The sequence below is a fragment of the Miniopterus schreibersii genome (genome assembly GCF_964146895.1).
Source record: "Miniopterus schreibersii genome assembly, chromosome: 10".
NCBI classification, from domain to species: Eukaryota; Metazoa; Chordata; class Mammalia; order Chiroptera; family Miniopteridae; genus Miniopterus; species Miniopterus schreibersii.
Window position 1 is genome coordinate 28305380 of NC_138110.1, and position 144179 is coordinate 28449558.

The 144179-nt window shown below is 38.1% G+C and overlaps 1 pseudogene across 1 annotated transcript; it reads right to left on the reverse strand.

Moving 5' to 3' along the window:
* Positions 1 to 10023: 10023 nt before the first annotated feature.
* LOC308562846 (tyrosyl-DNA phosphodiesterase 1-like) lies at positions 10024 to 76106 on the reverse strand (annotated as a pseudogene). The gene is made up of 6 exons: positions 76011 to 76106; positions 68238 to 68534; positions 61773 to 61912; positions 52962 to 53059; positions 50602 to 50767; positions 10024 to 11188 (listed from the first exon to the last, which is right to left on the reverse strand). The product of its transcript is annotated as a tyrosyl-DNA phosphodiesterase 1-like (transcript).
* Between the last annotated feature and the right edge of the window lie 68073 nt (positions 76107 to 144179).

Genomic DNA, 144179 nt, shown 5'->3' on the forward strand with positions numbered 1-144179 from the left:
CTATCATCTATCATCATCTATCTTATTTTGGAAGTAGTATATAATAATTATACAATGACAACTCAGATTTGAACATCAAAATGTAATCCCAGTCTTGCCAAGTACGTGGGATATCAATGGACTCAACCACAACATTGCATAGTGGGAAAAATCAAAGAAAGCAGTGTTGGTTTATTCAGATCTTCCTGTCTCCTGTGCTGATATACTAGCTTTCTACCAGTTTTCTTTACATTTGTGCTGCATCTGTTGTAAGGCCTAGTGCTAGCCTTAACATTCTGTCTGTCCCCCCTTCTTGGGTATAGGTAAGGAGAAATTTGCCTCTGGACCCAGGAATATAGCATCTTGTTATATTGTCATATTATCATTTGGCCTTACTTCAGATTCAGCATGTTGTGGCCCCAAACTGCACAGAAAGAACTTTTCAACTCACTACCCTCTGCATACTGTTTGGTGCATACTGTTCATGACCAAATTGAAGTTTTATTTGGTGCATTACTGGTAGTTTTGGAGTATGCTTTGGACAGAGCAGAGCATCCCTGGCTGTCTTCAACACACTGGGTAATCGCACCGTTGCTCAGTAGGCTAAATTATTTTAAACCTTTCAAAAAATAGCTTCTCTCCCTTCTGCAGGTTTTCCTATGAACAATTTCCATGAAAACGACTCCTAATTTAAAGAAAACTAAGGCATTCCTCACCACTGACAAGGAAAATGGCTCTTTTTGGCCAAATCATAGAAACGAGCTTCCTTAAGTACATTGCACCTTTAAAAGCTGACATTATTGCTGCGAAGCCTGAATGGTACCTTGTCAGCATGGAATAACCAGACTGGGCCAAGTTGTCATTTCTGACAGGTCAGTGTAATGAGCAAAAGAACGCTGAGTTTGTCTAAAAGTTTTCACTTGAATCAGCAGGGTAGAGCTGTTTGGGGCGATAACAGCTCTACGTGTGTGACTCATTAAATGTGTCACATTATCAAATGTTGTGGCCCACACTATCGCAGCCACCACATTTATGCTTTGTTTCCTCCCCCCAAGTATCCCCCCGAAAGTCTTTATATTTCTAATTTGAAAAGAGTACAGATGGCAGAGCTTTGAGGCATTGGATGGCTGTGTGTGATTAGATGACTGCCAAACGTTCAGTTGCTCCTTTTAAAACACTACACAGAGATAAATACCAATCTAACTCTACGGTAACTTGTCTCTGGGCATCTCCTTTCCCATTTCCCAGGATTTCTCTTTGCCATTGTGAAAATAGAGATAAAGTATAAATAAGGGAAACCAACAAGAATGAGATAATCACACTGACATTGGACGATCCGTCTGAGTTACTAGGTGACGTTCAATGTCCAGGGTCCTCCCTTAACTGTACCGAGAAATCTGCACGCAGATTTGCCATTTGGATGGGAAACACCAATGTAGTGATATGAGATCACCTGGCTCCAGATTTCAAAGCTAGAAAGTCACTTCCACCTTACGAGCCAACTGTGGTGCTCTCTCTTTAATCAGATGCACCAAACAACAGAAAACATTTTTCCTCTGCCTCAGAAAAATTCACTTAATGTTCGTGACTAATTAAATTCTCACTCTAGCCATGATTAATGTAACAAATAATTACAGCTTAGATCTAATATAGATACAACTAATTGTTCTGCCCACAGTGCATCGTGACTAACAATTAAACACAGCTTTTAAAGCAAAAGTTAAGATCTGAGGAATGACCTTCACCTGGCTTTGCTCTCAACCACTGCAGAAAATGCCTATTGCTTCTGTTTTCCTTCCCACTTCCTTGATGGTGACAAAAGGGTTTATTTGTTTATTTGTGTACATTTCTTATTCATTAGGTGTTAGGTAAGTGCTACTGCTTAAAGCTTCTTATCCCAATCTGTGGGATGTCAGAGGTGGTGAGCAGAGCACTGGGAGAGAGAAATAGAGGGAGGTTGTGGTGAGTATATTTTCCCCAAGGACCAAGTACAAAAGTACCCTCCAGATTGTCCATGTGAAAGATAGTGGGGATCTGGCAATACTCACTGCAAGGTCTGTGGGAACCAGATAGGGAACCATCATGTTCTATCTTCAGATTTAGTTACTGACCTTTGGCAGCTCTGACTAGCCTGTGGCCTGGCCCGTGGGTCTGCCTGCTCTGGCACCTCCAAACACCATTCCAGTAGAAAACGTTCTTTATTCTGCAGCCCTGAAGCAGAGGAATGGACTGCTGCTAAACTGAGGCAAGCATGTAGAAGTGGTATCTGGAAATACATTCCCAACCAGAGCAAATGATCACAAAAACTCTTGAGGATATCACAGTGTGAATAAAACAAAATGTTCCCAGTTTCATCAAACACCTGGTGAAATAGAGAATCAATAACTTATCCATCTGCCCCATCTGCCTTGAAAAATAGGAGACACATTGAATTCTACCCAAAAATTTGCTTACACAGTTAGTACATAGAGTCATGTCTCTTATCAACTACTTTTTCTTCTCCCACAAAAATAAAATGCTCCCTCTTGATTGGGGCATAGTTAAGCATATGTTGTCTATATGAACTAAAACTCAACTAGAATGTCCAAGGAATGAGACTTTGGGTTAGTTTATCATTAAAATGTAATTATGCTAAAATCAGAATTTTTTTTCTTTGCTTTCAAATATTTTTTTAAAATATTCAAGACCACTTTCCTGATTTAGTAGAATCTAGTAGACAAACAGAATATTATTTTACTGTTTAAGGAGTTCATGACATTTTAAATAGATTTTGCGGCCAGAAGAGGAATATTTTGTTTGCAGAGCTTACATAATTATTGTGATACAATTCTAAATTCATTCACAACTATGTAATGATAACATATTTATTGAATATCTACCATGTGACCAGATTTGGGCTAGTGATAGTGAGTCAGTCATTCTTACTTTTTCTACCTCCACTGAATAAAGTACATACAATTCTAGAGAACATTTAGTTAAACTAAATTTTAACTCAGGCCATGCAGGCTAAAGTTATAAAACCACACAGCGCAAGGCTAATGCTGCAGACCTCTTTCCTCTGTCACACTCCCCACCCCCCACCCCCAGTGTTCTGTCTACCATATCAAACTTTACAATATCATGTTTTTTTGTTTAGTCAATAATTTTAGGTCTAGTTCCATCCCAAGTTCTAGGAAAATTCTGTTCCCATTAAGGAATAGTTTTGGGGCAACAGACCAAAAGTCAAATCTAAGCAGTGCAACAGATGGTGCTAGTCAGATATAGATGTGATATGTGAGTTCTAGGATCTGGAATTTCCTCGTTCATTCTTTCTGATAAATTCTATGTTTTTGACTCAATAAATGAGTTCCTACTCCAATTGGTTTCCTAGTCTCCCATTTTCTTTAGGATTCAAATCCTGCTTTGCTCTAGTTAATCTTATCATCCTTAAGCTTTGTTGGAAGAGTGTGATATGTGAACCAAATGAACAATACCAGGCTTCCAGAAGGCTGTGAACTCAAGGAGAGCTAATGTGTCTGGCACTCTCTACCATAAGGGGCACAACAGAGTGCTGTGATCTAAGAGAGAATAAAGGGTGTTCACAGTCAATGAGTGGATGGATTAAAAAATGAGTCTTGCAGAAGGGAGTTTTACAGTAGGTATTTCCTCTGGTTCCTATCATGTCAATGGATATTTTCCATGTTAGATTTCCTATGATTCCATTTTTAGAAACTTCATTATAAAGATTCTCAGATTTGAAAGTGTCATTAAGTGGTCATAAAGCCATCACCCAATTTCCAAGGAGGAAACAAATTTAAAAGTAAAGTCAATATTTAATTTTTATAATTCAATCATGTATAAAAAATTTGCAAAGAAATACACACAGTTATGACCATTACCCAAACTTTTTATTTTTTTTTAAATTTTTAAAAAATATATCTTTATTGATTTCACAGAGAGGAAAGAAGAGGGAGAGAGAGAGAGAGAAACATCAGTGATGAGAGAGTCATTGATCGGGCTCACAAACCAGTCATGTGCCCTTGACCATGAATCGAACCCTGATAACCTGGATTCTAGGTTGACACTCAACCGCTGAGGGATGCCCGGCCGGGCCACCCAAACTTTTTAATCTCCAAAGACACCCCTCCATGTTTTATTTCCATATGACCTCACATACCTTATATGTCATCAGCACCTAATCAAAAACTTCTATCTAGCTGGAAAATAGAAAGAACATCCAAATGCATTACTTGGATAACAAAATAATAAAATTCCAGCCAAAACCAAAAGTAACTAAAATGTATCAGTTCTGTGCAACTTCATCATAAGTAAACATATGCTTTCTATTAGATATTTTGAAATATTGAAAGTAGCTTATGGGTAGCGTCCTCCCCCTGTCCATTATGATGGAAGGATCATGAAGGGTCCAGGGGCTCTGGGTTAGGAAGAGAATGCGTAAGTGCATTGCATGGTATGAGTGATTCTTTAATGTCAAGCCATACACCCCCCCCCACACACACACACAGTGGTACCTCGGTTTTCTAACGTCTCCACTGATGAACATTTTGGTTTCCAAAGGCTGTAAACCCGGCAGTAAACGCTTCGGTTTTCGAACATGCCTCGGAAGTCGAACACGCCACACGGCTTCCGCTGAGGGCAAGATCCTGAGGCCCAGCTGTTGGCTGTGGATCCCTTGGTTTTCTAACTTTTCAGAACTCGAACGGTTTCCGGAACAGAGTACATTCGAAAACCGAGGGACCACTGTATCTTCATTTCATTTTGTGAAAGCTCCTTTAGATGACTAAAACTCATGACAAAGAAAAATTAGATTTACTCTAATTTTATAAATAAATGAAGAAATTATCTAATCTTCACTTCATTTGAAGGCAAGATAATAATGTTTGCATCTTGAAATATTTATGAGTTGTATGCTCCTTTCAAGCCAGTTTTCTGGGAGAGTTTAATTTAGCTCCCATTATTTTGTCTTTTCTTTTTAGATCTCAAAATGAATGTCATGCCCATGAAAAGAGCCAGACAGGAAACTCAAGTCCTCTGTTTATCCCAAGTCCTTAAATCACCATGGGACTGGAGGAAAGTCATCTAGAGATGCTTGGCTCTGTCAAAAACATTGGAAGAGAATGGAAATCAGAGTTTCCGATGGCAGAATGGTTGCTCCACTAGCATTTCATAGCATAGGCCTTTGAAGACAGAGACATGGCTATAATCTCAAAATGTAGTTTAAAAAATATTACCCTTACCTACCTTCAAAATCTGTGTTTCTTCCCTGTGCTAAGGCTCTACTTTGTTCAGACACACTGGCTTTATCTTTCAAATGAATCTTGTGTTTTCAGATCTGTTCTTTTATTCAAAAGGCTTTGTCCAGACACCCTCTTCTTTCTTTCCTGCTCTCTCTGAAACCTTCCAGACTTTGAAGCTTAGCTCAGTGTTTTTGAGCTCTGCAACACCTTCCTCAACCATGTCCATTCATACTCTTAAGAGTGCCATGGCGTCCACCAGGAGTGTCCACCCAACACTGTACATGAGAATCACCAGAGAATACCCAATGAATAATATTACCTAAGACCAATCCAGTCCAAATATCTTGGGCTGGGATATCAGTTTCAATATGCTTTAAATGAGCCACAAGCAAATATGATGTCTGAGGTTGATACTAAATGTTTGCACCCACCTATAAGTTGAGATCATTGTAATATTATATGCATATATATTTATAGTGCACACACATGCATACACGTACTCATATATATGTGTATGTACATAAATATATATACAACAACTGAATCTCAATTCCTACCTTAAATACACATACAGGGTGTCCCAAAAAATGTATATGCACTTTAGTAGCCAATTCTATTACATTTTGAAAATGAAACCTATTTTAATAAATACTGCCTTTATAATTATTCAAAGTGTGTATACATTTATATATATATATAAACTTTTTCCTTGAAAATGAACCCATTTTTTAAGCAGATCTTAGTAGGGATGCCCTACATAACCTAGGGCAGAGAAGATCTCATTGAGGCAAAATGATATAAAAAACCCGAGTCTCACTGACCTGCCCCCTTTCCTTTCCTCTTTTATTTTTCCTCTCTACCTCCTTTCTTCTCCAACATCCCCTGATGCACCAAGTCCCTCTATTTCTACCCAAGGGTACCAAAGAATAAAGTTTTAAATTCAATAACCTATAAAATGGTTTCCAATTTTGAAAGCCTGTGATTTACTTACGTATCTATATTATGATTACCATAACGTAAAAGCTGGCCAATCAAACAAAGGAGAAACCTTGTGCTCACTCTTCTTCCACCAAAGCCTTAGCAGTTATTATATTGTATCCACTTTGTAATCTCATCTGGGAGACTCTAAGCCCTTGAGGGCAAATATAAGATTTTATTATACACATTTCTTTCAAAAGCCAGCACATTCTTTAACTAGGCACTAAGTAACTCTGATTCAAATGTTGACTACAACAATCTTGAGAAATAAATGAAAACTCATTTACAATTGTGATTAACTGATTAACTGTGCCATTATTTGCTTAATGTTTGTTTCTCAATCTAGACCAGTGGTTCTTAACCTTGGTTGCATATTGGAAACACCGTAGAGAGTTATAAAAAAAACTATTAACTGAGACTTTATTTGTCCTCAGGTTTTATCCTACAACAACTGAATCTCAATTCCCACTTTAAAAAGATCCCCAGAAAATTGTTATGCACATCAAAGATGAAGACAAGCTGGACTCTAGAGTGACTAATATTTCTCAAACTTAAGGTTACATCAGCATCATCTTGAGGTCTTGTTAAAACACTAACGTGCTTGGTTTTTTTTCCCTAAGTGCTTCAGATTCAGCCCTTCTGAAGGGATGGGGCCTGAGACTGGATTTCTAGCAAGTTCCCAGGTTATGTTAATGTAACTGGTCCCAGAACAACATTTAAAAACCACTGGTCTAGACCACTTATTTCCAAGCTTGATTACACACTGGAATACGGTGGGAATAAAAAGAAAAAAGATACTGATCTCTGTATCCCAAATCTAGAGGTTCTGGTTTAATTGCCTTGGGTACAGCCTATAATTGGCATTTTCAAAAGCTCCCCAGGTCATTTTAATATGCAGCAAATTTAACAGCCATTGATCTAACCAGGGGTCAGCACATTTAAAGGAATAACTTATTGAGGTGAAATTCACATAACACAAAACTAACCATTTTAAATGGACTGGCGGGTGGTATTTAATACATTCACAACGCTGTGCAACTGACACCACTACCTAGTCCCAAAACATTTTTAATATTCCAAAATAAAATCCAATACTCATTAAGCAATTTCTTCCTATTGTCTCCTCCCCCAGCCCCTGATAACCACCAATCTCCATTTCGTCTCTATAAAGTTATCTATAACCATTTCATACAATAACTGACCTGTTGCCTCTGGCTTCATTCACTTACCATGTTGTTTTGGAGGGTAACCCACGTTGTAGCATATCACTACATCATTCTTTTTTATTGTTAAATAATACTCCATTATATGTATATATGTGGAATATATTCCATTAAATATATATCTTCCATTATATATATAATGAAAGATAATACATATATACAATGGAAAAATATATATAATGGAATTTATACATATAATGGAATATAAATACATTCACATACAGACACACACACACAGTATTTGTTTATCTGTTCATCCATTTGTGGATATCTGAGGTGTGTCCACCTTTTGGTTATCTTGAATAGTCCCACTATGAACTCCCACATACATGAACTTGTTTGAAAATCTGTTTTTAATTATTTTATGTATATACCTAGGAGTAGAGTTATGGGGTCATATGAGAATTCTATATTTTACATTTTGAGGAACTGCCAAACTGTTTCCACAGCAAACTATCTTACATCTCATCAGCAATGCACAATTCATATTTCTCTACATACTCTCCAATAGTTTTTTTGGGTTTTTTTAATTGTAATTATAAGCATCTTAGTGGGTATAAAGTGTAATTCATTGTGGTTTTGTTTTGCATTACTCAAATGACTAAGGATGTTAGCATTGTTTTTCATGTGCTTCCTGGCCCCTTGTATATCTTTTGTATAAAGAAGTACATGGCCCTTCAAGTTTTTTACCCATTTCTAATTGGGTTGCTTTTCATTTTGTGGTTGAGTTGTTGAATCAGTTGGCCATAATTGTATGCATTTATTTCTGGACTCTCAATTCTACTCCTTTGGTCTGGTCTGTATATCTATCCTAATGATGGTATAATACAGTCTTGATTTCTGTAACTTTGTGGTAAGTTTTGAAATAAGGGAGTGTGATTTTGTTCTTTTTAAATTTTCTTTTGGCTATTCATGGCCACTTGAAATTCTTTATGAATTTGTGAATTGAATTTTCCAATTCTGAAAAAAATGGTCATTAGAATTTTGATAGGAATCACTTTGAATCTGTAGATCATTTTGGGTTTTTAATATTAAATCTTCCAATCCATGAACACAGGGCATTTTTCCATTGATTTATGTCTTCTTTCAATGCTATCAGCAATTTGTATTGTACAGTTTTATAATTTTTGTTTTACCAGACTTTAACCTTCTTGGTTATATTTATTCTTAGGCATTTTTTTTCTTTTGAATGCTATTATAAGTTAATCATTTTCTTAAATTCCTTTTTAGACTGTTCATCATAGGTATGTAGAAACCTAACTGGTTTTTTAGTGTGTTTATCTTGTACCCTGAAAATTTGCTAGATATGTTTATTAGCTCTAGTGGCTTTTTGTTCATGTATTCTTTGGGATTTTCTATATATGGAATCATGGTCTCTGAAAATAGAGATAGTTTTATCTCTTTCTATCTAATTTGGTTGCCAAATTGCTCTAGCTAAAACTTTCAGTACAATGCTGAATAGCAGTGATAAAATGGGCATCGCTGTCTTGCTCTTGATCTTAGTGGGAAATCTTTCCCTCTTTCACTTTGAGAATGATGTTAGGTGTGGGATTTTCATAAATGGATTTTACTATGCTGAGAAAATGCCCTTGTTTTTTACATGTTTAAAGGTATTTTAAAAATCGAAGGAAAAATAATGTTTTGTGACACATGAATCTTATATGAAATTAAAATTCTGTGTTCATAACTACCTTTTTTGTTGGAATCCAGCCACACTCATTTTTTCCCACATGTCTGAGCCTGATTTTATGCTACAAGGGCAGAGTTGAGTAGTTGTGACAGAGACCATATGGCCCACAAAACCAGAAACATTTGTTATTTGGCCCTTTACAGAAAAGGTTTTCCAACTCCTGGTCGAGCCCTTCTAGACCATAAAATTTATAAGGAGAGATGCATTTTTTTCTTTTATTTCACCACTGAATCTCTAACACATCCCACTATTAACTGCCCAGTAAATGGTACACACTAAATAAGAATTTGTTGATGTCATTAAATAATTCTAAAATCAGCCAATCTAAGAAATATTTAATTCTCTATTATCTATTAATTCAAAAGGTTATCTAAGAAAACAACAATCAAGTAAAAACATCTCTATATCTCTCTGTACTGAGTACAAAAGTTTAAAGCATAAAGATGACTAGCATTGTGTACATTAAATGAAATCATATGTGTACATGTGTGTCTGCATGTAAAGAAATATATTCACACAAAAAGAGGCTCACACACAAGAGGGGTTTCATTTAATTAGTTCCTTTTCCTTCTTGGAGTTAGAAGAATTGAGTACAAATTTTGACACACATACTCTATCATATCAAGTAGCCTTATCATTTTTTATATTCTTTACACATTGTGAAGTTTAATAGCTCTCATTCCAAAGCACAGCACAGAAAAGGGAATTAAGAAAACATAACTTTTTTTTAGTGAGAAATGTTAATAATGACAACTAAAACTATAACCAACATCCATGTTCAAAGAGTGACCTTTGCAAAGAGTTTCCTAGTGGTGCAGAGAAAACTTTAAGGGAAGTGAGCATCCAGTACAAACAAGAGCATCCAATGTTTGGGGCTCAGCATCATACACTAGGGTTTCGCAGAGCTTCACCACTCTCAGGATGGGACCCGCATGTGCCTGTGTGTATCTGGGGTTTTGATATAGAGAATGTTTCAAATCCAGCGCTGATCTTTTCTTCCATACAGTTCTAGAGACAGGTCATACTGTACAGGAAAGGATGCTGTTGGCTCCTGGTTGCTCTAGAGGAATTTGTTTCACTTTGAAGCTGTTCAGGCCAAATACTGAGGGGAAGAAAAGGACCCCAAGCTCCTAAGATTATTAACTGGGCACTATTTTTCTCTAATGATCCCCAAAGGTGTTGAACAGATTTGAGCTTGTGACAAGGAACCAAGCAGTCTGACTGAAGTCTGGAGAGGGTCTCATGTATGTCTTAATATGTGACATGGCATTGCTGCAGTCAGACATCTCAGCTGACCATTTGTGAAAATAGGAATGAAGCCAATTCTGTTTTTCAGCTGTCTGGATGCTGTAGGGAAGAAAACCCCCAGCTAGATACCCTTCTAAGCTGGTTCGCGCATTTTCCACAGAAGGGTAGATCAAGTGGAGAGGAGGGGCACTTTCCCCTGGGAGTCCTGCTTTCCTTCATCAGGGTCACCAAAGTCTCTGAAATTCAGAACACGATCATTTTCATTCACCAACCCCCATGGGGCTGATGCCTGAAAACTGACCTATCCACCAAGACTGTGCTTTAGGATGATGAAAGAGGCATGTTCTTTCAGGAGCTTCCTAAACCTAAAGTGTCCCCAGTGATCTTTTTGATTCTTGCAAGTGCCCTGGGTTGATCCAATGGCATAAACATTTGTTTCAGAGAGACTATGGTCATGGATGGTATCTATGCAGTCCTGGAGAGGAGGAGTGTTATGAGCCATCACGCAGCTGCTATCAGCTTTAAAGTGTCTTGTCGATCCTCCAGATCTGCGGGCTCCATAGACCATTTGTGGGTATAAGGGGCTCATCCATATCCTTGCGTTTTTCTGGCGCCAGTGGGCGTGAATGAGGTTGGAGGTGTGTATGACAGCCCAGAGGCCTTCTTTGTATAGCAGGACCATCATTTCCCTGTGGTGTTTTCCAAGTGCAATATCCAACTTCGCCTGGCAGAGGGAAATGCTTCCATAAGGCTCTGCCTTGGCATGTAAGTGAGACTTCGCTTCTTGTTTATGGCCGTGCACAAGCAATGAAAGAAGGCAACGGCAGCACAAACTTTAGAAGTCTAGGCTTATCTATAAATTAGCATGAGCGTATGAGATAATCTAGGGTAGCAACAAGATAAATTCACAAACAACTCAAATATTTATCACCGCAAAGTGTCTTGGGGTTGGCCTTGCATGTTTCTGTACACCTGTCCTATAGGACCCCTAAGAATTGAAATTTACCCCGTCCACTGTGGTCAGACTGAGTGGTGGACCTTTGCACAAGAACCGTACTTGTAAGAATTATTGCACAGCTAATATATAAAAAGATTCTAGGGTGTGTGTGTGTGTGTGTGTGTGTGTGTGTGTGTTTGTGTGTGTGGTGGAGAGAGGGGGCGGCGGAGAGAAAAAGCTACTTCTCTCATGGATAAAAGGAGACAGTGGAACATTACCCTTGGCACTACATGTCCAATGCAAAAACAATATATATTTTGTCTCCATTTGGATTGTACTTCCAGGTAGAAGTTGTGCTCAATGAGAATCAAGTTGCAAATATTTCTCTGGTCCCACTTAAAAGGTTATACATAATGAGATTTCTGCCATGGTGGGAAAGTTAAGAATTCTGGGTGACTTGCCAAATCTTTTGATCACAAAGAGTGCTTTTAATACACATTGCAAAGCATTTGTCTTTGCAAGGTGTAAAATGCCAGAGCTCAGCTTTCTTTTTCAGGGTCTGTTACTCTCCATAGCATAATATATCTTAAATTCCCCAGCAGCGTTAACTCTTGGCACTCGGTAGCACAGAAACTATGCATCGATGGATATGACTCTGCGCATTTCCTGAGAGTCAGTACTGTCACCTCTGCGGGTTTTCCTATCCTTGGGATTCTAGGATTCTGACAAACACTGAAATAATCTACCTTTTCAATTAATCAATACATATTTTTTAATCACCACTCATGTGCTCAGGCCCTTTCTAAAGATTATGGCACAAGTTTGGTGCTCTCAAGAGAGATTATAAAGTCTATGATATTCATAGAATTTCTCTGGAAGGGTACATAAGAAACTAGTAATAAGAGATACCTCTGAGGAGGTAAAGGGGTGGAAGGAAAGGATTACGCTTCACTATTTACCTTTGGATGCCATTTGATTTGTACAATGTGCTTGATTTGCCTTAAAATAAAACTCAAAATCACAACTTAAAATATATTTTGAGGGTGAAGTTTTTTAAGTAGACAACTAGAGGGATTTCAGAGTGTGTGCTCTTAGTGATCCAGATTCTAGGGTTAGTCGGGGAAGAAAGAATGAAGATGAGGATAACTGGGAGTTGTTTACTCAGTGCTCGTGTATTGCCTGTGGAGTATGAACCAGATCATGGCTACATGGCCCAGCATAGTCAAATATTCCCCAGTCATTCTGGAGAATCCACAGAGGTAACTGAAATACATTCAACAAGCTTCCCTCTCCAATTTCTGCTCTTGCCTCTGATGTACTTGGGGGCTAGAGCCTCAACAGGGCTGCCTCTATCTACCTTGCTCCTTCCTGGGAACATTTTTGCCCCCAACACTGCAAGGTGTTTAACCTAAATCAACACTGTGGCAATTGACTCACTACTCATTCTGCAGGCATCACACCACAGACCAGCAGGCAGCATAGCCTTCCAGAGCCCAGCTCTATGATAGACTTTGTCACCTGGATTCTCCCTGGTCTAACAAGGCCCAGCATGAAAAAAATTATTTTTATTGCTACTTACAGTTAATTACAGCTGTTCTGTTCTCTGCATAAGGTCATGGTTATGGAATGCTAACACCATTCACACCTTCCTGACCACCCCCTCAGTGGCTCATAGATAATTTAGTGCCATGTATATGGTCACATATAAAGAGATGACTGGGTAGACAACTCCACCATATATGCATAATGCAGTTATATTCATATGTAGACTATGCATGTATGATATTCATAGAAAATATGAGTGTTTTCATTCCTATAGAAGGCATACTGCCACATGCAATGTCAGTTGTTTGTTAAATTTCCAGAGGTTACATTTTATTTCAAAAGTTCTATACTAGTTTTAGCCCTGGAGGAACAGACCCTGGAGCAAGGGCATAACACATGAAGTTTATCAAATGGATTTAATTGTTTTCAGTTTATAAGGACATAAAAATTAATCTCTTCCTCAAAGATGTTGGATAACAAGTTTTAGTACGTATACTCCAATTATTAGCACATCTTTTGCTTTGGAACTTTTGTTAGAAAAGAATCCTTGAACTTGGCATACTTGGTCAATGGAGGAAACATTTATTTTTTTACCTTTGCAGAAGTTCCTAGGTGGATCTGAGTCCTAAACAGCTTTGTAAATGATACAGTAAATGTCGTTTTCTGAAATCCGTGCAAGGACAGAGTCAGGAAGGGAAGTGTTGGGTATGAATGGGCAGAAGTCGTCATGAAAGTTGTAAGCTGAAGATTTACAGAGAGAATGAAAATTTACATCCTTAGCGGGTGTTTTGTTGATGGCTTGTAATAGTCTCCTAGGAGGTTTACCTTGCATGTCTGGTATCCACAGAACAAATAGCCCCAGCTTGCACTGACCTCGATATCATTATGAATTATTTTAACAGGGAGAAACTTGGGAAAACATCTTGAATGTATTAGATACCACCCTGCTAAATGCAGCATCTGGAATAAAGGTCTTCTCTATCGTCTGTTTACTGTGTGCTGAAGACATGCCAGGCTATCAAAGCTAGCATGAATATGTAGATCAGTTTGCCTTCCAACAAGTTGGTACCCACCTTTGGCATTCTTTTACATTAGTATTTGCAATAACCTGCAAATTTTAGGAGGATGTTAAGCAGAAAGTTATTCAGATATTTGAAGAAACACCATATGTGGAATCATTAAAGGCAGTTTCTTAGGGAAAACAAACTTCAAGAGTAAATGACATCAAGTAATTGTACTGGACCCAGTACCGATTTTCTTTTTTTTTTCTTTTTTTTTAAATATATCTTTATTGATTTCAGAGAGAGGAAAGGAGAGAGAGAGAGAGAGAGAGAGAAACATGAATGATGAGAGTCATTGATCAGGGGCCTCCTGCACGCCCCTGACTGGGGATTAAGCCTACAACCCGGGCATGTGCCCTGACCGGGAACTGAACCCCGATCGCCTGGATCCTAGGTCGATGCTCAACCGCTGAGCCAAGCCCAGCCAGGCTCCAGTACCCATTTTCATTATGACTTGGTTATCTGATTAGAAGCTGACCCTGAAATAAACCATTTAATGTGTGTGCATGGAAAGTAGGAAGTTGAACTAAATGGTGTGCTGGTTCCTTTCAGCTTTAAAATTCCATGAGTTAACAAATGCAAATGGAAATAAGACATATGAAACTCTGAAAGGACAAGAGTTAGAAATCATGATTCCTTTTTAAAAAATAGTAAATCGGGAATGTATGAAAAGCAGTTTGTACTAAGAAACACAGAGTGGACAATTGGAGTGCCTAGAGAAGGGCTGGGTAATGACTAATCGACAGGGTAAAACAGAGTCATAACTTTACAAATAAGTTATTTAAAGAATTGCAGAAAAATAATAAATTTGTTTTCCTCTGTATACACAAAATCATGCACACGCCATTGTGTGAGGTGGTAGCATCTTAGATTGTGTTTGAGCTCTAGTTCCCCTTCTATTCCTTTCCTAAGAAGACAGGTCCAAGGACTGACTGCTGGATGAGGTGGGAACTGACGGCCAAAGAAAATTAACTCATTACCCAAAATGATTTTTTTTTTTTTTTAAATGTATCTTTATTGATTTCAGAGAGAGGGAGAGAGAGAGAGAGAGAGAGAGACATCAATGATGATAGAGTCATTGATCAGGGGCCTCCTGCACGCCCCTGACTGGGGATTAAGCCTACAACCCGGGCATGTGCCCTGACCAGGAATCGAACCCCGATCGCCTGGATCTCAGGTCAACGCTCAACCGCTGAGCCATGCCCGGCCGGGCCAAAGTAATTCTTTCTTAATTCTGCCTGATGCTGGTTGGACTGTGCCCTAACATGGAGAGAAAACTCTGGACACTGGTTTTGATACAGCCTTGCTGAAGGCAAAATGGGATTTTTTTCCTTGGTAGGACATAGGAAAACGGGACCTTGGAAACTCAGGAGTGTAATTCCACAGAAATAAAGCTTTCTACAATAGCTTACCCTCGTATGGGGACCTCTGGAAATTCTTATTCCAGCAGCACCCCAAGAAACCCACCCCCACTTCCACCAATAATAACTTGAGCTCAGTCACCAAACCTCTTTGTGTTTGGGTTAATTACCCGTGAGACAGTGCTGGAAAGAAGCAGAAAACATGATTACAAACAGTTTGGTTGATATAAAATCCTATATAAATGAGTAACACGTGTAAGGAGATATGTTTAATTAGATATTGATTAAATTATAGGGCCTTTATCTGACCTTATAGAAGCTTTACATTTCTATTTGCAGTTGACTCTAATTTGCTTTGTGAACATATACATAGTTGTACCAGTAAATAAAAGTGAGAGGTCTCACCAGCAAGGTGAAAAATGGATTAGCTGGAAAGCCAAGGTAGAAAGCATCAAGGCTCAGCCAAAGGACAACGTAAAGCTAACAGATTCAACCCTCCTGGAAATAGAGATAGTTACACACTGACTATGATGGCTACAGAGCCAGGCAGGAGCTGGCAGGGCCACACTGTAATAAAATGTCTGTGGAGACCCCTTGATGATGAGTCTCTCCTGGGCCCTTGGAGATAGAAGAAAGTGGAGCGCTGGCTGAGATGAATGGACAGAGCCGTTGCCTCCAGTCATGGATGGCCACGGACGCCTGTGTGAGTCACGAAAAGGAAATGACACACTCGAGTCAGGAGGTGGGCCATGGATGAGGTCTCTTCTCATGCAAAAAACAGTTTGATCCCTAACAATTACATTTGCCACCCCTGTCTGGTGAATTTTGCTCTACCTCCCCCCAGTCTGCAGCTACATGCACACTTCTCTCAAATGAACCTGCCCGTGCATGTAGGCAGGCGATAGAGCACCTGTGCTGGCTGGTCTCACAATGTGCTATTCTCGCAATCATCTCAGCCTAACAGTACTTCTTTTCTCTACACTGAGTTCTTCTCGCATTATCTTGTGGCATTTTTTATGTTCCTTTCTTACATTATTTTTGTCATTAATGCACCAGAATCATAGAGGAGGTAAAAGACCCTTAGAGGAAACAGAATATTCTGTTTTTATATTCTCCACTGGACACAGGGAAAGGGGATGTTTCATAAATATTTCTTCGAAGAGTGAAAGAATGATTGAGAAAATACATACATTTTATCCCTCACTATGTAGCAGTGGGGTAACGTCTGTGTGTCCTCAGCCCCTAAGATGGGCTACATGGAAACAATGAGGGGCCTGTACTCCCAGCTGTAGCCAGAGCCTATGTTTCTGAACACTAAGAACTTCACATTGTAGCTCTTTCAGTTGTATCTTCCTAGCAACTCCTAATTGAATCCCACCTCTGGGACTGGCAGTTGGGTATTGCAAATGCTCAAAATGTACCTGGAAAGAGGACTGCTTCAGTTTAATGACCCATTACTTCTACCTGACTTGTTCTCGTATTGACTGTTTTAAAGTAGCTTTTATTGTGTAAGTTTTGTTTCTAATATAAAAAGTTATATATATTAATATATGTGATACATATTTATATATTATATATATTCATATAAATTTATATATTATATATTATATATATTATATATGCATAAATATGCATGTGAGAGATATATCTCACACGCACACACACACACACACAAACAGAGGCAATGTTGCATTTTACCCAAGCCCTGTGAGCCAGGAAAACAGGAAAAGTTAAGAAATAGCTCCATCCATTTTTTTTAGAAAAATGACTTACTGCAAAGTACCACTCTTTCTCGTGTGACTTGATAAAAACTCATGGATGCCCCCTTGGTTACCTATGACAAGGCCAGATACAGATCCTCCAAATTCCCATTCTTTGTACCATCAAAAATTAGCTGAACTGCTTGCCCTCACTGATCAATTTGAACACGATTCTTGTTAACCAAACTCTGGTCAAACTTTTCCTTCACCCGGTCCCCTGAACTTTACCCCACCCCATCAACTTCAGCCACCTTGCATAGCCCTCCTGAGAACAGGCTGGCCTCAGGCAAAACATTCGAAGACATGTCCAATCACACCACCCTTTTATCCCACATCCACCTTTTATCCCAATCTACCTTTGTTTACGCTTCTTTAAAGACAAAACAAAAAGCCCTTTTTACCTACCCTTTGAGACGCTTTTAGATGTCACAGTCAGAACTCTCTCCATCTCTTGTTACAACACCTCCCAATAATCCTTTCAAATGAAGTCCAGACTTACCTTTTATTTGACAATACATATATATTAAAATATGTACTATAAATGTCAAATAATGCAAAAATGAGGAATTAAAAGAAATAACAGCCAATGTCCTAAAAATATCAGCCTAATAATATGTGGAGTTATGGAGGGAGGAAGGCTTGAAGGGAAGGAGGCAGGAGACAAGAGAAATAGACACAGAGACAGACACTGAATGAAAGAGGGATGGTTTAATCAGAGTCCTTATAAATACCTGCAATTTTTTTAATGAAAAGCACTCAATCTCATTTTACATGAACTTAGCAGAAGAAAAACTGTATAGTTCAAACTGCGAGCAAGGCTGAGTTTAAAAAATCTCTGATAAAAGAGACTATTTTTCTACAAGATGCTATTAAGGTTAAGAAAAACAGAGATTTTTAAATTCCCTGTTTCAGTTTATGGTAGTACTGATTTGCTTCATGCCAAGAAAAAAAAGGACACCTTTTTTTCCCCACTCATCCCCACTTCCGTCCCCTGCTTCTACATATTAATGTGATATTTTAATTTTGATTATTGTATATTTATGAAGATTTAGAATAACTACTTTCTGTGTTCTTTTTTAAATTTTTTGATTCAAAGAAGCTCCTAGTATAATTTTGATATTTAAATGACTTTAATGAAACCAAGATACTTTTTTAAAATCATGGCTTTTATAATTACTAAAATCTTTGCTATGATTCATCTCTTTCCTTCTTGGAATTAGTATTTAGGACGTTTTTGTTGTTGCTGCTGCCACGGTTTTTGTTTTCAAGGAGGCCTCATGAGTATTAAACTCCATGAATTCCTTTCTGTTTGATAAACTTCCTGTTGCTTTCTTATTTGAGCTAAATCTCGGCATATAATATTACTTCCATTTCTTCAAAGCTTGGTAGAAATGTTTCACTGGCTTCTCATCTCGGATGTTTTTGACTGTCGAGCTTCATGAGGCCGGCTCAACGTTGCCTTCTTTGCTTGTAATTACTCCTTTCTGTTGTGTGTTGGGGTTTTTTTTTGTTAATGAATTCACTGCGGTGACATTGGTTAATAAAATTATATAGGTTTCAGATATACAATTCTACAGTACATCATCCGTTTATCACCCCAAGTCAAGTCTCTTTCCATCACCATATCCCCCTTTACCACCTTCTTTCTCTCCCCGCCCCCCAGCCCTTCCCTCTGGCAATCACCATATTGATGCCTGTGTCCAGGGGTCTTTCTTTTTTTCTTTGCTTAATCCCTTCACCCCAGCCCACAACCCCCTCCCCTCTGACAGCTGTCAATCTGTTCTCTGTACCCATGAGTCTGTCTCCACTTTTTGTTAGTTTGTTTTATTCATTAGATTCCATATATATAAGTGAAATCATGTGGTATTTGTCTCTCTCTGACTGGCTTATTTTGCTTAGCATAATACCCTCCAAGTCCTGGATAGCTAAAATATTTTTACTTTTATCCTTAAAGTTCAAAAATATTCAGTCTAAAATAGTTTACAATGTTTAATATTCTGTTTTAATTATTCCTAAAACTTAGTGGATATTTTGATTTAACTATTCACTTATTTCTTATATTAAAAAACTTATTCTCGCCTGGCTGGTGAGGCTTAGCAGTTAGGCATTGACCTATGATCCAGATCTCGGTTCGATTCCCGGTGAGGGCACATGCAGGGTTGCGGGCTCGATCCCCAGGGGGGGAGGGGTGCTGGAGGCAGGGGATCAATGACTCTCATCATTGATGTTTCTATCTCTCCCTCTCCCTTCCTCTCTCTGAAATCAATAAAATATATATTTTAAAAAAAATGTATTCTCTAATATTCTTTAATGTCCTTTGTTATATTGGTTAAGCATCCTGCTTCAAGGATACACAGTATCCTCACCTCTCTCACCGGTATGTCAGGCGCCCCCCTCTCTATGGGCTTTAATCTCGTTTTTGTTTTTCTCGTTTGCCATCATTGGGAGTTTCTCAAGCTTTCTTTTCATGGTAACAAAACCATCTATGAATTCCATGCAATCCCTATCAGGATTCCAATCGCATTTTTAAAAATGTATCTTTATTAGTGAAAGATTACAGATGTCCCCTACTTTCCCCCACCTGACCCCCTCCGCCCCTCTCCTCCCTTCCCCAGGCCTTCCCTGAACTATCGTCTGTTCAGAGGCTATGCCAGTATGTAAATAAGTTCATTGGTTAATCTCTTCCCAGGTGCCCCCACCCCTTCCCTCTGAAATACATCAGTCTATTGCATGTTTCAATGTCTCTGGATCTTTTTTGTTCACCAGTTTATTTTGTTCATTAGATTCCACATATACATGAGATCATGTGACACTTGTCTTTCTCTGACTGGCTTATTTTACTTGGCATAATACTCTCCATGTCCTGCCAAGCTGCCTCAAAGGGTAAGAGATCTTTTTTATAGCTGCATAGTACTCCATGATGTAAATGTACCACAGTTTCTTAATCCATTCATCCACTGATAAGCATTTGGGTTGTTTCCAGATCTTAATTATTGTAAATAATGCTGCTATGAACATAGGGGTGCATATATTATTTCTGATTCGTGTTTCTGGCTTCTTAGGATATATTTCTAGAAGTGGGATCACTGGACCAAATGGAAGTTCCAGTTTTAATTTTTTAAAAAAATATCTTTATTGATTTCAGAGAGAGGACGGGAGAGAGATAGAAGCATCAGTGATGAGAGAGTCATTGATAGGCTGCGTCCTGCATCCCCCACACTGGGAATCTAGCCTGCAACCTGGGCATGTGCCCAGACCAGGAATTTAACCACAATCGCTTGGATCATAGGTCTATGTTCAACCACTGAGCCAAGCTGGCTGGGCCCATTTTTAATTTTTTGAGGAAACTCCACGCTGTTTTCCATAGTGGCCTCACCAGTCTGTATTCCCACCAGCTGTGTACTAAGGTTCCTTTTTCTCCACATCTTCACCATCATTTGTTGCTTGTTGATTTATTAATGGTAGCCACTGTGGCAGGCGCAAGGTGGAAACTCATTGACATTTTAATTTGCATCTCACTGATAAATAGTGATGTTGAGCATTTTTTCAATGTCTCGGCCATTTGTATGTTTTCTTTGGAGAAGTGTCTGTTTGGGTCCTCTGCCCATTTTTTAATTGAGTTGTCTTCCTTTTGCTGAGTTGTATGAGTGCTTTATATATTTTGGAAATTGGCCTCTTATCAGATGTATCATTGACAGGTATGTTCTGTCATCTCATTTTGATGCTGATGTATTTTGCTATACAGAAGCTTTTTTTTTTTTTTTTTACAAAAGTAGAAAAAACAATCCTAAAATTTGTATGTATTTTGAACTTTTAAAATGTATATTCATATCTTTACTGCTTTTATATTATTTTTTAATTTCACAACCTCCTTTTTCTTTTTCCTCTGTTCTTTTATAACCTCTTCCTTGGGCAGCTTGACAAGACTTTACTTTTTCCTAGATGGTTGTGTGAATGTGTGTGGGATGTGTGTGTGTGTGTGTGAGAGAGAGGGCGGGGAGGGAGAGAGAGAGAGGAGTAGAGAGAGAGAGACTCTTACTCCTTCCCTAGGGTCTGAGACCTGGTCTCATTTTCCTCTAAGTTATAATTCGAGATCTGAGTATTTATTTTGTTACCTATCTTTTCTATACCTTGAGGACATGTCTGGGAATGGGCATGAGTTCAGATAAAGTGATGTTCAGTACACTCTTCAGGACACCAAGACCTGGGTCCCATAGGTAGAAAGAAATGTTTATAAATACCAGCAGAAATGAGCTAGCTAAAATGTTTATAGAGATTTTATTGTAGCCCTGGCCCCATTCCAGGCAGCTGGGCTCAGTAGGTTTGTCAACATTTCCCCATTCAACTCCTCCTCTGCCTTTGAAATGCTCTCATTTGTGATTGGCCGCACTTCACCTACCTGCATTAGTGGGTGCTCACCATTTCTGTACTCTGAGTCATTTCTCCCTTTGGATGTTTGGAGCCAGAGCATTTCTTTCCACCAGAGACACAGCCCTGTCATTCATATTTCTATTGTCCCAGTACTTGTTTCTACATCATGTCAGTTAAAAGAAGGACAAGATTAGCATAGTGAGTTTGCTCCATATTTGAGGACATTCATGAGAATTCTCAAAGATGCTACTTTTACTCTATTCCAAAATCTTCTATTTCTTTCTTGGCCTCAGTGTGAGAATAGCATGGCATTTGGTTGTGCCCCTTACTTGGGGTTGCTGAGAGGAAATATCTTTGCTGACGTTGACAATGCCTTTGGCCATTTTTTTTTCTTTACCACAATTACTTGCAAGACCCTCAACAATTGTCTCTGGATCCCCAGGTGTGTCATGCATGTCCACATGGAAAGTTCTTTCACGCTTTCATCTTGGCCTCAGGTAATGCCTGTTTCCTTAAAACCTCGTGGGGGTAATGCCTCATTGCTGCTGCTGCAATCAGCTCTCCCCACCCCCCATCAACATGGCCCTCCTTTCCTGGGGTTGCATTTCTTCTGATTTCCTCAACATTTCTAAAGCCTCGAGATGTATAAAAGCATCACTAAGTTAAAACCAATCCTCACAGCCACTTTAATGCTTATTGAGCTTTGTCTCCAGGGACCCAAAGCAGTGTAGTTCATAGTCAGGGTCTCACAAAATTTTTCTTAAAATCAATGTCCTGACATTTCTTTATAGCCTACTTTATCTAGCATTCAGACCTGGTCCGTGGGATCATACTCCCCAGCTCTTTCCCTCTCCCCATGTCCTTAAAAACCTGCAAAGATGAAGAGGACCAGGAGCAGATGTCACTTCACCAATTCCTTAGAAAGAGACCTATATATCAGTTTAGGCTTCTCTGAAACACTGATAAATATGTGTGAGTGGTTTATATGTTAGAGCGTGTTTGTGAGTACATATTAAAACAAAATGTGCATGATTCAATCTTTGCATAAGTTCATAATTATTTACATAAAATGAATTTCTTGAAATTCTTAATTGGAATGCAAAATTCTAAGACTTTTTTCTCCCCTAAAGAATCCTAAAGCATCATACTGACAGAAACAGTGCTTGTATCATCACAGTCTTGCTGTGGTTGTATATCTTCTTTATTATTTTTTAATTTTATTTTCAATTACAGTTTGCTTTCAATATTATTTTGTATTAGTTTCAGGTATACAACATAGTGGTTCAACAATCATATACATTACAAAGTGTTCCCCCCGATATTCTAGTACCCACCTGGAACCATACATAGTTATTACAATATTATTGACTATATTCCCTATGCTGTATTTGATCTTCTTTATTGTTTCAACATTAGCCAATTTGATAGATTTAAAAACAGCAGTTAGTTTTTTAGTACTTCTCTGCTTACTAGTGAGATTGAATATTGTTACATATGCTTATTGGATAGTTGTATGCCTGACCCTGTCCTTTGTCAATTTATTTTATTGGTATGTTTTTCTTACTGATTCATGTTTAAAAAATCTGTCTAGAATCTTTCTATCTACCTATCTATCATCTATCAATCTTCTATTTACTTATACCTATCAATCTTTTGCTCATCATATCATTTTAGGCAAAAAAAAAGTACATATTTGTGTAGTTTTGTAAATGTAGGCTAGTCTTTATATTCCCCCTTTACATTCAGGACTATCCCAATGGCCTTATTATTTTTTTGTCTTGATCTCCACTCTTAAATTTGTGACCCACGACTTTGACACCTTGCTTTGCCTCTTGCCTGATACATTCCTGAACATCCTTCCCCATTTCCACATTCTGGTCAGAAGTTTTCATATTTGTCTTAATATCTATGCTCTAAAAGATGGGTTTTGTTTTACTCTGGGAAGATAACCTTTCTATTCTGTATCTTCTTCCAGCCATCTAATTTCATCCAATATTAAACCTCATCCCACAGTCCATTTCCTCTCTTCATTCTTTTATTTTCCAGACAAAATCTAACATATAACATTTATATAAGCAAGTGAATTGTTTTAATGTATTGTCTTCCCTTCCTATATGTATGAAGATTAAAGAAACAATGAGACTTCACTCTTAAAGCAATCTGAGGACTTATAGAACTGTGAGTGTATGTGAGACAATGCTCATAGGCCTTTAATACAGCAATTTTTATGAACTAAATTAGAAGTTTTTGGAGATAGATTGATATTTTCTCCTGCTGTGGTCATTCCTGACAATTTGAGCATGCTGAGATGCCAAGAGTCACCCCTTAAAAATATTAGTCATATGAGACACACTGTCTTCTATTGCATGTAATTACAATGAATTATTTGATATAATAACATTGAAAAACGATAAAAGATGTTGCATGGCCCCTGTCCCTGATGCACTGGCCTATCCACAACCATATTGCCTTATTAATAAAATGGCAAATGGTTTATTTGCTTTTCAGTTTGTGTAGGTACTGGCTGAATTGACACACTCTTGAATTTCATCTATTTTCAATCAAATGCTTTACATAAACTTGGCTTCTCTCAGCTGCCTGAACCCGTTATTAAGTTATATATTCCCTTTTCATTGCTCCATCACGGTGCTATGGATTTGAATGACACCAGTCATCTGTGGTTTCGCTTATGAAAGGCTCTATAGCAACTTCAGATATTGTTTTCAGATTGGACTGCATTGTGCAACCCATATCCTACTTCTGCCTGGACTCCCAACAGCACTCCTTAGGTAGATAATAATATATTTGAAAGGAAACATCCAATCCAAAATATTTGCACACACAGTAATTGAATGACTGCAAGTAGAAGATAATTTTCTTATTATTAATCTTGAACAATTTAGCTCTACAGAATACCTGTACATTTCCAATATGTGTTCAGTTTCATTGAATTTTTTTCCTCCCTGACATCTGGTTATTTAATCTTCTGCCAACATTGTGTCTGTGAAGCATATTTTTTTCCAGCTATGCCCACTCAGCTTTTAGACTATTGATGTTTTCATAGAGAATGGTGCATGTGTGTCAAATTATAGCTATTGATCTATGTTTGTTTGTTAATGCATACAGTTGTTTAGATAGTGTTATAGCTTGTCTGATGGTGGATATATAAATAAAAGGAGGAAAAGAGAAAAAAATGCACTTCTTTTTTATATGAATTTCATTGTTGAGTGAAGACTGTTTATTTGAATTGAAAATGCAATGGAATCAATGTTTCTTTAGATATGAGTTATCTTTTTCCATTTTTCAGTATCAAATGGAAGTAATAGGATGTAGAGCTATAACATAGAGAGAATTCTATTTTTTCAACAAAAATAAATCTTTTTAAACTATATTGTGTCAAATTTCCTTTGTCTTTAAAAAATAACTTTTCTGTATACTCCAGCATATTTCTCCCTATTAAATGAATATTGTCAAAACAAGATTTAATTTTTTCAGTTCCTACCTATTAAAGATTCTTTGTGTTAAAAGTTTTCAAATAAAACATCTTGCCTGACTAATTTTGTTTTTTTGACATTTTCTAATATTGATTGTCTCAACTTACTCTGTGCAATGTTTAGGATGGAGATGTAATTTAAATGGCTTTAGTAATATCAATATTAGTCTGTCTTAATTTTCATCCAAACTGTTAAGAAGTAATAATGCACAAACATAGCATTGTCTTTGTGTAATTTTAGTGCGTGGCAGGCTAGGAGGCAGATGTGGAGAAAGGTAAAGTATGAATCATTTGAAAGAATGTAAGCACAAAGGCCCATATTTAATAAAATTCCTTTCCCAATATTCAAACTCTTTCTAATAGATCAGGTTGTAATTAAAATCCACCATCTGATATGATATCCTTTGGACCCTTCCCAGAATTTCAGCACTCACTACCTCCAGTACCATGCCACTGAGAACAGCAGCCCTCAGATTCAGGGAGAAGCCTTATAAAAGGGAAACAAAGTCCAACTGGCTGTAGTCAGAGCAGAATGAGGCCTGAGATAACCACCCCCTTCCCACGCCCCTCCCCAATCGCTTTGATAAGAGCTCATTACTGAAGTATCCACTGTGTTCCCTGCATGGTGCAAGAAAAACTGTACAGTTCCGAAGGCCTGGATTTGCATCTGGCCCTACCACTTACAAAAGGTATGATCTCATGCAAGCCACTTATTCTCTCTGAGCCTCACACTCATTGTGTGTTTAAGAATCCCTCCTTAAGTTATTTTTGAAGATAAAAAGAACTATTAGGATCTTAAGTATTGTGCTAAGAACTGAGAATGTATCAGTTAACAAAAAATGGCTTCCAGCTTCCAGAAGATCACATTCCTTTGGAAGAGGAAGAAAAGTCTACTGACATGAAATGAGTGCGTTCACCTACAAAAGAGAGGAGCACGTGTGTTATGAGAGCACAAGGACTGGTACCTGCCAGTGGCAGGGCCGAGTGAGGCTGAGCATCAGAGAAGGCTTCCAGGGCAGGCGATGCTTACCTTGGTCTTGACAGATGCACAGATGACATTTGGGAAGGGGGAAGCAGTTCCAAGCAGAGGCGCCAACAGTGCAAGGCAAAAAGGAAAGGAAACCATGGTGATTTCAGGAGCTGCACATTAAACGTGATCCCCAGACTACCAGTAAGGATTTTCTGTAGATGATTGTTTTTTTTTTCTGAAAGATCAGTTTGGCAGCACCTTAGTCAATTTACAATATTAAAAACATTCTTAGATCTCAGGCATGTATTAGAGAATAAATACACGTCCCTTCTTTTCTAATTTTTAATTTTTCTTGAAATTAATAATTGCCTATTTTTAATAGTCCTCTTATTTTCCTTTGTTTTTACTTATTTATTTTGGATGAGCACATACTTCAGTTGCTTTTTTGGGCAGGGTACATGGGAAGAACAATTATGTGAGACTCTTCACATTTGAGCCTTCATTGAACCCTCAATTTTGATTGATTGGTTTGGCCAATGGTAAATAGTTTTTCCTCAGAATTTTGAAAGCATGTCTCTTTGTCTTCCCAATTCTGAGGTTGAAAATGTGAAATTTTATTCCTTCTAATCTCTGACCCTTTGTTTGGGACAAGTTCTTACTTGCTGAGAGCCTATGAGATGTCCCCAAGATCCACAGTATTCAGAAAATTCATTAAATTGTGGCCTGGCTTAGATTTAGTGGCCTGTTCTGATTTAGAAACCTATGTTCCTCCATTCTGGGACATTGTATTTTATTCTTACTTTGATAACTCCTCACCCCGCCCCCTTCATTTTTTTTTTTTTTATTCTCCATTAAATACTGGCCTTCTAGTCTGAGTCTTTAACTATCTTATATTTTCTTCCTTATTTTCAATCTCTTCGTAATTTTGTTCAAGGGTTTAAAATATTTCCTTAATTTTAATTCCAATTCTCTTATACATTTTTATTGTATAATAACTGATGCATTTTCAAAAAATCTTAATTATTTTCTAAACATTCCTGCTTAAAATATCTTATTCTTTGTTTCATGAGTAAAATATTGTCTCTCATTCACTAAATGTGAAGTCCAAAAAGTCAAAAGTTGTTCATTCAGTGGGACAATGACTGGTGTAGATGCTTTGTGGCCCCACTTAATGAACAGTAGTTGAATGAATGAATAAATGATGCTCCCTGAAGCCCTCAATTATACTTTTATTGAAGTTTTCTTCTGATTCCTACTTTGTCTCTGCTTCATTTAATTTATGTTGTTTGATTGTTTTCTCTTGTCCCTGTCTTTCATGGAAGAGATTTTACTTAAAAACAAGAGAAAACAAATAAATGAATATTACCTGCACTTAATAGTGAGGCCCAAGTAAACTGAGCAGAAAAAGCCTGTGGCATGGGCAGGGCTTGTTGAATGGTGAACTTCATCACAGAGTGATGTGATGGGAGCTGGTGGTCCAGTTCTCTCTGTCTTTGTTAATATTTATAAATCTTTTCTCTTGGGTTGGGGAGTTTCTTTTGAGAATAATATTCCAATCTTCTGCCCAGGGTCTATAAGACTGGCTTTCATAATCTTTCCCTTTGTTAAGGGAAGAGAACAGTAGGTTTTGGAAATATCACTCTACATCTGGGTTTGCTTTGTTTTTTAATTCTGCTGTTTTCATGGCATATCAACCCTTCCTTCAGCTCAACTTTGCTGCTGTCTCTGACTCCAGTGTATTGTTATGCATCTTCTCTCAAGAGTAGATTTTCTTTATTCTTCTGTAGATAGGAGGAAAAGTCTCTTGACAGCATGGACTTTAAAATAAATCTTGGTTTTTGTTTATTTTATAAATTAAAAACAAACAAACCCAAAACACTCAATTTCAAACCCAACCAGGAAGCCTCAAACTCAAAAGGATCTGCTACCCCCGATTTGAAACTGAGCTCTGCAAAATAAATCATATTTATTTCTATGTTTTTTCTCCTATAGAAGTAATTAGGTTTTATTATTCTCCAATGTACTAAATCAGTTATTACTTATATATTTGTTTATTCAAAACTTTTGTTGAGAGCTCTAGTCTGATGTTTTCTCCAATCTAATACTTTGTTGTTATTGTTATTTTGGGGGGCTAATTCTTTATTCCTGAGTTGTTTTGTAGTTAACACAGAAATTCTGAGAGAGAGAGAGAAGAGGAAAGGGAGAAGGGAGAGAGAGAATCTGAATCACCACTACTATTACAAACAACGTGCATACCTGGACATTATTTTTCTGTAGACAAGTCATTTACTGTCACAGTCTCTTTCAGGTGACTTCTTCAGTACTACAAATGGGACTCAAGTGAGTTGAAAGACTGATTTTAGCACCCAACGGGAATTGTCTTCTTTTGGTAAACCTTTGCATGCACTGTCTCCACTTGAAACTTACTTGCAGATTCTTTTGTGGGTTTAACTTGAGAGACTCTTTTATATATTTTAAATATATTAAAATATTATTATATTATACAGATGCATCATTGAGAACATTGTTTAAGGTAGCATAAAATGTCTAAATTTAACTACTTCAAAAGTCCTTCTAAATTACTCATCATTACCTCTACTCCAATTTACTTTCTATACTCTAACACACTAGTTCCCCTACTCATGTTTTTGTACAACACTTCAGGAATTATTTTATTCTGCTTGTCACATATATTAAATATATTTATGAGGTGTGAGTGGTGGAAAGACTAAAATCATACTGACCTAGATTGAAATTCTAGTCCCCTACTAACTATAAGAGCTTGAATCTAATCTCCCTGAGCTTCAGTTCTGTAATCCTTAAAATGAAACAAAATAGCACCTACCTCATTAAGCAACCATGAGCCATAGTGTATTTAATAAACTAAAACACTAGCCTGTTTCATATGCATTAATTTGAAAGGATAGATAAATAGATAGACAGATTATTTATTCAAAGGTAAAAAAATATTTATTTTTTGATGAACCTTTGGGATTCTATATATATATATTTAAAATTATGTAACTGATGCAATTCACTGAGAAATCTCTAAGGAGAAAGACAAGATAACCAACTGAGAAACAGAATGGAAAGAGAGTTTGGACTTGTTAGAACTGCTTGGGGAAGAATCACTTAACAAGTATCCTTGCTGACTCTTTGTTTTGTTTTTACCTTGTTCAGGCCAAATATCTCCTAATTTAAATCTAGTTGCTTTTCCTAATCATACCTGGCTCCCTGAGAGATGTAATGAAAACATCAACAACAGTTTTGTCAGTCTCTACCCGGAGCCTTAATATGCCATGATGCACTTAGAAGCACAGAGGAAAAACACAAATACAACTATCAAGGAATGACACCATGCAGCCCCAAGCATGTGACCACTTAGATCTGATGCATTGCTGTAGGGTTACGGGGGGAAAAAGAAATGCGGACTGGAAGGGATGGTAAGGCTGCAGGTAGGTGGTGGCCTTGAGTCGGGCCTGGAAACCCATCGAGGTTTTGATGGACTGAAGGGGTGTGGGAAGCATTAGAGAAGGAGACTAATTTGAAAGAAGACCCAGACAGGAACATGGACACAGAAACGCAGGAGATGGAGTCATTGGTAGGTACTGGAGAAAACCACCAGGCGGGAAGAATCCCAGTGGGCATAAGAATGTCCGAAGAATTTGAGGATATAAAAGAAGTTGAGCGAGTGGAGTGATTAGTTCAAGATCACAGACTGTTAGTAGCGAAGTCACAAGCCCTTGCTTCTGTCTAGGTCTCTTTCTAATCCTTTATGCTACTGATGACTCCAAGGCCCCCACAGGGTTTTGGTCAGTATTCTGGGTACCAGGGTAAATACGTAGAAGCACCTGAACTTCATCAATAGGAATAAGAAATTCGGAAACCCATGCATGGTCAACACTGGTAACTGTTACCTTGCTCTGCTTATGTCCTGTCTCTCTTTGGCCTTGAGAGGGTGACATACCCTAGTACATTTTGTTTTCTATTTATTCCTGTTTCTGGATTTCATTTCTTGGTTATAATTCCCATTAAGATACAGACTAGAAAAGGGCACATCTCAAATAATGGGTAGAGGATTGATATCAAGGTCTGTACTCCATACCCACTTGCTCACAAACAGCTGACCATCTTCTTTCAGTTTTCCCGAAATGAGCAATTGTCTCCCCCACCGCCGTGAAAGCTCTTTGTGAGCAGGGCCTTATCTCCACCTCAGGCAAACACACACTGCCTGGACCAGAATTTTGGGTATGTGGGATCTACTAACAGTTGATTGATGGGTGGAAAGATTGAAAGAAAAACACTACAGGCTAAGTAATTATGCTGATAGAGGAAAGGAAAGAAAATAAAACTCATTAACAGAAGCATTATCATAGCCTTCTCTGCAGCCATCTCCCCATTTTTTGCACCCATCTCCTCTGAGATGTTTTACTCAGTAATCCAAGAGGAACTTCTCTACACACTTCTTTCCCTCCAATAAACTTTCACCCCTCTTCCTTCCACGGGCACCTCCTGTGTCTTCTTGGGGTTTGAATTCTTAAAAGAGAGCATGTAAACATCCTCCTGCAGCCTGCTGCCTGCCAGAGCCGAAGGCGCTGTCAGCGACGAGCCAGCAGTGGCAGTGCAGAGCTGGGCTGTGTTTTTGCAAGTACAAGACAGAAAATCCATGTAATTACCTCTGAAGCCCGAGAAGCTGTGCCGCCTGACAGAACAGCATGTGTAGGAAGCACTTTGTCAGGCCTCCGCTGACTAATTCTCCACTCCACCAGGGGTTGTGTGTGTGAGTGTGTGTGTAGGCGTGAGATGTGAGAACACGGGTCTGTGTCTGCTAGTCCCGCTGGCAGGCTCACCGATATGTAGCTTCAAGTCCCAAACCCCACCTTGATTTACTGGCCATCCCAGTTCTGCGCTACCCCAGGTCAGAGGAAATCTGGTCGTTGGAAGGTTCCTCAAGATTGTCTTGCAAGGTGTCAGGATGTCATCTCCCCTCGCCCTGGCATGGCCATCACGCAGCTGGACATACAGTGCTGCTGCTCAGAAGCAGAGGAAAATAACAAATCTGAAACAAATCGACTTTAAGGAAGTTCAAGGGTAGCCCTGAACGGTGTGCTTAGTGGTCAGAGCATCGGCCTGCACTCTGAAGGGTCTCAGGTTTGATTCCCAGCCAGGTGCACATCCCTGGGTTGGGGTGCAGGTTTCTCCCCACCCCTGGCCGAGCCTTGCAGGAGGCAGCCCATTGATGTGTCTCTCTCACAGTGATGTTTCTTTTTCTCTCTCTCTCCCCTTCCCTCCCTCCCTCCCTCCCTCCGTCCCTCCCTCCCTCTCTCTCTGAAAAGCAGTGGAAAAAGTACCCTCGAGTGAGGATTACCAAAAATATAAAATAAAAAGATCAAGCCTGGGGCATGCTGTGAGATGGGGAAACTGGACTCTCCCAAAGCATAGTTCCTGCATCATCCCCCAAAACCTGCAGGACCTGGAACATCTTAGCACATGCTTTTGACCCTGCAGCAGCCTTCATTTATGGGCATCGCAAGTTAACCTGAGTATCCAGAACCATCTTCCCGAGAAACTCAGATTAAAAGGAAAGACCTACAGAGAAAGCAGATGGGTGTGGTTCTTCCTCAGCCTGCCTTCCCATAAGCATGAACCTTGGGCCTTTCTAATAAACACACTTTCTGAACTAGCCTCACTGAATAATAACCATACATAATGAGGGAAATGTGGGATCAGAGGTGGGTTCCAAGTATACCCCTGCCGCTGGCTGTCATCGATGGTTTTCCTCATGATCGCATAAGCTCCTTAAGATAGAATATTTTTATTTTATTTACTTTTTTTACCAGTGTATGTTCATCATATGTAACAGTGTCTGGCACATAGTAAGGACACAATAAATATTTGTCAACTGAATTAATGAATCAAGACAGTTAAGCTTTCTGAGTCTGTTTCTTCTGATGGGATTCTGGATATGCCACCTCAACATATGGCTTCTTGGATATTGAAATGGAAGGAATTGGAGAAAATATCAGAAGCCAGGAGGTCACTTTGACCTCCCTCATCACTTACTCAATGGCCCCCACCCCGTTGCCATTCTTCCCTGAATCGGGTCATAAAACCCTCATTTGAAAGGACCCTCCCTATGCCCAGAGGAAAGGAGCATCCTTACCTCTGAAAACAAAGGTACACAGAGAAGAATCCAAACAAAGGAACCCCAAGAAGAATTCTAACCCCCCAGGCCTTGCTGTTGCCTCCAGCTTACTGCAATTACCCCGTAATCCTTCACCTATCACACCCTCCCATGACTGTCAACGCTTCATGGAACCCAGGCTAAAACACTCAGTTCTAACTGTCTCTTTGGAGCTGCATTTCCTTACGAGGGCTCCCATGCCAGGTAGGATATTTTAGATACATTTGAATGCTTTTCTCCTGCAAATCTCTTTTTGTAGTTTAATTTTCAGACTCAGCAAGGACCCTGGGACAGCTGAGTAAGAGTTTTTCTTCTCCTATACTTCACACATAAGAAAGCTCAATAATATTCATTTCACAAGCCTGTTGGGTAGTAGGCTGGAATAAAACAGACATGAAGCTCTAGAAATAACCACCATCTCCTTCTTCTTATCTTCTAAAACAAAAGGCCTGAGGAACACTTTTTCCCAGGGAAGAGGAGCTTCTTAGGGCTTTGTCCTGGACGGGTGGTGGGGAAAGAAACAACCATGAGGTTAAGCTTACATGATTGTGTAGAACTTGCTTCTCCCTGTCGCCTGACAGATCAGCTCCAGAGCCTGTCGGAATCCCAGGGGGACTCTAGGAGTCCTGTCCCCGGTACAGTGGGCGGCCAGCTCAGACTTGCAGCCACTCCAGCTCTCTGGATTCCTTGGTTGCCAATTCCTCTCCCTCCAAACAGAGAGAATAATCGGATGAACAGATTTATAATAAGGGCACAGGGCTGGGAGGCAACCTCTTAGATATTTGCATTTTTATGAGGTGAAGCTTAAATTTAAAGAATAGATCAGTATCAGTGGCATTTAGGATATCAGTGGGAGAGATGATGTTATGCCATAAGTCTCTGGCTGCTTGAGAGGTCATAAGAAATAAGAAATGGTCTACCATGCTATTGTTCATCAGCTGCGCATCACTGAGCCCCCTGCACCAGGGTCTGGGGATGAACAGCGAGTGGTTGCTGCTGTGACTCATGGCGCGGGCCCTGCCCAGACATCACAGCCCTGGAATGAGAGCACTCATTGGCTTCAACCTATTGCTTTGATACACTTCACTTTTTTGGAAACTTTGTGTTCGAAAATTGCAAGCAAAGTTATGTGTACACAAAATCACTAGAAGTGGAAGTGGAGGGAGCTATACTCAGTCAAAGAAGCCCCCCCGCCGCCCAATTCCCCATGGTGTGCTTGCTAATGTTTTGTCAGCTGAGTTTTATATGACTTAAGCAAAAAGATAGAGCCACATGAGCAGCCTGGTTGGAATTATGAGAGCTAATAATGATAACAATGAATAATTCATAAAAGATAAATCCATGTTGTTTCCTTCATAGAGCTTTCTCTAAAGAACCTGAGCTAAGAGACTTGAGGGGTGAAGCACAGTTCCTAAGTGTGCAAGGGTTAACGAGGAAGAGTGAGACTCACAGCTCGCTCCTGCGCTGGCCCAGAACTTAGAGCTGGGGGGAAGGGGCTGTGCCTGTCTCCCTTGGCCCTGACCCCACAATCATTTGATTGGCAAACCCAACCATTCTGAGTTTTTGCTTTGGGCTACTGTTCATACTACCAGCTACCCTTTTTGAGAACTTAACCTAAACAAATCTTCTATTCCCCCATGGTAAATATTTTGAAACAAGTTCCAAATCTCTAATAAAAATAAAAGTTCTTTAGTAGGAGGACCAACAATTTCTAGATTTTTTTTTTCACATTAACCTCTACAAACTTAATTTCTATTATACTTGTTCTGGTTGAAAGAAATTAATCAATATATTAATTTCTTTTTTATCTTTCTAATAGATATCAGGTTAACCTTATTCAAGAAAATTATTTTATCTCTCCCTTGTGTTTATGAGTTTTCTTTACATTTGTAATTTTTAAATGGGATGTGAGATAAAAATGAAACTCATAACCGAAAATATTAATTACTTTATGTGAAGGGTAAGTAGTAGCTTGGGAATTCATGGGAAGAGAATGAGGCAAGGGAAAGCTTAAGACTAGAGAAAGTGTTGATGAACTATCTGGATATAAACTGAAAAATTAGTATTCACATCAAAATTATTTGCCCATATAGTTAAAGTAAATGACCACATTGAGGTCCATTGAAATATTTTACAAGGAAGCAAAATGGCATATCCACTGTCCTTATCTTCAAGAACTGTAAAACTGAGTTGATGATAGGACATTAAAAGCCAAAACAAACAAAAGAATTCACATAACCAGAAAAGTGAAGATACGAGATATGTAGGGGGAAATAGATAATTCATTGTTAAATGAGAACATTTATAAGTGTTTTAAGTTTAAAGGCCTTGGGAGGTTTGAGGAAACTCTAAGTCAGATGCTATTTCTGTTTAACAAATACTAAATACTTGGCCTTATGCAAATATCACAAAAATGTGCATCAGCAGTAAAGACCAATTCTGTGAAAGTTAGGGAGCGTATGATATTTCAAGTTCATTTTATGTAGCTAGCTGGTCTCCCCAAACTGTGCAGGAATGTGGCTGTGCATATAAGAAATGACCAGTAACACCAACTCACCAGACTGGTTTTTCTGAGGGCATTTCTGTCACAAACTGGACTGGAATCACACTGCAGGTTGCATGGTCTCGGCCAAATAATACCCCTGTGGTTTTTGTTTCTGTTTCTGCAAAGCCAGAATAATAGTGACTATTCTAAATGCTATCAAAAGATTGTGTAATAATTAGATGAGATAATGTATATGAAAACACTTTTGAGTAATCAAGCACATTAAATCACTATTTTTAACAGCTTTATTGAATTACAATTGACATAAAATCAACTCTACCTATTTCAAGAGTACAATTTGATAAGTTTTGAGATTTACACCCCTGAAACCATCAACCCAATCAATATATAGTGAACATATTTATCGTATCAAAGACATCCTTGTTTTCCTTTGTAATTTCTCCTTTTGGTTTTTCTCGGCACATACCTCCCCAGGCAACCACTAATCTGCTTTCTGTCACTGTAGATTAGTTTGCATTTTCTAGAGTTTTATATAAATAGAATCACACAGCATGTACTCCATTTTTGTCTGGCTTATTTCACTCAGCATAATTATTTTAAGAAATTTCCATGTTGCTGGGTGTTCATTCATTTTTAGTTCATTCATTTTTGTTGCTGAGTAGTGTTCTATGTACTCTAGAAATCGCTTATCTGTTCACCTGTTGAAGAACATTTGGGTTGCGTCCAGGTTTTAGCTACTATAAATGAAACTGTTATGAATACTTAGGTATAAATGTTTGTGTACAAGTTACTGCATAAGCTTTCATTTCTCTTAGGTAAATACTTAGGAGGGCAATAGTGGGGTCATGCAATAGATATATGTTTAACTTTTTAAGAAAGTGCCAAATTATTTTCTAAAAAGACTATCACTTTACCTTCCCACCACTAGTGTCTGAGTATTTCACTTTCTTCAGATCCTTTCCAAAACTAGATGTGGTTAGTCTTTTTAATTCCAGCGATTCTATATATAGAGAGTGTTACCTTATTGTAGTTTCAATTTGCATTCCTCTAATGATAAATAATGTTGAACATCTCTTCATGAGCCTATTTGTCATCAGTTCTTTGAGGAAGTACCTGTTCAGAACTTTTGTCCATTTTTTATGGAGTTATTTTTCTCATTACTGAATTATAGAGAGTTCTGAATACAAGTGCTTTTTCAGAAATAGGATTTCCAAATATTTACTCCTTGTCTGTGGTTTGTCTTTGAGTTCTCTTAACAGTGTCTTTTGAAGAATAGGTTCTAGTTTTGATCAAATCCAATTTGTCAGTTTGTTCTTTTATAAATCATGGTTTGGTTTCCTTTCTAAGAAATTTTACCTAACCTTTAGCCATAAAGATTTTCTCTTCTTTTTGTTTACTAGAAGTTTCATAATTCTAGGCTTTATACTTAAATTTATAATCTATTGTGAATTAATTGTTGCATATGGTGTGAAGTGTGGATTGAAGTACATTGTTTGCATATAGACATCGAATTGTTCTTTAGGATTATGTCCTAGTGATACATTGACCCTTATATCATTAAGGGATGATATTGCATTTCCCTGGTTTCATGCTTCTTACTCTGAAATCGATTTTGTATGATATTAACATAGTGTTTTCAATTTTCTTTTGAGTAGTATTAATATGGAATGTCTTTTTTATAATTTTACTTTTCATGTATTCTTGTCATTATATTTAAATTATTGTGGGTTTTTTGTATGCAGCCTATAGTTGGAACCTGCCATTTTAAACAATTTAACAATTTGTGCTTTCAAATTGGTGAGTGTAGACTACATTTCATGCGACCATTGATATGATCTGTCATCTTACTATTTATTTTCTATTTGACATAGTATCTCTGATTCTCTTCCCCCTCCAACCTAGTTTCTTTTAGGTTTAGTATTTTTCTTTTTATTATTTTACCCTTTCTCCTCTTTAGACGTATTGGTAGTAACTTTTCTGATTGTTATTTTAGGTGTTGCTTAAAGTATATACCTTTAACTTATCACAGACTAACCCCAAATGATAACATATCACTTCAGGGATAGTATAAAAACCTTAAACTGTATACTTCCATTTCTCCTCCCCCCACATCTTTGTTATGGTTGTCATTTATTTCACTTTCATAAAGATTATAAACCACATTCTACATACTTGTAATAGATATAACCAGTCAATTATTTTTAAAGCTATTTAAATAATGTAAATGTATTATCATTATGCAGGAAATATTACTGATGCTCTTCATTTTAAATATAGACCTCTATTTCCAGGTAATATTATTTTTTTATTTTCTTGAAAAACTTCCTTTAGCATGTCTTATAATATGGCTCTGCTGATGATGAATTGCTTAAGCATTTGTATATCTCAAGAAATCTTTATTTAGCCTTAAGTTTTTGAACAATATTTTTCACTTGGTATAGAATTATATATATATTTAATGGTATCTCTTCAAGGTCTCTTCCATTGCATTATTTTTTATGAGATATCTGTTGTCATTCTTATCTTTTTTATTCTATATGTGATATGTCTTCTTTCTCTGGTTAAAGATTTTATCTTCATCCTTGATTTTGACCAATTTGATTAGGATGTGCTTTGATGTTGTGTCTCCCAGGTTTTTTTTGCTTCAGCTTTATTGAACTTCTTGGATCTGTCAGTTTGTCAGATCTGTCAGTTTGTCAGATTTTTATCAGCTCTGAAAATTTGTCACTATTACTTTTTCAAAAACTTTTTTCTGTTTCCTCTATTTCTCCTTATTTTTGAGGACTTCTATTAGACCTTAATAGGCTGTCTACATTTTTAAAATTCCTTTTTTATTATTTGTTTTGGATATTTTCTATTATTATGTCTTCAAGTTTACTAATTGTTTTCTCCGAAATGTGTAACAATATGTAAGACCCATTTAGTACATCTAAGTTTTTGCCTCTAGAAGTTTGATTGGGGGCATTTTGCACTAACATACTTATCTTCTCAATATTTGAACCAACGCAGTGCCCTTGTCTGTTAGTTATTATATCTATATCAGTTCTGGGTTGATTCATTAGATTGTTCTCATCATGTGTTCTGTACTCATTTATTTTGCATATCTTGATATTTTTGGTTGGCTGCCAGACACTTTGAATTTTACCTTGTTAGGAGCTGGACATTTGTGTATTTCTATAAGTGTGTTTGAATTTTGTTCTGGGATGTAGTTATATTACTCAAAAACAATTTTAGCCTTTCAGGTCTTGCGTCTATGGTTTGTTAGGCGAGTCTGAAGTTGTGCTCCATGTAGAGCTAATTATAGCTTACTACTGAGACAAGATCTTTATGAATATTTTTCTTAATGTCCCCTAAATTATACATTTTTCCAGCTCACCTGGCAGAAACACATAAGCCCCTCCCTTATGTGACTGCTAGTCTCTCTGCTTCTTTTGGATGATTCTTTCCCTTATGTCAGGCAATTTCCTCTGATGCATTTGCTGATCAATACTCCGCTAAATACTTGAGGGCAAATTCCTTGCCGATCTCCAGGATTCTCTCTCTGCATATCTGTGTTCTTTCCAGTACTTTGTCCTGTGAACTTGAGCTATCATTGCCTCCCCAGATTCTCAACTCTGTCTGCATCACTCAGGACTTTTTCTGGGATCTGCGTCATTTTCCTTTCCCTGGTGCGATGGCCTGAAAACGCTCCCAAAACAGTAAGATGAGGCAATTATTAGGCTCACTTCTTTGTTTCCAGTCTCTCAGAGATCTCTATTCTTTGTTGCCTAAAGTCCAGTAACTTGAAAATTGTTGTTGCATATATTTTGTCTGTCTGGATTTCTTGTTTCTTTGTTTGTTTTGTTTTTGGTTTTGTTTGGTTATTTCATGCACTAGGCTAAATCTAATCCCTGCTACTCCACCTGCCCAGAAGAATTTCCCCAGTTTAAAAATTATTATTGCAAAATTATTCTTGTTTAAAATTATAAAGGCCTTTTAAAAAACTTGACAGTAAAAAGATGGATGGATAGATGGACAGATATATAAATAGATGTAAATTTATCCTTTTAAAATCATGCAAATAGACCTAAAACAACCGTAAGCCAGGGAAAATGGGGGTGAGTGGAGAAGGGTCTCCTGTTTTTAACACTCTTCCAGTTTAAAACATGTTGTTTCCTATTATCTGCTGTTGTTGACTGGAATTCATGAAATAATTGCTTTGACCAAAAAGAATTCAACTAAATAAAATTGTTAATAACTGGCCTTTTAAGTGTGATATTAACTCCCTGTAATTATCTGCCTCTGCTTGATTCTGCAAGTTTGAGCCTGTCAAAGTGCAGCCATCCTGACCACTTGTGTAGGTCCAATACATTTGTTTGTTACAGGCTTCTTTGACTTTGATCATGACACGTCCTTATGTACAATGTATTTTGCAGTCGTTTCTCCCCCTTCTCACTTTCTGTTGAAACCCTACCCATTTGACTACCCTAAACTTTCTACGACATGTACACAGCCATCAGCTTCCGTAAGCCATAGAAGATGCACCACCTTTCTTCATGCTCTCTGTACTCTCCATGCCTATTACTTTCACAGATCTCAAACAATGCAGTTATAGCTCACTTACCACACACTGATTCCGTCAGGATCATTTTTATATTCCAAGTATATGTGGCACATTATCTGATGCATAGTAAATATACAATAAAATTCTCTTGAATGAAATATAGCATGTATGCATAAGTAAACAGTCGCAAGTATGTGAGTATTTGCATGGACTACAATCTGTCCATGCTCCATAGTTTCAAGGAAGACCCAAACTTCCATAGTTCCTAGGGTGGAATTTTTGTTTGTCTGCCTATTATTTGTTTATTTTCATGATGTGTTGACTTGCTCTTGGACTCAGGGTTTCAGTGGTATTCTGACTTATCTCCTGCCCTTTGGGTTTTTATTTTCTCCTTTCCTGTTGGTGCACAATTCAAGGAAGCATTGATTAAGTTGGACAAGTGGTAGAATTGGGAGGGTGGATCAAGGAGAAAGATTCTGCTCTGAGACAGAGGAATGGAGGCAATGCCACCTTCTAATGTTCCTGCACATCTTGGCCTGAGGACCTTTTAAATCTCAGACTGCCAGGCAGTTTAAGTGGTCTCAATTAATCGAGATTTCCGAAGCCAAAAATCAATTTCTTTTTTAAAAATTCACATTAAGGACCAAGATTATTTTATTATTACATTGAATGAATTCAGCAAATAGAAACCTGTTCACTCACCCAGCACAAGGAGGGCTTGAATTAAAAACAAGGAGAAAGCAATAGAGAGATGATTTAACTACGGCGGTGCCATCAGTTAGAAGGAGGCGCTGCAGACTCACTCATGATTTCCTGCCAGGTTCAGTTGCTTCTCTTTTCTCCTTTGTGTAGCTAAATTCCACCCATCTTTCATGGGCCCTTTTCTCCAGGAAGACTTCCTATTTTGTTCCCTCGTCGCCTTCCAAATTTCCTTAGCAGTTTAAATCTGAAACACTCAGCCTAGTTCTAAATTAAAATATCTTATATTGCTTTATAGCATCCTGTGATATCTCCTTTTGAAAAAATATTTTAACTTTTCTTGAATGGTTTACACAGTGATTGGCACAGAATGAAGCAAACAGCAGGTGTGTTGGTGAAGACTCAATGGATGCTTTATAGCTTTATTGATTGGAAATGGACATTTGTGGGCTTATTGTTTTAGCATCTGTCCCTCTACTCATGTTCCCAATAGGCGCACATGCAGAAGTTAGAGAAGGGGACTTTGAAACACATTTTCCCTAATTTTGAGAAATGGGCCAATGATCTCTTAGAGTGAGTGTGGGGTATGTGCCCTCACCCTCTTCCCACTAACGGATTCCATATTGAACCCCTGAGCATTGCCCTCGGCCAGTCTCTCAAAACAGCAATTCATCAAATTTGCTGTTTGTTAAGTTAGTCCAAGAGCTTTTATCTTAATGTGAACCACAAGGCAATCAAATACAGTTTGAAAAAATATCATACTTAATCACCTCTGGTGCCCTTTTTATGTTCTTCCATTTTATTGAGCAATTTATAAGAGGAAGGAAAAAACCTATCAGAACAGCTGAAGAACAGTTCTGTCCACAAGCAAGCTATTTATCCAGAATATTGAAGTAACAGCAAAAATATGTAGGAAGCAATAGGTCAACTAAATGGGGGGGGGGAGGGGGGAGAAGTGAGTAAGCAATTTATATCAGGAAATAATTACAGTCCAACATTGTGCTGTAAATGAAAATCATCATCATTAATAACAGCACCCTAGCTTCAAGGGAGGCTGCTCACTGAAGATGGAAAAGTGGTGGCTAACTTTCCCTCTCCCTCTGTCATTCTCATGCAGATTTCAGCAACGTTCACTCCACATTTAGAATCAGAAAAATTCACAGGAGGCATTTTTTATGAGGAAATTTGGCTTATATGTATATTTTTTGTCCCTGGGAACTAAAGCAAATTTTTCCATAGCTGTACCTGTGTTAATCCTTTAGGCAAATGGGTCAAAACAAGCAAAATTTTGTTTTGTGGTCAGCTTACTCGGATAACGGACTAACATTTCATGTCGGACGATTCTGCCCAGATTACAGGCCTCTGATGGAACACTGAGTTCCTGCTGCCGGCTGTCTCAGCACTGACCTTCACGTGCTGACCCCGCCCATCGCAGCCGCTGCCTCCAGGACCACAGGTTCCCGTTATACCCCACCAGCGTGGGAAACAGTGCAGCCTGCGGGGCAATGTGAGGTGCGGGCCCCATTCCGGGATTCGCACACACGTTTAAGCATAGAGACTCATGGCACCGTGCTCCTCAAATCTAAAGATGAGGAAGTAGCCATTCCGCGATAGGATGCGTTTTTTAAAGGTTTCTCCCATGTTTTGATAAAGAGTGTGTGCATATCCGCCCACATTCTTGCCTTTGTGAAGTAACCATCAGGGGTCTCCCACCAACAACTAAATTTAGAAAACAGGGTTTGGGCCTCAGCTTGACACACTTTATGGAGTGCGATCAGGATCAGGATGTCTCTTCCACGCTGAGGGAAAGGACACCGTCGCTCCCACTCTATTAACCGAAAAGCTGTCTTGGAGTCACACTCGAAACTTTACCCCATTAGCGCAGCTGTTGCCTCGTTGGCTCCTCTAAAGTGCACGGTGAGGTCTGATATTACGGACTCCCAGCTCGGAGGGAAGACAGGGTAGCAGATCACCCCTGACAGACGTGCCAATGCAGCGGGCTGTGCCTGAGAAGTGATGAAGGGACATGCTCTCTGTGCCTCATGCACAGCGCGCTGTTGGCCACAGAAGCCGGTACCTGGGGAACTGAATGCCTCCTTCAGGTCTCAGTGAGTTGGGGCTGGGGAAGGAGCCTCTCACCTCTAACGCATCAGAAGCTGCTTCGCTCCAAGCCCTTTGGGGTAGGCAACTAGACAGGAAACGAATTAATGAGACCTCCTCCGTGCCCAGGGGGTGGGGAAAAGCTGAAGGACAGGACTGTCAGCCTTAGGTTCCAATTGTATTTTCCTTTAATTCACTAACCTCTGTTGCTCAACTTTTTTTTTTCTTTAAATCACATTTATTTTCTCATTTTTGTCTCTTGTTTTCTATTTTCCAGTTAGTGTTACATGAAGGCAGAAGAGAAATAATGTGCTTTCGTAGTACCACACGATCTCCTTCCAAACGCCATGTCCTAAAAACTGGTGTCCAGTTTCTGAACTTGTTTCCTGCATTAGAAATGCATTAAAAATCCCTTTCTTTTAGAAAGAAGATGTCACATGGCAAATAAATAGATTTGGGTTTTATTTATTTATTTATTTTAAACATATCTTTATTGATCTCAGAGAAAGGAAAGGAGGGGGAGAGAGAGAGAGAGAAACATCAATGATGAGAGAGTCATTGATCGAGCCTGCAACCCGGGCATGTGCCCTGACCTGGAATCAAACCCCGATCGCCTGGATCCTAGGTCGACGCTCAACCGCTGAGCCATGCCCGGCCGGGCTGGATTTGGGTTTTAAAAGACCCCTAAAAAGTCAGGGTGTCCAATTTTGGTTAAGTATATTAAAAAATTGTGTATAGCTACAGGTGAATACAAATGGAATGGACAGTGGTATCATACAGTTAAAAAGATCTCAAATTACAGTTTTCTGACATGTTCATGCAGAGATAAGAAGAAAAGTAATGTACTTTCAGAAATACCAACTTAAAATAAATTTAAAACGCTCTTCGCTGTACCAAGTCATAACAAAGCACGCCCAACAAACACTGCGCAGTTAATGTTGCTTGTGAATCCTACCCCATGTAAAGGCACAGAAATGATTTCTTTTGATACAACTTTGTAACTTGTTTATTTTTATTTAGGTAATTTGTTTCTGTGTCTGGGTGTGTGTGTAGTGCAACACATTCATTTGAAAAGGTTATTGAAAACAAATAGAGTGACAATATGCATAAGCAAAGTTTCAGTGATTATTAACAAAGAGCTTCATCAACCAGCTCTCACTTGCCCAGCTCCCTTCAGCCTCTCAAGAGAACTACATGCATCATCTGCACACAAGTGTCCATCTCATCATCTGCTTCCTGGAGAGCTGGACCTGACACATGCGAAATGCAAAGTCTTTCATGGACTGTCTCCATTGCATCTACTCTCCGCTCTAGCAAACTTCTTAACTCACCCTCATTCAAATACTTTTGGCTTTTCCTACCCTCCTTGCTTTGCTCATAATATTTCCTCTGCTTAAAGCATCATTCTCTGACTCTTTCTCTAGCTCACAGGAATTGCATATCTATACCTCAAGGACCAATTTATGACCCATATTTCATGTCTCTTACCTCCAGATTAACTTATCATATCACCTCCTAGTGGTCTCTCTTTCTTCTGAATCATGTTTGAACTGGTTTGGTGTTATTTCATTTTATCAGAAGTCGCATTGTGGTATAATCTTTAAGCCCCTGGGAGCAGAGACTGAGACTTTTTCTCCCCCATAACTTTCATAGTGTTAAGATCATAGTGGTCTCTCAATATGTGTTTTTTCTTGTTTATTCCCATAGGGCTTAGTAAACTGTGCAATAGCTCATGAGTACTATATTATAATTAAATGATCAGAGTCAGATGTAGTTTTCAGGGAGAGGTGAACAAAACATACATTCCCATATTCTGTATTATTTACATCAACAAGCTATGCATTTATATTCTACAAACCAATTAGTGGACAGTATATACTGCTGTAATTTTTTTGCACAATCGATGATGCTAGACATTCAGCAATAGTCCTCAGTTTTAATGAACGTCCCAGTGAAGTTATGTAATCTCAAGTGGTCTTCTGCAGGCCATGGCGGCTGGAAGATGTGAGGTTCTCTAGATTTCTTTAACATCAAATTCCAATCTTCGAGGTACATTGAATTCACTTTCTTATAAGACATAAAATAATAATAGATATTTGATTAAAAATTTAGGATTTACAAGGCACTTCCACAACCTTTCTTTCACATAACTTAGTTTGGTAGAAACTAGAAAAGTTCTCTCTTGTGTTCCATTGCACAAGAGTAAGAAACCAAAGGAAGAGGAGAGAGCACCATTGTTATTAAAAGAATTCCTAATGTTTCAAATACACCTCATTTATTATTTTATCTGGGACCTAGGAAGCATCAGTCAGTTTGAGCCAATGATTGTCTTTTTTCTTTATGGCCAAGGTTTCCTCATCGCATCCAGCAATTTTTCACTGCCAGCATCTCCCTCTCATTGACTAGTGGCATAGAAGATACTTAGAGTCTGCTCTATATGTAACAAATTAATTGTTCCATTTGGAGATATTGCCTCTAACTCTTGGGCCGTTCTGAGCTGGAAAACATTCGAAATAGCACTGGCTGCTTCAGAACTATTATAATCCTTACAAAAGTAATTAATGTTAGTAGAATTGTTTGATATAAGAAGCTGAAAACCTAGATTTTATGGTCGAGTCACAAATACCAACCTGCAACCTAGCTGGAGACATTTACAAACAGAGTTTCTTTGTTTCTTCTCAAAGCAAAGTCAGTAATTATAACACAGAGATCAAACACCATTTGCTCTGCAGCAGATCCATAGAGTGGCCTCAGGTGGCCTTTTTTCGGAGATTTGAGTCCAGATTGGTTCATTGAGGCAACACTGTCTCTGTGTGCTAACTGAGTGTGTGGTGTTTACCAGATTGGTCAGCTGACTTAACTAGGCTGCTGATTTCTCTGTTAAAGAAAGGCCAGATTTAGATTGTTTAGAAGAACCTTTTCAATTTCATACTTCATTTTTCTATATCTATGGGCTCAAGAAGAGGGAAATCATATGACTCAAAAAGGACATTGGTGTTAATCTATGATTCTGCAGTAATAAAGTAACCCCACCCCACTGCCACAATTTGTCTCTTTCCTCCCCACTAATTGATCCAGCCTAAAAGAAATGTCTCCTCCTGTTTGTAGAATTGATTTCTGATTAAGTTTTTCCTTTGGTTCTACCACATGCAAATGTTGTCTTTCAGGCCTGTGTAGATTCGTTGAATGAAGATAATCTGATATTCTTCCCAAGACTTCTAAGAACAGGTCATGTTTTTAAGCTCCCTTTCCCACTTCTACCCATTCATCCTGCCTAAGAAATAGAAAATAAGGCCTTTAAAGGATAAACTGTCATAAATAACAGGGTTTTGTGCTAGAAAGGCAGGGAGATTTCCAAACCAGACAACCTGATCCAGAAACAATGAATCACCAAAAAGACAGACAGAAACTTCTCTGAAGTTCTTAATTGATCTTGTAGGTTTCCTCTCTTGCACTTTTTCTTCCGTTCTATGAGCTCTGAATTGAAAACTTGCTTGTAAATAAAACAAAACAAAGCCCTGTAATCATTATGTGTATCTCATATATAATTTCTTGAAGCATATTTTGTTTTTTTCCCCTCAAATTTAAATAAGAAAAACAATAATAAACTTGAAATTGTCATAAATGCTCATAACTTATTTTTATCACCCAAAGTTCAATTCTAGATCATCTGTACTTTTAAGGAAACATTCAAAATTTTTTAAAAAGAGCAATGGACTAAGAGTCAAAAACAAGAAATCTAGTTTTAGAGGTCACAGATCAAGTAAAACAGGGGCCTCAAATTACCTAACTCTGCAAAGAAGAGCTTTGTATCAGGACCTCTTTCCAGCTGTTACTATGCCATAAGTGTGGTCTCATCCCAGTTCCACACATTGACACAATGGTGAATGTTCCACAGGATTGCTATGCCATGTCCTTGACTTTGACATTCCCGGCCTCTTGTTTCTAGTTACATCCCGTCCTCAGTAGTCCCATGTCTGGAATACAGTGCCCTGGCATCATCTTATGGATTCAGGCAAGTATGAGACATTTCATCATTCCACCTGAGATGAATCTTGGGTACCATGTTCCTTCCCATAGGATTCTCTGCCTTTTTCCCCTCAGTATAATAAGGAAGAAAAAGATAAATATCATTTTACAGTAACTCTAAGTTGTTTGGGAGTGTCTTAGGTCAGGCTCCCCAGGAAACAGGTGCTGAAATGAAAACTTGTGTGAAGACAATGTATGTAGGTCTCTTAAAAACACCTCTGAGAGAATGAAGGAAGCTGGGCAAGGGAGAACTGGATGATAATGTCGTATTTTTTATCCATTCAAACTTTTGAATGTGTTTATTGGAACATAGGATTCTGTATTTGTTTTCAATATCCTCCTCAAATTAATCAATGTTATAACACACACACCCCCAAAAAATCCAAAACGCATTACCTAAATAAAAGTAAATAAGCTTCAAAGTTTTATCAAAAGAACGAACTTCTGTTCCTTTACATGAGGTAGGAAAACTATTTTGTCCTTGTTAAAAATATTTCTAATTCCAGTTTTCTTTAAATGTTCATGTAGAGATAAGAAAAAATAATGCATTTCAAAAACCCCAACTTAAAAAAAAATTAAAACATTCTTCACTGCACCAAGTCATAACGAGGCATACCCAGCAAATGCTGCACAGTTAATGTTGCTCATGGACCCCTGTGGAGCGGAAGGATTTTACTAGAACTGTATGAAGTGCCTTGAAATTAATTTTCCTATAATAGAAACTACTTAAAAGAATTATCTTGCTGTGCAGAAAATCAGTTCATGTGGCAGATTTGTGCTTTCATCTGGAATTTTCTTAAAGGGGGCAAAGGCAACAAAGAGATGGTTTGGATGAACTTAAAATCAGAGCCTGTCCAAGCCCTGAGCTTTGTTCTTGGGTTTAAAAGACTTCAGAATATGTTAAGACCTGAGTAAATGCAACACTGTTTTGGATAAGCATCGGCCAATATTACAAAGAAATTTCAAGCTAAAAGAACTTCTACCCCACCATCACCCTGTAGATGATGATACTGAGGCTGTAAGAAGGGGCCAAGGAGTTAGTCGTTGGCGTGGAAGTACACACATACACAGCATAGACATGTACCAATTTACTTATACTTAGACCCATCTTATGTTTAGAAATATCTCCCAGTTCCCAACTATGTGGTTTAAGATCTGTATTAGTGAGATTGGTCTAGGCTTTGCTATCATAACAAACCAAAACAAAGTTAACACAATAAAAACTCATTTCTCACTTCACAAGTTGATGCAGATTTGGAGGAAATCTGGGTGGTTCTCTCCTATATATAGATTCTGAGAAGCAGCATAAGGTTCTGTTATCTCAGAGCTCATGCTACCACTATATTAATGAGGAAGAGAGACTCTACTAAACTCTCTCTGTTATTTATTTATTTTTTTTGACAAATATTTTCAGAATCTCACTTGGCCTGGTGAATGGAGAAGAAAGGAGACTACCAACAACAAGTTCTAAGAAAGCTTCTACCACCAGAACTCTCATGCTCCCTAAATGGCAGGGACTATTGTCTCCTTTAGAACCAAGATGAGTTCTAAGATGATTAACTTTGGCAACAAGTGTATGTTAGGTGCCTGCAATGAGCTACATTCTACAATTCCCTCTGGTTTAAAGTTTTAATACTCTTAGAGAATGTGGGGAGGGTCTTAAAACAGTCATGCGGATTGAATCCAAGAACTGATTGTATCCAACCATGGAATAGGAGAATCTAGAAGACAGAAAACTTGAGAGAATATGTAGAAATAGAAAATAAATCAATGTTGGGAGAAAAATATAAGAAGAGAAAGATACAGAGATTTAGGGGGAAAAAAAGATGGAAAAACAAGTCTTTCAACCTTTCAGACTACGGTTCATGAACATAAGGGAATAATAATGCTGAGGGTTTGTAAGGAAACAGCTTTGGAAACCATGGAGTGTCAGAGAGAGTCATGGGTTAGCAGAGCTTGTCCCTTCTTCCTAACAAGCTAATAGACACTTCATACTCAAGGTCACTGGCTGCAATCAAGAAGGAAATAAGATGTTCATATGCCAGCTATGAGGTGTGATTTTCAGGCCTGACAAAGCTCTGTTCTGAGAAGCAAGTGGGCAAAGCAGCTTGCTTCTCTGTGTTTTTAATTGAGTGTTTGTTGTTGTTGAGAATTTTAAAATCAAAGTCTTAGACAAGTTTCCCTGGTCAAAGTGCAAAGATAAGCTATGATTTCATCTCTAAGGAGAGGTGAGATCTGCTGTACTCCTCCTAACAGAGTCAAGAGAACAAATAAGCAATGGTGAAGGAACCAGAAAAGAAACAATCCGCAGAGTTAAGCTACATCCACTAGCCACATTTAGCATCCATCATCGTCCCCTCAACTCTTTTGGTTGAGACAAAGTGCTACTAGGAATTTTACTCTCTAGGTTATTCCTTCCTCTATAACAAATCGGTTCCAGGAAGTTTTAAGTGAACATTCAATAATTAAAATCCACAATAATGTTCCCTAGTGCCCACAATGTGAGGATATTCAGTATCAGATTGTCATACATTAAGACTAGCCATTAACGCTAAGCTTTGTCTGTAACACATTTTGCTTTTGCTGAAATAGGGATCCCTTGCTCTATTCAGCCTTCTTCCAGGCAGACCCTTCTTCTCTTTGGTTAGGATATTTTACCTCGTTCTGGACTCTAACATTGGAAAATTCATCGCACTGCCCTGATCAAAATAAAATATATCTTGCTAGTTCTGGTAGCCAGTTTCTTCTTGACTCTGTAGAAAGATGTGCTCCAAGGGGGTGAGTTACAACCCTCTGACTCCCGTGTGCCTGGATTCCTGGCCAGAATTCCTTTGAAGAGGGATCCCTCTGTTGTTTGAAACATGTGCTTATAGTCTTCTACTTCTAAATTCTCCCTATTCTAGATGTACATTTCCTATTTGCAATTACGTGTTTTGTCAAAAACGCTTTAATATGGGCCCTTCATGTCCAACATAAAGGAATGCTAAATTTAGAACAATTATCTATGATTTGTTGAGAAGGTTAAGAGAAAGTAGAGATAACATTTTCATGAAGTTTCCCCCAAAAAATTGGTGATATGCATATTTTACTGTTAGCCACCCAGTGCTGGTCCTTATAAATTTTGTGAAGAACAGTTGTAAAGTCTATTACTTAGCTCCTGTGCAAACCTTTACTCTCTAAGCCTATTGCATTTCTAGTCACCTAAAGCCTCCTGCCTGATTTGAGGAGTTAGCCTGTAAAATATTTGCCAAACTTGATTTCCTGATGGGAAATACAATCCACTAGAATCAAATGTATTTGTGAAACACAAACATATTTTCGTTATCTGTAGCTTATAATCAACGCAAAGTTTCTTGCTTTGACAAACATCCTATTCACTCTGGAAACAGCCAATTTTGCATTTATTAATTGTGCATCCCTGCTATAAACATTAGCCAACCATTTGTAAATCTTTAGCTCTAAAAGGCACCACTCAGCTTCCAAACTCTTGGGCTCCACATTCTGAGTGGGTTATAATCTTGGCAAGATGCATTTTCCCCATCAACATCCATAATGTCTCCTCAGGGAGGAATTTGTCAAAGGAGGAATTTGTAAAGTCACCATCTTCACAGGGGCCCCGGAGAACAAATTTAGCTGATGTGTGTAAAGACCTCCAGAGGTGAAAAATGGGGCAGGAGAGTCACTGGTGCCAGAGGGATTTTCTTGGCAGTGTTGGGGAGTCTTCCATGAATTAAACAGGAGCATTTCTTACATGGCCAAGAGGAACAGGCTTTCTGAGAGAATTACATGGCATCATAGGCGATGTTCAAGTAGTCGTTCAGATGAGACACCTCTGTACTGGCCCATATTTACTAATTTGAAATTTCAAAAGGTTTTAAAGAAGAGGAAGATTGGAAACCTTGAAATAAACAAACTAATTAAAAAACTCTGTAGAAGATATTGCAAGCCTTTGAAAAGATGTGTATATTGACCTTGAATTCTGGAGAGAGGAGAGGAATGTTAGAAGTCCTGAAACTAGATGATTCCATCTATAGAAAGCTTGTTTAGCCCTAGAAACATTGCTCTGTTACATGGGTTACTTTTTACAGTTGGTGGTGGGGGAAATTCTCTCAAACACAGCTCTGATATTTTAATCTTTCTTTGAATGTAGACTTCTTCTAAAGACTAAACAGTAAGCAAACTGAGAATCCTTTTGTGAAAAAAAAATATTTATACAGGGTGGGGCAAAAGTAGGTTTACAGTTGTGAGTACATGAAATGGTTTATTTGTGTATTACTATTTATTAATTATTGTATTATATTTGTATATGTTGTTTATATTGTGTATATCGCATAATATATACTGTCTATTGTATGTTGTTACTATATACATATTATATTGTATATAGTTTATATATATGTATATATATTGTTTTTATATTATGTATTAATTATTGTAAAAGTGTGTAAACCTGCTTGTGCCCCACCCTGTATACACACACACATATAAACAAAGAATTTTCAATAATTAAGTTTAGTCATTAGTCAATGGGAAAACTCTGAGATTTGGGCCCATATATTGGCACCATGACATATTCTAGTGGGGGAAAATTATGTCAATAAACCAGTAATTAATAAAGCAATAAATAAATATTGTTCCATCATTTTCTTTTTAGTGTCAATTTGGAGCTTTTGATGCCTTAACCTACCCAACATCCTTGAGTCTCCAAGCCCAGTGGGTTCCTCCTTCTTCTGTGTCATGTGGGAGTTCTCTGTGGTACTGATTCATTTCAGGCTCCACCATTTCATTCAGTGCTTCAGCAACAATCCCCCATCTCCTGTCCTTCAGTCTCTTCCTTATCAAATTAATTACATCTGTGGAAAGAAAAGTGTTTTGAATATAACACTTTAATTTGGGTTGCAAAATTCTGTTTCTTTTCACTTCCTAAAGGATCAACTTAAATACTTAGCATGCTATTCAAACCAACCAATCCTTCTTTGCCTTTACTCTTCTAGTGCCCTTTGCAGCTAGCAAGTGAATCTAGATTTTGTTCTCCAAATAAATCCTGATTGTCTTACCCCCTTCCTTTCTTCATATTTACCTCTCTTTCCAAAATGCATTTGCTCTCATTTCAATCAACCTTTCAAGGCCCAGATAAAAAGCTCCCTTTTCTAAGCTCTCTCAGTTGACTTCTGACAACTGTAATCTCTTTCTTCAGCAAAATTGTATGAGACATTGTCCTCTCCAAGGGAACATACCTTGCCATGTGACAGCATAGAGAGAGATGTTCTATTAATTTAACTAACCCCCTGTTTATAGCTCATCTCTTCAATATGATTATGCTTACTTATAGCTAAGACTTACAACTTTTCCTCCTCTCCCTCTTCATTCTTCATTGACAATTGCAAAGGATTTGGTACATAATCAGCACTCAGGAAATAGCAGACATAGGAAGAGTTATTATGGGTTCAAGGTCCCACCATGAGTTTATTTGAGTCATTTCTATTTGAACCCAAAGGAGAATCACAGAGCCTTTGGGTGATCCCAATTTAATCACCTGTGGCTTGATTGATTTTGTTAATGTGATAATTTTAAACCCAACTTCTGAACACACTGTAATTCTGAATGAAGCAAATTCTCCAGGGCTGTTTGAGCTCCCAAAGAGAAAAGGTGACGTAAACACCAAATTTGTACTGTTACTGTTTACACAAATCCTATCACTTATCGAGTCAAGTTTGAAGAATCTGATTATGAGGGTTGTAAACTCATTTCTTGCTAGAACTATTATCTTACCACATGTAGCTACAATTTAACAGATCTCACTAGATGATAGTTTCTCCTGATATGCAAGTTACATTTTATTTGGCTTAATTTTATTCAATTAAACCTCTCCATGCTTTTTTCCTTTCTTCGTGTCTAGCTCCTTCAACTGCCAATTACAAAAGTCTATAGGATTATGGACCTACAGAATCTCATATGAAATTTCTGCATGTGTCATGTCAAATTTACACTAAACACATAGAGCATCTTTTTCTTCTCAATGGGGAGCCAGTATAGTTACATTTAGTTAGGTTTTCAGCTTATTTTGTGCAATGCCAGTAAAATAAGAACCCTGAGGGAGACAGGTTTTTGATTCAGCTGAATTTTGTCTGAACCTTAATTTAACAGGTAGAAGACACTTAACTACTAGACTTGCAGTACCTCACTACATTGACCTAATAGTAAACAAGTGTAATATAGCACATAAATGTTTGATAGCCAGTCCTAAATAAAAAATATGTATTTTATAATGAATACTTAATTAGGGCTGCAAACTGAATATAAGGAACGGAGCCCCTACTGCTTCTGAGACAAAGCAGAGTAAAATGAATTGCCATCATGCAGGGAATGATATTAATAGTGTCCAGCTTTATAAATGAATCCAATTTTAAGCCACTTTAGTTGCTATCATACTGAGAAAGAGTGCAACATGTCTAACATATCATTTCCTTTCTGGCAAATGACAAGTCTTAAGCAGAAAACAATGTTAACTTGCTGATGTTTGCCTACATTAAATATCTCTAATTATTGAGCACTCACAGTCAAATATCATTTGGAAAACGAACGTCAGTGTTCTTTTCAGGATCAGCATATCAAGAAGAAGCATCTTGTCTTTTTTTCCCTCTTCCAAAAGGAATAAAGTAGTTGAAGGATTGTTTGGGTCACTTTATAGCATCGGTAATTGTTGGTTTAACTCCTTGAGTCGGTTCTGCAGAAAAAAGTTGGTATTTTACTCTATGTGGTAGCTTAGGTTTAGGTGCTGTATTTGTTGTTCAGACTATTTGTTGGTGGGGGAAGTCACCAGGAAGTGACATACCAATCACAGAGAAGGTGCTGGCAGGTTATCCCACAGAACACCCGTTCCACATGCTAGGTAGGGTAAGGGGCTGTTGTGGTGGTTAGAGAAATAAGAATGATAATTAGACCATAAAAATTGGACCTAAGATAAAGAATCAGTAGACCTTTCTGGTTTTTGAGAACTGTAATCTCTTTCTCCAGTACTGATTGAAACATTTGATCTAAACTTACCGTTGAGTAATTCTCTATTGTAACTCAGCCTGTGGTAGGCATTGCAGTAAACAGGAAATTTGGCAAGAAGTGCTATTGCAATTTTGAGATTTACAGTCCTGCTAAGCAGAGAAGACCAACATACATGAAGAGCACTGCTCAATTCAGAGTGCTGTCTGGGATCTGCGCAAGAACCTAAGCTTAGGGAAGTTCTCAAGGTCTTCATTCTGCCCCGAGCACAGCTGGAGAAGAGATGCCTGACTGCCTTTACCTAGTTGATGCCCTGATGACCTCACAATTATATTCTTCCTAAGTGAAACCAAGATCTACACGTGCTACAATATATTATATACATGTACAGGGTGTCCCCAAAAATGTATACATACTTTAACAGCTGATAGCTCAATTTTGAAAATGAAATGTAATTTAATAAACACTGCTTTTATAATTATTCAAAGTGTGTGTATACATTTTTGGGACACCCTATATATGTGTGTGTGTTTGTGTTCACATATGTGTATGGATACTATAGTAAAGGTCAGATGAAACACAAGCTCAGGACATATGCCCACTCAGGCAGTGCATACACAAGCTCTACCCTTGGGGACAAGCCAGGCTTACCTTTTCCCTTAAGCCTTGGTCATGAAGAAGAAATAGGTCTATCATTAGGCCAAGAGAAGAGAACACCGTCAAGCACATTCCATTAGACCACCAAACTCCAAGGCAGTAAAGTTAGCTATTGGATGGATGGGCAAAGGACTGAATAGATTAAATTCTTCCTGGATTGTCTCTTCCAAACTTCACCATCTTTATCCAGCTAACACAAAAAGGTAAGTCCTGGGGTACCTCTTGCTTAAGAAACTCTTTAGGTCTTAAAAGAAAAATTCTTCAACCTTACTGCTTTACTGAGGATCTCCTAGGCCAAGTCGTAGGTAAGAAAAGATAATACTGACAGCAACTACCTGTATTGAAGACAAGAGGAGTTCCATGCTCTAGCCTAGTGTTTCATTTGTATTCATGTACTTACTTCTTACAATAATTACATGAAGTAAGTAGTATTTTCATAAAATCCCCATTTTTGCAGTAGGAACACTAAAGCAAAGAAACATTCAGTAACATACCTGAGTCACAAAACCACAAAGTGGTTGATCGGGGACTTGAACCAGAAGAGGATGACTGTTGAGGACCTGCTCTTAATTGCTGCATTTCTCTGCACATAGGAATTAGGCCCTTTGAAATGCTAACAAGAAGCTGAAAAACAATGCATCTTGGGGAAACTTATATGTTCTCAGTTCTCCATCTCTTTCATTTGTTCTCAAAGCATGCCCCTAAAACTTCTCTTCACAAAATGCTGACTGACTCTGCCCCTAACTGCAGATGAGCTCTGGAGGGAGCAAGCTAGCTCGGATAAGATTATAATCGCACAGATATGTCTTGTTTGGGGAAAAGGCACAGTGTCAGGAGAGGAGAATGGATGCTCTCCGTCCATGGGCGACACCCTTTCCACTCTATGATATACGGACACCAAAGACACCGTACATCATGGTGACATGCACTTAAACTTAAAGCTGGTCCAAGCGCTTCTGTGTTCCCTGGGGGAGCTGCCATAAGCTGTGATCTATGGAGAGGGCCCAGGGCTGCTCTCTGCTTGGGTTTGTTCTGTTTAGAGTAATCCTCCAAACACAATTATTGCCTTCCCTGCAAAGAGGCATTTCTTGGGAAAAAAGTAAGTGATATGCATCAGAAAAGCAAGGAATAGAAAAAAGAGATCTGGTCTTTGTAGATGGGTTGTATAAAATAAAGTAACCTACCATAACACAGAGGAGTTCAATTGGGAATCAAAATACATGGTATCTAGCACAGGCTTTTCTGAAAACTGCCTCTGTGACCCTGAGCAAGTCATTTTACACCCTGGGCCTCAGTGCTTTCACATTTAAGGTGAGGTGGTGAGATTAGACATGTTCCTTATGGTCCTCGAAAGTTGCTTAAGAATGGAAATTCATTGTTACTAAAATTTAGAGGCTATATCTTTGCTTCATTTTCTTTCCTGCCTAGTACAAGACAGGCAGAGAGGTGCTCAAGAACTATTTGTGGAATTAGGGGACAGGGAGGTTGTTTATATAGCTGTATAGGAAGCAGGAGCTATAGGATCCTGACCTTCAGCTGAAATATGCATTTGTTGAATCCACCTCCGTTTTCATTAGGCTGACTGGAGTTATTTCTATGAAAAGCCGACAAACAAACACCACCCCCTATATTGTGTTTAACTATAGTTATAAAAATGAGGTTCTTGCCATTCCCCAGTGATGGCCCGGAGCCATTGTTATATTCATCGGGGATTGATCATTTATTGCTTTGCCCAAGATATTCCTGCAAAAAGCAAAAACATCATTTTTCATTGGTCAAATTAATAAAAACACTAGAGCTATAGCTTTTAAAAAATATATATTTTTAAGTCCTGGATTTCACTGAAGCAGAATGCAATTAGAATAGCTGTTCATCTCACCAGTTCTATTTTATAAAGTAAAAATAATGATGCAATTTAAAATATAATTTTAACTTCTATTATGAAAAAAAAGAATAGTTCAGTTCTCCAAGGCAGGCACTCTTACTTATAAAATTTAAAATTTTACCCAATATATAAAAGTGCCCCACATCACACTGTGTCTTATGACAAGGTGGTGTTTTGAAAAGGCTCCTTTGGTGGTTTTATGTGGTTTCTGTTTACTTCTGAGCTACCCTCACTCCTTAATCCCCCAGCTCTGCCTACAATGTTCTTAAAGCAGCTGGTGATTTGGGGTCATGTCCCTGACCTTTGTGTCTCACCCGTAAATGAGGACTTACTCACTGAGCGCGTTTGTACTATTTGAAGCTTTGAACATCATATTTGGAAGGTTTTAGGTCAGCTCTGCTCAAAACAGTACGTCTCCCATATATGTATTTCAGATTTTCTCAGGCTGCATTTAAAAAGTAAAATAATAATAATAATAATTAAATTAACTTTAGTTATTTTTATTTAATCCAATATCTCTAACATATTTTAATTTCAAAATATAATAAAAATATTAATGAAATATATTAATTTTTTTTCATTCAAAGTGCTTAAAGTGCAGTGTCCTTACACTTCTAGCAACCTCAGTTTGGACCCGCCTCAGTGCTTGTGGTCCACAGCCTCCTGGGCTCCCAGGCACTGTATCAGACAGCAGTTTCAGATGATAGCTTCTCATGGAAGAAACGCTACAGTCTGCCTTGCTTGTTTATTTGTTAAGTCTTTTTAAAATTTGTTTGGTTTTACCTTCTTGTTTTACATGTTGCATCAGTTCTGTGATTTCACCAGGAAATCTCAGGTTTCAGTTATTTTTCCTTTAGTGTGACTAGCTCTGTGACTGTCTCTTTTACATTGTAACCCGTCCTCACTTTAACTAAGGATTCCCAGCAATGGCAGATACTGAATGATAATTCTAGTTATAAGAAAAGCAAAGGACATAGGGTTTTCTACTATTTCTACTGAATAATAAATATTTCTCTTTCTCTCCTACCCTCCTTCTTTTCTTCCCTCCCTCCTTTCCTCCTTCATACACACACACTCACACACATAACTCTCCAATTCTGCCACGAATGGCAGAGGTTTATAAGTGCTATGAAGCCTTGGCCGGTGCGGCTCAGTTGGCTGAGCACCCTCCCATTCACCGAGAAGTTGCCAGTTCGATTCCCAGTCAGGGCACATGCCCGGGGTTGTGAGCTGTAGGAGGCAGCTGATCGATCTGATGTTTCTCTCTCATTGATGTTTCTACCTCTCTCTCCCTCTCTCATCTTCTCCCTCTAAAATCAATAAAAAATTTTTTTTAAAAGTGCTATAAAATCAATGAACTTCTCTCAATTCAAACTACAACGAGGCATCAACAAATTGTTTTTGAATGGTCTACTATGTGCATCTTTTTGTGTGGAGAGCAAGCAATAGTAAGAAGGAGGGGTTACTAAGATGCTTTCAGATGGTTCATTGGGACACAGAATTTGTTGTTGGACCCTTGGTGGGAAAATAGTAACATTCAGTGCTTATGGATCTGAAAACAGGAGTTTTAGATTCATTGCCTATTGTGGAATTCCAGGCAGCTAAGAGAGCTGATTTGATACTTTGTGACCACATATACTTTTAGCTTTGTGTGGAGCTACCAATCAATTGACCTACTGGATCTTACTACAGTTCCTTTTATATAAGCATGGTGTAACCTAGTATATCTAATGACTAATGAGTAACTGGATTTCAAAGAAGTTTAGCAACTTACTCAGTGGGACTAGAACCCTGGAGTTCCTGTTTTCAGCCTTTGCTGTTGTTGCTTTTTTTTTGGTAATCATATTTCACATATTTGTAGATGAGGGAAGGACTTAGAAATGTAATGGGATTTAATTAGTCAATAAATTAAAAAAAACAAAAAACAATTCATTTTATCTGCCATTTCTCCAATGGCCCCTCTTAAGTGAATCTTCAGTTGGCACCTGTCTCCCATTGAAAGTGTCCCTTCATGGAGTGACATGCCTTTCCATGAACCCTTTCCCAATTAGAAAGACTCTAATGATATTTTTACCCTGCACCTGTGCATGCATACTCTCCACATGACAGGTGATGGTGGCCCTCCCTTTCCTCCACTGACTGGAGAGTAAGTGCTGAGAACAAGCCTCTTCTCTCCACAGCAACACTCACGTTGCTCCTCTCACAGTAAAGTTCAGTCCCGGTGTGGTTTGACTGACACTGATTAGGAGTTTGGGGAAATGAGACTTCCACTTTCCAGTGACCTTGCAGTGGACTCAGCATGAACTCCCCTGGTCACTGCCAGTCCATTCACAGCCCAGCTGAACCTGTCTCCAAGGCCCCTTTTTCTCTGACTTCACAGTGAGCTAAAGCAGCCCAGCCTAGGCTCTCCTGCTACTGCTTCTATGCTAAGCCCGTCTTTGTTTCACTGTCCCCAACTTTTATAAATGTACCATCATTTTCACTTGGACTTGTGTTGTGAAATCTTTCCTGCACAAAGTCAAGAACCCACACACTACCGGCTGTCCCGAGGCAGAACCACTCAGGGCCAGATCCTCTGTCTGGTAAAAGGACTTCCAGCTTCTCCTGTTCTCAGTGTTGCAGGAACATGTGCATCAGACTTGACTTCATCTTTAGATCCACCTCCAGCTCACCAATATTCCTATCATTTTGCCTTTGCCTTGAGCTCCTATTCCAGCCCCAAATACTGTCTTATTATATGGTTTTTAACATAGATATTAGACAAGCATGTCAAAAAGAAGATGCCCTAAACACACAATACCTCGATCTCAACTCAGTATTTGGCTCCACTTCTTCGATTATTTTGTGTAAATGTGGACTGGCTTGTAGCTAGCGAGATGACCACACACAAGGGCTGCTAATCAACAGGTCAGCATTAACCTGAAGATAGATCTCTAGTGGCCTGACAATGAGTTCTGCCTTTGGCCTTGACCTGTTCAACATTTCATCACTTTATCATTTGCAGATTGAATTGTCACTTGAAGTGTTTCGAAGAGGTCATACCCCCTGAGTACCAGCACTGCTTGCAGTTGTATAGTAGCAGTTAGGAGCAGAAATGGCACCAGGAGCACATTTTCTGACTCAGGAAATGGAAATTTTAGTGATCACTAACTGAATGAGACTTGTCCCTGCTGAGTATATCAGCTCAGACATGAGAAAGTAAGCAGATGTCCCAGCAGGCAGATATACTTGGATATTCTCCAGGTAGACAATACCATACCCTTTCACGCACATGCCCTGGAGCTGGCTTCTTCTTCGGCTTAGCATAGTTCAGTTAATGGTATCATCTTTCATACAGCTCCCCAATCAGACAACTGAGTGCCACCTCATTTCTCTTTCTCTCCTTTTTTTCTACATTCAACAGACCACATGTACTGATGACCAGACCGTCTCAATGTCTTACAAATCTATTTTCTACTACAAACAAGAGGAAATTATAGAATCAGGCAAGAACTAAAGTTTGAAAAAGCTCCACATATCACCCTAATAACTCACCCATCCCCTTCAGCCAGGTTCAAAAACATGGCATTATGGAATGCTGTCTCTTCAAGGCCCATTTTTGTTTGGTTGAACCAGTCTTTGCAAACATTAGGGTTCTGTAATAATACAAGTGTAAAGAGAGATGTGAGGATCAACTAAAATTTAACAGGTATTTCTATTGCTTCTGAGGTTTGTAAAAATATTTGTAAACAGGAAATTAGATGAAGGATTTTGAGCCCTCAACCCAGTTAAAGGTTAGTGCAAGCCCCCTGCACCTCAGAGGTGATGAAGTTTGGGAGCTTGTATCACAGTACAAAACACCAAATGGAGCTTTTTCTCTCTAGTTATTATCCAGTTGTTGAGTTCCAATGTAGCACTTGGGGCTGAGGAGATTACACAACAATGCAGATAGCCCTCGAGGCCAACAACTGTTGAACTTAATGATTTTGCAGCAGTTCAGATCTCCTCAGGATGGGAAAAGAGAAGGGCCTAAAGAGGTGATGTTTGAACACTGGAGCTCTGGTGCCTATAGACAGTAGACAGGGATTTGAACCCTTTCTCAAGCAAGGTAAGATTCCTGAGGCCCTCATTTATGTCACCCACCCTGTACTCTGGATAGGCACCAGCCATGCTCCATGTCATACAAGTAATGTGGGCTGAGGGACAGTTAGCAGGACCTATGCAGAGGTTTCGAGGCTGGATTTGCAAATAATCACCCCAGGCTTAGGCCCAACTTCGGATCTGTTGTTTTGACTCCTGAAAAGCAGATGAATTTCACACACACCCAGTTTCCCTCCACATACATGATTAGTGACACAGTGAGACAAGGGTCCACAGTGCGCAATCTACTTCCAGAAGAAAGTAGAGATCCTAGTCTTTTGAGGCCAGAGAAGTCAAGCAATGACAAGACTCCATTTCTGGGAAGTGCTTTTTAAGAATTAGGATTACAGCCCAGCTGGGCGTGGCTCAGTGGTTGAGCGTCAACCTAGGATCCAGGCGATGGGGGTTCCATTCCCGGTCAGGGCACATGCCTGGGTTGCGGGCTACGCAACCAATCAATGACTCTCTCATCATTGATGTTTCTCTCTTTCTCTCTCCCTCTCTTTTCCTCTCTCTGAAATCAATAAAAATATATTAAAAAAAGAAAAAAAAAGAATTAGAATTACAGCTGATTCTGTATGCCCTGCAGAACACAGCCCACCAGGATATTTCCAACACTGGGATTCCCAGCTCCACTGGGGTCAGAAACAAGGGTCCCCTACACCGTGCACTCCATGGGCTTATGCAGCAGCTTCCATGAAAAGCTGCTAGGACAGGCCCCAAACTAGGAAGGCCCAGCTAGACTTTCAATATTCACCCATCTAAAATAATGCTTCAAAATGCCTGAAACAAAATGCATAGAATTAGCAAGGGAATCTATTGTTTTTGAAATTTAGTTCTATCCATGAATACTTTGGGAGCTTCAGAACTACTGCGAGGGCTGTAATGACTGAAGCATCAAGCTTATGAGGTGAAAAACCTGTATCTATGGCTGGAAGCATGGCTTATGGCTCATCTGCACCTGAGGAGACCATTTGATGACCCATCAGGTGTGGCTAAGGGAAGGAATTCATTTAGCTACCTGTACTTTCTGTGTTCTAAGGTCACCAAGAGTTGCGGTGGAAACCAAGGTTGGATGGTATCTGTATGTGGCTAGTTGAGGCTTTTTATGGGTAGAATTCTAATCTGTAAGAGTTTAAACTGACCATGGGGAACCATCTGGCTGTGGGTAGAGGAGGTACAACCAGGTCTTATTCTTAATGTGCAGTCTTGCTGTATCTCTGCCAAAAATAAGAAAAGGAGGGGCTTAGCAACTTTGGGGAAAATTAGCCTCCTGAGTCTCAAGTAACTGCTTAGAAGAAGTCATGAGCCGGGAGGCCCAGCTCCCCACCCACCCCTGTTTATCCTCGTGTGTATGGGTTCTACTGCTGCAGGAGTCAGTGCCCAACAGTGTCACTCATCCTGAGCTTTTGTTTTGCTTTGTGTTTTTGTTTGTGTTTTTTGTTTGTTTGTTTGTTTGTTTTAAATATGTTTTTATTGATTTCAGAGAGAGGAAGGGAAAGGGAGAGAAAGATAGAAACATCAGTGATGAGAGAGTCACTGAACTGCAACCTCTTGCACACCCTCTGCTGGGGATCAAACTCGAAATGGGGGCATGCACCCTGACCAGGAATCGAACCCCAATTTCCTGGATCATAGGTGGATGCTCAACCGCTGAGCCATGTGAGCTGGGCTAATCCTGAGTTTTGAACAGAGGATTATTCAGACTGTTAGCATTATCTAATACCTTGTTCATACTGAAACTGAATCCTTGGTTTTCATTTTTGGGCCCAGTAATCTTAAAATTGTTTATAAAACTATAAATTCCTTTTTTAAAAGAGCTGTTGGTCCCTTATTATTTATTTTTTTGTTTTTAAAACTTCAAATATTTTTAATGTGTATTAAAGTCCCTCAAAGCAAATAGGAATCATAAAAACCTCCCCTTATGTTAGGAGAGGTAACTTTGTTTCTCTGCAATAAAAGTGAGTCCCTTTCCTGTAATGCCTTGTGCACACATATCCTTGCATTCTGGCTTCGCTATGTATCAGATGCTCTAAGGGAGCAGTCATCTACGAAGCCATAAACAAACTCGCTGAACACCAAGGATCAGCTTTTTGTTATTCCCCTTTTTTTCCTGCGGGTTTAGCTATTGAACTGCAATGACCACTGTTTCTTTTTAAATGCACTTTATGCTGCTTCCCATCACTGCTCATTTTTATCACCTCTTTTCATTGATAGAAGCTTCCAAAGTCACTGCTTCGGCCCTTCCCTCAATTCTCTCTCCCACAGTGAAGCGTGGTGATTTCTCACAGTACCTGGTCAGAGACTTGGAATAAGGGGCTATTATAGCTTCAATTGGAAACTGTGGAAAAATAAGAAGAAGTCATTCTCAGATAGTTAACGGCATTTGGTCTGAGATTAAACTGCATGAAATGGAGCATTTGGGTCATTGGATAGATGCGGCAAATAGCAAAATATAATAAACAGACTCCAGTCTTCCCATCCAAGACTTTCCAAACAAAAGAAGTGCTTTGCATGACTGCAGCAGATACCCAGATAGGCTTTTTATTTCTAGACATCCTGATTAATTTTTCAAGTACCCGAGGCTTAGGGATGCCCCAAAACATCACTGCCCAGTGAACTTTTGTAAACTCACATCTTCGTTAGGGGCAATATAATCTATACATTGCAGATTCATTTACCCTTAACCCATCATTGTTGATTGGTGGGAACTGTTTAGGGCCCCTGAAACTCTGAGCTATTTTAATGAGCCATTTAAAGGTTCTGTTTCCCTGTGCAAACAAAATAATGCATTAACTTTAACTGCCAGCTAATCTGGGTCTTATTTTAGATGCAAAGAGCACACAGGTCGAGTCACAGGCATACTCTTCCCTCATTTCTCTATATTACTCCATATCTGACAAGAAGCAATGTAACACCACTGTCATGTACTTTATGAAGTAGTAGAGGGTGCCATGAGCTTTGCTTAGAGAACCCAGCCCTGATCACACCTATATTTGGGATGGGCCCCTCCACAAGGGAGTTAGAGTGCCCAAGGATCTCTGATGCTCAGTTTCGACAACCCACCCAACCCCTGTGAGGTCAGAGACTTCCTTTCATGCCATGCTTAATGCCACCTTCCCCTCCCCCAACAATCAGTTATGAAAGATTCCTGTTGCTCCATGGCTTCATTAAGTCATTTCTTAGGACGACCTCTTAGTCCTGCCCATACCTCTTCTGTGAACTAGTCAAGCCCATAGAAGACCTAGGAATTCCTATTTCCCTCCCCCGTCCCTCAAGCAAAATGATTGGCTTTTAATATGTGAATCTTGAGGCCAAGTCCTGGCTTGTTTGACCATGAGCTGTGCACTCTCAGGAAAGATCAGCTGCACTGCTACACTGGGACCAGGGACAGGCCTGAGAGTCTTGCACTGGTCCATCCTAGGGGAAAAACAATGGCCTCACTCCTGCAGACTCCCACCCTCATCGCATTCTGCAGAGAGAGAGAGAGGATAGGGCTTGGGATCCCCTTTATTCATAAAAAGAACAAAGAAGCAAGAAATGAGGGAAAATGCTGTGAAAATAATCATCATTATCTATTTTTTCCTAAAAGCCATTTTTAAGCTAATTTTTAAAAGCTTCTGAAGGCAAAAAAGCTACTCCCTCGTCACTACCTTTTTATCCCTTAGTGGCTCCTGAGGTCTGAAGTCACATATATTTTGGTAAATAAAAAATGCCATATTTTTGCCTGAGAGAAGAGTTTCTTGCATACCCTGGAACACTCTCCAGGCAGGAAAGGCTGTGAGGTGGTTACCATGACCCCAATCGTACAGGGAAAATGGAAGGAAAGAAAGGTACAGTTTCCCACTGAAGAGCACCCCTGTCTCCCTGAGGAAGAGCGAAGGGCCCCAGGAGGAATGCTGAGCATTTTAGGGGCTGAAGGATAACAGGAGCTAGCAACAGGTGGAAGTGAACTGCACCTTCTCGAAATTCTCATGGGCCCGGTAAGGCTGTGTTGGAGTAAAACTGTGCAGACTGTAAAACCCCTGTTTGGTATCCCCCTATTTGTTCTATTTCTGGATGGGAATTGCCCAGAGTCTTCCATCTGGGCTCCACTTCTTGGCCGTGACCTCTCCTCAGCTTCAGCCTTCACAATTGGCTCATGTTAATTGGCAAGAGCAGGGTAAGAGTGCCCACTCTGTTGTGCCCACTGTGTGACTTATGGTTGTAGTGACATAGGCATTTAAGGGAATAAAATTTCAGGACAAAGTCCTCACTCCATCACACACCAGCTGGGACACTGAGCAGTTACGTAACCAAAAGAAGGAAATTTCCATTTTCTTACCTATAAAATGAAATGATAGGAATGCCTACCTCATTGGACTATTGTATGGATTCAAGGAGATAACACTAATGCTTAGTAGAGTTTCTGAGCCTCTTATGCCCTCAATAAATGTTAGCTGTCGTTATTTTCATTATGTGATTATGGTGTAATATGTGACATCTCTCAAGAGAATTGAAAGGATTTCAATTCTCGAACCCGAAAGTATTGGATTTCAATGGAGGGATTCTAAACACCTTAAGAAACTTATGGAGCTGGAGATTGAATATTGTTTTCTGCAGTCACCAAATTATAACCTCTTCTGTCCATGTTTAAGTTTACTAGTGGATCTAGTGTCTAACATGGATTTATTTTTCAATCCCATATTTAAAAACTGTATCTAGTTTTCAATATGACTTGAAAATGTGGGGGCTCAGGGAATATAGCTTTGTCCCAGCTTTGAGCAGCATTAGAATATAAACAAATGCACTGAGGCCTGTTGCCAAGGCAGGTTCCACATTTCAGAAAGGGGCACCAACTCATTCTTATGCAAGGAAACCCTTTTCCCATTATTAATGAATATTTTTAATCCTGAAAATATCACTCAGACTTAGTCATACATGACTGCACTCATTTTGTTTCAAAATTTAAAGAAATCATTTTGACTGAAGTTAATCCTTGCTTTTTGATTTTTTTTTTTTCTGAAACAAAGAAAGTATAGTGTTCTTAACAGAGGCAGCTATGAAACTGCACCAAGTATCTTAAAAATGATCACAGATAAATGCCAGTGTTTTAGTTTTTGTTCATATATCTATATTGATCCCCTGTGAGTCATGCATCCCTTTATTAATTGATTCATTCTCAGTACGTATTTAGCCTAATAATGGCTGCTAAAAGAGGTAAACATTATGAATTGGAAAAGAAAACCCTTGCAGAAATACCTTAAAAATTTAAATAATTCTAAATTTTAATAGAAAGAGGGGTATTTATAAAAGTAATATCCAGATGGATCAAAACCATTTTTGACACAGAGGCCAAAAACTATAAGAAAGTAGGAAAACATATAGGACTATATTACAATTAAAAATTTTGTATGTTAGTAGATACCATAAATGACAGCAAAACATAAATAACACATTAGGAAAAGTGCAGATGGCAAGCAGGTTAATATTTTAAATATCCATGGAGATCCTATAAACCTATAAAAAAAACACATCTATTCAAAGGACTGCCCTAACATTGTTTTCACAATATTTACACCCACACAATAGGTGGTTCTGTTATTTCTAGATGGTTTGAGCAGCCGGTTTGCAATGAAAAAGTCAGCATGGGGGTGAGGTGAGGGGAGAAAACATGAGGCGTCTAGATGCTCAAGAGCCTGTCTCTCTTGATTCGCCTTCAAAATGTCTGATTTCTCCATTTTAAAGAAAACATTTCTGTTTATTTAACTAATCTCCACTAAATCAGGAGTTTCATTCATTGGGATCATTCGTGATTTTTTACACAGACCTTGTAACCTTGTCCCACCCAGCACCAAGTCTCAGGCTTCACCTGGAGAGAAATAGGCGCCTGCCTTCCTAATGTCAAATACACCTCCATGGGAAAATCCCCATCTTCCTAAAAGTACACAGTTTACTCCTTCTACCTGCCTTAAATATAAATTAGAAATGCATTTGTTTTACTAGGCTCACTTTTATTTTACTTTTTTAAAATATGTTTTTATTGGCTTCAGAGAAAGGATGAGAGAGAGAGAGAAACATCATTGATGAGAGAGTTGTCATTGATCGGCTGCCTCCTGCACACCCCCGACTGAAGATCAAGACACAACCCGGGTGTGTGCCCTGATTGGGAATCGAACCATGACCTCCTGGTTCACAGGTCAAGGCTCAACCACTGAATGACACCGGCTGGACTAGGCTCACTTTTAAATCATTAACCCTTTCATGCCAATGCAGGACATCCATTCATTACTCCAATCATACTGGGGAATTCACCTGATCACCTGCTTTTTAAATACTGTGGAAGAAATGAATGCCTTGCTGGTGGAATTGGGAAAGGTACTTACTTCACTTTAATTCCTGTGACACTTTTGGATACCACCCAGGCATTCAGGGTGAAGTGTCCTGGAGGGAGCCTTCCTGCAGGCCAACAGAATTTAGTCTCAGAAAACTGAAGGGTAGGGGGGAAAATGCCCGCCTATAAGAGGAGTATTAAAAGTGATCTATCAGAGCAGCAAAAGCAAACTACACAACTTCGGTCTATGCTATAAGACTTGCCCTTCCCCAAATCGGACTTCTCTTACCCCATCACAAAGTTCTAATGGCTCTCCGAGGAACGGTGACTTACGGCCAAGGAGAAACTAACTGTCAATGCCGTCTGGGTTTTAGAAAACATAAAAATTCTCCTTGTATTTGTGTAGTCATCATTTTCCAATTTCCTCTGATCCAAGTTATTTATGAGCATTTTAGTGTGGCCGGCACAGGGCTGAGTACAGCCCCTAGAAAAATGTGGTTATAGACCTTGATGCCTGCTGGTTAAAAATACACGGGACTCTTATAAATACACAGACACTGCCTCTGGTCACTCACAGGGCTATTATCCAGACATGTCCCTGCCTTACCTCGTGGATGTTGTTCTCAGATTATAGACTTTACTGTCCTTTCTCTGACCGCGTAGGAAATATAAGAAACAGGCAGGAGAAAATGAAAACTAGAAGACCAATCATTAGCCTCCGAACAGCTTGTGACAGGCAAAGAAAGAATCATGCTCATGACTAATGGGAGGTGGGGCCAGGAGGGCCGAGGTGGGAGTTGAACAGAGGAGGGAATGGAGCAGGAGAGGCAGCTCTGGTGAAACAGTCCATGAAAGTGCAAGCGGATCTGTGGAGGGGGAAGGCTGAGCCAATCATAGTAAAGGGGACTGCGTGAAACACCACCACATCCTACCTTATTCTCTAAAATGTATTTGAATTCTGTTTTTTTTTTTTTTTAAATATTTTTAATTGATTTTTAGAGACAGAAGAAGGGAGAGGGAGAGAGAGAAAGAAACTTAGATGAAAGAGGGAAACATCTACTGGCTGCCTCCTGCATGTGCCCCATAAGGGGATGGAGCCTGGAATATGGGCATGTGCCCTAACTGGGAATCAAACTGGCATCCTTTTGGTGCATGGGACAATGCCCAGCCAACTAAGCCACATGGGCCAGGGATTGAATTCTGTTTGTTGTCATTGTTTTTAATTTCCCATGTCTGTTTTAAAGTGAATTAAAAGAGAACAAATTTTCATCAGGATTGTGAGACTAAGGTTTTAGCATTTATAGGAAGTTGGCAGCACCAAGTCTGGTCTTATTTATGTGAGTCAACATGGAGCTTGGGTTCTAGAACACTGACCTTTACCCAGCACTGCCAGGAGCTACTGAGCATGCTGAGGCCCCATCCTGGGTTATCATTTTGAGGGCAAGCACTGCCTAAGAGGAGCTCTTCTTAAAAAGGGCATCTTACAAAGGAGTAAATATTATTTGGGGAAGGAAAAAGCAACAGAAGTTCTTAATTAAGTATTTACCATATTCTGGATATTTTCTTAAATATGAGCTGCCGTGAGCAATAAGCAGCCCCGAGACTTGCTCTCACGTGGTATAGACTTTAGTGGGAGAGACAGCTGATGAAAGTTGATGATAAAGGCTATAAAGAAACCACAACGAGGTGAGCAGATAAAAGCTGATGAAGGTTATCAGGGAAGTTTTCCTAGATGAGGTGACATCTGAGCAGAGAGCTTGGTAGAATAGGGGCATAGACTTCTGGTATTCAAGAGAGCCCTGCAAAAGCTTCTCTTCCCATCCAAGTTCAGAATCAATTAAAAGGTGAGAAGTCAGCATCCTGGTTGGAAGGATGTGGCATCCTTAAAAGAGTGTTCAAAGCTGCTTTAATAAAGGAACTATTAACAAAGGCATTGGATGGATTAAGGACAATCCACAAGGTGCTGACCACCACAGACTTGACAACAGAGGGGAAACCTCTCTCTGTAGGTCTTCAGGGTCTGAGGAAGGGAGCCTTTCTAAGAATTGGGCAAGAGAGAAGATTGCTCAGTAGGAACTGTGGCCTTCAATACAGGGATGTAACGACTGCCTCCTGGTAGCCTAGCAGGAAAGGAGCAGGGGTACAAACACCCCATCTTCTTCTTTCTTTTACCTTCTAATTTTATGTCTGTGCCTTCCATTGGTCTTACCCAACTAGGAACCAGTAGGCAAGGGAGCCCTACACAGAGAGCAAAGGTGAAAGTTAGAGAGTAGGTAAGAAGGACAAATGAAAAGTGTCCAGTACAGACAAGTAGCAAAGCATAGAGCATTCAAAATGCCACTTCGATGGTTACAATGCTGATATCGAAGACCGTGTAACTACAGGGCTGTGGATGCTGAGGGAGAGGAGAGGACGGTGTTCTGATGGCTGAACAGCAGGGAGCTGGTGCGGACAGGAGCATCGAGAAGGAGCGCCGGAGGAATGGAAACTGAAACCCAAAGCCAACGTCGTTTTCTCTGCTCCCAGTGTTCTCTAGAGATGGCTGGCGGAGGCGAGGGGAAGGCGGCGAACACTCACTATAAGCCGTGTCATTTCCATCTGCCTCTGAAGCCTTGGGGTTTATCTGTGATGGGCAGCGTGCTGTCTTGTTCTGCGATTGTAATAATAGCAGCAGAGATAAGCACTTTTTGAAAGAGATCGCTGTAGCTGTGGAGATGAATAGATCTGATGGTTTCACGGCACCTTTCCAGTTGCAACTTTCATGTTGACTGCTTTTCCTAATGTAAAATTTTCTTTCTTTAAAACACAGTGAGAGAGAGAGAGAGAGAGAGAGAGAGAGAGAGAGAGAGAGAGATTGTTCTTACCAGCACTTTGACTGAAATAATGAGTACATTTAATCTATCCCATTGGCTGAAACAATTAAATTTTTAAAAGAAACTTAGTTATCCCAGAATTAAATGACTGTCTCTAACTGAACCATATGGGAGCAGTTCAAGTTAGCCCCACAGCAGTGAGCACAAACACAACTCTTAATCCTTTCTCCTCCTGACTTACATAAAAGTGTTATCAGCTGAGGGGTAACAAAACTGGACCCTTCTAGGGAGCACATGTGTTTTCGTGAATGAAAATGAATCCATATGATCCGGGCAGGCCTCAGTCTCTCACTTTGCCAAATGGGATAATAACTCAGTTCTAGACATTTACCAAATATGTACTGTGTAATGTACTGTGTATCATTCATTAGAGGAAAGTAAGCTCAAGGACTTTACTCTTAACTGACCCAATTAATACAACCGGGGACTAGAACTTGGAGACTCTTCACATTAGATTCATGTCTTTTCATTGCATTCAAACTCCTTCAGATTTCACAATTCAGGTCCATTCCTGAATAGATTCCTGGAGCACAGGCATTTGCCTGTAAGACCCAGCCAAGTGATATAAATGTGTCTTTCAAAGGAAAAAGGGTAGAGAATGGTGGGGCCCAGGGCTCACTGAAGAAACAAGCCTCACATTTCAGTATGCACATTCACTTAAGCATACAAAATGAATCAGAAAGCCATTTTTGGGGATAAAGCATGTCTGTGGCTGGATTAGGCCAGGGATCTGCCAATTCACCCTGGAATTCAGACCTCTTAGGAAATAGTTCACTTTCCATATAATTGGGGAGGATCCTAACTGAAAGCTTTCTCTCTTTCCATGCCCTCTTCTCATATTTTCTCTCTCATTTATTTAAATGACTTCATGTTTCTCACCACTAAAGTTCTTTGTTGATATTAGCAACTTTTAAGGAAATGTATTTTCAAACTGTGTGCCCACATACTGACAGAAAGAGAAAAGTAGGTTTGATTACAAATATTTACATGGGGTTCCAGTGTTCTTGAAGTTTACTGTAATTTGAGTATATAGAAGAGTAGAGCCCAGGGGAATATGTGTTACTTAGTGTCCCTCCTGAATCATAAAATTTGACAAAAATCCAATAGTGCTGTTAAATGCCAAATATGCAGGTTGATGTATTAAACAGGAAGTAGTAGGGGACTTCAGGATGAAAACCAAGCCAAACCTTACAGCCATGCTGAGACATAACCCTAATGACTTCACACTTCTGTTCTTAGCCTGTCTGCACTAGACCACTATGTCTGAAAAATATAGCTAAGCTATGTAATGGCTAAATTAAAGTTTTTGAAATAATCAAATCTTCCTACAACTATAACTACAGCCTAACTCTCCTGAAAGTTGTGGCCATTTTATATGTCTAATGGAGTGATTAACTAAAACACAGAAAGAATCAAGTGTTCCTTGGACATCTATCACAAGAATAAACTGAATAAATGAGCAACTTAGGCATACAGATAATGTCTTCAAGTCGTACAACACACACACACACACACACACATACACACACACACAGTTGAAAATGAATGAGTGAGATTGACTTGGAAATTGCCTGGTTGGATAGTTCATTAGTGGGACAGACAAAAGGTATGTTGATAAGAGGTCAGAGTCAGATCACAGAAAATTTCCTTATATTTCACATTTCTATCCACCATTTACCCTATCAGAATCTTTTCTGAAGTCCAATTCATGCTCATTTTGCCTTCACCTTAGTGATATGAAGTGAAATAATGGTGATATTATTAATAATGATTGTTAATAATGATCCATATAGCACCTTTACCCTCTCAAAGGGTTTTTAGTGCCTTATCTCATTTTGTCATCTCAGTAAGCCTTGGAAGGGGGATAGCCTGTTTGGATTAAAAAAAAAAAAGAAAGAAAGAAAGAAGAAAAAAAAGGGAATTGCCTTTGTTTATACAGTGTTGGTACAAAGTACAGACAGCCAATCCCCAAATCTAATACTCTATTTGGAGAGGAAAGCAAAAATTACATGATAAGGAATGTGTGTCAAAGGAAGACTATATTTTCATAACCATCACTGATTTTAAAAAACAAATTTCAAAGCTCAAACCAAAAACCTCTATTTTATATATTTTTCATTCTAGTTTATATGTAATCACTATACACTGGAAAGTCAGAGTGTCGCTCTCATCTCAGCAGCAGCCCTGCTCTAGCCCAGAAACAAGTGCATTGTTTATTCTGAAAATCTCCACCTCAATCCCACAATCATATCTCATTAGTTGGTTACTATGTCTCACTGGGTTTACACAATCTGTATGTATGGACGAGAGAAGGTTACCAACCAGAAAAATCCCTCGATCCCTGTCCTCATTCCTGGAATCCAACACAACACTTTCCCAAACAATCTAAGATGATGAGAGGTGGGGATGGGAGGGAGGGTCCATATAATGACAATTACTAGCCCTGTACAACTCTGTTACAGGGTTGAGGTAGGGATTTATTGAGATATGTGTGCAAAGTTACATTATAAATTTCAATATAAAAAAGATTATAGGGAACCCATACTCCTATCTCTCTCCAAGGAAAAAGGGGATTGTAATTTCTAAATAATATAATGTGATCAAAAGTGACTTCACCACTCTTAGAGGGAAAGTAAAACTAGCTTTAAACAAACAAAGAGTTAAATTCTCCATGTAATGGAATTCTTTCTTTTCTTGTTATTGAAAGGGGCAATATAAAATTCATGCTAATGGGGTGACTACATTTTAATCAAACATGATGCGTTCTGAGAAAAACTAACATTTGCATCTTGAGTGAATTAAAATCAGTCATTTTTCTGATGTAGAGACAGAACTGATATTGTAACACCTATCTCAAACCTTATGCATAGAAATTTCAAGGCTATAGAACCTAATTTTACCATCTTCCAAATCTCTCCATTAATATTTGGCAAAAATTTGAGACCAAATTTATAAGAAACAAGGAGGTACCCTAAGGACCAGCTTCCTTCTTCTGTGAAAAGATGTGGAATTTTCTAAAAGGAGATTGTATAAATTTGAAAGAAAGGTCCATGTGCAAAAGTAAAAGAGAGGCAGAGTGAAACTGAGAGAGAGAGAGGCAGAGACAGATACACTCCAAAGAAGAATAAACCCATATGGATTTCTGTTGACATAGGTAATTGCATAGCAGGCAGACTGGGGAAGGCTTGATTTCCTGATTCCATCAGCAACTCTTCCCCAAGTTACCAAGGAGTTCCCTCCGAGACAGCAGAGGAGGGTCCTGCCATTATGAGGTCACATGCGTAAAGATAAGTGGTTCTGTTGTTATTAACAAAGCTAAAGATGAAGGTGTAATTTGAAAGCAGTGATGAGAGATTTGATTGGAATTGAGTCATGATTTGGTAGGGTCTGTATTAGTGTCCCGTATTTAAGGGGTCCAAACCTGGATATAACCAGAGAATATCAAGCTATCCGGACTATCACTCACTATTTTTTATTTTTAACAAAGAACAAAATGGAAAACAGAATTATGAATTATATACTTTCAGGAAAAGTCAGAATAAAAAGATTTATGTGTACTGAAATACCATAAGATGAGACCTACCAGGGTGATAGGAATAGTAGCTAATACTGAGTGTGTTAGGCACTGGTCTAAGGTGTTTCCATGAATCAACTACTTATCTTACACAAATAGCTTATTTGAGGGGCTGAATTTATCCCCATTTTACACAGGAGTAAATGAGATACAAAGAGATTAGCTAACTTGCAGAATGAGACACATCTAATAAGTAAACAAGCCTGGATTTAACATATATAGTCTGGTTACTTAAGTATTCTACATGCACACCAAGCTTTCTACTGACTGCAAAGCTGAGCCTCCACCTGACAAAATGAATCCTCAGACTCCACTTCTTTACGTATTTCCTAGGTGGTTCATGCAGAGCCAACACAAGGGTGTGTATGTCAACATACACGGAACCTGTGCCCATCAACCAACACTGTCCAGTAAAACAAAGGGCCTGGTTCCTGTGTTTGTCTTTGTTTCCCCATCACGTCACACACGTAGGCCTCCTATAAATATCTGTAATTTATGGAGTTGATGACTCAGCAGTGCCACTGAAGGACTCAGATCTTTAAGCAGCTGGAGTTTACCTGAAGCTATTCCCTGAAGTAGTGACAGAATAGGGGTTTGGAAACTCCTTAACCACCCATATAATTTTGTGTGGAATACCATTACAAAAGATAACTTTCCATATTTTTTTCTTTTCTTTTTTCTAATTATATTCTAAATGTTCTGGAATGATCTTAGTGTCACCATATCACTCAGCACAAGAAAACCACAGAGCTCTTATGATTGTTTTGTTTTGTTTTTCTGTAGACTGTAATGTGCTTATTGATTTGTAGAGTAGCTAGATTTCCATAGGTAATCTTTTGCAAGAGTTGCATTTGCATGTCATCCACACAGGGATCCATTTAGAGTCATCATGAATCGATTTGCTAGAGCTTACGTTTTTCCGACTTTGGAATTATATCCTAGGAAAACAGAAAACACATTCTCTCCTGCTGTATGAAATATGCAGGAGACTACTTTGGGTTACAATGCTCTTTTGCATTAGCACAGATGCTGAAAAGCAAATTCTCGGCTGCTCCGTCTCACTCAGAAGGTGTGCTGCACTAATAACTGTGTATGGGGGAGCGCTGCCAACTCACAATATAACAAGTTAAACTGCATGTTGTATTAGCATTATTCTTATTGCTAATGTAATGTCTATTCACGAAAGCAGCATTGTTAGATTGTTAGTACTGTAGATTGTAATGACAAAAGGAATTAGATGGGTTTTCTATGTTAAATCAATCATTAAGCAGTGCCATAATTATTTGCTGTTGGGAACGCTCTTTTTTCTATTGTAAAATTGACACAGTCTATGAACGTAATTGCTGTGTTTTCATCCTAGGGCCCTTTAAGATTAGAGTCTGGGAGGAAGATGTGGCACTTCTAATCCTTCTGACATTTCAGAGGGACTATCCTGGCAGGAATAATATCACATCACTGTGTAATTAATCAGTGCATTTTCCTGTGGTCTGTGAAGCCTGTGTTTCCCTCTGCATTTGAGAGACAGAGAGGTGGCATGTACGAGCCTTCTGCGGCTTTAATTACAATGTGATGTTGGGTCCAATTATATTCTTGGGCTATTTGACCTTTTCAGGTTGTATATATATTCAGACCATTTCACTGATACTGGCGTGGAAAATTTCAGGCATCAATGTATGTCGGTTTGAGATCATTGGATACCTGTTTCCCTCATTTCCCTGTGAATAAGAAAGCCTTACAGTGTATAGCTGGTAATGATGACATTAAATTAATAAAGAAAAACCTTTATTAGCTGAAATGGCATCCCTTGGTCTCACAGATGATAAGGTCAGCACAGCAGGAAACTTTGTTAAGGTATAACATCCCTCCCTCCTGCTCTCTCCATACATAATCTAAATGTATCTATTTCTCTGTGTCTCTAAAATTAATGTGGAGAATCTTTGTCCTATGTACCTATATTTGGATTTAAGAGAAAATAATCTCTATGGAGGGTTTATCTAAATGACTTTTTCAGCAATGTCATATGATTCATTAAGCACCTGAGACAGGTGCACAGAACTGTATATGATTTCAGTCTTGCATGGAATTAGTATTAATATTAATATCAATAAAATTGGGAGAAGGACTCGTATTTATAGGGCAATAGATCTGGGGGAGATACATGAGAGGAAGACACAATTTCTGCTCCAAAAAACAAACAAACAAAAAAATAGGAACACATAGCTAGAGTAGAGAAGAAAATGTGATAGGCTTATAGTAGTTGTACATATATGAATTCATTCTAGAACAAAATAACGTGTGTAGGTATTCAGAGATGGTTTCCTGGAAGCAGTGAGATCTTACCTCAACCTTAGTGTGTAGAAAATGAAGAACTAAAGGAAGTTTTTAAGCAGAGGCATTCTATGCTGGAAGTGGTGACTTAGTGAGATTAACCTGAAGTTGATGATGACCAGGGGGTAGAGGAAAGCATCAATGAAGACTCTGAAAGGCTGTCTTCTTAGTATATGGAGCTATGTGATCAGGGAAATAGCGAGTCTGAAATAATAAAACTTAGTACTGATTGAGAACTGAGGGTGAGTACTCCAAGCAGATGCAGGAGGCACACTGAGCACCTGTCATTAGAGAATTTCTCAGCACATTAACTACACATGACGTGCATGTGTAAACTGCACAAGAGTGGTATATGTAAATACTGCGTGCATGTGTGGGTATGTGTCAGATATTATACAGAATGTTATGTATTATATTTTATTCTTCCAACTCTGTGAAGTGGTTAACATTAACTCTATGTTATAGATGTGGATAAGAAAATCCAGTTGTTCTAGTTGAAGAAGCCAAACCAAACTGAACCACACAGGGGCCGGATGGCACTCAAAGCCAGGCCTTCTGCTTCCATGGATCATCTTCTTTCCACTCACAGTTTCCAATTTCCAAGTCAGGAAAGGTAAATTTATTAAGTCTCTGTATGCAAATGTGAAACTTTTCATTGTTAGTTATTTTTCAAATCTGTACTAATGAGAGATCGGGAAGCAAAAATATGGGCTTAATTGCAGTTCGCAGGGTGAAAACGCACTGTGACTGCAAAGGGTTCTTGTCTGTGACAGGTGCTACTTAATGATTCATCATCTATTAAGGCAAGGCCGTGGAAAAATACAATAAGGCTGTGATTTTCAGGAACCGTAATTCAATTTTTCAAGGAAACAGAATAGATAGCGTGGAGACTATGAAAAATTCAGAAACTATTTATGACTCTTTATTTGGTTGGCTTTTATTTATTTGGTTGTTTTTCACTTTACTGTTCCCTCCCTTAACCTTCTCACAGCCAGGGATTTTCCATGTATACGTATTCATATGCCCAACAGAGGACGCCCATATGACCTTCCCAAGAGCAGGTCTCTGATGCCCCCACATTGTGTGCTTTCCTTTGTCTCCTTAGACCTCTTTTCTTTAAGGCCTCTGCTTTCTGAAGCTCCTCTGCCTATCTCATATCTAAGCCTGTCATGCCAGTCTTCCCACCTGCATTCTCGGACCCACCCAGGGCAGGAGATGGGAGCCTCAGGGTCCCCCACTGTGTGGTGGTCAAGAGAGGGCCATCCTCACTGTAAGGTTACCCTAGGAATTAATAGACAAAGACTTAATCCCTGAACTCCCAAATTTTCCCTCAAGCCCAGTTCAATCTTACCCTGCAGTGTCCTGGATTTGAGAATGGAATTCCTGGCCCTAAGTGCCCAAGTCGAATGCTCTCCATGGTCTTCGTGCTTGGATTGGCCTGCTTCATCTTTTATCTAGGGATCTTATTTGGTAAAACATTGTGCTTTTTATATTTTCTTCAAACCCTTTTCCTGGGGAGAAAATTTCTCACAAAACTCTTCATTGGCACAATAGAAAAACACTATGTACCCACGTGAATTCCCAACACAGTGCTGCAAAAAAAGAGATAATCACCCTGAGGTTCCTTCTGGTTTTACTAAGAGGACCACCAAGTGACACAAAGCAAGGAGAGAATAAGTATTCCACCGTACCTTTTACATGATTTTAAATTATGTGGAATTAAACACCAGTCTACAATTTTATAAGAACAATTACAAGCAAAACAATACCCATTTACTGCAATGAAATGGGTACTAAGAAGACTGAGAATAGATAACGGTGGTAAAAGCCAATCTATCAATCAAGAGATACCTCTTGTGGCTAGTGATCCTAATTTACCCTTTAGTGAGTAGTATGACTGAGTAGAGCCTCTGACATCTGAAATAGCAAAAGGAAAAAAAATGGATAGTGATGGTTTATTATTGTATTTTCTTCTAAATTTTAATTTACCTTTCAATTCTAATTCACCATTTAAAGCAGGTGAATTCATTCTGCAAATATAATCAAGGGATGTTCATATTGCATTAATAGATTGCTTTAGTTTTGTACTTCTCACAACTTAATTATTTAGAGCCCAATTCGCTTATTCAACATTAGCATATTAAGGAGAAATCTAATTTGCAGTAAGCAGCTTGAGGCCACAGAACCACAGAAAAGAGTAAATGGAGAAAAGTGAATATGTTGAATTTTTTATTTCATCAATGCTTCCAGCAGCTGATGGATATATTCTTCACTCGCATCTTTTAGTACTTTAATGCAGTCAAATAGTTGAGTATTTTGTCAGGTTTGCTTGCATTTTAAGAGTTTGTTTTAGTTTCCCTGTTGAATAGGGGGCAATGTCAGTCATTGGGCTAACAATAAATAAGAAAGGGGAAAAAAGGAGACAGGAAATCAGACTAGTGAAAAGAGTGGGCAAAATTTTGTCCTATAGAAGATGAGACTGGTTAAAGTTTAACCATTTTACATTTGAATCATTACACTTCTAAGGCTGTTTGTTATTTGCAGTATTGAACGTTTCAACCCACCCATTACCCTTCATGCCCAAACTGCTGCACGGTCTACTTCAGAATGTATTCCAACACCAGGATGGGGACTGCTGAATTAAGCAAAAGGTAAATTAATATAAATTAGAAAATACCTCTACAGAATACCTATTATGGGCCCATTCATTTGCCAGGCACTATAGTAGGTAATAATTGAAAGAGAAATGTCAACTGGCCCCACCGTCAGTGTTCTTGGGGTTTGGATCAGCACTGTCTTCCACACACTAAACAGTGATACAACAATGTGTCATTTCAGAGTAGAGAATAAACTTGTGTCTTTGTTAGAAAACTTAGAAATTGAAGACATCAGGAAGGCAATGTTCAGGGAAATCTTGTTTTCAACTGCTAGGTAAATAGAAAGCACAGATATGGCCATGGCTAGGCAGAAAGATTGGACTAACTTTTGCATTTGGATCTGGAGGGAGGAGTGATCAGCTTGAAACTCTCTCAAACACTTTATAAAGCCATATGAATTTGGCCATTAAAAAGATAACACCCACACATAATGATTGTCTCCCTTTAAAATAAGATCTGAGCTCTAGTTTGAAGCTCCAGTGATGGGTAATTCAGTGCAAGCTGCCTTCGGCAATTTGCAAAGAACTGTCTGAGGATACAGCATTGCTATTTCTTAATGATAATATTTGTCTTTAAGGGGAAGAAATGAGTCATGGTAAAATTTCACAAGTTCATGCATTAGACTGACTGACTCATCCACTATGTCCAATTTCTAGCTTTCTCTAACTCAGTTTAATTGACAAAGAAATCCAGATGTTGAGTGACCCTAAAACAGATCATTAATGGAAAGGCTGGGAGAGAGAAAGCAGCTTTTATATTCCCATTACAAGAAAGTTTACAATCAGCAAGTACTATGTTTAGATGAGCCTATTACATGTTTAAAAAAGTGGTCATGGTAGCTCTTAGCAAATAGTTCACTAAATTCATAAAACACATCTCTGTGGAGGCTTCGAAAGCATATGTTCTTTCATCGTCTTCACTGTGGAACACCAGAAACGGTAATAGCTTTGGAGACAGACAGCCATTGCTCTAAACCTCTCCGCGCCTCTGTCATTTATTATCTGTGTAACCTTGGACGTATCTATTCAATTGAGTTTCAGCACACTTATCTGTTACAGGGCTGCCATGTTTATTGAATGCAGCAGTGCACTTAACTGTTCAGCACAGTGGCTCACACAGAGAATCCCCTCCACAAGCCTTAGTTACTATCATTATTGTTGTTATTCTTATCATTATTATTATGTTTAGCAAATACTTCTGCCATTATTCTTTTCTTCCTTGAAGGCAAAACCCCATTTTTCTGGAAAGATAAACTCTCCCCAGTGTGACTCAGATAAATCCTGATAATTTAAGCAATTTGTGGTAGTCCCAGTGACTTTGCCAGAGACTGATTTAGCATTTGCCTACATAGGCCAATGAAGAAGTGAGGGGAGGTCTACTGGCAAATGTTTTTGAATAGTTCTTTTACTCCTACAAAGGGACATGAGGAAGAAACAGTTCCTCTTCTCTTGTATGCAGCACTTAGGACTGAGATAACCATGTGAGACAATAAAGGACAACGGGAAAAGACAAAAGCAACATGTAAAAAACAGAAACATGTAAAAGACAGAGCAACCCAATTAACATGTCAAAGTGACTTCATTGAATTTACCTAGTAGTAGAGCTGAGCACTTACTGTTATTGAGAAACTTGTTTGGTGTTTTTTTCCCCTTTAAGATGCTAATTTAAAGCATATTTTCTGCTTTTGGCATCCTCAAACATCCTAAATGATACATTATTAAAGACATTTATTTTTTCTCTTGTCTCCATCCTTTGTATTAACACATACAAAGACATACATGCATATGTACATAAATACACTCACTCATATGTATAAAAAAAAATGCTGACACACAGGAAGGCCAGTCCTGTGCCTGAACATATTGAATGGTCAACCTATTGAATAAAAATTCAACTTTATTTTATTTGGCTGCGATTGACTAAAAGCTGGCTATGGTAAAGGATCATGGGTTGTACAAAGATAAATAAGACAGTCTTTCCTCTCAAGTAACCTATAGTCAAGCACAGAGAATACATACATAAACAACTATCATCCAAGGCTGTGTTTAGCATGTATCTTAGAGAGGTGTAAGGTTGAGAAAGGAGAGAGCATAAGAGGGGAGTCATGATCCATCATGACAGTGAAAGGATCCATCTGTATTACAAATAATATATGCATTGATGTTCCACTTATTTGACATTATAGTTAATATCTCCAGTCTAATAGAAATACTGTCCCTTGTTAGGGATAGTCACCAACATCTAATTCTTATTTCCTCTCTGATGTTTATCTTTTCCCCAACCCATTTAATATTTATCAAGTTCAGAATAGAAATACTTGCTCTTACCTCCATAAATTCTTCCTAAATCTATTGTTTATGGTATAGATTGAGTTTGGGGAAGTGTTACAAGGACACAAGGAATTTTGTAGAATAGAAAACACATAGGATGATACAAAAATTCCATCTCTCTACACATGAAAAGTCACTGGGAAGTATGAACCAGTAACAGAGGAAACCATCCTGGAGGAATTGTGTTAAGTAGATTCTTGAATAAAGACTGGTCAAAAGACAGAGGCTGTTCTTGAAAGAACAGGTAAAGGCACAGAAGTGGGCAAGTTTCCTGTGACAATCTGGGAAGAGTCAGTGCTGTACAGGTTAGTTTGGGACAAATTTTTCAAAAATAGCTGCTGAGTGAAAAATAAACTTACTGTGCCTTAATTCTATGCAACAACATATCCAGGTACAAATATTGGGAGGACAATATGGCAGGATCTGGGCTAGATCCTACCATACAAACAAGGATCAGGGGAGGCCATCCCAAAGTCCTAATGTACTAATTGAATGAAGTTGAGAGGGTAGGAACGAGCAACAGATAGGATTGGAATGGTATAGAAAACATCTAAGAAGGTGAGTGAAGGCTGAGGTTCTTTACTTTGAACCAATAACTCATCTGTTTATTAATGTATCTACATGCATAGACCAACTTGCTCAGATTCACCTCATCTGCTATTAAGCCTACTTTTTCAGTTTTTGAGTGCAGTTGTTTTTTCCTCTGCTGTTTTTCATGTCAAGATAGAGACTCCTTTAAGAACATGCTCCAGTTCTCTCTCCCAAGCTGCCACAGCTCTTTAAGTAGACATTTGAAGGACTGTCAGAATCAAGAGACAGAAAGTGGAAAGGGCAGAGAAGGAAGCAGAAGGCAGTGCAAAAAAATAGGAAGTGCTAGGGTCGCCGGCCATTGTGCCAATTTCATGCTTTCACACCTTTGAATGAGTGTTCAAAGTGTTTCATTTTGGGAGCCTCAGACAGTGGAGCACTGATTGCAATGGCTTCAGGCATTTCAGGGCACAGCTGGCCACTCGGCCACCCCTGTGTCCAGGGCAGTTTTCTAAAAATAAGGGAAATAAAATATAGGTTATTTTCAGCTCTGATGGGTGAACCTCACTGTGAACAACTGCAGGATCAGTATTGTTTTTCCCCCCCTTTCTTTCATTTTCTTTTTTCAAACACAGCCCAAGCCACACAATCTTTGAGGAAAATGATTCTTCTTTCACATAGCATAGAAGAAACAGCAAGAAAGAGAGATGCTATTTAAGATAAATAATAACAAATTCTGAGCTTGTGTTAATCCCAGTGATCTAGTCAGTCCCAAATTCTGTCTTAAAGAAAGCAGCAATAAAAAAAAAATAAAAGCTGAAAGAGAGGCCGACAAACATTTTAAAATTAGCTGTTGATATGTTACACTTACTAAGAAACAAAAAACACTTTTTAAGTGAGTGGTTTTATATGAAATTCTTATTTATTAAATGTAATTAAATTTTTATTAAACCTATTTAAATGTTTGGCCATATTACCATTTAGAAGAATGAATGTGGTAAATAATGTCCCCACACTGTTTCTTCTCCTGTATTCTCCATCTGAGAGCTAGATGTTGGAATATCTGAGTTCTACACTTCTGCTCCTTACTTGTTACTGTACTGGTGTTACATTGCAAGTCACTTTATTTATTTTTCTTTAAGTCCTCACCTGAGGATATTTTTTCCGTTGCTTTTCAGAGGGAGTGGAAGAGAGTGAGAGAGCGAGGGAAAGAAACATTGGTGTGAGAGAGACACATCAACTGGTAACCTCCTGCACTCACCCAGACCAGGGCTGGGCCTGAGACTGCAACCAGAGAAAGTGCTCGTGGTCGGAACTGAACCCAGGACTCCTCAGTCTACAGGCAGATGCTCCAACCACTGGCCAAAACAGCCAGGGTGATTTCTATAAGACATCGATTCACTCATCAGTAATGTGAGGATTAAAATATCTGTTTTCATCATAATATAAAGTCACAGAATTAGTTAAAACTTGAGGAACTGTGGTGGTCATTTAGTTAATTTATTTTACTTTACAAATTAGAGAGTTAACAGGTTACGCAATTGACTGGTGGAATATTTTAAATGAGCACCCAGCTGTCCTAATCACTGACATGTGTATTTTACACATTATTATCATCATCATTTTTGCTTCACATAAATCTTCTGTTGCTATAAATCTAGTCCACTCTTCCCTTCTCCAACCATTAATATCACAACCCTTCTAATATTTTTCCCCTCAATTGGCCACCTTTTTGGAAATCCCTCATGTGTCCCAGTAACATCCACCTCATTTTGTGAGCAAACCAAGGACATACTCACCTTGGCAGCCTTCCCTGACTGCCCTTGCAAACACTGTGTCTTCTCTTTTAAGAATTGCATAGCACCTAACAGTTTTCTCACTTAAGTCACCCATCTACAGATCAGGAAGTAACACATACAGCAGCCTAGGATGCCAGAGGAGCCTGGCTCTCATCTCCTTCTTTGTGCTCTCAGCAACTGCAACTGTGTCATGAGATATAATTTTCTTATATGCAAAAGCAAAATAATAACAGTGCCTACCCCATAGGACTTTTGTCAAGTTTTAATTTTATAAATGCCTATCCACTTAAAGCAATGCTTGACACATTGTATATTATTTGTTTTTATTAATGATGATGATATTGATGATGCTTTAGGAAGGTAAAGCAGGCCAAATCCCAGACACCATTTTTAATAGGGACATGCTAGAAAGTAAAGAAATAACTAAGCTAAGTGCTTCTTTACCCTTCTTTAAAGAGAATTCCTTTTCTTAGTTCCCTGAATGTTTGAGATTCCTAAATTTCTTAGAACCAAACTGAAAATACAATAGTATGTATGCTTCTAGAGCAATTAAGTTTGTATTGCTTTGCTTTAGGGTTCTGATTTCTTATTCCTTTGGTTCATAGGTAATGAGAGTTGAAGATTAGCGACATTTATGGATCTTTTTGAAAGTGCTTGATCCCCATAAATTTTAAAGACTTCTACATGCATAGACATAGGAGGGATATAGACTTTCTTTTACATCTGAGGAGACATTGGTACCAGAAATATTTTTCCTTACACCTAGAGTTACGGGAAACTTTAGACAGAAATTAGAGTGAAATAAGCCAGTTGGAGAAAGACAAGTACCACATGATTTCACTTATATGTGGAATATAATAAACAAAATAAACTGATGAACAAAATGAATCCAGAGACACAGAAACATGGAACAGACTGAGGGATCTCAGAGGGAAAGTGGGGAGGAGTGAGTGGGTGGGGAGAGATTAATCAAAGAACTTACATGTTTATAAGCATAACCCATGGACACAGACATTGGTATGGGGAAAGCCTGGGGGTGGGATGGATGAGGGGTGGAGGCGATCAAAAAAAATTTTTTTTAATTAATTAATTTAATATATATATTTATATATAGATCAAAGAAGTAAGTTTCAAGAAAAGCACAACCAGCCAAAAAATAACCCAAGAACAAACAGAACATTTAAAACTAAAAAAAAAAAAAAAAAATTAGTAGCCACAAATCATATATTTTGCTATGATAGGGCAACCCACTAATGAGAGGCATCATAAAAAATACTCTCAACTGGAACTCAGATATCAGAGTTTCTTCACAACTCTGCTTCTGAGTATAAGACAAACTGTTTCTTCTTTCTGAGCTAAAGTTTCCTCATCTGCAATCTTCTGATGTCCAACTTGACTAAGTTTCCTTTAGGTTTAAAATTCCGAAAGAACAGTATCTTTGAATAGAATTTAATAGACCAGTTTCAGGCCCAATTTGGGTGAGCTTTGTGCTACTTAACACAATAGTTTCCTCAGTAATAGGCCAATGTTTTTGTAACATCAAACTCATGCTTAGAATGATAAGTTCAGTAATATCAGATTTTACAAAAAAATAAAATAAGGATATGTCATCTTACTGCCCTCATTATATGCCTCTAGAGCATGACAAAGTGATCTTTTGTGACTGGCACCAGTTAAAAAATTAATTCATCAACACGTGACTGAGCATATGCAGGGACCTTAAAAACTATTGGCTGTACATAAGGGTCACAGGAGAAGAATGAAATCTTTTTTCATAGGATGTCTTGTTTGACAGGTCAGACTTCAAATATGTGAAAGTATACACAGTCTTCAACTCCTTTCTCTTTCCTTATATTTCAAGTAGACCCTGTGGCCATAAGTTGGTTTAAAGTCTTGGTGTAGAATAGTCTAATGGTTTTTATATCATATTATAGTGGGGTAATTTGAAAAATTGCTCTATTGGTTAACATAATTTTCCATTTTTTGAAACAGCCATTGATCTCTTTATAGATTTACTCAATATCTACAGCTCTTCAGCTATAACTTTTTAAAAATAATTTATCACTTTGTAGTTCTGAGTTTATATATACTACCTTTCCAATATACTCTATGAACTTTAAGGATAAGAAGTATTTCCTTTTTATATGTTCTGTAAGATGTACCATAATATCTGATACATAAAATGAAAATTGTATGTCCCAATTAGCCTGAAAAAGTACTGGTTTATGCCCATGATCCTAGCATAATTATAACTAGCATTCCCTGTCACACATAAAAGAGCTCCCGTTAGGAGATAAATTATTTGGTCAACTTTCTTACACATATATGTTCCCATAAATATTTGTAAGTGATGACCCCTAGAATGAAACTCCTTCTTGATTAACTTCTGTGTCAATACTCATTTTCTATTTTACAAGGTGATCATGGAGCTCCTGAGAGCACAGGGCATGTGATGAGAGCAACCAGGAGAATTGCTGCAGGAGTTATAAAGATGTAAACTTTGGTGTGAATGTGGAAGCCTTTTAATTTTCTATTCAAAGCAAGAGTTCTTCTACAGATTTCCAAAGGTGACCATCTATCCTTAGGGTTTCTTTTTTTTAGCAATTTAATATATTTATATGTGTATCCCAGGCTTTGTCTTATGTGCTGTAATGCAGTGGTGAGCAGATGTGTTGTTTGCATTCATAAAACATAGAACTTAGTGGACAAGGCAGTACACAAAAATACCAAACATATAAACATATAATAGCATTATGATACTTGCTAGGAAATTGTCAAGGTGCTATAAAATTAAATATCAAGGTCCTAATATAGATGAACCTGTCAAGTGCAGGCCTCTCAGGGGAAGGAACACTGATGTTTGGACTTAAATGATCAATAGGACAAGGTTTGCAAAGAGTGTAGAGGAAGAGTATTCCTGGATGAAGGAATAGCGTATAGTGAGGTTCTGAAGTGGAAAAGAGCTTTGAGATTTTAAGAAACTGAAAGATGGCTCACAAAACTTAGTGGAAGCTACTGATGGAGATGAGGGGTGGTACAAAGTTCTATTGGAATGGAGGTCAAAGCCAGATCATGTATATCTGGGACACAAGTATTTCTTGTAGCAGACCATTTTCTAATTTTGTCTCAATCCTGGTCAGGTCAACAGGTCAGAAACTATACCAGAGAAACAATACTCATATATACAGCTCAGACTTTTTCCATGTTTCTTAACTTTAAATATTCATTCACTTGGGGGGGGGGCAGGGGGTAGAAGAGGAGAGTGAAGAGGAAGGTCAGATTTATTATTTCAAAGAAAACCACTCCCATCCTGGGTCTAGCTACTCATCCCTTCTTCTTCTCCTTCTTTTTTTTAATTAAAAAGGGCATTTACATGCTAATTGGATCTTTATTCCTTGAGAGTCCCACTGCTCTTGTAAAGTCGTCTTCTTCTGAAGCATTTAATCCCCAGCTTGAAACATCACTGTTGATTGCAGTGGAAAGACTGTGATGTCACAAATGGGGGATTATGACTTCACAGGGGAAATAAGAGAGCAAGACAGACAGTTTCAAGAGACCAAGATCTTTTATTTATGAGAATGTCTCTATTAATCAAAAGGGGAGAGAAGTACTAAACATATAGAAAATGACAGCAGGATTGTAGCTAAATAAAATGTTCTTCGCAATGATCCTGGCAATGTCACTTTCTCTTTAGAGGATTTCTGAGAAATGTTATTGCAGAGGATAGGTTTGAGATTCCATATCTTCCTGTCCTCTGTGCTTGAGAAATACTTATCCCTGGGGTAATCCAAAGTATAATCAGGCCATAGAGCAAGCTCTGCCCTGTTTTGCCTACAATGTAGAGTGTGACGCTGCCCATGATATTCTTAAGTTGGGTCTCTGGAAGGCCTCTCTTCCATTCTGTTTCTCCATTGAAATAATTTGGTTCCAAGATGTATGTTTTTTGAAAGATTTTAGCTATAAACTCAATTGCATTAATAGGTGGAATGCATTCCATTAATATTTTTCTTTTGAGTGAGTTTGGGTAGTTGTGACTTTCAATGAAGTGGTCCATTTCATCTAAGTTATTGATTGAATTTATGTGCATGGAATTGTTCATAGTGTCCTCTTACTATCCTTTCATGTCTACAGGATCAGAAGTGATGTTTCTGCTTTCATTCAGGATATTGATAATATGTGTCTTCCCTATTTTTTCTTGATCATACTGGCTAGAGATTAATTTTATTGTTCTTTTCAAAGGAGTGGCTTTTGTCTTTATTGGTTATTTCTAATGAATTTCAGTTATTTCTACACTTCTTAATGTGGTGGGTTAGATTAGATGTTAGACCTCATTTTTTTTGACATTTCTTCCTTTCTAACATATGCACGTAAAGACAAAAGTTTCCTGCTAAGTGAATTTTGATCATCTGTACTTTAATTTTTATTTAATTCAAAATATTTAAAAACATTATTCCTTTGATATTTTTTCTTTATGTCATTTGTGGCTGTTTAGTACCGTAATGCTTAATTTACAAGAATTTGGAGATTTTATAGATATGTTTCTGTTATTGATTTCTAATTTAAATATACTATGTTCTGAGAAAATACAGTGCATGATTTCTATTTAAAAAATTTTGCTAGGTTATGTTGGTGGATACTCTATGGCAATTGAAGAAGAATGTGTATTCTGTTGTTGTTGCTTGAATTTCTATAGTATCAATAAGGTCAAGCTGATTGATAGTGTTTTAGGTAATATAAATCCTTTCTGAATTTTCTACCTATTTTTTTCTATCAACTATGGAGAGAGGAATATTGAAGTCTTCTCTATAATTGTAGATTTATCTATTTTCTTTTCAGATCTACCTGGTTTTGCCTCATGTACTTTGGAATTCTGTTGTTTGGTTCAGAGACATTAGAATTATTATGGTTCTTGCCCAGCTGGGCGTGGCTCAGTGGTTGAGCGTCGACCTAGGATCCAGGCAATCGGGGTTCGATTCCCAGTCAGGGCACATGCCCATGTTGCGGGCTGCAGCCGATCGATGACTCTCATCATTGATGTTTCTATCTCTCTCTCTCCCTCTCCCTCCCTCTCTCTGAAATCAATAAAGATATATTTAAAAAAAAAAAAGAATTATTATGGTTCTTAAAAAACATATCACATTATAATTATATAAGTCCTTCTCTCTCTCATATTCTTTCTTGTCCTGAAATCTAATTTTCTGACAAATTAGATTTCAGGACAAGGCTTCCACTGTCTTTTGTTTAGTTTTAGAAAATAAAATTTTTGACTTTACTTATTCCTTCTTTGATGTCATTTCTTACTTTATGTAGATCTGAGTTTCTAACCTATATTATTTTCCCTCTCTCTAAAGAATGTATTTTAACATTTCTTGCAATGCAGGTCTACTGACAACAAATTATCTCAATTACTGTTTGCATGAGAGTCTATTTCTTCTTTGTCACTTTTGAAGGATACTTTTACATGGTTTAGAATTCTAGGTTGATGGGGTTTTTCTCTCAACACTTTGGATATTTCAAACCACTTTCTTCCTGCTGCCTGTCTTTTGAGAAGTTGAATGTAATTCTTATCTTTGTTTCCTTATAGCTAAGGTATTTTTCCCCCTCTAGCTTCTTTCAGGATGTTTTTCTTTATCTTTGATTTTCTTTACCTTTGTAGCTTGAAAATGATATGCTTATGTATATTTTTGTTTTTGTTTTGTCTTTTTGTTTTGATGGATGTTCTCTGAGCTTCCTGGCTCTGTGGTTTGGTATCTGACTTTAATTTTGGGAAATTTAAGTCACTTTTTTTTCAAATGCTTATTCTGTTCCTGTCTCTCTTTCTTCTTCTGGTATCCCCATTACACTTATCTTACACTTTTTGTATTTGGGGTATTCTGTTCTTTTTTAGAGTCTTTGTTCTCTTTGCTTTTTGGTTTTTGAGGATTCTATTGATATATCCTCTAGGCCCAAGATTTTTTTCTCAGTCATACCCAGTCTATTAATAAGTCCATCAAACTCATTCTTCACTTCTGTGACAGTGCTTTTCTCTTCTAGTGAAACCAGACACAATGGGTCCAGGCAGCCTGTCGCTACTCCAGCCAATTAAGCAGAGATAAATCTGAACCATATATGGGCATTTTATTCCATTATTGCTGGCAAAATTGGAGATTAGTGGGATTTGTCCACATAAAATCTGCTCTGCCCTTCCCTTATTACCTGGCCGGTTATATAAGGGAGAGAAAGAAAGGCTGCATGCAAGGGGGAAAGAGAGTGGGCTGTGCAGAGGATGGTTGTAGGATCTGGGGTCTGTGTGTCTCCTTCAAGGATCTTGAAGTCAGATAATAAGGTAGTTAATTTGCAATAGTGTTAAAACCCACCTGAGAATTGTCAGCATTCCTGAGGCAAACTCCCAGAGGGAGGGTCAGGCTCCAGGCACAGCAACCAAATCAAAGGGCATCCTGTCCTTTGTCTGTTCTCAAAAAGCATTTTCTTTTCTGAGCAATGGACCCATCCAGGCCCGAAGGTGTCTCATCTTTTTACAGCTCTGTTTTTCTTCTTGTAGCACATCCTCTAGTTTTCCAGGGTCTATAGGAAACTTCTTATCTTTAGTTAGTAATGTGAATAATCATTAAACAACTATGGTCTTATTCCTATTAGGTGCCCTCTCCCCTTCACAGCCACAGTTAACAGAGTATGATCAACATCTCTACCCCCAACACCAGCATTTCTTTCTTCCTTTTTTTTTCTTAATTTCCACCTCTCTGCTTACATTGCCCATGTATTCTTGTGTATTGTCTAAACAAATTTAAATTAATAGTTGTTCTAAATTTCAAGTCAAATAATTCCATCATCTCTGCCATGTGTGGTTCTGATTCTTGCTCTGTCCCTTCACCTGTGTTTTTTTGCCTTCTGGTATGTCTTGCAATTTTTTTTATTGATAGTCAGATATAATATACCAGGTAAACAAGCAGCTGTAAATTGACCTTTTGTAATGTATTGGTGAGAAAGGAAGGAAAGTATAGGTGTCAGTCTTTTCGTGAGCTTATGCCTCTAAACTGAATTTCACAAGTATTTCTCAGTTTTTTCCCACCTTAAGTGGACAAGATGTCTAGAGTGCTCTGGAGTTGGGTATCTCCATTTTACCACATAGCACACTATTGTTTTCTGAAGTTGGGTATTTTCCTTCCCTTGGGACAGTTAGGTTTTATAGTGCCCCAGCAGGTTAGGCCCTAGTTAACTAAGAGTGTGGAAGGGAGCATATTCTCTAATGTTTTGATTAAATCTTCATCTTAGGCAGATAATGTGAACTTATTCTTGGGGATGTCGTCCTAACAAGTGTTCCTGCCCCTCTTGCAGATGTAATGGTGAGCACAGCACTTGTTCTGGCCCACCTGCAAGGATAGAGACTTTTTTATTCCCCTGTCTCTGTTCCGTCCCATCCAGATGCAATGGTATGTCTCCAGTGTCCCCTTTCCGCAGTTGTGGTACGTTTCCTAACGCAGGATAAGACACTTTTTCCTTTGTTGCAATAGGGGAGATAGGCTTGGGAAGATTTTCACTGGTTGCCTCCATGTCCCCCAACTCTAGGTGCTTTGGGGTTTCACAAGTGCCCTTAGGATGTAGCTGTGGATAATCTCTCCTCTGTCCCCCCCCACCCCCCCCCCCTTGCAGGTTAAGGCTTTTGTTCCTTAGCAACAATAGAAAAATGAGCCTGGATGCATTTTTAATGATTGCCTTTATTCATCTTCCCTCCCTTCCACTGGCTTCACCCGTGCTCTTGGGCTGCACATTTTGATACGCACTCCCCTGCATATTAGAACTTCTGTTCCTTAGAGAAGGTAGAGGAGAGAGACTTTCATGTCTAGCCTCCATTCCCCTTCCCCAACTGCTATCAGGTTCCACCAGTGCCCTCTGGCTACAGGTTTTGATGCCATTCCTACTCCAGATGAAGGATTTTATTCCTTAGGGGAGACGGGGAGACGGGTCTTGGCAGAGTTTTAGCAGTAGCATCACAACTGCAGGCATCATAAAGGAGCTTTCTCAGGATTTTCTCAAACCTTTCCTCTATGCACCTGGTGGGGTTCTGGGAGGAAACCCCTGCAAGGATGTGTGAACCTCCTACATCTGTGGCCCTCAGGGGCTCTACATTTTCACAATAGTCCACTCTCTTTTCAGCTATTGTTTCAAAGTTCTTCTTTAAATTGATTTACAGATTTGTATGCTGATAATTTGAATCTGACCCAGGTAAACATATGCTCAAGTGTTCCTGCTTCTTTCAGGTGCCCATTTCTCCTTTCTATTTTATGTGAGTTGTTTGCCCTACAATCTGAGCTCTCTGAAGGTTTCAATAGAATTCATTAATTTGCTGTTTATCTGGCTTTTTTTTCTTGTAAAGGTGAATATAGTTTTACTCACCATTCTTTATGTCTCTGAGCTAAAACCAGAAGCTCTCAAGATAGAGCCTGCACTCCACCTAAATGAATAAAAATTCCTGTGGCTCACCATCAAAAAAAAAAAAAAAATCACTTAAGGTTTATGTATATATGACTACATGCTAAATGTTGATTTTTAAAAAGGTTTCAATGTTTTATTTTCTTCAGGTCACTTTTCCTGGACCTGCTTTTTCAGATCCATTGCTGTGGTATGGGCTCTTGGCTTTGATGAACCTTGACAGATGGACAATGCAGTGGGACAAAGAAAATAAAAGCCTAAAATAGTCTTCATTTTATGAGAACCCATGGGCATTTGAAAAACTAGTTTCAATAGAAATATTCATCACTCAAGCAATCTCTCCCCCCCACAAAAGGACATTCAACACAAGAACCACTTCAAAAGAGCTGATGAAAGATATGCAAAAATGTTTAGCTACATGTGAGGCACATTCTAAAATCAGAAACCAGTTTAGAATGGGATCAATTAAAATGTTGATCGCTTAAGATTCTAGAATAACAAGATTTTAAATATTGTTAATTAGACAACAACAGAAAAGCAACAGTAATAATAACTACAACAACAAAAAATGTTATTTGGCCTCCAGCCCAAATCTATTAATTTAGCTGAGTTCAAATGTAAACTCTTTTAGAAAGCCTTCCTCAATCTTAATCAAAAAGAAATAATTGCTTTCATGTCTAAAGCATGTATTTTCTCTGCTGCACCTAATCCGAATCTGAATCTAACTACATTGTGAATTTAGCTACATTGAGAATCTAACTACACTTTGAATCAAAGGTGTGGAAATAAACAAAAACCAACTGCATAAGGACAAGGAAAATCTATTTATTTAGAGCTTGCTGTAACACGGTAGTCAGCCACCATCACTTGGGCTTGGCAAAGATTCAAAGGCAGGCAGATGAATGGGAAAACTTCGCAGTGTAAAAAAGGAAGGCTTCAGATAGTCCCTGATTGGAGGCTGTCAGCATGGCGAAGCTGCAGGTGGGCTGGCCAGAAGTGGGTCATCCTATGTAATTGGTTGGAGGTGCATATTTGCTTTGTCTGGCCTGTCCTCAACTGAAAATGGGGACAGAAATTATGGCTGGCAGTTATTAATCAAGTCCTAGCCACTCTGGGTCAATTGTGAGAGTGGTAATTTATTTATTTTTATTTTTTGGCTTCCTGGATTGTTACTAGTGTTAGGGGTCTGACTTCCTATGAGTGTGAATTACAGATAGGCAGCAGGCTGGTTTCTTGGGTTGGTTACTATAGGTAATGGATTGGTTTCCTGGGCTGGTTGCTATAGGTTATGAGTCAGAGATTTATTTTTTATACAGTGGTACCTGGGTTTTCGAATGTACTCTGTTCTGGAGACCATTCGAGTTCTGAAACGTTGGAAAACCGAGGGATCCCAGCCGACAGCTGGGCCTCAGGACCTTGCCCTCAGCAGAAGCCATATGGCATGTTCGATTCCCGAGGCATGTTCGAAAACCGAAGCATTTCCTTCAGGGTTTCGGGCGTTTGTAACCTGAAATGTTTGTCAACGGAGATGCTGGAAAACTAAGGTACATGGTTTGGTGATCGCCTGTTTGTATATTCAGTCTCTTGGAGGCAAAGAAATAAAAGCCCCAAAAGTCTGCAGCTGACCTGTTCAAAACCAGCTATCCTTGGACTTCCTTCTTACCAAGCAAGACACAAACGAGGTCTCAAAATTCAGCTAAACCAGAGTAATCCTCATTTGGCTCATTAATCTTTGCTGAGTGAATGGTGTGCAGGAAAAGTTTCAAGAAGCTTTAGGGAAGTAAGAGGATCTGTATACCCATATTAATAACTATGTTGTATTAAGAAAGCCCTTCGCAACTCTGGTTATAGAATATATTACTTAAATTAAGTACCTTCCTAACTTTTTTAAACCTTGGATTTTTGAATTTGAAAATGAAGTTGCAGAAGATAAGTAGTATTGCATTTAGACTCTATAAAAATTATTGGAAATTCATTAGTTATTTTTAGTATATCAGAAGAAATAAATACTACAGTGAGAGTACACAAGCTAATAAAAATATTCTACACTATCATTTTTCTTAATGCATTAATATTAATTATACATGATATGAGTCTAAATATTTATAACTTAGGTAGATAATTCTTCATAATAAACATGGAATATGAAAACTATTTCAAATATGGGGTCTCTAGAATGTAAAGGACACACTTGTCGCTTTATAGTAAAATAGTCAAAAACCTCTTGACAAATGAACTTTAGGGTCTGCTATAAATTTATACTTACAGAAGATTTGTGGCTCCAATGTTTTAAAAATTATGAAATAAAGAGAGCCATCTGTAGTGGGATTTATTAAACACAGAAAATGCAGCTTAACTCTATAGAAATGTAATCAAGCCAAACACATATAAATTCGTTTGAATTTATAAAGTTTGAATTTTAATAACTATGAATTCAAAATATGTTTCTTAAAGGAAAAGATACTAAAAGTAGCCAACATAGCATGACATTTGTTTTTAAATAAATTATTTCAGAAACCACTTTAATGAAAATTTAAGATTTGTCATTAGTTTTCCAAATAATAAATGGTTGCCTTAGAGAGCTTATAAATTGTCACTCCGTGATATTTAAACATTCTTCTTAGATTGAACTTTTATTATTGATTTGCTCATTCTACCTTTTGCCATTAGAACATTAAAATGTAAACTCCAAATCATTGTCATTTCCCAATAGTGGCTTATGGAGTGATACTGCTTGAAATGCTTGCAGTTGCTAGCATAGAGCACATACTTCTCAATTATCATGTTGTATCAATTGGTTAAAATGTTAAGAAATAATTTATGCCCCTCCCTCCACTCCATTCAGCATCTGGAATGAACATCTTCCTTTCAGGACCAGTTCCACATGGCCATAGTCGAAGGAGATGTGCTGTGCTCGCCTGGAGCACAGAGGAGAAATAACTTAAAGGGAACCCTTAACAGGAAGATTTTCAAGGCTTACTCCATTGTCTCTTATGATGGCCCCAAATTAAGTGACAGAAATACTTCTGCAAATTGAAAATGGAGAATACTACTTGCAAATTCCCATCTCCCACCATTTTAATAATAAGTTACATGCAGCTTTTGAAACAATAATCAGGAAGAATTCAAGGCTTGAAAGAACTGATTTGGCAAAGGTGAGCTCCTTTTTTCCTCTGTAAGATCCAATAAAATGCCTTCACAAAATAAAATGACACTTTTCCAGACAGCAACTTCAATATCAAATTGTGCATTATTATTTCATCTCCACATTAATCTTACCGATATATTAACAAAAATAAAACCCTTCAAGACACAAAATTTCCAAATACGATGGATGAAGGTACTACAAGAATCATGATTACCTTTATTCCGTTAGCTCTGAAGATGTTCTTAATGAAACTCATAATTTAGTACCTGAACTGTAGTTCTAGGCTACTTTGTACACATCGTGATTTCAAAATATAGTAATTCAAGGTGATCTTGTCATTGATTCATTTTAGGTGGCAAGAAGTTATTAAGCGATATAACTTGTTGGTGTATATTGTGCTCTGTTCATATAAACCAGTGAAGCAAGATCAATTTGTTTCTCGGTTGAATTAGTTTTCTTGTGGGCACCTCAAGCATACATTCAAGAACAGCTTCCAAGAAACAAATTTATTTTCCTAAAATGATGGTCTTTATTAGCAACATCTAGTTCTTTTAATTTTACAGTTGGTTTCCCGGTTATAATCTCTGTTTTCATTAAGCATGAGAAAAATCCTATAACAGTTAAATGTGCTTACCATATAGTTCAGGAATTAGTTGCCTCTTCAAATTGGCAAAAGACAGAAAAAAACTGCTGCACTCTCAGAAATGTAGTCCTTCTTTTCCTGACTCCCTAAACGCTCAAATTATTTGCCTTGCATACATCACAGTTGGTCATGGCAGGTGTTAAATTGTCATTTACACACACACACGCACACACACACACACACACACACACACGAGAGAGAGGGAGAGAGAGAGAGAGGAGTTGGAGACCCCTACTCCTGGTCCTACTTCAGCCACCCATTCATCGCGTATCTTACAGATAGCAAGATATCATGTAACTCCCCTAAGCCTTGGGTCTGGGGGACCGAGAATTTGAAATACACTTTGAAAAGGTAGAGTATGCATTGTACTCTATATAAGGGAGTATTATTTTTCTCTTTGATGATACATCATTAAGCAGCTCTGATGAAACTAAGACACCTGTGGGTTGTATTCAGTGTTTCTAACAAAAGAAAAATATCTCTCTTTGGTGCCCTTCTGCTGCATTTGAAGGAAGGAAGCAAGGCAGGTGCATTTTAAATGACTCTTCCAGCTCTGTCAAGAAGGGCTTGCTCAGCCCAGGAAGGACTGCCATTAGTGAGTAAGTGAGAAGTGACATGCTCTGTCCCTCAAAGGGTTTCTCCGTGTCCACTTTGGTAGCTCTCATTACATTGCCTGAATCCATTAAGACAGAAACAAGGTTACCCCATGAAATGTTTTTGTGACTAAAGAGGACATGCAGCTCTTTAATCAGTGACAGAACATCTCCTCTGACAAGACTGATACAGTGTGCTCTGGTCCACCTTTGCAGCCGAGAGGGAATATCCCTTACAAGGACACACAATATTCTCATTAAATTGCCATTGGTGGACCTATCAGTGCTCCAGTGAAAATAGTTATTCTGAGTATGTTTGATGTAAATATCTATGTTAAATGAAACCTCACCTAATAATTGTGTGGATACCTGATCCATGACAATTCAGCTGACTCCTTGATGTTATGAGATAACCATAGGCTGTTTTCAGATTTTTTAGGAGTCAGAGTGACACCAGAGTATTAGCAAGGGGAGTGGGGATAGGACACTTTCTATCTCCAAAGCAAAAACTGAAGCTGCTGGGTTGGGAGAGTGTGAGGCCTGCCACCTCATTTCTTAGCAACTGTCTCAAATGGGATCTAAAGTATTCTATAACTTAAGGCACTAGGGGAAAAGGGGCCAGCAGTGTGCAGCTGACCTCAGTGTATTTTTAAAAAATATATGTGGGGTGAATATATGTCAGTATGATATATAACATGGGTAAAGTGTTATAGAAGGAACTAATCAGTAGGAAAAATTAGCCAATAGTGTTGGCTTTTGCACATATATACTAAATTGGGAAAGAACAAAACCCGGGTGAGTGTAAAAAGTGGAGCTTAGTTTCACTATTCTAACTGGCTAGTTGGTAGATAAGAAACACGATGTCCAGAACTGAAATGACTAGCCCAGAGTTACACCAGAAGTTATTATTTATGTCTAAAATCCAGATCTCTGCTTCTTGTTTGAGTTCTATGATATTTCCAAACCGTTCCATAACTATCAACAATTTATTATGATCCCAATAAATTCAATAAAAAGGGAGAAAAAACATTTGGATGAACTGGGCTCTCTCAACAACTAAAGTGCTCAGCACGAACACTTCTGTCCCCATGCAGAACCACACAAAAAATATTTTGAAAATATACCATTTGTGTAGCTATGGCTTATTGCAAAAACTGGCTGTTTGTTAACTGACACATGCTTCTGCTCTGATGAACCCCCATCTGCATAACTGTAGAACCTTAAGATGTCTCTCTTTCCCTCTTCTCAAGTATTTCTCAAGACCTCAAGGTAATCTTAAGTATGTTCCAGAATTGTTCCTCTCCCTCTGCGATGGCAGGTCCCTGAGATTAGCCCTGGTTATTCGACACCAGTGCTTTCCTGTTGGTGTTCTGCTAGCTTGTTGCTGCTGCTGATATTCCCAGCTCAGGACTCTCCCAGTGCATCTCAAAGCTGAGCAATCTTCAAGAAGCTTCATCACCTTCTACCACCATTTCTCTTTACAGTGTTTTACCATATCCAAGCCCAGAAGCTAAACAAAAGGCAGATACTATCACATCTTCTTTACTTCTACTTCTCTGCTCACCTCTTTCAGCTAATAGGTACAATTCCACATGTAAATATGTCATGCAAATAAAGGTTAGCTACTCTTGCAGACAGAAAGATTCTGGATTTCCGTGAATGGCTCAGATAGAGTTCCCTGTGACTCAGGGACAGCTCCTTCCTGCCATCACAAGTCTCATAGGGCCTTGAAGTCATCCTTCCCCTAAGACCCTCCCTACATAGCCTGACTCAGTTACTGGCCAAAACTTATTTCAATTGAAAATTTATCTCTTTTCCTCCAAGTCACCATGAGAAAAAGAACATTTAAAAGCCTCTTTAACAAATGACATTGGGAAAACTAGATATCCACATGCAAAAGGAGGAAACTGAATCATTATCTTATACCATAAGCAAAAATCAACAGAAAATGGATTAGAGACTTAAACATAAGACCTGAAATTTTCAAACTCCTAGGAGAAACCATATTAGAAAAGCTTCATAGCATTGGTCTTGGTAATGATTTCATGGATATAACAGCCAAATCAGAAAAGTAAAAACAAAAATTAACAAGTAGAACTACACCAAACTAACTAGCTTCTACACAGCAAAGAAAAACAATAGAGTGCAAAGGCAACTTGTGGAATGTGAGAAAATATTCACAGTTCACATATATGTGCATATATGGTTAATCTCCAAAATATATAAGAAACTTCTACAATTAATAGAAAACAAAACAAAACCTAATAATCAAATTTTAAAAATGGGCTAAGGACTTGGACATATATTTCCCCAAAGGAGACATACAAATGTCCAAAAGATTCATGAAAAAATGTTCATTGTCACTAATCATCAGGGAAATGCAAATCAAAACCGCAAAGAGTTATCACCTCACACTTGTCATGATTGCTATTGTTATAAAGACAATAAGTGTTGGCAAGGATGTGGAGAAATTGAAACTGCACACTGTTGGTGAGAAAGAAAAATGATGCATCCTCTATGAAAAACAGTATGGAGATTTCTCAAAAAACTTATAAATAGAACTACCATATGATCCAGCAATCTCACTTCTGAGTATATATCCAAAGAAATTGAACTCAGGATATAGATGAAGTATCTATATACTACCATGTTCATCACAGCATCATTCACAATAGCCAAGCTGTAAAAACAAACTAAGTGCTATCATCAGATGAACGTATAAAGAAAATGTGGAATATGCATACAATGGAAAGCTATTCAGCCTTTAAAAAGTACATTTTTTCAATATGTGACAACATGGATGAAACCTGAGGTGAAATAAGCCAGTCAAAGAAACACAAATACTGCATGATCCCACTTATATGAGGTGCCTAAAATAGTCAAATTCATAGAATCAAAGCATAGAAATGTCAGGGGCTTGGAGGAGAGGGGGAAATGAGGAGTTACTAATCAACAGGCATAAACTTTCATTTAAACAAGATGAGTAAACTCTAGATATCAACTGTATAACATTGTACCTATATACAACAATAATGTATTATACAACTAAAATACTGTTAGACGACAGATCTCATGTTATATTCTTACCACAATTAAGTAAAATTAAAAAAAATAAAATCAGTGTTGTTAAAAAAGTCTCGGATTTTGAGTTTCTGTGTGCTCTCTACAGATAAATGTTAGTTAAACTGGTTTTCTCTGACAGAACCAATTTATTTAGGTTTGTGTTCTAAATGTGGATTAATAGGGAGCATTGCCTGTCTGGTATATTTTAACCACTGAGACAAATGGTGTGTCAAGTCAAGGACAGGGGCAAGCCCACCTATCCCTCTGGTATTCATTATTAGTCAGTCTTGGGTCCTCACAAAGAGTCCTGGTGAATTGACTAGAAAATGCTGGGTTTCCCCAAGTTACTAATCAACCTTCACGGAGCACTTACAGACCCCATGATTATTTTTATTCTCAGTAGTGTTCATAATAGTTTTGCTGATTAGGGATAGTAATTGGCTTTGGAGAAAGGACACCTACTTGGTATGGGAGAGGGAAAGATCCAAAGATAACATATATTTCTGTGTAGGTTCAGTGATATGTCATGTCACTGTCGACTCCTTTTTCGATCCCAGGTTATGAACTTTCCTTTGAGGAGACATTCACTTGAAATTAACCCTACACCACACATTGTTGCTATTTACATTTCTTCCTCCTAATATGCACTTCAGTTTATTTTGCTTTTACTGTGTGTGGGCTGTTCAAAAGTGACACCCATAAAATATAGTGCTGCTTTCCAAAACTGTGGTATCTTGGAATGTACAAGGCCATAAATAAGCTCGGTGGTTAAACTTCTGTGTTTCAAAATTTTGCCTCTTTATCTCTGTCATTGCAAAAGGCCTATGTGGTCTGTCTTCTCTTGTACCTATGATAAAATGATTATGTGATGGTAATCGGGCTTGTGTTCGCCCCTCCTTCCCATCCACTTATTTTTAATTTCTCACTTTCAGACAACAACTGCTTTGGGAGTTGTCATATGCCCAGCGTTGGTGTGTTTCTAGGCCTCCGGAAATCAAAGTTAAAGAAGCATAGTACTGAGGTAGTGACTCCCCAGGCCTGCCTCATGCTTGTGTTACTTAATTAGTGGGCCCTGTGATTGCACACATTTCTCATATACCTTCTTAGAGGATGAATATAGTTGTTCCCCACCCCTTTATTTTGACACATTTTGCTAAACCAAGTGAATGTCCCAATTAATTAAATCTACTTTAATATCCATCATTCCCATTATTGATTTTGCTCATTTCTTTTTTTTTAATATGTTTTTATTGATTTCAGAGAGAGGAAGGGAAAGGGAGAGAGAGAGATAGAAACATCAACGATGAGAGAGAGTCATTGATCAGTTGCCTGCTACACACCCCCTGGCTGGGGATCGAGCCCACAACCCCGGCATGTGCCCTGACCAGGAATCAAAATGCGATCTCCTGGATCATAGGTCGATGCTCAACCACTTAGCCATGCCAGCCAGGCTCATTTCTTCTACTTGATCGACACAGCTTATAAATGCTCACCTCTTGCAAGCTCTTGTGGCAGCAAAATCTCTGTCACTTTTTATATTTATTTTCAATTTCCCCCTTGTCTTGTTTTAACGCATTAGTCAGTGTCTAATATTGCAAGAGCAAATAAAAAATAGGTGTAATATTTTAACCTTTACCTTTCAATACTCAATAATTAAAGTACTCATATAAAGCTGGTTTCCCTATAAACAGGTCATTATTTTTCAATCCCACCCTTTTTTTTTTTTTTTTTAATAAAAGGAAAAGGAAAGTCATCTAGAGACAGATAACCTACATGTCTAAGTTACAAAGAAGCTAAATATTCTTTGAGCATTATAAGAATTGTAGCCAATTCCATTATTTAAAATAAGAACTTCCTTCAATAATAAAGTATTTCCTAAGCATCACATTGTTTTATACCACACCATCACAGTTATCCAAGCATGAAAGTAGGCAAGATATTGTAAATCAAAAAACAGAAGCAATAACAGGTGTCAAGTGTCTATTAATATTACGAAAACAAAGGCTAGGCTATATCTTTTTCTTATGAAAACCCTGCATATTCTATAAAGAACAGAGTAGGAGAACAATAAATGTATTTAAATTAATGTCCTGTATATATAAATATAATGCATAATACAAGTAGCTGGAGAACTTGGTTGATTTACTTGTTCCATGGAGTTTTCATAGAATTTATTAAATCTTGCAGCCCTATGCTCTTCAAATCTCTACCATCTGTCTTCCTTTCATCCTCCAAGTATTGCATAATTATGAAACACATTGAAAAATATATGACTGCCCTGGTCAGTGCGGCTCAATTGCTTGAGTGCTACCCTGTGCACCAAAAGGTCACTGGTTCAAGTCCCCATCAGGGCATATACCCAGGTTGCAGGCTCAGTCCCCAGTAGGGCCGTGCAGAAGGCAGCCAACTGATGTTTCTCTCTCTCTTTAATGTTTCCCTCTCTCTCTCCCTCTCCCTTCCTTTCTCTCTAAGATCAATAAACACACAAACATATGTATATAATTGAGTCAGTAGAAAATTTTATGATCATTCTCCTTAAGCTTCTAAGAAAAAAATACACTATATATAGACCTATATGGAGATTTTCAAACCAATAGGATATTTTCTTTATAGTAATCTTTTTTACAGAGCACAATTCACCAATTATTTTACACTGTTTTTTTCACTCTGCAGTTGCTTTAAATTACAAACATAATTTTCTCAACAAAGTGAGTGGCCTCTCAAAACCCATGACTGCATTTTCTCCTTCTCTTAGTTTCCCCAAAAGGCTGGTACATATTTTTTAAAAATCCCAATTGACACCTTAAAGAATCTTTCAAAGTTTTCTGTGATGCAGACCAACTGGAACCCTTTTTATAAGTGATTGCAGTAGAAAAGAGTACAATTACTTTGGCATACTGTTTGGCAGTTTCTTATAAAGATCAACTTACATTTACCCCACGACCCATCAATTCTACTCCTAGTTATGCCTACCAAAGTGAAATACTTGACACAGAGAATTTTGTCAACATGTTCACAACACTTTTACACATATTACCAAACTGCAAACAACCCACATGTCCATCAAGAGAGAAATGTATAAATAAACATAATGTAGTATTCAATAAAATACTAATTGGGTATAAAAATGAACTATCAATACATACAATGACGAACATGAATCTCAAAAACATGAGGACCAAAATAAGGCAAACCTAAAAAAGTGCATACTATATGTTTTCATTTATATGAAGTTATTAAATAGGTACATCTAATTGTTGAAAAAAATCAAAATAGTACTTGCTTCAGAATAGAGTTATGGTGTGGTATTGATTGAGAAGGGGCAGGAGGGAATTTTCTAGTGTGATATAAATGCTCTTTATCTTCTTAGGGTGTTGGCCACACAGATGTATTTATTTGTTAAATCTCATCTGTGTACTGCAACTTCCTACATTTCACTGTATGTAAATTATGCTTATGTTTTTTTAAGTGATCTGCTCATCTTATAAAGGATATGGAATCTTTGGAGGAAAAAATCCTGCAAAATAAAGTATTATTTGTCGGGACAATTTAAGTATTGCTCTTATGTAATTAAGCAGAGAATACAATATAATTGAACCAAACAGACTAATTAATAGGGGCAAAAGTCAGATATTTTAATTCTCCTTCATAGTAATAAAAAAAATAATAATGTAGCATAGATTTTAGGTGAATTTGTTTCTATGTTGGCTTGTTCACATGTTGCTGGCAGGAGGCCTCAGTTACTACCCAAATAAACCTCTACATGATCTGCTTGAGTGTCCTTTTAACAAGGCAGTTGGCTTTCCCTTGAGCAGGTGATCCAAGAGAGCATTCTTTTTATGGTACTGGATCAGAAATGGCATATTGTCACTTCTGCCACACCCTACTCATTAGAAGCTAGTCACTAAGTACAGCCCACACTCAAGGAGAGAGAGATAAGTTCCATTATTTTTAAGAAAAGAGGGTCAAAAAGTATTGGACATAGTTTAAAACCAGCACACACAGTGAGCGACCTCACCCTTCCGCATATTTCTGATACTTGCAAAGATCAGAAGGGGGCTTACCCTGTAGAATTCCAAGAGTAAAGCATTTGTATCAAAAATAAAGCATTGGCATTTGGGCAAATTAACTGCAGGCCATAAAGGACCAATAGGAGGGTGAAGCAAGTGAGGCCAGAAAGGTTAATGAGGCACTTGTATCAGGTATAGATTAACTGGATGCAGATTTCATGTGGAATGGTTGTTTTACATTCATTTTTATTTTTTAAAAATATTGCATTCAAATAGTAATCTTGATAACTAAATTTGGTTTGCACCTAAGGCAAATGCCCCAGTCCTGATCCAATTCTCTCATACCTTCTCCTCTTCTTACTTTACATATTAGTGGCTTAAAGCCCATTATTTCTAGCAGTCTGAAATTAGTGGATCCTCAGTATGCTGAAAACAGGCTAGGGGTAGCACAAAACAGTAAGAAACTGCCGGGCCTGATAGCAGGTGGTTTGGATACTCGTCAAGTCCTGCTTTAACTAGCCTGGGGAACTTAAGAAAGTCATTTCACCTCTCCACATATCAGTTTGTGACAAATTTGAAGGGACCAAACTCGATATTCTCCAAGGCTAAGTAAAGACTAACATTTTGACAGCAGAGAGTCTTAGAGTCCTGGATGATGTTTTTCCTTCCCCCGAATCCATCATCGGTAGCTAGAGACCTGAAATCCATTCCTCGTCAGGGTAAAGCTAATGCCTTTCCTATGTGACTGTTGTTTTTAATTTTAATTTGGATCATTCTTTTTGCAGTCATTTGGCAGGTTCGCCCAATCTTGCTCTGGGGTAGTAATCAGGGCATGATGCAATATTGTTATCATTTTCTATTTTCATTAAGGTGCCCTGAGAACCTTCAGCATTTGATGCCAACAAATTTAAATTATTAATTTTATTACAACAAGAATTCTATAAAGGCAGAGTTACTGAAATGCTTTTTAAATTGGTTTTTAACTAGAAAAATAAAGAGTTAGAATTTGGACACTTGAGAAATGATGAGGGAGTGAGGTGGCATTGCTATTGATTTAAAGTCAGGTAAGGGGGTACTTTTTTAAAGTTTAATATTCACAAATCATTGTACTTAGATGAGATACTAATGAGAGTATTCAACAACCTCATAGGTATATAATAATAAACAAGAAACCAACTAATAAACAAAAACTGTGGCACTGACATATGAGAAAGAAGAGACTGATATCACTAATTAATATTCTTTTAATTGACTCTACTTCTTAATTAAAAAACTGTATTTTCAATATGCCTAGTTAAAAACCTACTGTAAGTAGAAGATATATAATCAGCAACAAGGGATGAACTCACAGTTTCACTTCTGCATAATGTTGGGTAAATCACAAAACCCAATTTGAAACTGTCTTCACCTGAAAAATGGGGACATTAAGACCCTCACACAGGGATTTTTCCATGGCTCAAATAAGGTATTGTGAATGAAATCAGTCCATAAACCATGAAATACTCTGCACATATAGAGAGTTTATAAATTTGTAGATATTTTTTATTTCCAATTAATATAATTGGGAGACCTATGAAGGTGGTAGGGATGAAGAATTAGTGGAACTGTAACATGACTTTATCCATCAGGTGACTCAAAGCTGACCCTGAAAAACACAAGGGAATATATTTGACTTATATTTAGAGTGATGTAGTGCCTTCTTTCATAAATGATAATATCACAGAACTTTCAAAAATTTTGTCATTATTTATGTTTATTAGGTGCTTATACAAGAAGAACCTCAGCTGGAGAACACAACAATGAAGTCAGTAAAGCCCATTAGAGTTACCTTGTGCCTAATTTGCCACTATCAGCTGCCCTTATGTTCTCTACCCACTTCTATGTTATTAACACCCACAACCCCAACTGTGGATCACTCTGAGAGTGAACAGAGGCTCAGTGAAGGGAAGCTCTAGTTTGGGACTGGAGCTGCATCCTTGATGTAGGTCAAGAAACCTAAGTTGGCTCTGTGGATGAGAAAGTAAATATCATTCCTGGGGGAATTCAGAAGCCTAATTGCTTATGTCAAAAGAGAGTGGTTCATGTAAGAGGTTACAGAAGCATAACCTGAAAATTAAATAAGGGTATAAGTTTGGTGGATACATTCATTGGTGATTGATGAGGTAAAGGCATAAAGAAACTATTCCAGGACTAAAAAATGGGATGAAGAGTGAGCAGCTAAAATATGGCAAAGCAGGAAATGCAAACCCATTCACATGGCAAATGCCATCTCCTCACCCTTTCCTTTATGCTAAGAAAATCTGAATAAAAAGGAGTCTGGGAGAGTCCAAGCCATACCTTGGAGATAGGGAAAGACCACTCATCATTGAAGTGGTGTTCTGACTGTGTGTTTGGGTCTTCTGTTTGCTTTTTTGTTGATGTTGTTGATTCAGGCTCCTGCTAGAGCAAAAGGACACAGAGGCATCCTACTGATTGTGCCTATAAGACAGGGCCAGAGACTGCTCAAGAGAAAATTCATTTCTCTAATGACACTGCATGGAGAGTATCACTGAGAGGAAAAATATTGTTTGGGTGCCATGACTGTTTAAAAGCTCATCTTGTAAGAAAAACAGTATGTCCATGTATCTGTTTGAGATCTAAAATCTGAGGAGTCATTTTCATATTCACCTTCCCTTTTCTCCTAGAATCTATCTAGACAGCAATGACTATCAGGGAACTGTTTGGAATGTATAACTATGATCTACTGAGGGCTAATCAGGCTCTGTGCTGATTGTTTTCCACTGATGAGTTCATGTAAGCTTCACTTTAACCATGTATAACAAATAGTATTATCTCGATTTCCAGTGGGGAAATGGAGGCCTCCAGGCAGCAAGCGGTAGAGTGAGACTTGAACACTACACGTTGTAGCATCACTACAAACCCCCACTTTACAGCACTGCATCCTACTCTTGTTCTTAGAAGAAAGTGGATAAATATATGCTCCTGTGGAAGGTGTGAAGGTTTTCTGATGGGGTGGGGGGATAGACTTTCTTCTGACCCAGGGGCTAGCTGGCAAGGTAGTTCATAGAACTGGTCTATAAACTAAGAAAGGGTAACCATGCCAAGAGTGAAGAGAGCACACAAATCTCACCCACTCTCTCAAAAGCTAACCCTTCTGAGAAGAGGGCTGAGGAAAAGTCTAAGCTAACTAGATTTTCAACCTTTGTTCTTCTTGTACCATAATTCTCTTTGGAGCACCCTGTGCCTTCAGTAAAGACAAGCTTTACACTCTGACAGGCTCAGCTACTAGAAGCTAAGGAGTCAGTCCAAGCAAAGAAGAGTTGAGTCAGCCTGGTACCATTTCCTGGAAAGAAGGTAGTGCTGAGCTCCTGGTTGACCTCAGGAGAAAATCCAAGGAGGTCTTCCACATCCACAGAAAAACCCAAAACATGAGAACACAGGAGAGAGCTCTTAGCAAGAGAAAGTAATACCAGCCTTACAGGTTAATTAAGGGCTCCCTTTGCTAGGGTTCAGAATATTGAAGTTACATTCCAACAGCCCCAGAGGTTACTCTCTGAGCAGTTTACCAGTGTTTTTGTGTGTGACTTTTGAGTATTCATCTTCTATTCTGGATGGAAAAAAAGGGCACTAGCAGCTGACTACTTCATTTATTTCCTTCTACAGCCTAAGCCTCAGATTCATTTTTTCTGATGACTGCTAAAAAATCTCTCCATGCTTCCTACTCATGGGAATGCCTATCTGCCTGCTCTCCATCACTTCCAGCCATATTTGACACAAGTTTGTCACTAATAGCAAGTTCTTTTTTCTTACTTTCTTCAATCCCAGACTAAATATCTGCCTTGTACATTGGCAAGATTGATATATCCCACTTGAGCAAATGCAATATGGCCTCTTGGTGTCCTTTTCAGAGACAGGATTTTGCTTATCAATCGTGATAATTATTCCATATTATATCAAGTAAATGTATATTCCATACTGGTCTAGGTAACATGCAAGCCTTCATATCTGAGGCTCATGCCACTGAATACCATTAGGGAGATATTTGGGAGCCACCTAGGTGTTTTTGTTCTGTGTCTAAGAAGAAAACAACTAATATTTGTCTTCCTGTGACACAGGAAATTTCACCATCTTTATTCCTCTTGCACCAATGTATCCTTAGCTACTTCTTAAGTATCTGATTCCTATAGTCAGAACCGTATCTCACATGTATTATGGACCATGTGTTAAGCCAATGTCAGGGATATTATAGGCCCTCAGTGGATATTGGTTGAAAGAATAAATAAACTTTGTCAGAACCTTCTTAAATTTTAAACAGATTATAGTTACTGATTCTCACAAAACTTCCTTATAAACAGTTTTTCCTTCTCAAAGAACTTGGAATAGCACTTGATTTATCATTAAAGAAATGTTTTCTGGGTACAAAAAAAAAAAGTAAGTCTAATTGCTCACTTGTAAGCATTATCAGAGTCCAAAAAAATGAAAAGTCTCCCCTAAAGTGAAGGTCATACAATCAGTATTGTGATGTGGATCCAGAAGGTGGTTTTTAAATATAGGTAAATTGATTTCCCCCCCACCTTTGAATGTCTCACAGCTCCCATCACACAGAGTGAAGAATTTCCAACCTAGAATTGATGGGTAAACTTTTTATGTTCAAAGTGTCTGCCCCAGATGATTCAGCTATGACAGCTTCTCTTCCCTATGGAAATCTTAAGGTTCTCTAACCTCAAAATTCTAGAATTATGGAAGGTTAAATTGAATTTTGAAATTCAGACTATAGAAAGAGAAACAATCTTTGGGATGCTAATCTATGACCATTTCCCAAAGCTCCCGATTTCATCTGTTTTAGAAAGCAACTACTCCTGAGAGAAACACAAGTTACATGCTATTGCTCTTCACACATAAACCCCCTCCGTCACCGACGTGCCCTGAATCCCAATGCCTGGCTAACCCCATCAATAGTAATCAACCATCATCCCAAGAAGTGAACATAATCAAAAGCTAAATCAAATAAATATGTCTTACTCTCTGTTCTGACATCGGCCAAGTTCCATTTCTGGTGGGAGGCCAAGGGGAGCGGGTGCCAAAGGCATATGGCTGTGGACACCATCGTGCCAGAAAGATGTCAACACATTGGAAAGGATTCAGAGAAGAGTAGCGGGGGTGATTAAGGGGCTGAGGAATTTACTTATGAGGGAGATTAAGAGAGCTAAGTGTGTATCCGTTGGCTAAGCAATATATGGGAAGCAGCAGAGTTGGAGATAATTTGAAGTGTTGACAAGTCCGCACAAGGAATTAGTGGCATGGGAGCCAGAGAAAATACTAAGGCTTGGGAAAGAGTAGTAAATAAGAACAAAAAACAGAGTGTAGTTGTCACCAACATTTCTTAAGTGTATGCTGGTTTAAAATAAGAGCATTTTACAGCATCACTTGTAAGATTAGTCATAAATTTAAAAAAGGAGATAAAAAAAGAACATGAAAATAAGGCAGGTTGGCCTGAGACAAAAGGCAAAAAAGAAACAAAATATGTCTTCCCCATTCTCTCCCTTATTGGGGCATCATTACTAAGAATGTATCTACAGCCTGATTTCAACTGTCCAGAGTTCCTCAGCCATACTCACAAAGAACAAGAGCAGTGGCCCAGGGTTCAACCTATTTTTTGCTCCAACACTGTCATCTCTCACTCCTTTCCCCATTGTGGTTCCTTGTACATTTAAGCATCCAATACAAGATAGTTACATATTTTAACAGTTTTATACATAACTCATATATTATATGATTCACTCATTTTGAGTGTACTATTGTCTTTTAGTTTTATTTACAGAGTTGCACATCCATCACCTTGATCAATTTTTTAGTATTTCTATTACCTCAAAAAAAACCCCAAAAACCTAAACAACTCATATTCCTTAGCAATCATCCCAAAATCCTCACAAAAATATAAGTCTAACTCCACAAACTTATAGATGTTGTCAAAGCTGAGTAAAAAATGAAAAAGAGTCCACTAATGTGGTGGATGGGGACTCAAGAGGTGGCTTATAAATATGAATAAATTAATTTTCCTCCATCTTTGAATGCCTCACAACTTCCATTGAATGAAGTGAGGAGTTTATAATCTCACATCCTCCCCTTCTCCAGGCCTAGGCACACAGTAACTTACTTTCTGTCTCTACAGATTTGCCTGTTTTGGACATTTTGTATAAATACAGTCATACAATATGTGCTGCTTTATGATAAGCTTCTTTAAATCAGTACTTTCTTTTTATGGCTGAATAATATTCTGCTGTATGGATATGCCACATTTTGTGTATCCATTCATCAGTTGAGGGATATATATCATTAATAGAGAATATCTCCCAATTTTCCTCCCCTTGAAAATGCCTGCCCATTCTTTTAATCACATGATTCAGTTGATTCCATCATCTCTCAAAGGAAAGAGATGCATTATCTACAACCAAACAAATTAATAATATTGGAATCTGATGTTCCTTGCCAAGTTTTGCTGGAGATATACTTGGCAAGTTAGTTCAATGTCCAATGATTTGGGTCTATTGAATGTCCAGTTATTTAGGAATGTATGTACACAGTCTCTCTTACACTTCAGCCATTCCCAAAAAGGATCAATACTATAGTCCAGCAGAGGTTAGGGTGGCCTTCTCACTCCTATAGCAACAATGAAGTGACCTTCCATGTGTATTTTCCAGGTGTAGGTTTCCTCCTAAGAAAGTAGTGGGATAGGATGTTTTGTAATGTTCTACCAATGGACTCAAAAACCATACTTTAAATGAGAATGTCATTTAGAGTCCCTGAGCCCTGAATAGTGTAGCTTAGTTGGTTGGAGCATTGTCCTGTGCACCAAAAGGTTGTGGGTTTGATTCCTGGTCAGGACACATACCTAGGTTGCAGTTTGATCTCAGGTCTGGGCAAGTATGGGAGGCAAGTGATCAATGTTTCTCTCTCTCTCTCTCTCTCTCTCTCTCTCTGTTTCTCTTTCTGTGCCCCTCCCTTACTCTCTCTAAAATCAATTTTAAAACATGAGTTGGGAAATGCTCCCATCTCTATTTAAAATCCATGAGACCAGTTGGCGCATCAGGACAAAACATTAGAGGATCGTATGATGCAAATAAAATGATGTACAAAAATCATCCCCTGACACATACTAGGAGATCAATACTAGTAATTGATTTTAACAAGATATAATCCCACAAAGAGTAGAGGAGTGGGAGCATATGAAGGCAGGAAAAGTTTTAAGAGGACTTACAACAATACCTGATAATGTCTTCTCTATATAGAACGAAATTACAATAGCAGCTATCATTTAACAGTTATTCCTATGCCTGGAACTGTTCTTCAGAAATGTTCACATATTAATCCTTGCAAAAAAACCTGTGAACCAGGTAGTATTATTACCCTCATTTCTCAACAGAGAGGTTTTGCCCAAGTTTACTCAGCTTCTCAGAGGTGAAATTTGCATTCAGGCTGCTGGTTTGGGGACTAAATTCCTATCCACCATACCTTGCTCTGAGCTCCATATTTCCCTGTGAGTAGCCAGGTCAGGCGTATTGTGCACTTATGGTATATTCAGGTCTTAGATGTAAGAAGAACCTTGTTTATCAATAATTAGTTTGCTAAAGGTCAGCGGTTTAACTTTCATTGCTAATTTTAAAAATATTGTTTTAAGTTACTGCTCTTTTCTCCCCATGATAACTTCAACTTCTACAACTCTCTCTTTCATAATGTTAAGGCCCAAAAAGAGACCTTGGTAAAAATTGTGCTGTTTTTCTCTTTCAGAGTTGTCTTTTGCATGCCATCTTTCATTGTTATACTCTAGCAAAGAGAAGCAGGTAGTGAGAATAAAAATATGCTAGTACTCATATTTGTAGCCTAAAGTCACCTACATTCCATATGAGACAAATAGGAAACAAGCAAAAATGCCCCTTTTCCACACCTATGCCATCTATGCCCAACAGCCTTATCAGCCCTGCCCCTCCAATTCTGAATCATTGCACGTAGCCTGCTTTCCCACAGACTGTTACTTTAAGCCCTTCCTATATACTGTTGCCAGAGAGCCTTTGCGTCATAGATTAATTACCTCCCCACCCTTGAAGAACTTTCAATGCACTCCCCCCTGTGAAATGGATCCAATTTCAAGCCCCTCTTCTCCACTTTGCCCTCCCCAAGCTTTCCCAATATATTCCTCTGCTTTAGTCAAACAAATCTCATCAGTGTCTCCTGAACATAGTCACCTTCACTTCTGCTCTGATACCATTAGGTAGCCTCCCCCACTACACACACATGCACACATGAAAGCACTCACACATGGACAAGGGTGTAGTAGAAAGAATGGCATGTAACCAGTAAATATCATTATTGATGTTTTGTTCTCTCCTTAGCTCTATCAATAAGTCTTCTCTAACTCCCCCAGCCTGGGATACTCTCTCTGCTTGAACCCCTACCAGAGTTGGTGCCACACTCTTCAGAGTTTGACTGTTCTTTGACTATAAGAGTCCTCTATGACTCATTCTTTGAAGGATTGGGTTAAGCTACATTTTCAATGCTAGGCTGGGTGTTCAAAAGATATTCAACACCTTTCATTTAATTGATTGGTTTATCAAACTCATTCAATGGCTGAGATCAAATGCATACTTTTCTGGAGTCTTTACGTACCTCAATCTAATTCTTACTAACCTCAGGCAAAAATAATTTTTCTTTCTGTACTCCCATAGTAATGTGAGTTATACATCATTCTACCACTGCAGAGAGCACCTTATATTCTGGTTATTGTAATAAAGCTTTTCCTCTAAATAGACTCTGCACTTATTGAAGGCAGAGGCCTACTAACTCACCTTCTGTCCCCAGCTCCTCTATCCCTAACACTTAATTAGCTGCTAAACAAATTGTCTGAATTTAACATAATTAAAAGAGCAGAACTCTGAGAAAAAGGGATGAAAGGTATTGAAATGGGCGCAGGCATGAAGAACTTGGAGTTGCTCAGATGTACAGGGTGCTTCTTCTTTTCATATATCATGTTAGATTTCTCTTTATCCAGGACCCACTGTGCCCAATCAGGCTTGTGATTAAGATCAAGTCTACCGGGAAATCAGCAGAGTTGGAGAGTTTTTGAAAATGGCCTTGCTGTCCAAAGTTTGCAATTCTGGCAAACAACTGTTATGGTTCCATTGCTTTATTTTTGTTTCCCTTAAAGGACAGAATTTGAAAAATTGAGGAATTTATATTTTAAGAAAATTGGTATAAAGAGAACACTCCAGGAATCATTTTCTCCTGAAACAAGGTGAGTTGCCAACTGCATAGCATCCTGCATGTTTGGTGGCTGTGCCAGCTTTAAGGGATGCTTAGTCCAAATTCATCCTTTCAAGATGTAAAAATCCCACTGCCCTCGGGCAGGACTGTGAATATACTAACTCTGTTTCTGAGAACCACGTTCAGATACATTTAGAGCCTCTCAAAGAATGTGTCTTCCATTCTGTGGAGAACGGAAAGTATTTCCTTATTGGATCAGAGAATATTAGGGCCGGAATTGACCTTAGAGTTCATCTAGTTTAAACTTCTTTGATTTAGTTTTTTCTTTTTCCTTTTAGAAAGGAAACCAAGGTTAAAAAGAGGAACCACACAGCCTCAGCCTGTTATCACAGATGAAAGCTGTGATGTTACATTAAGTTCATTCTCTGCTGTGCCTCAGAGTGTCTTCTAGTGTCTGCACACATTCACACCAAAGTGTTAAAGTGGTCTATCCAGACAATTAATTAAACAAGTTAGTTGGTGACACAATAGCAGAATGCTACTTACTTTAATGTCTAAGCACTCACTTTTTCTACATTCATGTTATATAAACAGAAGTTTCTGGACTTGTTCATTCCATTTGTATATCTGGGAGATAAAAGAAAAATTTGGAGTTTATACTTAAAATTCCATTTGAGACCATGAGTGTGTGTGCATGTATGTGTGTGTGTGTGCATGTATGTGTGTATATTTGCATATGCTTATTTGTATGGGACTGGTGAGGTTAAAGGCAATGAATTGGCAGGAAGAGGTGGAATGGGCATTCAACTAAGAAGGCAACATACTTACCCAGTACTCAGTGATAGCAGACACCTTGGTAGAAGAGAAAGAAGACCAATAGGAACTCTAGAACTGAGGGAGGAACACGAAAGCATCCTTGGAAAGTAATGTCTCTGGACTAAGGCTCCCCAGGGGAAGATCGGGAGGCAATTCTGTAGTGATGACTGGGATTTAGACAGTGCAAAAGTAAAATTGCTAATGCAATTGCCTGCTTGGGTTCCAGTTACTTTCTTTATGAGTCTTTGCCCAGGTATGTACACTAAATGGAACCTGTAATATTGCAATTAATGTAGAAAGGAAAAATCCTTTGGAAAATGTAAAGGGATCATTCAATAGCATGTCTGTTATTTTTTATTTCAAGTACAATATCTTCATAGATATAACAGTATTTTTCCATATATAGATTTGGCAAGAACTGGTATAGGTTGATCTAAAAATAGACCACTTACAGACATAGAAAACTTCAGTGCCAAAAAGGGGAATAAATAAGGACATAGGCATCTCATTTAAAATGTGAACCATTAAGGTTTGGACACATGTTTCAGCTTACCTTGCCCAATTTCACTTTGGAGTGACTTTCTTTCTAATTAGACACAGACCCTGGATAATACTGATGAAGATTCAAGTCTGTGTTTGGGTAGTTTTTTACCTTTCAGTGAAATCAATATTTTATTTTTGAAAGTTCTTATAATTCCATGATTTAGTCATAAAATTAAGCTTGCCTTAATAAATTCCCAAAGAAATTCATAAAGAAAGAGTACATCTGGGGATTCCAGCTGTGAGTGCCTCAGGTATCTGTGGTGCTCGAAGCTTCTTTGGTTTAAACCAATCAGTGTGTCTTCAGCTCAGCACACTTTATAACTTTAATTAAACAAAATTAAAATTAATTATTAATGGAAACAATTAGATGAATTAGCTAAGGTGACCTGATATTTTTGTTGTTGTTCCTTATAAGGGGCCACTAGTATACCCAGCACTAAAGAGTTTAGCTGGAACAGTGCTGAATAACAACAAAGTTCTTGCCCCAAGGAGCTTTCCTTCCATAAACAAGTCAGTAGAAGACAGATCATAACTCAAGTTGTAGCTGACAAGGCTTTTACTTCCACAATAAGAGACTATCAATGGCAAATTCTCATCAAGGGAAGACTTGAAACGTGGTTCTCTAGAGAGTCTAAATAAGGGATCAATTCAGTCATTGACTCAGGTTTTATGAATATTTAGAGGCACACAATGAAGTTCTTCTCTCAAGATAGCTCCTCTTGAACTCTAGGGCTAACAGAGTTCTCTAAAAAAAGAAACCCGGGTTTCCGCTGTTAATTAAACCTATTTTGGTCACTAAATAGTCACAGCTGATTTTTGCCTCATGTCTCATTTAGAATTTCATCTTCAAACCTCAGGAATTTCTTTGATATCTTTGACAAATATTAATTGAACTATTTTTATGGAACAGGCACTATGTGATTAGTATATAAGGCAAGTAAAACAGGTGTTAAGAAGTAGAGTTTTGGAAAGAATTTCATAATGCCCCTTGCAAGGAAGCCACGTAGCAGTACTATGTAAGCGATGAGGCTGAGCTCTCTGAGCTGTATAATTCAACGGTTGTAGGCAGAACTCAGTGAAAGGCAAAGCAAGTTGCAGACCATGCTGGACGAAGGGCTCCTGGCTTAGGTTTTAATCGTGCTCCATTTGCAGTACTGGAGAGACATCTAAAGGTGGAGTCAAGAGAACAGGGACCTTGCATTGGCCTGTATGACTCAGTTGGTTGGGCATAGTCCGGTGAACCGAATGATTGCTGGTTCAATTCCCAGTCAGTGCACATGCCTGGGATTCAGGTTCAATCCCAATTGATATTCTGCTCTCACATCCATGTTTCTCTCTCTCTCTTCCTCTCTCTTTCTCTCTCTCTCTAAAAAATAATCAATAATTATTTTTTTTTAAAAAAGAGAGAGAGCAGTTACCTGTATGGGTTAGAATGCTTGGCTAAGTATGAAAAGATCTTTTTTAGCTGTCATGATAATAATGATAAAACATCTACTGAATGTTTACCTGTAGGAATCCCTGATGTTGGCTGAACACACACACACTCACAGAGAATTTACTTTGCTTCTAATGGTTGACCAAAAACAACTTGGCACCATTTTAACATAAAGTCTAATTAGAGGAATTTTAGAAAATACAGGCACATGAGATTTGGACCACAAACTCACAGAAGGGTTATTTTAGCATTACAAACCTCAGGAAAGATAACTATTTCCTCTTCAACCCAGCATTAAAATGAAGCTGTAAGAGTTTCCTTGTGACACATTCTTGCAGAATGGGTCTATTTCTAAGCCTTTGGAGTTTACTTTTCATGCAAAAGGCATAGGCCTCCCTTGTTCCATGGGCTCTAGCCAATGTCTCCTTTCCCTTGCTCTCCTCACAAGAGCAAAATGGAAGCCCAGGATACCAAGGTCCAACAAAAGCCCACATGTGAGCAAATTTATTTTCCTGAAGTATAGTTTTTATTTTGGTTTTTGGCTTCTAAACTTGTGTGCCAGTTTAGTAATGCATTTAAAAAGGCACTTTAAAACACTTATGCTTATATTTTATTCAAAAACCTATTGCTGCTTTAGATTATATAGTTGTCCAGGGTATCTAATATATCATGGTCTCAAAAAAGAAAGCTGTAATATTTTGTTATCGGTTAGTTCCCAAAGCTTTGCTATATGATTTACATTCTTTATAGTTCCTAATCCTTAAAGCACCTACATGCAGTAAGTATTCTTATCATAGTGTCCAGAAGAGGGGGTTGAGGTTAGAGGTGATAAGTAAGTTTCCCAAGGTGAGAGAACTATCAGTGTTTTAGGACTTGAACACACAGTTGTTTGGCCCCCAAGCTCATGTCCATAATGATTATAGATGCCAGGACACTGTAGGAGCACTTAGATCATTTTACAACCTGCTCTTTTCTCCACTGTCTTCCTTCAAAAGTGTCTTGTTTTCTTTATCTCTCCAAATATTTTGCTTCATGAGTCTTTTCTATCTCAACAAACCACACCACCATTCATCCAATTGCTTGCCCTAACTCAACCTATATATCATTCCTGATATTTTTCCTCAGCATTCACAGATATCTATCCCTCTTGTACAAGACACAATCACAGGTTGCCTAGACTCCTGCAAAAATACCATTTCCTATATCCCTTCTTCCATTATTGAATATTTGCAATCCATTTTCACGCAGCAATCAAAATGTTCTTCTTAAGAGGTAAAGCACATTGAATTACTTTCTTTAATGAGTGATGTGATGACTTTCCATCTTCAAACAGCATTTTCCCTCCTGGTCATAGCTTTTAGATTCTATGTAGTCTGGCCTTACCTACTTCTCCAACCTCATGCAATGGCAAAAACAACAAGGAACGGCACATTTATGCCTCTAGACATTGGTATGTAAATATTGCAAACACTGGCATCATCTAGACATTTCTCTACTATCATACATCTGGGCCACATACACAAACTGATACAGAATAAACAAAGGAGATTCATTTGCCTTTTATTCCCTGCCTCCTCTCTTTTTCCTTACTTACCACAGCCAGTATCTGACTTAAGATAAGTACATTTAATGATGGTGAGAAAGTGACATGCATTCAGTAGAAACTATACTTTGAATTTTGAATTTTGATCTTTTCCCAGGCTAGGAATATGTAGTACGATGCTCTAGTAATGTTGGGCAGAAGAGTGAGCCAAAGTTCCTAGTCAGCCACGTGACCATGAGGGTATACAACCAGTATCTATATTGTATTCATTGTGTTAAATGATTTTGCCCTAATATAAGTGTTCTGAGCATGGTCAAGGTAGGCTAGGCTAAGCTATGATGTTTGGTAGACTAAGTATATTAAATACATTTTCAACTTCCAATATTTTCAACTTACATTATCCTAACAGACGTTTGCCTCTCAACTGATATTACCTGTGTATATATATTTTTCCTTATGAAGTTGTACGTGCGTGTGTGTGTGTATGCATCATGACCCCTCACAAATTAAAGAATATATTTGATTCAATTCAGTTACTGAGTGTTAATCAGAAGCAGAAAACCAATCCTGTGCTGGAGGATTCAAGGCATCAGACATCCCTCCACCGAGTGGGCCAGCTGATGAGTGAGCTAACATACACAAGTGTTTCAATAAAACACAAGACCAGACTTGCTGGTGCAAAAGACAGGTGAGTCCCTGAATTGTGTGAAACTTTTGAAGAGTGAAGATTTCATGAGGAACAGGAGACTGGATGTCCCTTAAAGGACTGGTTAGATTTAGGTGGGCAATGACCAATAATCTGAATATTGAAAGGGAAAGAAACATTCCCAAGGAAACTTTGTAAAGGACAGCCTGATATCCTCTCTTGTGTCATCCCCAACACACATAACAGCCCTCTAAGGTCATATGATCTGTACCCTTTATTTACCGATAACTCATTTTCAGGTTCCTTTGTTGGCTGAATGGCACTTTATGCACTACCAAATTTGCCCTATTTGATTGTGTACAGAAATGCTTTCTGAGGGGCAGTGGCCAGAAAGACTCATGAAAGCACTTATCTATCCATATCTCAGTACCAGATCCCTTCTCCTTGGAGTCTGAATCTCAAACAGGAGCAGCACCTGGCAGCAGACAAAGTGGTTATCAGTGCCAGGCAGTCGTAGCAATCAGGTCGAACTTACCACAGACCAGCACTGGAAAGATCCTGAGAACAACATATAGGATTTAAAATTTTTAGCTGTCACACTTAAAAGAGTGAAAAGACAAGGGTAAAATTAATTTTAATAATATATATAATTTAACCCAATATATTCAAAATAATATAATTTAAATATATAGCCCATATAAGAACTATTAATAAAATATTTACTTTTTTCTTTATAAAAAGTCTCGAAAATCCAGAGTGTATTTATATTTACAGCACATTCCAATTGGACAAAGTGCATTTCAAATCTTCAGTAGCCCAAGATTATAGTAGTATTTGTCAAACCTATGCAATATAGGACCTCCTTTAAAGGAAAATAATCTATCTATCTATCTATCTATCTATCTATCTATCTATCTATCTATCTATCTATCATCTATCATCTATCTATCTATCATCTATCATCTATCTATATCTATCTATCATCTATCATCTATCTATCTATCATCTATCATCTATCTATCTATCTATCTATCTATCTATCTATCTATCTATCTATCTATCTATCATCTATCTATCTATCATCTATCTATCTATCTATCTATCTATCTATCTATCTATCTATCTATCTATCTATCTATCTATCATCTATCTATCATCTATCATCTATCTATCTATCTATCTATCTATCTATCTATCTATCTATCTATCTATCTATCTATCTATATCTATCTATCATCTATCTATCTATCTATCATCTATCTATCTATCTATCATCTATCTATCATCATCTATCTATCTACCTATCTATCTATCTAATCTATCATCTATCTATCTATCATCTATCTATCTATCTATCTATCTATCCATCTATCATCATCTATATCTATCTATATCTATCTATGTCATTAGCTCTCACAACCATAAAACTAGTTATAAACTTCTTATACTTTTAGCTTATGTACAATTATAAATTTTAAATAAATCAAAAACAAATAAATTATAAATTAACATTATTTCAACATGATGGATGATATTTTGCTGAACCTAAATCATCTCTAATGTGTCAAAAAAAATCTAAATGCAAAGATGGGTTACTGAAATTACTCATATCCTTCCTACTCATATACAATGACTGTTGGGTGTCTTCATATACTTCTCTATCTTCTATCTCCCTCACCCACTCAACACCCCCAGTGGCATTCTCTTTTGTTTTTCTGTTTTATGACTTCTGTTTTTGCTATTTTTATTAGTTACATCTCTTTTTTTCTTTTTCTATCTTGTCTTGGGATAACTGATCTTAAAAGTTATCACCACAGGAAAAAAAATTTTTATAACTATGTATGGTGACAAATGTTAACTAGACTATGCAGATAATCATTTTGCAATGTATACAAATATCAAATTATTATGTTCTACAGATAAAATTAATATAATGTAATATGTAGATTTTATCTCAATAAAAAAAGCTCAGTTATCCCCACTGGCATTCTTTAAAATAAGTGTACTTACTTTTTTCACTGAACATAATATTATAAACAATTTTAGAATTTGCTCCATTATTTTCATGGCATTACTTTTAATGGTTATATAATACTCTATCAAAAATGTGTCCAGTATCAGCTCACTGTTGGACCCACTGGCTCATCCTCGGCTTCCCTCTTGTATTATTAGATACTAATGAAAACACCACTCACTGCCCATCATCTCATCCTTCTAGAAACTCCTTTTTCTCTCACTTCCCTGAGCACCTTAGTTTTCTGAGTCTTAATTTACTTCCAGATTGCTAAGTGCCGATCTCTTTTCCTGGGCCTCTAAATAGAGGCACTCAGGGCAGCTCACCTCTTTTCTCCTAGTCTTCTCCTCCCTGAACTCACCCCATGCAGGATGTCAGCTAACTCCTTTATGCTCACAAAGTCACTCCCTCTCTTCCAGGTCCTAGTTTAGTTTTCTTTATTCCCTACAAAGTATGTCTACTAAATCACCTCTGCCGCAAGACAAACTCTAAACTGTATTCATTTTCTCTGCTCCAGCACCTCCCTATCACGAAATCTCCTGCATGTTTCTGTTAACAATGGCCCCATCCTATTATTAACATAGGCTGAAGACTTTGAGTTCATACATATCTCTTCATTTTTTTTTTGTCTACTGTAACAAAGCACTTGCCAAGACTCCTTGTGAGTGACATTTCCTATGTGTGATATTTTCACTGTCACCCTTTCATTGTTTCTCACCTAAGGCACAGCCAAGGCGCCTCATATACATCACACACATACACACAGGCCCTTACCTCTGTGCCTGAAGCCAGTGCTGCAAGATTAATTTCCTCAGAACAGTCACCTGATCCTGAAAGGAAACTTTAGTGCTCACACTTACCAACCCAATCATACACTTTTAGCTTTACCATTGGAGACATTTCCTTTCTGATCTCAGACTACTTTTCTACCCTTGCAAAGTGAGTTAGGACAACTTTAGATTTAATAGACATGAATACATCTTCTCTTCCACATAAGACTTTAAATATTTAGGTTCAAGGATCATGTCTTATTTATACTGAGTACCCAACAATATTCAGAGTGAATATTCAACCAAGAAATCAACAAACAAATATTTTAATAATTACTTTCAGCGTCTACATTCTTTAGTGCAAATGATTTCATCGTTCAATGGACAAAAAGGCCATGGTGCTAAGAATCGGTGGCAACTGAAAAGAGATATATGGCAGGAGCCTGAAAAGCCACCCAGTTTAGGCTGATCTGATATACAAAACAGAGGACTCAAGCTAGAAGTCCATGGGCACCAGAATCAGAATCTGAGAGTCTAAGGGCCCATTTAACTCATATATTATAGTTTCATTGTGCAGATGACAAAATGGTCACAAATTTAAGAAATAGTCTCCTTTTACTATCCATTACCCTGTGTCTCCTTACCTACATAACTTGAAGTTGTACTGACTACAAAATTTATCTGTCTTGAGACATCAAGTCTATTATGTAGGTTTTCTAATCTTTAATTGATCAGATTAAATTCACAACCAAGTTTCGAGTGCTTAAAGGTCTTCCAGAAAGAAAATTTGGCAATGACCACAGATAAACTTTTGTAAAAGTAATTAACATCTGTTTAGTGCTTTGCTGTTTCTCATTTGAAAGGCATGGTGATCTTTTGAAAAGGTCAAGCAATTATTATTATCTTATTTTACCAATGGTAAAATTGAGGCCTAGACTGCTTTATAGCGAAATGTCACAGTACTAATACGTCAGGGCCAGCAGTAAATCCAGTTCTTCAGATGCCTAGGCCTGAACTCACTCTAGGATTTACTGCTCACTCATTTACTATTTTCCCAATGATTAGACCTACACGCAAATAATCGCAATATGGAGAATTACAAGTATCAGATACCTATTTCTTCCAATGCAATATATTCTCAGGCTGCTGGCCTATTTTTTTAAGGAAGTTTCCATTTTGATACTCATAGAAAACACTTCTTCTCCTTAACTTGAGCTCACTTAAAAATAAGTGATCTTGTCCGGCCGGGCGTGACTCAGTAGTTGAGCATCGACCTAGGATCCAAGCGATCGGGGTTCGATTACCGGTCAGGGCACATGCCTGGGTTGCGGGCTCGATCGATGACTCTCTCATCATTGATGTTTCTCTCTCTCTCTCTCTCTCCTTTCCCCTCTTTGAAGTCAATAAAGATATATTTTTTAAAAAAGTAATCTTTTAAATATTTGTTTAATATGAATTAATTCCATTGTAATTTTTCATTTTTTAATTTTCCTCCAACTTTTTTTCAGTTTTCATTATGGATTCCTAAACAGTTTGTATAAAACTCAAAGCTTGTATTATAAGGTCATGTCTTTTAGGGCTCAAAGAGCATTTCCCTTGGGTTTGGTTATAGCTTCAATTCAATCAATTAAAAGTTATAAACCTACACTTATGAGACTTGCTGTCTAAAGGCAGATGATTTTGGAATAAATAAAACTTTGGGATTCTTATCTCAATGAGGAGACTCACAGATTTTGTTCCTGTTATTGTTGCAGATTTTCAGTTTTCTATTTTATAACATAAGGAGCAGTTGAAGTAAAACATGTTTTTATTTTCATTTTCGACTTGCATATATTAACAAATTAAAGGCAGATCAAGCTGCAAGAGTAGTTCAAGTTCTCTCTCCCTTCCCCCAACTGTGTTTTAGGAACTTACAGTAGGGCTACCAGATTTTGTTCCCTTGCAATCTAGGGACACATATTTGCATATCTGTTTGCATGTATTTGAATTTTAATTTACATAAATTTGCATACTAAGTGTAAAAGCTTCAACTACAAGTATATAAAGTAAAATAAAATTGATTAATTAGTGCAACCTACTATAGTTGTACCCAATCCCATTAATCTGGTTATGCTGGAAGACTTGTAGTCAGTAGTGGCCTGAAGGCTAGGGAGCCAGCTTCCCAGCTGTTCCTCAAACTGGGGCCATCTCCGCAAACAATGATTCACAGGATATGAGAGAATCAGAGTGAAAACTGTTCCTGGAAGGAAACACACACACACACACACACACACACACACACACACACACACAAGCGGAAACACTTTACCTTTAGCTGAGAATCAAATTAGAGTACAGCACTGAGACAGATATGAACACATAGCTTTTGTCGTCTTATATGTCTGTTCACAGTGAACAGCGTAAAGCTTCTTCTATGCCCACAGAAGCCAGGGAGCCCTGAGCCAGTCCACTCGCAGATTCATGGCCGCTCACAAGGGACACTGGGGGAGAGTACCCATCACTGGGACAAAGCCTCCAACACATCAATCCGAACTTTGTCAGCTCAGTCTCAAACTCCTTCCAACATGAAGCTGTCACTCCTAACTCTGCCATTTCCCATTCTTACCTTTCTTGCCAAGTTCTTCACCCATTATTCGTTTTCTCTTGCTAGCCATTCCTCTTGTCCTCACTCATCAAAGGTAGAACTTCGAGGCTTAGCTTAAGTCTGTCCGAGCCCTTGAAGAGCAATAAGAACAATAAAAATAACTGTGACAAAAAACACTCTTCCCTATTTTAGGCCATAGGACTCCTTTTCCTGAACCTTGATGACATCTATTCTCAGTATGACTCACCTGAGGCTTCAACGTGCTTATGACAGCATTTGTCTCTTAAGTGTATGGCTTATTTTGCAAACAAACTTGCAAGATCTGTGGAATAAATATTATGCATTAAAAAATCTTCCAAGTGCCCATCATATTTCTGTGGGCATACCAAGGGGCCACTGCATTTTTTTGACTAAATGTTCATTATTTAAATAAAGAGTGTTATATAATATAGGAAGCAGAATGACATGGAGGGAAGAGACTGAGATGAGAACCAGTAAATCCAGGTTCCTTAACGTGGGTAGGTCCTATTTGAAATTTGCACTTTTGGCTTGTGGCTTAACAGTTGGTAGAAGAGGTTAAATGTACTGAGCACTTACAATGTGCTGCCCACTGTAGTAAGTGGATTATATACCATGTTTTATTTAATCCCCACAATGACCTGAAGGCAGGATGACCATTTTAATCAATATTTTGCAGATTAGAAAACAGAGACATTAGGTGATTTTTCACAGTTTGCTCCTCTGGGTAATTTATCACAGTTCACTCTTCTAGGTTGCAGTAAAGGTGGAATTCCCACCTAATAGTCTTGGCTCCATCCAGATGCTCTGTTTCAAGCCACCAGAATAAACTGCTTCTCACTTAAATGCTTCTTGCTTCAGGTTCCTTACCCAAACATGCATGTAACAGCTTCTACCTCATACAGTATGTGGCTTGAATACAATTATGTAGAGGAAAGAAAATTGTGAACTATAAAGAGATATTATTTATATATATAGTTATTATAGACAAAGATATTTCTCTCCTAGTCTACTCCCCGTCTCACTTTGGATATAATATTTCTAGAAATCTTGAAAATTGTGACTTGTCATTTTTACTTTGATACAAAAGAACCCTCCAAACTGGCCACTTGTCAGACTGATGAGAATTCATTTTGATACCAGCAGGACATATAACTGGGGTCACTTCCTTAGGTTTCTCCAATTACGTAGCTTGCTGCAAGGAGCTGAATCAACCATGAATGTCATCCCATTCCACACTGGCAAGCGGGGTGCTATCTCTTCGGCCCTTGGCATTTAACCATGTTGAATTATGAATGTACTTCCAATCACACTGTTTGCCTTGGAGCTGGTTAGGATGAATGCAGTACCTTTCGGGGAATTAGATTTTTAAAATAGACCATGCAATTTTTAAAGCAAAGTTTATACAAAAAGCCCTGGTTGTCTCAAGATTTGCCAGATTATGGGAAATGGCATTGATTCCTGGATGAGCTCAGAGACTGGCTCTCTTCAAAGCCTGTGGCTTTATTTAATATTAAACAAAACTGGCTGGGCTGGGTCCTGTAAAATCAAACAGCTGATATGTTGGTCTCTCTCTCTCTCTCTCTCTCTCTCTCTCTCTCTCTCTCTCCAAACTTCTCCAAGAAAACTTGTGTCTTGGTTTTGTGTGAGGTTAGACCTCTCCTTAGATGAGTATAAACCTTATCTTCTAATTAATAAAAAAATATTCTGTTCTGCCCAACAGGCAAAAATTAGCAAAGTGAGAATTTCAGAAATGGATATTTTAGGTTGTTCTCACTTTACTTTAGTGTGTCAGTTTCTGAGTGTTTCTTGAAGATGGAAGAGTGATGAATGGAATTGCAGGTATTAGGCTTTTTACCCACTGTGGTCCTCTTCATGGCAGGCCTGAGAAGCCAGAAAGAAGCCATGAAGTGGAGACAGATTTCACGCACAATATGATATATGTTTATAGGTTTTTATAAAACTTCTCAGGGCTGGTCACAGTTTCTTCCTTACCTTGAATATGAAGCAATTAGAGATAATTTGGGTAAAAAAACACACAAAGAAAACACACAAAACACTTTTATGTCTCCACTTCAATGGAGCTGTAACTATTTCCACCTGTACTTTTTAATGTTTCTACAGGTAGATAAAAAGCTGAGGTTACATCAATTTCCCAAGAATAGGACTCTCTTAAAGCAGGTAGTATGTTTTGTATTATTAAAAATAATTAATAATATAGAAAGATGAGCATTTCAGAGAAGCCTCTATTCACATTACCAAAGAAGATATATGAAAGGCAAATAAGCACATGAAAGGATGCTTAACATCATTAGTCATTAGGGAAATGCAAATTAAAACCACAAGGAGATACCACTTCACACTTATAAGCATAGCTATAATCGAAAAGACAACAGAAAGCACTGGTGAGGATATGAAGAAACAGGAATCCTCGTACCTTATCATGCCATTGCTCTCATACTGATATAACTAATAATATAATGCATTATATTATGGAGAAGTGGCCACTTCAACTTTTTCCTTGAATTGAAAAATATCTAATAATTAAATAGTTGGGTAAGGCCTCTCTCTTACCTTCTGGTCCTAATTCTTCCTATGAAGCAAGGAGAGCAGAGCCTCAAACATGAAACTGAAATGAAAATCAAAACATGTTCTAGTTACGAACTTTGGGTAAGTTTATGCCTCAATTTCCAGAACAGGGAACTAAATTATATGCCAGGTTGTTGCTAAATGAGGTTCAAAATAGACACCCATTAAAACAATCTGAAAAAAATATAAAGTGATTTACAAATATAAGTTAACATCATATGGCTAAAAAAACTCATATTGCATATTCTTAATTTAATAACATAAATAGAGAACACAGTATAAGAACTTACATGTAGCATAAAATTGGTTTAATTTTCTTCTTGCTATATTGGAAGGAAAAATCCTGATTGCTTTAAAATTCTATAAGCTCTTGGTAGAATGTCATTAAAAGTTACCCTTATGTTAAGTGGTTATAGAAAATGATATAAAAACCACTCTAACTTAATCAAGCCACTTCAACATTTAGAGTAGTTTTACAAAAATGAAAACATTTTTGACATTTTTGATGAGTGTTTGGCCATTCAACATTTTTTAATGTTGAGAAAGAAAATGATTAGTTTAAGACTCTGCAACCAATTGAAATGTGACTACCCCATGAACTGGAAATAAAATACAGGTGATACTCCTATTTTGTAAAAGTTAGCATGTGGAAATACAGGTTTACAGAGCAAAATATCAAAATATGATTAATTTTCATCACAAGAAGATTCTCCACATAACAAAAGGATTTTCTTCACGATTTTTCCTAAATATTAGGTTTCTTTAGTTTGTTTAAATGAGGCTCAATTTACACACACATTTTTGGGAGCATGGGGTGTACCTGCATAATGGCACATACCCAGCCAGACGTTGATTCTCAGCACCTAGCACACTGCTAGGGGAATGAAGCAAACAATATGTAAATTGATAAATAAATGAATGAATCTTATATAACCAGAGATCTCAAGTTAATAAGTATTCATTAAGAGTTTGTTGAGTGCCCAATAAAGTCTTTGAACAGCATGTGGAGGGGGCAGGTTAGACTAGGAAAGTTACATTCTTTAACATTTTCAAATAAATCATATCTTATAATAGATTCTCATTACTGAATAAACAAACTAATGAACTTGGTCAACAGACACATTTCCATCATCACATCATCAGTTCTTTTTATTTCTTTTTTTTTTTTTTAGTTATCTCTTTTTAAATTGAGGTAAAAGTGACATAAAACACTATATAATTTCAGGTGTACAACATAATGATTTGATATTTGTATATATTACAAAGTGATCACAGTCAGTCTAGTTACCATTCATAACCATACATAGTTACAACATTTTTCCTTGTGATGAGAACTTTTAAGATCTACTCTTAGCAACTTTCAAATAAACAATATCATATTATTAACTATAGTCACTAAGATGTACATTCTTGATTGTACACCATCAATTCTTAATTAAGAATAAGTCATGACATGACATGTGAATAAAAGTATGAACAAAGGCTGTCTTTCTACAACCAGCAAATCAATTTTGAGGGTTTCCCAGTTGCTTTGTTTGGTGCTGGACCCGGGACATCTTTGCTCATTCTGTTAGGTCAAGCTTTACACTTTTCATCTATTACCACCACTGTAACAAAAGCCAGCTTTTATAGCTCTTTCTTTTCCTTTACCACTCTTCAGACATAATCAAATAAAACACCCCAAACTTTCTCATTTTCCCTACAATATTCAATTCAATTCTCCAGCCCACTGACCAGAAGCCACAGATATCTAAATCCTAGGCGAGAAAGCCCTTTGCTAAACTCACATAGAAGTGGGTCAGTTCAGCCTGTGAAGAAGTTTCTCTAAGGGGTGGCCTCAGCCATCACATTAACCCACTAATTCCTCCTGCTGAGAAGTTCTTGCTGCTTAAACATCCTCATGCTGTCCCAGATTTCCCTACTCCTTGGCATCTTTCTTCTCTCCCTTTACCCTGGCTCCCTTACATGAAATCCTTCCACTTTTCTGTTTTATTTTTCAGTCAGTACCCTCTCCCTAATAAGTGAAACTACAGTTAACTGCTTACTTGAAAATGGGTTTTTAATTCAATGAAGGTGAGGCCCAAAGAAGAATAATTGAGAAAATTATATATGCAAGATAGTTAATGAGCTGAGGCAATGCTCAGGGGAAGCTGGGCCAGGGAGAGACACAGAGACCTGGGCCAGTACTCTACCTTCAGATCAGGCCTAGGATGATCCTTGCTGAAGATGTTGGCTCCATAGGGCAGGCTTTGTACTTCAATGAGAAGGGAAGGTAGAAACAGGCCAACTGCAGGGTCTGTAGCTCCCCAGAGGAAGCTAGATGTTCCAGGGTGGTTCCCAGGTAGCATATGTCTCCATCTGTTCCTCAGCCATGGGCCAGCTCTTTCCAGATCTCCACATTGCCCTTAAAAGGTGAAACAGTCCATTCCCTAGAGCTGGCCTTCAAAGTTTCTACATTCTCCATAGAATTTGGTCCTTCAGTAAACAATGGGGTAATAGATCCAGATCTACCAGCAGCTTCCATCTCAGAACTGGCAGTGCTACCCCTCCCCAACCCCCCAAAGGCAGTGGCTCTGGGAACTACAACCAAACCAGCAATATCTCTCTCTGTGGCAATACCAATACTAGTGGCTGTTCTTGGGGCCAAGGAGGCCCCCATGAGTTGGGATACTGATCACGCCTGGCCCCACTGAGGCCTCTACAGCAGGGAGTGGAGGCAATCACAGTGTCCTCATCAATGAGGACAGGCTTTGAGGATACCTATACCTGGGCATAGACGCCAGCAGAAATTTAGGCTATCTCTTGACTAGGGAGACTGGAGGGACTCTCTACAAGCCTGCAAAAGGCTAGAGCATCTCCCTCTGTTGAAAATGGATAGAAGCTGCTTTCCTCAATTTCCACTGCTGGAGAAGGGGCTCAACATGGGGGCTTTTGTGATAACAGTAGAATCAGTGACCATTGGATGGATATGACATTCGGCGTTGGTGTTACTGCAGTGCCAGAGAAGTAGAGGCAATCCTTTTTACGTAATGATTAATGGAGCTAATAGAGAATGGTATATTTGTGAGCATGTTCTGCGTCTTTATCTCTTTCCCCCCCTACTTTTAAAAAACAGTTAAGGTGAATTAATATACCATAAAAGTTTTCTTTTAAAGTGTTGAAGTCAGTGATTTTGGTTATATTCACAAGGTTGCATCACCATCGCCTTTATTTAATTTCAGAAAAGTTTTATCACCCTAATAAGAACCCCCAAACTTCATTAGCATTCATTCCCCATTTCCCTTCTGCACCTTTATCTGTTAGTGTTTGTCACTGCTGGGATATTATGTCACTTACACACACAGACACATGGAGAGAGAGAGAGAAAGAGGGAGGAGAGAGAGAGGAGAGAGAGAGATTTATGTTAAGAAATTGGCTCATGTGATTGAGGATGCTGGCAAGTTCAAAATTCCAGCAAGAGTTGTCTCTGTGTCTAAAGGTGATCTGGGACAGAACTCCTTCCACAGGAGACTGCGGTCTTTGCTTTCAGGCCTTCAAATCCTTGGATGAGGACCCCACCCATACTATGAAGGATAATGTGCTTTACTCAAATTCTACTGACTTAAATGTTGATCACATCTAAAAACTACCTCATAGCCATATCTAAACTGGTATTTGACCAAACATAACTGGGCCCATAGCCTTGTTGACACATAATTAACCATCACAAATATGATAAAGACTAAGGGAAAAGTAAGGAACCCCGTTTAACTGGTGAAACACTACCTTCACAGACCACTCCTGTTTTCTCAGTGCACCTATGGAGACAGCTATGTAGTCATGGGCCTGTTTCTTCTTCTTTCTAGTCCTCAGAGGCAGCTAATACTAACACTTGCTAGATTTAGTTTTTGACATGGGTGTGCTCTCAGGGTGCTGTGCAGAACATGATTAAAAATATAAAAATACTAAAAAGTATTTGTCAAGAGGGTCTCCACATCTCCTCATACTTCAGTCCCTTACAACTTATGTTGGTTATGCCCCCCAACTAAAAAGTCCTGCTCACTTAGCCTCTGTTGACTCCTTAGTCGTAGTCCAATTTCAAAGCCCAGCAAGGCCACTCTTTTTTTTTTTTTCTTCAGCATATGATATAATTTATGTGACATTCTGGAAAATGCAAAAGTATAGGGATGGAATTCAAAGCAGTGGTTGTCAGGGACTGTGTTTGTAGTGAAGAAAGGCCATTCTTTTTAATTAGCCCTCTTGACCTCATCCCTTCTCTCTCTTATACTGCTTGTGCTTGTTTGAATTTCTGCCCAAGTGCAGTATTTACCAGCAACATAATCAGGTGTTTCACCAACATCATTTCTATGTTCCCTTATATATCTAAAACTCAGTATCTCTCTGTTTGGCACCAAGGAATTCTTGAAAGGTGACTGCTTCCAAGTTAAAAAGAAGGGGTGGTGGTGAAGGGGGGTTGGAATACATATCAAGCCTTCTGAAGTAAAGATGGATTAAAGGGAAAATATCCACATGGGTGTAGAAGTTTTCTTGTGTTTCTTAAAAACAAACAAACACAACAAAATCAACTATGCCAACTATGCACCATATGGTCCAAACTACTATGCCACAGTGTTAAACAAAAGGTCTGTATGCACAGGAGGTGTTTTAGTGCTTCTTTAATGAATGAATAAAAGAAAGAAATGCTACTTTGAAATATATATATATATTTTTTGGACAATCTCTCAATACAGAACATTTTTAATGCCAGGGGTTTTTTTCTTCTTTTTTTTTCTTCTAATGAGCTTTAGGCCTTATGAGTAAAATAGAGTAGATCCGAATCATTATTGACTATTCAAAATGAGCTGCACTTTAGCCAGGATGTAAGAAAAACAACTCATTGGGGAGGCTTTATTTGATCTAAAAAAGTTGTATTATTATTACGATTGTAAGAAAAATTGGAATGCAATTTAATTGGGGACATAACCAACCAGATGTGAAGGAATAGGATAAGAAACCAATATGAAAGGCTGTATTTATTAAGAAAGCACCCTGCAAGCATAAAATATGATCCAATTTTGAATTAAAAAAACTGGAAATGGGAAAATCAGAGAAGACTTTAAATCTATAACAAAGAATTTATAGTGTTCTGTCAGTAATACCAATAACTTAGAACAGTTTTCTAATTTCAATCTACCTTCTGCTAGTTTGCTTTCAGTATTTTGTGTAAGCTCTGTTTACACAGGCACACATATAGGCTGTTAACTGGCTGTTTCAAGCTGCATAGCCGTGTAAATGAATCAAAATAAAGCAAAATCCTACTGTCCTACAAATATTAGAAATTTGACTTACAATATCAGAAAACTGCTTTTGTTTTCTGCTTAACTTTATTGTACAGAAGACGATGTGGTTTACTCTGTGAAGCTAGGAGCTCTCGATTCCTCTTGCTAGTCATTCCCTCTCCGCAGAAGGCTTTTATGAGAACTAGCAGGAGAGGATGATGTACAGAACACAGAGCCCACAGTCCAGACTCGGGTTTGCTTCTCCTTTGGGTTGATGGTCAAGTCAAGGTAAAGACAATCTAGCATTCATGGACACTTAATATTTCCTGGGGAAATGTTTGGCAGCTCCACGCATATGACCTTATTCAAAACTCAAAGACACACTGAAAGACACACAGACAATATCCACATTCTTCAGATCAGGGAACTGACACTTAGAAAACATGCAACTGATTGAGTTCAAACAACTCTTTAGTGGAACACTTAGCTTTAAACCTAAGTCCCTCTGACTTCACAGTGCTTACTTTTCCACTGTGCAGCAGGTTCTTACCATCACTAGATCAATTATCTATTTATTTCTTTTTTATCATGTTTCTTTTCATCCACTTGAATGAATCTCCATCAATGTTAAATATATATTTTTTTAATTACTCAGCACTGGGCCTAGAATCTGGTATCTAATAGACAATGTTGAATGAAAAAAAAAAAAGGAAATAGATGATTTACCTCCAAGTCTAGTTGGTCTCAGTACTTCAAGTGTATAATCTAATCCAATTTATCTATTATCCATAATTTACTAAATGACTTTCTTGTTAAAAAAAAAATGACCATTTTAGTTTTAAGATTAAGAAAAATTATAAATATCAACATCTGAGACATTTCAGTATATTTTAACCCAAATTTAAAAAATTTAAATTCCCACAATGTACCCTGCATGAGTCACATTTGACCATTGGACAACCACCTTAACCTGAACATTTTTTTTACTCCCCCATGTATCTGTGACAATTTCTTAATCATCCTTCGAATTTTATGGTAATCCTTATTCAGTTAAATACCCGTAGAACTTCCTTTTATGTTCTTTCATGGCATTTACCATTTTTTATTTTTGGTGTATTTTACTGTTCCCATTATATTCTAGTTCCCATGTCTGGCTCATCTTTATCTCTCTATAGCATCTTTAAAAAACCATTTCTCATAGCAGAGACTTTATAAAATTAATTCAGTATGGCTACTCCAAAGTGGATTGTTCTTTAATTACGGGTGAGCTTAATCAGCATCATAGATAGTGCAGATCTTAAGCTAGCCTCTGAAGGAAATATAATTATTGGACTGATGGAGGGAGAAAATGAGAGCCCTTCTACTAGGCAATAAAGACCTTTAACTCAAAGTACAGAAAGAGCATGGCATTTTCAAGGAAGGTAAAGAAGGTACATTGACCTAAGAAGAATATAGAGGTTACATCTTCTTGCCATAGTTTTTGGAAACACAGATTTTAAACAAAAGTACCTCACATCATAGATTCTAACTCTGCACTCTTGGGTTTTGGACCTGTTTATTTTTGTACTGTGAGAACCCTTTGATTGGAAGCATCAGACTATATTGGAAAGGTGATAAAAGCTTCAACAGGCAGTTCTACCAAATAAGACCTTGCAGAAGATGAACAGAGGAAAAGAGCCTGGCAGCTATATAATTGAAAGGGAGGGGGGTGAATCAGACATTGTATGTCCTAAGGAATCACATATAGTGTAAGCAGTTCACTGATCTGTATCAACACATTAATGATTTATGTAGCTTTTAATTTACAACACAGACATATCTAAAATAATCAGGTAGAAGTAGGCATTAAAAATTCACTGCATGGGTCATAAAATGATTAGTTATTCAAGTGACTTCAGATTTGTATTTCATTAAGGAATAATTTTAATTTACTTTTAAACAGTTTATATACAGAGATTTAAGAACTCTTGCAAGACGATTATGCATACTCCAGCTTTTATGCATCCAATATATTTGAGATACACGCATCTCTTTTTTTTCTCCTTGCAAGCAGTATTAATTTGTTTGAGAGCACACATCCAAAAAATATGGCCCAATAATTTAGTAAAAACAACTTTAATTTACAGAAAATGCTTGGCATCTCTCTCATTATTATTTCTATTATGTATGGTTTATATGGATTTGGGACTGGAGGGGCTCTCTTTTTCCTCTAACTATGAAATGAAATTATTTAGACATCCCTACATCTCCTGGTCATTCAAATACTCCACCTTTTATGTCACAAATATCATCACAGTTTCATATAAAATTATTCTGAAAAAAACCCTCAAAAGTAATTTGCTCTAATTTATTCATTTCTAGATTAAAAGTTGGCACCAAAAGTTGGCATCAAATGGCTTGTTTGAGTGCTCACAGGTGGCTGAAACTCAGGTATCTTGCTCTCTAGTCAAATATATGTTTCTCCTTACCTTGGGTTTCATTAGCTCCATCTTGGCTGTTGAAGCTATTTCTCTGTTTAAAAAGCCAACTTGCTGGTTCACTGACAGTGTTTATTTTTTGCCTCCTTCCTGATCAAATACTGCGGCAATCTGTAAAAACATAACCAGGCTAGGGGCAGTTTAACTTGAAATTAATCTTATCTAGGCTATTAAGCACCTAGTTCCTCTGGTTTCTGCAATTCTATCACAATAAACATTTTGAGATGCCGCTCTCAACTCTGAAAACTAACACAATTATATAAAAAGCTTGGCCATTATTAAACTTATCTGGGAGGCAATGTAGCTCATCATGTCAGCAGCATCTCTGTCCTCAGATTTTTTTTATTTTTTTTTTAACTAGTTCTTTATTCACTCCCATGCTCTGCCCTGGATCTCCTTAGCTCTTGCCTTCAGTGGACTGCTGTCATGTGGAACTTTATCGAGGGCCTCCTGAAACTCATGATAAATCAAGCTGCATGCATTGACATTGTCAACCTTGTCTATAACCTTCTCAAAGTCAAAGAAGTTTGGCAGATTTCTGCTCTTGCCGAGATGAGGTTTTCCTCTATCTCTGTAGAAGGTGATAAGTCTTGTACCTTGCACGCTGAACAAAGTTTCTATTTTTGACACAAGTTATAAATGCCAAGTTAAATGATCCAGTGAACATTTACTTAAAATATGTAACTTGTGATACATAAGTTATCCATGCCAGGCTAATGTTCTCTTTCTTTGTCTGTCAACTCCACATATTACATCTAAAATCTCCTGCTTCAGATTGCCATTTTGTCCTTAAAAATTAAGGATGGCAAATGACAATTTAAACACTGAGTTATACATTAGCACATTTAGTGATGTGCCAACCATCCTAAAACCAGACTTGAAAGTCTCACAGCAGCTATTGCTATCTCTCTACTCTCGCCATCTGGATCTCATCATGCCAACTTCAGTGATCACTCTGTGAAGAGTTCTCGGACTTTATTCTAGTGAAAAAAGATGCTAAAACAAACTTTTTTTAATCATCTATTTTTTTAATTAGATTCATTGGGATAAAATTGGTTAATAACATGGTGTAATGTTCAGGTATATAACTTTATATTACAAATCTGCATACTACATTGTGTGCTCACCACTGAAGTCTAGTCTCCTGTCATCATCATATAATTGATCCCCTTAAAACTAACTTTTCCACATCTTTTGAAAATGGTCTTTTAAAAAATAAACTCCAATTGCTGCAGTTCACTTTTGTTTACTTAAGGCTTATTGTGACAGGTTTTTAATGATTATTTTTCATTAATTTCATTTCAAAGAGATATTTTTATTATTTTTATAGCTTTTCTGTAGCTCCATAATATTCCATTTTATGGATGTACCATAACTTATTACATCATTCTGCTACTGATGGGCATTGTTTGTTTTCAATTGGGAATGTTATTTTTATCACAAGCCTGCTCGTGTTTCTCAACTTCTCTATGTTCTAGAAGTTTCCTTTTGCTAGTACAAACTCAGCTTAGTTTCTAAGACTTTCTGAAATCTGTACTCTGACCTCCCTTTGTATATCATCTCCTACCTAATACCAAATGAGACCCTTTGCTGTTATCTAAATAGCCACTTTATCCAACCAAGCCTCATACTTTCTTATTGTAACTCCTTTGATTAAGCTGTTTTTTTGCCTGGCAGTCTTTAGGCATAACTGCCTTTTCATATAATTTCCACACATTCTTCAAAGTCCAACTAGTTTCTTGCCATTCACTCAGATGTCCTCAACACTCTAGCCCATGTTCATTCTGTAGCCTCTGACCTCTTATTGTCCTATCACAGGCTGAGCTCCAGGAGAAGAGGGACCATTTCTCACCACCCAGGTATTCTTATATCACTAATCAGAGTGTTTTGCACTTAGCAGGAGCTCAGAAAGTAATTATAGATTGGAATAGCATTGAATTGACTTTGTCTTCACATTTATTAAAATGACACATATGCTACTTCATGTCATTCACTACATTGCGTGTGTGTACACCCAACCATGTAATACGTGCACAAGTGTTTCTATCCATTGTCCACGTCTAATTTGTAATCTCATCACAGGCATCTGTCAGGCTTTAAACTGTCTTGTATGCACTTCTAAGACTAGTCCAATATTCTACACATGATGATGTTTAACAGATACTTGTTAATTGGTGTTTCTAGGGGTGATATTAAAACAACTTAATCATAAGGTATGCTTACCCAATCAAAATAGATATTGGTCATATCTTGGCACACTAGGTCAATATCAGCCCTGGTTGTATCTTGTAAAGGAAAAGAAAGCCTATATGTAAATTAGAGAACCAAAATATCCAGGTTGTGAAAACAAATTTAGATAAAGGTAAACTTTCAATGTATGGGGAATGAGATTAATTCCATATGAATTTATTAAGTATCATTTTATATTATTAGTCTAGGAATAGGCTAGACTCTTCCTGTTCCTATAGTATGCATTTTTCTTTGTGTTTATAAATGAAGAAATGTAACATGAAAGAAAAATACTAAATCTAAGGCAAATCAGAGTTAATTTGACAGTTCTCTAAGTTTCTGGAGTTACCCAAGTAGTTTCCCTGTGGCCTCTGATCCTGGAAGACACTAGGAATATGCTAGTATTATGAAGATTAAGGGTGCCAGTTAAGAAGATTTGTCCAATTTTTCAAAATTTCTGAGTTGGAAGTTCCTCATAAGGGTGAACCAGGGAGACCGTGTTGGTTTTAGTTTCACGGTGTAATAAAAACTGGTATTCTAATCAATGAAATTCATTGTAGGAGATAGAATGGCAATGCAAATGCCAAAGAGTAAAAGCAGAACTTTTTACAGAGGTAGAAACAAGAAAGAGACAAGTTTAAGACTGAGGAACCTGGGGAGACAGACCAGGCAAGTACCCAAGTCATGTCCCTGGAGCATCTCTCATTTCCATCTTTGTTTACATTTAGCTATGAAGTTCCTAGGCTCACCTATATTCAGGGAAGACAGGCGCCTTCAGTTGACTTGAATTTCAAAACAATAAATGAATTCATTTCTAATTTTGTTATTTACTTCACTAAACATTCTTTGGTTCTTTCCCTGAGCCAGGCCTGGTGCTAGGCAATGGGGACTCTGTGAGAGCAGTTAGATAAGCTCTACCCTCAGGGTTTTCCTTACTTGAGGAACTGAGGGAAAACAGACATAAAATAAAGAATTAAGCAAGTAAACACTACTGTTTTAGATGATAATGAGAGCTAAGAAGAAAATAAATAAGGCAATGGTATGGAGAAAGAGGCTGGGCTCAGAGAACTACAGTGAAAGCTATCTAAAGAGGTAACTTTAGAGCAGAGCAGAAGGGAGCCATGAAAACACCTGGAGAGGGTTGTCCCAGGAAGAGACAACAGCAAATGTAAGGGCCTCACATTGGGAATGAGCTGGTCATGTTGATGGAATTGAAACAAAATCAAGAGCAATATAGTGATTCAGAGGAGTGCTGCAAAAGAGGAGGTCGCAGAGGTAGGCAGGGGACAGAGGAGGTCTTACAGAACATTCCAAGGGTAACAGGGAGCAGTTGTAATGTCTAAACTAAGGAGGAGGGTAATATGCCCTAAAATGATCATCAGTTGCTATATGAAGAAAAGAGATAGAGGACCATTAGTGCAAGCAGGGAGACGAGTTAGAAACCTATTTTGATGGGCTGGCTGCAGAAGACATTGGGAAGAACGTATTTAAGGGAGAGTAAAATCAACAGTGTGGTTAAGGACACATTAACTTTAAAATGTCTATTAGATATTCAAGAAGAAAGGATGAGTAAGTAGTGGGAGGTGTGAGTTGGAGCTCAGGGTAAAGGTTAGGGCAATAGTTTTGTGTGTGTGTTTTTCAATTTTATTTTTTCAATTACAGTGTACATTCAATATTATTTTGTATTAGTTTTGGGTATATAGCATAATGGTGAGACAATAAGTGCCAATCAATAGAGAAGGGAATAAATAAGTTATGGTACATATATGCAATGGAATATTACTTGACCATAAAAAATAATAAAACCTTACCACTTGCAACAGCATGGATGGATCTAGAGGATATTATGCTATGTGAAATAAGTCAGTCAGAGAAAGACAAGTAACATATGATTTCACTTACATGTGAAATCTAAAAGACAAAATAAGTGAACAAATGAGTATTTTTATAATTAATATATATAAGCATATATATACACATGTATATGTAGTATATATAGTATATTATCTAGAACATTTAAAGTTGTGCTTTTTACATTGTGTTTTGTTACCATCTTTTCTTTTTCTCAAATAATATAACTTGCTCTGTTACTTTTCTTTTCTTTGGCCCTGATTTACTTGCCATGTTTCAACATCTTCAAAGTAGTTACTGAATATCTTTTGAGAATTGTTAAGTGATCCAATAAGATTCTATACTTCTATAGTCTCAAGTATAAAATAATGATAAATGGTTGCTATAATTTTGGCCGCTAGGTTTTTAAAAGTCCTTGAGATCCTTGAGAGGTTTGGGAAGGGGTCATATGAGGGACTGGAAAACTGAAAATTAAACTTCTATGGAAAGTCAAAGCAGTGATTCTCAACCCTGGCTGCATATTAAAATCTTTGGGAAACTCTTAAAAAATATGGATGCCTGGGTCCCATCCAAGACCCATGAAATCAGAATCTGGATGACTCTAATAATGTGTGGCCAGGGATGACAACCATTTGAGAGGAACTGAATTATCGACTAGCCAATGGAGAAGTACCTAATAAGTTTCTATTCATGTAATAAACCATAGTAGATATTACTAGAGACAAATAATCTATAATTTCCCTCATAGAAAAACTCATATTCTAGTTGTTATCAAACTATTTTATTACAGGAGAAAGTAAGACTGATATCTAACTCTTATACTAGCACTTACACATAAGCCAAAGAAATCTCAACAAAATCACTGTGGAAATTTATATGCAATTTCCAAAAATGCTGTTCCTGTGCAAAACATTTAGAGAGCTTTACTCTAGAAAAACGTGTCACCTTTGCTATAATATCCTGCATGCTACTAAATCTTTATCCTTCAGATGGATTTATTTTTGAGAAAGACCCAAAAATCAAATGGTTTTTAAAGAGAAATTTGAAGAACTTGGCTAAGATTGTTTGGTTTGGTTTTGTGTTTTGAGGAGGGCGTGACTCTGATGTAATAGGGTAGCACTTCCTTCTGTAGATCATAACACGGTTCAGAACCTGTTTTTATAGAGGTAATGGACATATATTGAGGATGGCAACATCTTTGGAATGAAGTACATGGCCTCTCAGTGTGACTGTTTTGAAGGACAACACTCATGTGAATACAAGACAAATATGAATCTTTAAAATAGTGATCATGCTGTATATTTCTATCTCACTCTGCTCAGTATTGAATATAGTCATGGGTTCAGAACATACTTCCAATTTTAGTGCTGCAATATTAAAGAAGGAAAGGTGATGCTATATAAGTCTCCCTACCTTCCATAATGATCACATGGGCAGACAGGGAACTTTGGAGGCTTCATGGGCTCTGTGGTCTGGCGTCTGACACCAGCTTTCTATTGTTCCTCCTTCCACAACACCCACCATCAATGGACAAGCTAGATGTGGATCAGATACATCAGTGAGCCCTATCAGTTGGAGAAAGGAGCCTGGTCCTAGATGCAGTCTGGGATGACAAGCTTTCTTCATACTCTGAATGGGAAATGTGGATTCCTGGTGCTGAGCCCCCAGGGTTTGCAGGGTGTTTTAGGCTTAGACAACATGAAGAAGCTAAGACAAATGAGGTTTAAACTCCTTTTAGGGAGAGTCTGAAATGGCCCACCTTGAGCTCTTCTGTACCTTTTTAAAAGAAATGTATCTATCTTACACTATTAAGCAAGGATATGGGATGGTCCTTTGGAGAATTATCCAAAAGGTGATTACCTTGCAGCTCCTAATCATTTGGTGAATATATAGCACTTAAACATCAAAGGTACTTAAAGTTACAGCTTCTTATTGTAGAATTACAAATTCTTTCTTTCACTGAAAGGTCCAAATTCAAATCCTTTCTTCAGAAAGAGCCCTGAATCAACCAAAAGGCTATGATTTGGAAGAGTATAGTGTTGGCATTAAGACTCTGTCAAGGTGGAGTTTGCCTTGGCCTTAGCAAGTTTAATAAACTTGCATTTGCTTCATCAATAGGTTTTTCTGGTATTCTTTTTGGGAAGTCAACAATCGATAGACAATTTGCTGAAAACAGATAAAATGAGTAACCTGGCTAAGACTCATCATCATCATCATCATCATTCCTAGTCAATTCCCTCATGGTGGCTGGACATTGAACCAGGTGACTCCTGAGCAGCCCCTTCTAGCTCTGAGAATGTGTGAATGATTCTTTTCTAGTCTGCCCAAGCAATGTCGTGGCTTGATCTATCTTATTTCCTTGGATATTGGTGCATGGATGCCTCTTTGGTTATTGATTTTTAAAAATCAGTCAGTGACAGTTTTGATCAGTGATTTGTTTGTTTTCTACTTTCTCCTAAATTTTTTTGTCCCTTAAAATTTCTTAGAAAATACTACTTTACCTTTTTTTTCGGCCAAGTATTTTTGTCAAAGTTAGCTGTTAACTAGATGTTATTAGTGATGACAATGCAGCTTTTAGCTTACTCTATGCTTTACCTTTATGATTATAGAGTTTTCTATCTCCCCAAATGTGTCTAGGAAAGTGCATATGCCCACAGGTGTAGGCATAATGAAAAAAAAGAGACATAGAAGTGCAGTGATTGAGTGTGTGTGTGCCTGTGAGTACATGAAAATGTGTACTCCAAAATCCCTAATGAATTTAGATATTTTTATGATCTCTATTTTATAAAAAAGGACACTGGAGTCCAGAGAGGTTAGGTAACTTACTTAAGGTCACAGAGCTAATAGGTACCAGAGACAAGATTAAAAAAAGTTTAATAGTTTCTTGGAATATTTTTAAAATGTAGATTATTATATTTATTATTATTACTGCTGTATTTGTGGCAATTAACATTTTTAGACATTTAGGAAGCACTTACACACTGTAATTTGTTGGTGTAAGTTAAATTGATACAAAATATACCATTTATGGGGAAAAGAGTAAAGGGTCTTTATAGTGAGTTTGAAAGCTCAGTGAGATAGGTTTGAGCCTGCAATTGAAGAAACCCAGGGGCTCCAACTGTTAAGAAGTAAGGAATATGGAAGGAGAAAAAACTATCTCATAACAGATAAATTGTGAACTAAAGAGTCTTAAAATCCTAAATTTGGAAGGGATTTTTGGAATAATTAAAATGATCTAAATGGGTAAGATAAAGAGACACATCAGGTTAGTAAGTATTATATGAGGAGGCCCCAATGGCATTACTGGTAGGTACAAGTCTGGATGTAGGCATAAAGTGTCTGATAGAGCATGAAGGGATCTATGCATTTATTATTTTAGCCCTAGAAACTTAAGAGTTCTGTAAATCTTTGTTCAACAGATCTAGGGAACGCATCATTTGGCCATGGTCCCTGGGACAAGAACCCAGTTATCCTGGCTGCTCATTCAATGCTCTTTCCACCTCACAGTTCTTCTGCTTCACCTCAGTAAATCCACCCTGAGAGGCGCTCCTGATCCTATCTGACTTTGGCATCGTAGCAACCGCCTGCTCTGACACGGTTTCCTTCCCAAGCGCGGCACAGAGAGGAGCGTGACCGCACACCTCCCCAGCGAGCAGAGGAAGACAGATGCCTCCTGAAGAGGCCTCCGTGAGTCCTTCCAGCCATTGGACCCGGGCACCTGCAATGTGTGTGCATGTGCAAGTGGAGTCTCACTTTCCGTTTGCAGACTCAGAGCTCAATTCTAATAATAGCCTGTGGTGAGACCTTTCCCCAGAGGCTATGATTCTCCCATGTGGAGCATTTAAAACCAGTCCTCTGCTCTGCTTTGCTTCAAGAAAAAGCTCTTGGGAAAATCCTGCTTAGAGGGACACTCAAGAACAGCAAGTAGCAATGACTTCTTCATCTCAGAACAGAAAGTATCTCAGTCCAAGCTAAACAAAGGTGTGTGAAAAGCAAGAAATGGTTCAGGCAAAGCTCTGGTTAGCAGAGCCATGGGCCTTCCACATACAGGAATTTAAATCATGCTGGTTTTGGATAGACACACAACATTACAACTCCTAATATTTGTTCACTATTTTGAGAAGGGAGTGGGCTGGTAATAGTTGATCAGGACATAGGTTTTTTGAATTTTCTTATTTAAAACCGCAGAAATAAAACAGGTTTTGGGGAGCAGTATGATATGGTGGCAAAGCACTAGACTAAAAGTGATTGTTTTATTTAGCTTTGTTACTTTGTATGTCAGTTATTTCTCTGGCCACCTGGTATCCTGTTGGTCAGATAGGGATCATAACCAATCATTATTTCTACCATTGATTTTGCACATTCTCTGGGATTTCTTAGCAGTATCTCATTTAAAAACAATAGGACTGATATTATTATCCACATTCTATAAATGAGAAGATTAAACCTTAGGCTAAATGACTTGCTTAATCTCATGAAAGTAGCTCAGTGCAGCAATTAGAGCCCAGGCCTTCTAATTCCTGCTCCAGTGTACCCTTAAATACACCAATTGTCATGATTCAAACAGAGCCCCACCACTGAACAGTTGCCTTATACCACAGCTGGGGTCCTACTTCACCTGCTGCCAAGACCATTGAGTGAGCGAGTGGGCATGAAGTTGTCCAATGAAGGGATTAATGGTACCCATGTCGAAATCAGCTTTAAAATCCTGATTAGAAGTCACTCTCCCTTGTACTGAGGAGATAGAGAAAAGAGAAGTTGTTAAAACTTCAAGTTTTGCAGTCAAGCTACATGTGTTTGAGTACTGGGTCTGACATTTAGTAGCTGTGTGACCTTGACCAAGTCATTTAGCCTTTATAATTCTTTGCTCCTAAAGTGGGGTTAATAATAACACCTACCTCCTGAGGTAGTCATATTTTTTAATGGCAGTGCACGTAATAGGCTTAACATATAATAAATGCTCAATGACCATTTTTCCTCCCCTCTCTTTCCCTCACCCTTTTCCTCTCCACCCTCCCCAGGAAACTGGAACACTATCAGAGGTGGTGCTGCCCCATTACCACAACACAGAATATCAGCATGACGTAAGTTAGATTAAAAAGTGGGCACTTACAATATTTTCAAAGCATTGGTTGGTATTCCAGGATTAAAATCATCCTAATGCCTATGAGTTGCTGAGCTCTGCAATAAGGCATGATTCTGAAAATGGACTCATCAAGTCTAATATGATATGCTGAGTCAAGATCAGTCTGGATCTTACAATTTCTGCTGTATACCCACAGAAGGTATCTATTTCAGTTATCCTTGTCAAAAAAATATAATACATTAGAATTTATGTATATATATATATATATATATGCACACACAAAAATACATATATGTATATATACACACATAAATACATATATATGTATACACACATACATATATCATGTGTAGTAGTTCCATAGGTACTGATTGATTGTCCCAAATCTCAACCAGATAAGTGGATATGTATTTCTTAAATATAGGACTTAATGTTTGGAGATGTAAGGTCCACAGTGAGATTCAGGTTTCTTTTCATTTTGACATCCTGCCACTTCCACTTGAAAATCTCTGGGTGAAACCCTCAGTTCTGGGAACCCAGCTTGGGGAACAGGCTCACAGGGGACTTATCTGTACATCCCATCAAAGAGGACTTTGTTGATTACTAACCCCTTCAAGTAGTCTATAAGAAATAGAGTCTACTTGAGTCCTACCCTTCTCTCGGCCCCTTGCCCTTGATTAGGGCACAGGTAATCCCAAAGATATCCAACCTCTTCCTTTCCACATGAGAAAATGATCGCCTAGTTTGAGTGTACCACTAATTAATTCCACAAACCACTTGAAACTTGACTACATCAGTATTAAAACACTAAGAAGCCCATACTACATCAACCTCGAATTCTAGGCATCATGGACAAGAACCTTTCGCAAATAAAACTTGAAGGGTCTTTTGCACCAAAATTATTGTTTTACAAATGAAAAAAATGAGAAACAGAGAGATAAAATAAATTTGTCCACAATCAGAGTTTCAGTGATTGGCTCTCATTGTTTCTAAAATTTCATTTCTGTATGCATTTTCCCACAAGGAAGAAAACAAGTAGTCATTTTCCTTTCATTGAGAAAGAGAGAGAGAGAGAGAGAGAGAGAGAAGACAGAAGCAAAGCAACAGAATTTATCTTTATGAAAGCAAATTCTGTAGATGTTTTGCCAAAAAGGACACATAGTGAAAATGGATTAGTTCATTTGAGTGGTTTGTGGAAAATATATATTTCCCGAAGCAGGTGGTGCTATCAAAGTGAATAGGCAGAAAAATGTCGTGTATGAAAAATATTTTTTTCAAAATGCTATTTTTCAAGTCGAAAGGGAAATGACACAAAATCCTACCACTGATTCTGACAGCATATTCTAATGGGTTCTGGCTATATTTTAGAGAAACACACACCCACATACAAACAGAAACAAACATTTTCAAAAAGGATATGTATAGAAAACCCTGGAGGTTTTACATTTGTTAGATGGAAGAAAAAAATGAAAGACAAACGGCCTGCCAGATAATGAGATGAGTGAGCAAGTAAGTCATTGGAAACTCACAAAATGCACTTTTTTGAAACATTTCTAGTACTGTTGATATAAGCAGAGGGCCATGGATGGAATTAAAAGACAAAACAAACACACAAAAACCATTGTCCCCTGAACATTTTAGCAAAATTCCAAAATTCAGCACTTTGCAAAAGGAGCTCTATGGATTAATGTGTAAATTAATTTGTTTATAGTATATTTCTATTTCACTATCTATTTTTCTAGCTTTTTTTCTTCTTTTTAACTGGTAAAATTTAGTTCAATAGGCATTTACTGAGCTCTGGTTGTAGAATATGATTTGGACCACAGTGGACATTACAGGGCATTTGAGAACATTAGAAATGGTAGGAAATTGTGCTAGTTCATTAAAATGGACCTATTCCATTAAGTACCAAACTATAGGGTGATCTGTTAGTGTTGGCCTTGCCATCCTGAGAGACCATCCAACTCATCATCCTTACTGGGATACTTCTAAAAATCTTTTTTATAGAAATATAATCTACAAACAAAATACTGAGTGTAATAATTTGACATCCTCATGCCTCTTTCTCCTCTGTCTGTTCACGGACTTACCGATCTGTCTGTTGAAAGGACCAGCCTCCCTTTTCTGCCATCTGGCCTGGGTGGTCCATGTAACAACCAGTCGTAGCAGTTCCGCTGCCCCGCTTCCATCTGGAGAGCTGCTGTTAAAAGCAGGCACAGGGCACGAGCACCCGGGGAGTAACGGCCAGCTTTCATGCCAAGGCGCCCTGCTCTAAAGCTCTGTTTTCGTCTCTTTCTCCCACGGCCTTTATGCAGGTGGCTGCTCTGCACTTCTAAGCAACACTGAGAACTAACTCAGATCTCAGCTCTTGAGTGAAGCGCCTCCAAATCCGGCACTTCTCCAACACGGATCTCCAATGCTTTTAGCTTTTAGCATCTAATTTAGTACCTAATTAAATGTCTACATTTTCCGGTCACTGTTGCTTTATAAGCAATTACATAATGCATTCCTTAGCAAATAATAAGTACTCAGTGTTTGAAATCTGTACTTGAACTTGCCTCCAGGGTCACACTCCAAGCTTGCTGGCACAGAAGGGTTAGGTGGTCTTCCTGATAGGCTTCTGCAGTGTCTTCCTCAATCGTCATATGACTGAGGCATTCATATCTATATAGGATCTCCAAGTAGAATACGCACGCAGAAATGTCACAAATAAGTTCCCCTACGTCACAGTCACACACGGAGGCACCACCTTGTCAGTTATGTATCTTAAACCTATGTTGAATGCTTCCTCATGGTCATCCTGAATACCCTGCCCTGGGACTCCTGGACTCCTCAGTGCATCAGTGCTATTTTGCACCAATAAAAAAAGTTACTTCAGCTAGGCACTCCTGCACTCCAGTCTTTCTTCTCACCAGGTTGCGCCAGAGATATCTTGTTAAAATAATGAAATTGATCCATGGCCCTGCTTGAAGCTTCCAATGGCTCTTCCTGGAGGCCAATTCCACAGTGTGGAATTCAAGGCCTTTCATGACACCTTGCCCACAATAGGCATTTATATACTCAGATGCTTACCAGATCCTGATCAGAAAAGAGACCTCACTAAACTTGCTGGTCAACATCTTGGGGAGGCAAAATTTCAGACTAAATGGCGTTCTCTCCCAGTTTTTACTTAGCAAGCAGAAGCAGGCTCAGTTTACGGCAA